The sequence below is a fragment of the Eublepharis macularius genome, chromosome 1 (genome assembly GCF_028583425.1).
Source record: "Eublepharis macularius isolate TG4126 chromosome 1, MPM_Emac_v1.0, whole genome shotgun sequence".
Taxonomy (NCBI): domain Eukaryota; kingdom Metazoa; phylum Chordata; class Lepidosauria; order Squamata; family Eublepharidae; genus Eublepharis; species Eublepharis macularius.
The window spans coordinates 62,709,298-62,813,645 of NC_072790.1; the positions used below are offsets into that span (position 1 = coordinate 62,709,298).

General features: G+C 41.9%; 6 protein-coding genes across 10 annotated transcripts; 1 reads left to right on the plus strand and 5 right to left on the minus strand.

Moving 5' to 3' along the window:
- The first annotated feature begins 5,737 nt into the window (after positions 1-5,737).
- TMEM14A (transmembrane protein 14A) lies at positions 5,738-18,245 on the plus strand. Of its 3 annotated transcripts, none has more exons than XM_054981475.1 (5): positions 5,738-5,836; positions 12,478-12,563; positions 15,816-15,917; positions 16,396-16,483; positions 18,085-18,245. In XM_054981475.1, the coding sequence occupies exons 2-5, from the start codon at positions 12,488-12,490 to the stop codon at positions 18,122-18,124; spliced, it is 306 nt and encodes a 101-aa protein (XP_054837450.1). In that variant the 5' UTR covers positions 5,738-5,836; positions 12,478-12,487; the 3' UTR covers positions 18,125-18,245. The 3 variants fall into 3 exon arrangements, with proteins under 3 accessions (XP_054837450.1, XP_054837441.1, XP_054837460.1); XM_054981466.1 differs by lacking the exon at positions 5,738-5,836 and adding an exon at positions 5,871-6,041; XM_054981485.1 differs by lacking the exon at positions 5,738-5,836 and adding an exon at positions 6,460-6,674.
- A 2,569-nt stretch (positions 18,246-20,814) lies between these two features.
- Positions 20,815-34,844, minus strand: LOC129331095 (glutathione S-transferase-like). The gene is made up of 7 exons (XM_054981443.1): positions 34,692-34,844; positions 28,648-28,754; positions 27,034-27,085; positions 25,014-25,146; positions 23,096-23,240; positions 22,237-22,368; positions 20,815-20,937 (listed from the first exon to the last, which is right to left on the minus strand). Exons 2-7 carry the CDS (start codon positions 28,732-28,734, stop codon positions 20,815-20,817), a joined length of 672 nt encoding a protein of 223 aa, XP_054837418.1. The 5' UTR covers positions 28,735-28,754; positions 34,692-34,844.
- Positions 34,845-36,361: 1,517 nt separating this feature from the next.
- Positions 36,362-44,914, minus strand: LOC129331105 (glutathione S-transferase-like). The gene is made up of 7 exons (XM_054981455.1): positions 44,817-44,914; positions 44,346-44,452; positions 42,724-42,775; positions 41,902-42,034; positions 40,372-40,513; positions 38,733-38,864; positions 36,362-36,689 (listed from the first exon to the last, which is right to left on the minus strand). Exons 2-7 carry the CDS (start codon positions 44,430-44,432, stop codon positions 36,567-36,569), a joined length of 669 nt encoding a protein of 222 aa, XP_054837430.1. The 5' UTR covers positions 44,433-44,452; positions 44,817-44,914; the 3' UTR covers positions 36,362-36,566.
- A 6,583-nt stretch (positions 44,915-51,497) lies between these two features.
- LOC129330135 (glutathione S-transferase-like) lies at positions 51,498-66,615 on the minus strand. 2 transcript variants are annotated; one of them, XM_054980077.1, is made up of 7 exons: positions 66,456-66,615; positions 63,560-63,666; positions 61,831-61,882; positions 59,775-59,907; positions 58,626-58,767; positions 57,217-57,351; positions 51,498-52,753 (listed from the first exon to the last, which is right to left on the minus strand). In XM_054980077.1, the coding sequence occupies exons 2-7, from the start codon at positions 63,644-63,646 to the stop codon at positions 52,634-52,636; spliced, it is 669 nt and encodes a 222-aa protein (XP_054836052.1). In that variant the 5' UTR covers positions 63,647-63,666; positions 66,456-66,615; the 3' UTR covers positions 51,498-52,633. The 2 variants fall into 2 exon arrangements, with proteins under 2 accessions (XP_054836052.1, XP_054836061.1); XM_054980086.1 differs by lacking the exons at positions 61,831-61,882; positions 63,560-63,666; positions 66,456-66,615 and adding an exon at positions 60,534-60,586.
- Positions 66,616-71,645: 5,030 nt separating this feature from the next.
- Positions 71,646-80,534, minus strand: LOC129337568 (glutathione S-transferase-like). The gene is made up of 7 exons (XM_054991381.1): positions 80,438-80,534; positions 79,946-80,052; positions 77,967-78,018; positions 76,794-76,926; positions 75,338-75,479; positions 73,544-73,675; positions 71,646-71,956 (listed from the first exon to the last, which is right to left on the minus strand). The coding sequence occupies exons 2-7, from the start codon at positions 80,030-80,032 to the stop codon at positions 71,837-71,839; spliced, it is 666 nt and encodes a 221-aa protein (XP_054847356.1). The 5' UTR covers positions 80,033-80,052; positions 80,438-80,534; the 3' UTR covers positions 71,646-71,836.
- A 1,928-nt stretch (positions 80,535-82,462) lies between these two features.
- On the minus strand, positions 82,463-103,449 carry LOC129337551 (glutathione S-transferase A4-like). Of its 2 annotated transcripts, XM_054991347.1 has the most exons (8): positions 103,385-103,413; positions 100,750-101,035; positions 94,808-94,909; positions 94,571-94,622; positions 92,003-92,135; positions 86,238-86,379; positions 84,720-84,851; positions 82,463-82,702 (listed from the first exon to the last, which is right to left on the minus strand). In XM_054991347.1, the coding sequence occupies exons 3-8, from the start codon at positions 94,892-94,894 to the stop codon at positions 82,577-82,579; spliced, it is 672 nt and encodes a 223-aa protein (XP_054847322.1). In that variant the 5' UTR covers positions 94,895-94,909; positions 100,750-101,035; positions 103,385-103,413; the 3' UTR covers positions 82,463-82,576. The 2 variants fall into 2 exon arrangements, with proteins under 2 accessions (XP_054847322.1, XP_054847330.1); XM_054991355.1 differs by lacking the exon at positions 100,750-101,035 and having other exon boundaries at positions 103,385-103,449.
- Positions 103,450-104,348: the final 899 nt, after the last annotated feature.

Sequence of the window (104,348 nt, forward strand, 5' to 3'; positions counted from 1 at the left end):
ACAAAAACCACGTTGTCTGGTAGGCTTTAGATCATCATTCCATACACATCCAGACAGACATCATTTTATATGTGTTTGCTGTGCATATTGCATATGTCTATATTTTTACTGTGTGGGTATGAAATCTCTTTTCTAGCATAGGATTTTGTGTCATGCTCACATTTGCTTTCTTTTAAGTTTCTAGCCCTCTTTGTTGTACACATGTGGAACCATAGAAAGTAAATGTATTTGTGTGCGTATGAGACAGACAGACAGACAGACAGACAGAGGAGGGGGAATTAAACTATCATCTCAACAGGTGAGGGTTCAGTATCCTATCTTCTGTCTATGACTTCTGGTCCTACTGGCAATTTGTTTTGCAGGTGAGAGAAAAGTTGCATTGGCTGAATTCCCCTTCTACATGAGTACTATTTAAAACGCAATTGTCATTAAATTTCACTTTTAAGTTTTCTTAAAATTAAGTTTGGATTATCCCCTTTCAAAAACCATCATGGGAATAGCCCAAGGGTTCAAACTTGAAACAGAATAGTGTCCTAAAGGCACACATCAACTTTGATTTTGCCATGTCAGTCTTCAAGAGAGACCAAATGCCAGACAGTCATGTTAAAGCACAGCGCTCATTTCTCCCAAGCCAATTAAATACACTGCAGCCCTGACCTCTTATGTATCAGCCAACTCTTTATACTTGCTGTAAAGGTAACCAGTTAGAATGTGATCACTATGAATGGCTATCAAAGGTGTATAGGTATCAGGAGGAGCAATTTTTTAAAAGTACTATTTAAAACAGTTAAATGAGTTAAACTCAGTAATGAGTTTTAACTCAGAAATAAGAACTGTGTTCAAGCCATTAAAAAAAACATTTCAAGCAAGTGAAATAAATAAAATACCAGATAGAATTTAAATAACAAACGTTCATCTCCTGTGAAACCTTCAAAACAAAGCAATTATCACATGAACAAAAAACAAACAGTGAGCAATCTCAACAAATATTTGCTCAGCTGAGTACTGTCTGCTTCAACTATACTGTACAAAAAGGAACGTTTTAGGGCTGGCCACGCTTTGTAGTTCGAACTGCAGGACAGCCTTATTTTTTGTTTCTGCTTCCAAATGACAGGATGTGAGACCGCTATGAAATTAACCCAGTACAACTAGCAAATAGTCGGGATTCACTAGTTCTGTTTCCTCAGGCCCCTGAGAGCATCGTCGCCAGCCTTGCTATAGTTTACAGAGCTAATGTGTAGATATTTGAGGTTGCAGCCAGAAGCTTATTTACCAGACAGGACGTGGATAGGATTGGGCAATAAAAGGGTTATTTTTAGTTGGTGTTTGGGGACGCCCTACCCTTAAGTGTCCCAAGGCTTTTCCCAGAGATAGTATAATCTAGTCTTCCTTTCCCCAGAGGATTTTGGCATCTGCTTAGAACTCTATCTTTGCTACCACTTAGATCAGCTTTGCACAATTTATAGGAAAAGCAGATCACAAGAACAGAATGGATAGAAAAGCAGCCATTGGAGGGAAAGTGAAAGCTATTGGTCAAGTTAATTAAAAAAAGAAATGAACGTTGTTGGTTAAGTGAATAATGGTTCATTATGTTATCTGTTCAGCACTCTGCTTCCTTCCAGGGCTGGCGCGCCCATTGAGGCCGGGCCAGCAGCCGCCTCGAGCGCTAAGGTGCCAAGTGGGTGCTGCGGGCGGGGGCGCATGCCACAGAGCTCAATTGCCCTGTGCTGCTGCACCTGGCCAGGAACTCTGCTGCCGATGGCAGCAGCACACAGCTGCGGGGCAGGCGGCTGGGGCGGTGCGCGGAGCAACTGAGCTGGAGGGAGGATGCATGTGCGCTGCCCCGGCCACCTGCTGCGCCTGGCCCCCAGCTGCTGTGCTCGGCCAGGAGCGCATGCTGGTGGTAGCAGCATGGGGCAGCTGAGCGGGCAGCCTCCCAGCCCTCCCGCTCAGTTGCTCTGTGCTGCTGCTACCGCCACTGCCGCCACCAGCACACAGCTGCAGGCCAGGCGCAGCAGGCGGCCAGGGCGGTGTGCGGCAACTGAACGGCAGGGCTGGGAGGCTCCCCATGTGCCATCTCTGCCCCACGTGATGTCATGCAGTGCAGGTGCGCACGTGCATCAACACCCGAACCTGCTTCAGACGCCAGAAACTCTGGCGCCAGTCCTGCCTCTTTCTTTTGTGAAGGACTTCAGAAATGGAAAATGTTCTGTTGTATCTTAATCACTTGAAAGTTTATGCTGGAATAATCTTGGTTAGCCCTACAGGTGCCATTGGACTCATTTTATTTCACTTGCCATTATTTCACCTAAGAAATATAAAATGTAATTTCATATTTGTGAGCAGAAGCAAAAAAGGTTTTCATTGCACTAGTTATTTTAATGTGAATTAGCATTCAGTGGTTGCAAAATATGCTGGATACTTTATGGTCCAGACTTTGAGAGGAAAATAATAGGGATGAAAACTTTGTTACACATGCTGACCTTATGCTATTCAATAGATCCAATTGTCAACTTCCCCCATCTGTGGATACTTATATTGGGAAATTGGAGCCATGAACAAATCAGACAGAGCTTTGTACTAATCTGAAAAAAGCCTAGGTATGCAGAAAAATTTGAAATCTTAAAAAAAAACAACACACTGGGGGTTATATGTATGAGTGCACCGTCAAGTTGCAACCAACATATAGCAGCCCCTTGAAAGGGTTTTCAAGGCAAGTGATGAGCAGAGGTGTTTTGTCAGTATCTTCCTCTGCGGAGCAACTCGTCTTCCTTGGGGGTCTTCCATCCAAGTACTGACCAGGGCCAACTGTGCTTAGCTTCTGAGATCTGACAAGATCAGACTATACCATGTCACCTTCCTACCCCATGAGGTGGAAGGGGGTCACCCCAAAATAACAGAAGCAGAACCTGTAGCTTTATGAAACAAATGTCCTTTGTGAACATTGCTAGGCAACCACAACAGTACAGCCAGCCTCCAGTACTGCCAGCCTTGGTTTCTTTCAGTAAAAGGCAGGGAGAGGGGCAGGACCCGTACAACAGCATTTTTGACCATTGAGGTACTGCTTGTTAGGGCCAGGCACACCACCAATCACTAGGTGAATTGCTACCACATGACTTCCATAACTCTCCCAGAGACAGCTGCTCACTCCTGTTCAACAGCAGCTACCCCATGAAAGCCAGTTTGTGTAGTGGCTAGAGTTTCAGATAAGGATGAGACCCAGATTTGAATCCCCACTCTGAACAGCTGAGCAATAGTCCTGCCCAGTAGAGACTTCCAGGGAAGGGAAGGAGGGAAAGCTAAAGAGAGAGGGGCAAATAAAGGTATGTTGGCGGGTTTGTCAGAAGGAGACAAGGACAGAGGAAAAGGGGAGAGACTGTAGGGGTTTTCAGGGAAAGAGGAAATGGGGGAGGGGAAAAGAGATGCTCCACAGAAGTCCTTGCATGTCCCTCACTTGTCATCAATATATCGTGGCCCCATCTGTAGATACTCTGGAGATCAGGGCCATATAAAGACATGGGACATTTTCCTGCATACTTGGGGGACTCCACAGGTCTGCAGAAAAAATGTGAAACCTGAGGGGAAATTGATGGGGAGTGAAATCCCTGCCCAACAGAGAAGGGTTGTCTGCACATCAAATCCACTGCCTGATGGCAGAGGTAGTGGCATTACAGGAGATGAAGCGATTGGGAAGGTCAATAGGAGGGTGACAATGGCACTGATGGGGGTGAGAGGAGAAGCTGTTGCCAATGCCCCCATGTGTGAGCTGGGTGGGCAAGACGAGGAGATGCCAACTGCGGGATAAGAAATTCTTGGAAAAGTAGAGGTAGATCCTGGGGAGGGCAGGGTTTGGTGTGTTGGGGAAAATGGGTTAAAATAGTTTAAAATCAGAGGTGCAATGGATCTTGAATCAATAGAGAGTCAAACATCTGTTTGCTTTTTAAAACCATTTACTTCTAAAGGAAAAGGTACACAGGATTGCTACAAAATAAGAAACCCTATGAACTACATCTTGCTGCATGCTACATTCTTAGACCATGAGGACAAGGAGAAGAAGGTAACAATAGGGATTCTTCCTCTGTCTTCTTAACCCTGAGAGAAAATCACCTGACCTATTGACCAATAACAGTTTACAAACACATCTCAGTTTCCCGGCCTTCCAGGCTATTGGCTCTGTGCCAGGTCCTCTTCCAGGTCAATACAAACAATAGCACAGTGAGTAAACACATTAACCCCATAATGACTGAATGTCAGACCTTGCAACATATATTCCAACATGGTGAGGGGAGGGACCTTAGCAGAGTTTAACACCATGGAATCTAACCTCCAAAGCAGCCATTTTCTTCAGGGGAACAGATCTCTGAAATCTGGAGATCAATTGCAATTCTGGGAGATCTCCTGGCCCCACTTGGAGGTTGGCAAACTCTACCACCACTCTCACATGTATGTTGGGTGGGTAGGACAAGAGCTGCTGCTGATCCCAACCATTTGAAGTGGGCAGAGGACGGGGAGCCACTGAGCCAGGCAAGCTGCCTTTCTGAAGGGTAGCTGGGCTGCTGCCAACTAGAGAGTGGGTCGGGATGGGAGGGGGCGGCAGCAGCAGCACTGTGACAAATGAACTGCCTGGAAAGTGATAGTCTTGGCAAGAGTGAGGGGGATGGAAATCTCCCCCCCCCCTCGGAGCGTCATGGTTTCCCCTCTTGTTTACTCATATTTCTCATGTAAGTCAATGATGCTTTATTGCGAGAGGACCTCAGCTTTAATCAGTCTACAACAGTGTCATCCTAAAAAGAGTAACATAATTCTTAGCCCATGAACTTCAATGGATTTAGTGTAACTTTGCTTAGGATGGCGCTGCTAGTTAATTAATCTGAGGGGGTAAAACAATCAGTGCTTACTTTTGTGAGATAACTTTGACCGCTTAATGAGCATTTCCACAATGGGTGTTAAAAATACAGCCAATGCTTTTATTACTAATTTATTAAAAACATCATAGGAACCGCAGACCCCCAGAATTTCCATGCTGGGCTATAATGCTGGTTCATGCACATTAGACATGGGAAATGGGTGGCAAGAGCAAGACAGAATGCACGTTTTTTTACTAGGGAAAATGTGATACAGAACATTTAGCAATTATCATCTTGTTCACTCCCCTACTGCAGACATGCAATCTGAAACTTTCTACACTGGAGACAGTACAGAGCAGGAAGCACATGGCCTCCGGCACACAGCAAAAAACAATGCAAACCCACAACTGCAGCCGCAACCATCGTTCATTAAAATGACTAGAGATAGGTTGCATCAAATGAAATGCTACTTAATAGCAGAACATGGGAACAGACAACCGCAACATTATACACTTTCATTATGATAGGATTTTTACAGCTGTCTCTGACAAGTATTTAAAAAGGACATTATCTATAATTTGTTAAGAGTAAGATTGATATGCTGATTTCTAACATCTGAAAAAATATTTATATACCTTTCCTCCAGGCTCTAGGCGGTTTAAAATTCTACATTTGCAGAAAAGAAAAGCAGCAGCTCGAGGGGACTATTCCTGCTCCATTCTAAAAGAAAATAAGCCTCTGAGAGCCGCTTCTAGTAACCCTGACCTGCTTAAAAGATTTTTAAAAACTTGTTTTGCTGACTTCCGGGACTGGTGCTCGCTTTCTCCAGGAGATGGCAATGTTGCACTTTTTCATAATGCCGCCAAAGGGGATAAAAGGCAGACAATAGCCGGGGGCGGAGGGGGGAGGAATAAACATTTGCTGAAACGCAGCCCCCACCCACCTACAAAAAAAAAAAGAGGGAGAGAAAAGGTTTTGGCTCTTTCGTGGTATGTATTTTTTCTCCCAGCGCCCCTTTCCCTTCGGCTACTGTCGCTGAGAAAGTTTCTCTCTCTCCCTCTCCCGCCCCCAAGCGAGGCCTTCCTCTTGTGAAATGCCGAGGCGCGCCGCCGCTCCTCTCTGGGGAAGGCAGGCCTTTTTCTGGTCAGCAGGAGGCTCGCGAGAGTGAGGGGAAAGCCAGGGAGGCGGCCACAGGTCTGTAGGGATGGGGAAGTGCGGGCTGCCGGCTGGCCCGGTGGGGGGGCTGGAAGGGTGGGTGACGGTGCAAGCGGAGAGGGAGACTGGGCTGGGCAGAGGGAGGGTCGAGCTCTACCCACTCTTCGTGCCTGGCTTATGTAGTCCATCTCGCTCCTGGTGCTGCGTAGCTTCAGGCCTAAGCCCGCCTCCTTTGCGGGCGGGTCTTTTGCGGCAAGAGGTGCGCTGAGCCCCTGGGTGGTTTTTGCGAATTGTCCCATGCGGTGGGCTCCCCTTCCCTGGGCTCCTGACTCGTGTGTATGCAACCACTGCGAGCCTGCGTTTGCGGGGACATGACGGGAGATTCAAGTAGAAATGGGTGGAGGGCTTGTTGCTTTGCATAATGACGAGGAAGAGGGTGGCACTGAAGGGAGAGGATGCTTTTGCACTTGCCTGAGCCCTGTTTTCGTAAGGCTCTGAAGAGGTCGTGAAAGATAAGCAGGCGTGGGTGGGGACACGGCAGCGTTTTGCCCCGAGTTATCTGCCTGCTGGCAGGATTCTGTGCTCAGTGTTAAGGCATTCTGACTTTTCATCCTTCTGGAGGCCAGGGTGAGCCGCATAGGACCCACAGAGGTATCTAGATAAGAACTGCAGGTAAAGAGGTTTCTTATATGTGCGTGCATATGTGCCGGCAAGTCGCAGCCAATTTATGGCAACCCTAGCAAGGGGCATTCAAGGCAAGAGAAAAGGTGGTTTGCCAATGCCTTCCTCTGCAGAGTCTGTCTTGGTGGTTGCCCGTCCAAGTACTGACCCTGCTTAGCTTCCAAAATGTGATGGCATCAGGCTATATCATGCCACCTTCCCTTGGTAATATTGTATGCAAGAATGTCTTGAAGAACTGAGCAATCCTTCAGCAGAGCCCTACCCTTGTAAAGTTGTTGTTACGGCACCTTTCTCTTGCCATGTTACCCTCTCAAGAAGCCTGTGAGGTGGGAGTATGTGATTGGCTCAAGGTCTCCCACCAAACTTCCATGGCAGCATGAAGGGTTGAACCTGAGTCTCCCAGGTAGTAGTCTGACATTTTAGCCACTACACCACACTGGTTCCCAATGATGAATGAATAAAGTATTCTCTCATGCCAGTGGTTGGGACCTGATAGTGGGAGAAGCCATCATTACAAGCATAGTTGGGGTTGTCAGTATTGTTGATCCTTTTTGATTGGATGCAAAGGGTATTGTGATTTGGATAATCTATTAGAAGGCCTTGAAAAGGAGCCAGTTTTGGGTGTCAGTATCTGTGATGCAGGCATATTAAGGTAAAAGGTTCAGGTAGTTACTGAGTTGCCAAGTAGGAGGTGTGTCAGCACACAGATAAAATGAGGCTGTAGTTTAGATCGGTTAACACCTTGTAGAACACTTGGAGGTCAAGGGAGTGCCTAGGTCAAAAGTTAACTTTTGTTAGAACTTTGGTCAATAATTTTTTAAAATCGATATTTAGGAGAAAACCAACCTGAGTATCAGGTTCAGAACATCACCCGCTTCATCTGGGATAATAGATACGCTTTTGTTTTCATAGCAAGTATAGGCAGCGGTGTCCAATTTTGTTGTACCTGTGAGCATTTTTGAAAAACAATTTCTGGGGTTGGGGCCAGTCACGAAATATTGTAAGGTTTCAAGCCAAGCATTCTTCTACAGTAGAAGCAGCTGCTTTGAAATTGGCACTATCAACAGATCCAGAGGCGATACTTCCTGAGCTCTAGAGAGACAAGGGGAACCAGGATTGATTTTTTGCTGTGGGAAGGTGGCTATTTAATTTCAGCTTTTTTCCCGAAGAAAGAGAAATGTTTGCTGCCAGCACCTCCACAGAGAGAATTTCCAAGGTTGTAGCCGTAGCAAAGCCACGGGCTCATGGCAGCAATGCACCTGCCCAGTGCCTTGCTAGTCAGTCGGGGATAGGAGCATTATGAAGCTCCCTTGAGCACCTTTTAAACTTTGTCCCTCGGACTCAGAGGTCCAAACTACTTATTATATTTTCTAATAAGTCAGGTCTGGATTTTCCAGACCCATATTGCTTTCCCACACAGTAGCTTCAGAACATTTAAAAAGTCAGCAGGGCCACCTTCAGCTTGGGACCACAGCATGAGGGAGAAGGGTCCTTCCCTCCCCTCTGTGCCATTTTCCTGAGCTAAAATGGCCTTGGGGTAGAGTTCTTTGCTGCATTTTGGAGCTGCATGTGTAACATTCTGTGCATCGGGTCCCAACTTGTTAGAAAACATAACATGTAGTTTGGCTCTCAGAAAGCAACTGGGGTCACTTTATGAGCCTGTTGCCTTCCCACAAGCTGGGAAGTCTTGCAAGCTGCTGAGGTAGCAGAATCTTATTTCCCATTTTACAGAACAGATTCATTGCCTACTTGAGTTTTCCAAGCTAACAAGTCTTATTCTGTACAAGGTGTATGGATTACACAAAGACAGTACTGTAGTCAACAACAGAGTACTCATTTGTACAACCAGGCCTCCTCTGAGGGCGTGCATGAGAAGCCCACCATTGAGATTTTACTTCAGGATCTCATTCATGCTAGCACCAAAAGCAAACCATAGAGATCTTACCAAAGGTTGGCTAGTGTATTAAGCAGGTCAATATACTTTTCACACAAACAGTCCCCTACCCTGGGCCGCATGCCGGGTAATATTCCCACTAATTCCAGTTTTCAACCACTCACTGATTATTGGCCTGGGTCATACAGGTGATGGGCAGTTCTACCTTTCATGGGTGGTTCTGAGGTAGGTCTTTCTCCTATAATGCTCCCATGCAGCTGGCATATTTTAAGATTGGGGCAAGTATGCTGTGTGATTGCTGTCACCCTCCCTGGAATCCTCTGACATTGAGGAAGTGGCTTAGCAGAACGATGTATGCCATGTGTTGTACTCTCTGTATTAACATGGGTAGCCATGTTAGTCTGTGTAGCAGTGGAAAAGAGCAAGAGTCCAGTAGCACCTATAAGACTAACAAAATTTGTGGTAGGGTATGAGTTTTCGTGAACCACAGCCCACTCCTTCCTACCACTAATTTTCTTAGGCATGGGTGCTACTGGACTATTGCTCTTTTCCCTGTGCTATGTTACCTACATATGCCTATGGCCTTAACTGATAGATATGTGTGTGGCAAAGGGCAATGTGTCCAGTAATACTGAAGCAGCCCTTTTGCGCAGAAAGGGTAAAGTGTTATAAAGATAGCTATATGTTGCTCAAAATTCTCACCCTAGAGTTTCTAAAAGAAGCTCGACAGCCAAAATAGGTGAGTTAGGACCTATTGCTCTGCCAGTGGAAGATATACCGGTTCTTACTCACTGGGTGCCTGAATGCTTATTTGTGCATGCCGGAATCTACTGAATTCAGTTGTGGTCACAACATTACAAACCTGGTTTCAGGTTTCTCCTTGATTGATAAACAGTTCAGAATAGTATCGACTCAAATGTGCCTCGACACTGTTGCCAGTACCTCTCCAGTCTGTGGCCATTTTCACACATGTGATTTACTCCTCTCTTTTTGAGTGTTTGCTTCTCAAGGATCAGGTTTGTTTTGGTGTCGTACCTTTCCACACGCCACTTTTAATCCTGGTATGGGTGTTTTTTTGTCCACACCCCCATGAAATAAAGAGGTGAGCTGTGGAAGAGCATCATTGGTATCATTGTTGGCATCACCGGTGCTGGCACATCACCACACCCCTTTCTAAAATTTTCGTGTATGCCCAATCACGTTATAACATTACAACGTTATAGCCTTATGGTGACCAAAGACTCCTAGCACCAAGGTTTCAGCAGTGGAGGAAAAAAACCAAAAGAGAAACGAAAGCAAAAGGAAACCCAACATGGTGCATGTGCAGTGTTGGCACAGAGTAACCCCAAAGACAGAACATTTTACCCCCAAAGCATAGATTGTTAATCTTTGAAAACCTAATACAGATCCAGGTAACAATACAAATGAACCCTGTTATTATATTGTTAAGACAAGCCTTTGGGGGAGGAGAAAATTTAATGATGTTGTAACATCATAATGTCATTGTTACTGCATTGTGTTGGTTTGCCCCTCTGGTGCCAGCTTCTGCCTCCCAACTCCGGGTCAGCCTGGGTGAGACTCTTTGATTTGGACCTTGTGGTGGGGGATCATAAATCCAAAACAAAAATGTCTACTCAAAACATAGCAATCATGTATCAGGGACTTTTTTTAATAACTAAGCATAATAATATAACAGCATTATGCTTGGTTTTTTAAAAAAATCATGAATATTTGACAGCCGTTAAGTTTTATTTTTAAAAATTGCATTTGGGGAGAAGAGGGGAAGGAGGAGGGGGCAGGGAGGAGGATAGAGAGACCAATCATTGAGAAGTGGCCTGTAGAGAGGGAGGGAAAGAGAGGGCAGGGCAGAGGAGGGAAAACTGAAAGGAAAATTCTACATGATTGAAAGAGCTGACTCAAAACCGCATTGAGAAATAAGTGCAGGGTGGATAAAAATCAATGATTTTTTAAAAAAATAAAAAAATCGGGATTTTTTTTTATTTAAATCGGATTTTTTTATTTAAATCGGATTTTTTTTATTTAAATTGGATTTTTTTAAATAAAATGCTTTTTGAGGAAAATATATTACCATCCAAAGGTTATTCCATCATGAAATAAATATTAGTTTTTAATTATGTAGAATAAGGCTGTATGTCATGCTCTTCCAGAGGTTTTTGTAAGATTATTCGGCAGTTTCTCTGCCTACAAGATATTATCACAGATGCTTGGTTTTGCAGTTCTCAAAACTGAATTTGTGTCAGCAACGCAGAGATCACATGCCTCTTCTTCACAGCAAAAATGTTATAACATAAACAGAGTTGAGAAAAAGACCTTAATCCTATTGTTCTACAAACCTATGAAGACAGAATCAACCCCTTCAGTGCTAAGTTTCAAGAAGTTCAGTGAATAGAAACAATCTTTTTCTGATGGTTTGGAGTGGAATAGATCTGCACAAGAAGAAACTAAGTGTGAGGAGGGAGGGGCAAGCAGTACAAAATGAAAGTGAAACTTTTTGAGCACAATACTGCACAAGTCTTTGGATCTTTTGTGTGTATGACCTGAGGTTTATCACATTCTTTCCTTGGAGGAAAAAACCTATAATGGCAGCAGGCCGTAAAAGACACCCAGTTTGGGGAATACTTTAATGAAGTTCCTTTACCTATTGGTAAGGCAGGCATCTACTTGCATATTAAAGTTATACCAGCAAGAATTAGTCTTTATGTAGAAAACTATGATTTAAATCAAGCCTTAATGACTAGTGATTTAAATCGTGATTTAAATCAGTTTGATTTAAATCAAATCCACCCTGAATAAGTGCATGTAGAAAATGCAAAGAGAAATCTTGAAAATGCCGCACTGAAATCTGAAGGGGGAGTTAAGTATGTGGAATTCAGAAGAAACCCTAAAACAGTATAGAGCTAGAACCAGCAAAAATTGCCCATGCAGAAAAGGCCTTTATGTTTAGTGTTCCATTGCGATTTGAAATAAGGCCTTTTCTGTGGTGATGTGCCTGTTGTGGAATGCCTATCCTGGAACTGCTTATATCTCTGCCCTCGCCCTTTACTGAATTTTTGGTACCATGTTAAAGCTGTTATATTTACCTTAGCTTTTGCCTATTGATGGTTTTTTACTTACTGTTGCTACTTTTATTCCTCTTACCAGCTTTTATTGTTGCTTTACTGTAATTTTATTGGGTTGGATCCAGAGGTAACGTACTGGCTTTCTGCCAGTACAAGAAGACTTCCGTTGGCAGAATGCCACCCCTAGTGAAGCAGAACTTTTTGATCCAAACCATTATATTTTTATTTGCTATTGGAATCCATCTTGAAATTTTGGAATAGAAAGACAAGTAAAAGAATGGAAGTTTAGGTAGGGTGGAGTATAGGGAGCCACTGGCAGTAGGAAAGGCCTGAGGAATAGGAGGACACAAAGAGTAGAGAAGGCTTGCTAGAGAGGCCATGGTTAAGGATTACCCTTTATGGCCAACATCTAGATGCTGTTTCAGACACACTGGGTTGTTGCTTCTATTGTAGGCAAGCTCTTTGATTACAGTAGATTCTGTACAGTTTGAATGAATTTTTCCACATGATAGTGTGGGGAAATTCATATAGATTACATGATCAGCCCAGTTTGCCGTATAAAGCAAAGCACTAAATTGCTGGAGACATTGCATTAGAGGAGAGGGGAGGGATTATGTTGATCCTCCAACTACGTAGTTGAAGGTAGGTGAATTTTGATTCTTTTATGACTAGCGTACCACACAAAGCCTGCTGCCATTTCTAGCCACTCGGGTTTGTTCCTTAGAAACACCAGCTTCGTGACGGAGTCATTTTAATAGCCTTTTTTGTTTTTTCACTGAGTTCTGTTATGTTCATATCTGTTCCTTGATTTCTCTTTTAGATCTTTCATCATGAGTGTGGATTGGATTGGTGTTGCTTATGGTGCAGTTGTGGGTCTTGGAGGTGCCATAGGATATATTCGCAAAGGTAAATCCTGTGAAATGCAGAAAAATGAGATTGTCTTGTACATTCTCTCCAAGGGCCCCAGGACAGCATGCATGATTTTCTATTTTCTCCCATCCCTTTATTTTCACAACAGCATTGAGATATCAGGTTAAGCTAAGATTGTGGTTCTTTTCACATTGGGACTTTAAATTGTTTTAGCACCGTCTCTCCTTCCCATGTTTGTGCAACTTTCACACTTGAAAGGTGGTCATGGGATGCAGAACTAAAGATTGTCTGCGTTTTCCCTGATTCCCCCCGCCCCCCATGAAGATACCACAAGTTTTGTTTTGAAGCTGCAGGCGAGTCATGGCTGGCTCGAACCTTGTCAGTGTGAAAGCACATACTCCTGTATGGCTTCTCTGCTCCCCCCTATCCTTCATCCCAGGAGCTGCTTGGTCCATGAGGAATTGACCTCACCCGCCCTCCAGACCTCCTCAACCACTTTTTCTGCCATTTTTTTTTGTTTCTGAATAGGACAATGTTGCAGCATCATAATGTTAACTTGAAATTTTAAATTATCACGCTTCCGATAACAGCGGGACTCCCAGTGAGAGTGGGGGGGGGATTAATGTGTTGGTAGGAGCAACGTTGTAGCATTACTGTATTGGGGAATCAAAGGTTTTGTTAAGAATCCCCAATGTTGCTGCACATTGTACACATCGGCTTACTGCCATAAGCCTATCCTTCCAAGGTGGGGTCGGGACATTCATAATTTTAACCCAAATGGCGTTTGGTAGAACAACAGCCGGCTGCATTTGTACAAAGGAAAATTGCCCTTCCCCCACTCTGAAACTGGTCACATGACAGGGTAATCTGTGCAGTAACAGTATATTGTGCTGGCATCTTTCCCACCAAAATTTGTAGGCCAATCACTGTTTTTTCAATTTAGGTGGGATTATTTCCTTCCAATAAAGGATTGATTGGCATGAGGGGGAGGGATCCTGATGGGCAGATGATATCAGGTGAGGTATCGTCACAACGTTGCTACACATGCGCAGAATTTTTTTTTTTTAAAAAGGGGGTGATTTGTGCTGCGAGGCCCATAAAGCCTGAAACTGAACTGAGGCTTCTGAAATGAAAAAAGATACGCAAAATCAAAGTTGCCCAACAGTGTGAAATGAACAGGTGCGATGCTGACTTCACTGCAATCGGGGTGACTGCTCATCAACAGCAGTTTAAGCCATGAATGTGAAAAGTACCTGTAACTAGCCCAGAGTGTTGCCTTGACCATTCTGCCTCTATTTTGTGCCCCTAGTCTCTTAACTCGCTTCAGTCCATGACCAACCCACTTGTCCTGTGCTTTGCTTACCCTTGCCTAAATAGTTTTTTTACCTAAAGAATGAGGTGATCCTCAGTCAGAGGGTGGGTGTGGAAGACAAAGGATATTGGATTGGTTAGGAGAAGGAGGCAGGAGTGGACTGTGTTTGTAAGACTGAATATCAATCATGGAATATAAGGGCTGGCTTATTCAGCCACTGTAGCACAAAAGCAGATAACTGGATTAGGTGTATTCAACTATGTGGCCATTATTCTTTTCTGTGCAATCAAAGTACAGTGCTCTGTTGTATGGTCCAGATCTAGCCTATCAGAAGGGACATCTGGAGATCTCAAGCCTGTGGCTGAAAGAGGGCGTTCTTGGTGATGCCCTAATGCTTTCTGGATCCCCTTATTTGAAAAACTTCCTGCTTTGAAAACACTTCTCAGTCTTCCAGTTAACATTCTACTACACTTTGTCTGCATCTTCATTCCAGCCTTGCATTGGAACCCTGACAGTTTGTCAAAACCATCTTTAAAATAGAGTGGTAGTTGAAGTCCAGGCTTGGGCAGTTATTCTTCCTAGTTGGGTGCTAACCGCTTCTGCTAGGAAAGGGAGTGACCTCATAGGAGATGGAGGCTTGGGTCTCTTGTGTGGCTCTGAGTCCCTATTGGGAAATAGGCTTATTCATATAAAGACACATGTAGAGACCACATACCATAACAAGAGGCCAACCAGTGACAGAATGAAGTTTGAATCTAGGACCCTCAGTCTTCTTCCTGCACTGTAACCATTATGCCTCACTGGGTGTCATAATTTTCAGCGCCTTCTATGACTGTGACCCAGTGTTACTTCATAGTTTGCACAACTATATTGTGGTTAGAGGTATTGGGATATGAAATGTTTGTAAGCTGTTTGATGGAATACAGTGAAGTGTACATTTATTAGATAAATGAAACTTCCATTTATCTTCTTTTTTAAGAAAAACAGCTGGACAGGGTGAGTTCATTGTGACAGTCTTGCTGTGACAGAGAATTTAAATAGTCACTTCAATAAACTGATTTCCATGATGATAATTCTAGAAGGGTAGCCATGTTAGTCTGTTGAGCAAAATAAAGCAGACATCCAATGGCACATTAAATATTTAACTTTCATGAGTCAGACCTCATTTCATGATATGCTGTTTGTGTGTGTGTGTGTGTGTTATGTGCTGTCAAGTCGCCTCTGACCTATGGCAATCCTATGAAGAAAAGACCTCCAAAATGTCCTATCATTAACAATCTTGATACACTCTTTACATTGAAATAAAGTTGTTTTTAGTCTTTTAAGGTGCCAGTGGTATTCTGTTTTATTTTGATAAACTGATTGTGAAGAATGGTCATTTATCAGGGCAGCATATTTTAGTATTTAAGTAAATCCAAAGATCTAATTCGTTTTTGTTCACAAGAACATTTGAAATGCTACTCAGAGCGGGACCACAAGTGACGCCTGACACAGGTTGGACACTAGTCAGCTTCACTCAAGTTTTGATGGGAAATGTAGGCATCCTGGTCTCGCAGCTTCGCTCTCTGACTGCTGTCCAATGGACTTTTCAACTGTCACTTGTCCAACATTCTGCCAAGCTGCCTACATTTCCCATCAAAACTTGAGGGAAGCTGGCAAGTGTCCAACCTGTGTCAGGCGTCACTTGTGGTCCCGCTCTCAGTTACCTCTTCTCTGTTTTCCTTGTGGTACACTCACTAGATGGAGTTGTTTGTTTACATGTTAAGTAATAGATACCCTTCTCCGTACAAATATCCTTAAGATCCCTGGAAGTCTGAATAGTTTTGGCAAACATGGGTAACCACCCTATTTAATTGTTTGTATGAACATAGCAGTAGATCACTGTAACTAATTAGCTGAAGATAATCATTTGTGTGTGTGTTTTTTTCCTTTTTTCCCCTTTGTTTCATTGAATTCATGTGTGACCTTTATTGCAGGTAGCAAAATCTCCTTGGTTGCCGGCCTCGTCTTTGGCATAATTGCAATCTATGGAGCATACTGTGTAACACATAACCCCAAAGATATAAAGATATCATTATGTAAGTATCTTGCTTTACTGAATGAAAATGAAATACAAGCTTCAAAAGCACTTCACATGTTTTTTAAAAATATTGTAAACGAATAGCTGCATGTGACTTCTGGGGCGGGTCAGTCTTATGGAGCTTTAGTTCTGTGTTGTGATAAAACTGCAAAGTTTAGTACACAGCATTTTCTACAACAGCGGAAATTATTAACTTGGAACCAGTAGGCATCCTTAACTTTTATTCATATGTCATTTGAATGGTGCATCTTGGCTTAGAGGTCCTGATGCACATGTGGAGCAAATACTTGAAGGCTGTGTGAGGCTGCCTTTTTCTCTTTATTGTTAGGAGATGTCCCTCACGCATTTGACAGCACTGGATTGAATGGTGCAGCTTCTGCTTGTAAGGAGCTCCATGTCCTCATTAGAGCTCCATATTGCTTTAAATAATAAGCATCGTGTTTATATGCTGTTGCTGACCAAATGTTTTTCTCCAGTCACAGCTTTTATTCTGACCACTGTAATGGGAGTGAGGTTTAAGAGGACCAAGAAATTAATGCCAGCTGGAATCTTAGCAGGTCTAAGGTAAAAAAAAAACCCAACAACCCTACATTGTGCTGCAATCATACCATATTTAACAGGGAGAGCAGAGCGGGTTCTGTTAGAAACTTTGAAAAACTTTGTCAAAGAGGTGCTGATGGGCTATGAGTAAGAATCTCAGTTTTCTACAATCATAGCAGATTGCATAATTTTACGTTAGGTATAGGAGTTAGAGCCCTAACCTAGATGGCCCAGGCGATAACAATCTAGTAAGATCTTGAAACTGGTTAGTACTTGGATGGGAGACAAGGGTTGCTGTGCAGAGGCAGCCATTGGCAAACCTGTTAGTCACCTGCCTTGAAAACCCAAACGGGTCACCCTAAATTGGCTGCAACATGATAATACTTTACACACCCACACGAGTTAGAATGCAGAACATTTTAATGTTCTTTCTAGTCCTTAAGATTAATGCCTGATGAAGCTCAAGGAGCGGAAGGGTCAGTGATCTTGGTCAGGTTTTACAGTAGAGAAGAACCCACACAAAGAGGGGATAGTCTCCTATATACAAACAAGAAGAGGGACCAAATATCCAAGGAGACTATATACAATATGCTTCAATGTCAGTCAAAACGCATAAGCACAATCAAGATATTCATTTATACATCACTAGTTTGCAAAATCGTGTGAAGCAATGTCCATCCTATATATGATAGTTCTTTATTGTCCACCAAATGTCTTTTTCTTGCAAGCAACAAACTGTCGTGGCCACATAGGTTCCAACCAACAGACAACAATACCCCTGGAGGGTAAGCTGTTCCTGGACAGTTGGCAACGGGTGTGCTAACGTTAATTACATCCCGTTTTGCTCCACTTTGCTTCTTCACCAGCCTCTTTAAAGTGCAATATAATCCTTCACAGTCAATCTCAATGCATTAATAACAATTTTCTCTAATCAGCTGAGTACTGTTGTCCTTTGGTAAGAGTAAGCAAATCATGCAAAATAACCCAGTATACACGTTCGTATAAGTCATTATGCAGATTGAATAATCCAACTTTACTTGTTAAAAATTCAGGTTATCTTGATACATGTCTGTTTTGTTTTATTTAATCTGTCTGTGTACTACATTTTTATCCCACCCTTTCAGGGAAAGCTCAAAGCAGCACAAACATTCTTCCATTTTCCATTTTGGCCTCAAAAACAACCCTTGTGATGTAGATTAGACTGAGATAGAGCTGCTGTAGCATAGTGGTTAAGCGGTTGGGCTGAAAATGAGCACTCTGCTGGTTTGAATCCCACTACTGCCATGAGCTCAGCAGATGGCCTTGGGTAAGCCTCTCAGCTCCAGCTTCCCACCTGAATTGTGAGGATAATGATAACACTGATTATGTTCAGCACCCTGAGTAGGCACTAATCTGACTAGAAGAGCAGTACTGTTATTGACTGGTCTAAGGTCACCCAAGAAGCTTCATGGTAGAATAAGGATTTAAATCTGAGTCTTCTAGATCCTAGGCTAATAACTGCTACATGGCATGAACTCTATAAAGGAGCACTCCGCCCTGGCTGTGAGCCTTAATAATCTTTTGAGCCTCAGCAAGCAGCATCTCGGTTAATTTCACTCTTTTGTTTTTTTTCCCCTTGAACATAGCCTTCTGATGATTTTGAGACTTGTGCTTTTGCTGGTATGAGACCAAAGCAGGAAGAATCAGTATTCATATCATTCCACATGAACAAATTTTGTACTTCGCTTGTCTCTGCAGAAATATCCAGCACTTTCTTTTTGTTACTGATTAAACAGAAATGTTGTTACTCATGGATTTTGGGCTTCATTCTTCCAGCTATATTTCCTTAATGATATTTTGGTAACATCACTGTGCTTGTTAAGGACAAATGAGTAGCTTGTCCATTTAAACCAGGGGTGGGGAACGTCCAACCCGTGGGCCAAAGTCATTTGGACTGGCCTGCAGAGAGAGACGAGTGGCGGAGCTGCAGATGAATGGCGGTGCTGCGGGCAAACGCAGCTGGCAGATCCCCCAATCCCACCCTTCCCTCCCACTCCCACTTACCCACTTGGCGGGGGGGCACTCCCGCACCACGAGAGCAGATGTCGTTGTTGGTGAAAGCAGGCCGCTTTCGTTGCCGCCACCTGCTGTTGCCAGCACTGCCCGCTGCCGCCGAGAGTGACCCGCGGTGCTGGCAAAAGCAGCCTGTGCTGCTGTGGCAAGAGCAAGCGGTGGCGGCGATGACCGCAGGGGGCGCTGGCACTGGTGACAGAGCTGCTGGCACTGATGACAGAGCTGCTGCCACCGCCTCCACAAGCAGGCCACAGTGGTGGCGGCATGGAGAAAGGGGGCACAAGCACCCTTTCTCCCATGCACATGACATCGCTCCCAGAAGTGACGTCATCACGCACGCTGTGGCCGTTCCCCGCGCGGGACAGAAAATAAACGGTCCTCGGCGGAAAAAGGTTCTCCACCCTTGATTTAAACATTAACTTTGGAGAGGGAGGAAAGTGAAGGAATGTTCAGTAATGCCTTTCTCCCAAACAAGTAAATGGCTTTTGAAACTCAGGTTACTTATGTCATAGGACATAAATGTATAGACATGGATTGAAATTTGCCAGACATGCTCAGGAATGGTACAGACTTCGTCTTTGCAATGAAGAATTGAGTATAAATGATATACTATTGTATTGCAAGTAAAAACAATGGATTTCTTTTCCACTTCTGAAAAGCTGTTAATTTCTACTCTTGTCCTGAAATAGCAAAAATAGCAAATATCAAAACTGTAATAAAGATTAATATTTTGAAGGCATGCAGTGTGTAGTTGTTAACATTTAGAAACTTCTTGTATAGATCTTTCTCATTTCCATCTTTTTTACTTCTGATGAGACCAGGGCAGCTTTTGTATGCTCCCTTTCCATATTGTTGTTACAACAACCTTGAAAGGTATGGTAGGCTGAGATGGTGTGACTGACCCAAGGTACCCAGAGAGCTTCATGACCAAGTTAAGATTTGAACCTAGGTTTCCCAAATTGTAGTCCAGCACGTTCATCATTACACAGCACTGGCTTCTAATTCTATGAGTGGAGGCACTGCTGTCACAAAGAAGCTGTATATAATGACTTCTCTCTGCCCTTCCGCAATAGTGTCATCACTAACTGTTCCACCCACAGGTTTGCAGACCAATCCCTAGTACTACAGCTTTTCAGCAGGGGCCCAAGTAAGGCTGCACTGACAAGTCTCTGCTGTTTGCACCAGAAGAATTCTGATTGCTAAAGAATCAAGCTGCTTTTAAAACTGAACAGCAACGAGTCTTTTCAATAATAACTACTATTGTCAGATTGCTTGTTGTATGCACAGCATACCCTCTCCATTATGCAGAATCCCTGTTTTGGATCATGGTCAAAGGGGAAAGAATCTTGAAGCGTTCATTCACAGCCACTTTAAACAACTAAGAAAAAGAGAATTTTTAAAAGTTAACTCAGTTTTAAAGTCTGATCTCCAATATATTTGGAAGATACGTTGAAATCAGTGGGCTTAGACTGGAGTAACTCTGCTTAGGATTTCACTGTTAATGTAGGAACTATTTCTATATAAACATGTTTAGGAATACTTTAAATAAATAGCTATAAATCTAAGATGATTAAGTGAACTTTAAGCCCTTTGTTTTCAAACCAGTTTCACTCTACATATTTCAATTTATTTTGTTTGTTTGTTTATCTTGATACCTGAAGAAGTGAGCTGTGGCTCACAAAAGCTCATACCACACCACTAATTTTTTTAGTCTTACAGGTGCTACTGGACTCTTGCTCTTTTCCACTGCTACAGACAGACTAATACAGCTGCCCATCTTGATCTGGTTCTTGCAAGGAATTTCAAACACCATAAAGTACTTAAATTTTTATCTAAGGCATACTTAATGAGAAATCAGTGGAACTTGCTCCTAAGAAATGCTGATCGCTGAACAGTATAAATACAGAAAGAAAGAAACAGATGGATTTGTTGAAATGCAGTCATCTTTGATAATTGAGTTATTACACAGTTACATAATGTATAGAGACAAGTCATAGATAAGGGAGAATTAACCATACAGTATTTAAAACTACTAATATGAATTTATATCAAGGATAAAAAATTTCAAGATAGTTCCCCTGCAATGAGTGGTCCAATACCCTGTAGTATATTGATCTATGAAAATTTTATCATTTAGATAAATCTAAACAAGGCTTTACTGGCTTCACAAGAGTTTTCATGTGTGTTACCTGTCCACACTGCTAACATTCTAATATTTTCAAAATAGTTCCAGAGACTACAAAAAGTATACATCGCATAAAAAATACCCTAGTAATTTGCCTTCAACCTCACGGTAGGTGTAGTCAGATGTTGAAAATCTTCTTGATCTTTGCAACAAACTCATCATCTGGAGGAGGTTTTCTCTGACTGCCAGGCTGCAAGAATTTCTTAATGGTGGGAATATTGCTTATTCTTGTTTTGAAGGCCTAGAGAGAGAAACGAGGAAAGCTTCAAAAAAAAATACTCTAGCATGATTGGCATGATGAAAGCTTCCAGGCATGCCCTGAAAAGCTGATAGCAACTCTGGTCATCGGAGCCTGAGGTTTTAAAGGCCAAAGGGATAATTTTACAGTGCTTCAAAAGGATGTCAAAATAATTTTAAATTCATAGACTTACTTCCAGTAATATACAGAAAAAGTTAAAACTTGAGAAATGTAACTACAGAGTCAATGCGGAATGGTATGCATCATGTATCATGGGATTAGGATTTTTAAAAAGGATATAAAAGCTTGAGGATATCAACAGTGGTAATAAAATCATGGGGAAAAGCTTCTCCGTTCATCCGGACTCATGAGATAGATAGGGCAGAGCCATGATTCTAAGAATGGTTGTTTTTCTAGTAAATAAATATTTTGAGTGGCTATAGACAGTAAATAAAAGTATTTCTACAGTGGATAACTAGTAAAAGGGGAAATTTACATCTGTATGATTCAATGGTTCTTAGTTCAAATGTGCAATTTGTACTCTTACTTGCTTCTCTACAAATATGGTCTTACAGAGCCATGCCCAGTACTAAAGTAGTTTCACAACTTTATGGAGAAAGATTTTGTAATGTATGTGACTGGGTTTTTGTTTAAACAAAGGTCAATACCTATTTTGAAACCACCAAGCTTATGAACCATTCTGAAACAAATGCACTTATGAATTACTCTGAACCTGTTACACATATTTACATAAATAAACTCTGTTTCTAGTTGTGTAAAATGCCTGTTTCATCTAGAATACAGGATTCTTTTTTTTTACTTCACACACTCATGCACTGACCATTCTGTAATTCCACTATCTATAACTAAGGTGTCCTATACTGTAAGACAAACAGAGAAGAAACTAGGGCAAAAGCTTTTGGTGGCAGCGAAAATCTTAAGAGAACACTAAGGAAAACAGAGGCAGCAATATACAGGTCACAGAAAAGAGGCAAAACGTCACAACCAAAATCAACTGGGTCTTAAGTTGGGTTTATGAATTGCAGATCTGAATTTATACTCCTTTGCCGTATATTTCTATTCTATTTTCTTTTAAAGATTTCCAGTATGGTGAAACCAGAGATACTATATATTGCCTAGTCTCAGGTTACATGCACCATAATAATAATTTTAAAAACTCCCTATCAGAGGCTTACAACCTATTCTAATTGCAGTAGATGCATTCTGTAAATTTAGAAAACAGACAACCCTGCTTGCACGTAAAGCTATTCAAAACAACATAGAATATCACATCTCACTCACCTGTAGCAGAGTGAATTTGGAAAGAACATCAGACTTCAACTCCTCTGTCATCAGAATGGCTTCAAGCAGATGCACATCTGCCCAGCTAAACTGGTTACCAACAAGGAAATTTTGTCCATGGTCTTTTAAAATCTATGAAGAATCAAATCAATGTTCAGGGTAAGTAGAAGATTATATTTACCAGAAATAATACAAGGCTCAGTTGTGGATAGCTGTGTTCCTTGGAAAACTAAGGCTATGGAATGTCAGCACTAAGAGGCATGGTCTGGCTCACTGTTGTCCACTTTCGGCACAACTAAACCTTACAGCATCCCCAGAGACAACTCAGAGAAGATGCTGCCATTTTAGAGCTGAACGTGGGCCATTTAAAAATGTCACAAGGGGTCCACAGCATGGAGGAATCAGGTGCTCTTGTCCCCTGCCATCACACTTTCATGTTCTGAAACAAGCTGTAGTGGGGCAAGTGAAAGGAGCATCTGGTCCCTACCATGACGTGGGCCTCTTGTGGCATTTTTAAACCGCCCATATTCAGTTCTAAAATGGCAGCAGTATCTGCAGATCATCCCCAGGGATGCTGTAATGTCTAGTTGTGCCCTTTAGTATTAATTTTGCACAAATTAAGGTATACCCATGCATGACACAGAAATGTCCTACTACATTTTAGATGTAGCCTGTGGGTTGACTACGCTCCGAAACATTCGCTTGTTTAAATGCTTCCTGATGATTTTGGTCCTGCAGGGCAATGAAGCCCACCACCTTTCAAAGCTGGTTCCAAGACTTAATGGCAGCTACTCACTTGGAGATAATAGGAGTCCCATATTTATGCTCCATTGTTTACTTCTGCCTTGCTGTCATGTACCTTTTCATAAACTGGGAAGTATCGGGTTGTGGCCCTTTCAACGATTAGGGCAATTTGCTTTGCTTTTCCTTCAGGAGTCTGGAGCATGAGAGGTAACCCCATCAACCCCATCAGATCCATTGTTCCTTCCACATACATGTCAATCCTGAAAGAAACAACATGGTTTGTGCATCATCGTTTGTGCATCAAATGGTTCCAATGGCAGAAATAAAAGGCTACATTCAAACAGCCTTTCTGCTGGTTAAAAAGGAAAGCAGTGTACACTATGATCACCAAAAAATACTGTGCTATGGATGATGGAACCTGCATATACAAAAGCCATGAGGGATGGGTACTGAATAGTAACAGAAACTGGGTGAGCCTGAATGAAAAAGCTGGCTGGATACAACCAGTGCTGCCAGGTGGCCTGCTATGGCAGACAATCTCCCGCCCCTGCACTCAGGGGCTCCTACTGCAGCTCGATGGAGCAGTGGGAGCAGAAATGGAGAGCGAAATAGTGTAACATGATGCTATTCTACAAACCATAAAGATTTGGGAAATTCCTGGAGCAAAGCTGTAACGTCCCTTCCAGACTGAAAGTGGTGTCAAGGCATCACACAATGCTTGTATCCACAGTCTCCACCCATCCAATGCAACCCTAAATATAAATATAACCCAAGCTGTCCTATTTTGCCTGTGGTCTGGAGATTGGTGTTACTGGTGATGGGGGCAATATTGCAGTATTTTAAAACCTACGTGAAACCGCAATGATAGGCACTATTCCAGCTGACTGCATCTGTGCAACTAAATGGATCCAGACTCTAGAGATCGTGGGAAACATACTGTAATGATTCCAAGTAAATGTGTGCATGTATCTTTAAATGCTTGATGAGATAGGTGAAGAATGGGGGGTGAAGGAGATGGATGAGTGAGTGATATGATTGGTTGATGACTGAGAGGGTGGGCGGAGTGAATGCAGTTTGAGACTGAGAGTAGAGAGAAAAGTGGCAGTCAGAAGAAAGCAGGCTAGCTGTGTGCTGCCTGAATATGTTGAAGTGTTTATGAGAGAAATATAACCTGTGTGGAACCTGAACTGAGCATGTTTGTGAAAGGACACTCAGTCAGGGAAAGAGAGGCCAGCTGTGTGAATGAGAGTAAATGAAGTAACTTTAAGAACCAAGAACTATTTTTATGAAACCAATACGCTTCTTGAAAAATAAACATTTATTTTGTTTTGTTATATCCCAGTGTAGCTGTCATTGCTATATCCCATTCCTATCCTCAGGGCCACATAGAACCACGAAGGAGCCTGACGCTTAAACACGTTACCAAAGGGGACATTTGAATAAAATATTTTGGAATAATATATTCCTGGTGGCAGAAAACTACCCAGAGGGTGTAAGGGGAAGATTAAAAGAAAAATCTACCCCAAAGAAAGTACAGGTCATAACACATGCATTGCTACTTTTCTCTTTGGGAGCAATTGCCTTTCTAAGAATCTGCAAGATCTGGCCAGAAACTCATTTTTCTGCAAAAGCGTTCCAGTCTGTTATAGGAGGGATTTTGCTCTCCATGAAACTATGCCCTGAGCTACAGTGATACTGGGATACAAAAGGTATTTAAACTTTTCAAATTGCATGTATTCCATATGTTTTTCTTCATGTAATGTCAGTGGCTTGAATCCAATGGAGTTTTTCCACAGGACCAAGAATTTCTGCCTGTGGTGTGTGGCTTTCTTGCCTCCTTCCTCCCACAGCAGCCCAAAATGATCTCCCAAATCATTTTGAGCTGCTGAGGGGGGAGGAGTTGAGAAAGCTGCATATCACAGGTGAAAATCTTTACACCTGCAGACAAATTCTTGGTGGACTCAAGCCAGTATTTATACTACAAGTAACATACATCTAAAATACATTTTAAACACTACAGTGTGACACTTTACAGTGTTCTCTCATTCAGGTCCTTCCCGTAGAGATTGTGTTTTGCGGCTATATAGCTGAGAATGGCTCGTGTCTGCACCATCTTCATGCCATCAATTTCCACCATGGGCACTTGCTGAAAGAGCAGGACTCCATCTTGTGAAGGGAAAGGGGAAAAAAGAGCCATTCAGTCTTCACAAATTTTACTCCTATTCAGAAGTTGAAGTGAAAGCGTGTGCAAACTGTGTATAGTTAACTCTCAATTTTTCTTTATAAACGCCTTGAATAATTCTCTTGTTACATTCATTCAGCATGTACAACTGAATGTGTGATTCAAACACCACATTTATGTAGGTCAGTGTTTCCCAACCTCTGGGTCAGGACCCAAAATTGAGTTACAAAGTGTCTGAAAGAGGGTCACAAGCCAGCCATCCCTAATGGCATCTCCCTCCTTTTGCACCCTTCCCTTTCTCTCCTCCTCTTTCTTTCCAGCTTTTCACATTCTTGCCTTCCCCTTTATGACAATAATGAGGGGGGGGGAAGCTGTCTGGCAACTAGTAACTGGAGAGTAGGTGGGAGCTGTTCAGTGCATGGGAAAATGAGAGGAGGAGAGAAAGAGGTGTGTGCGAGCGTAGGCTCTATCTTGGCAGTGATGCTCCTTCAGCAGCCCACCTCTTGGCCAGCCCCCTGAAGTGCTTCACTGCCCTGTGCCTGCTGTGGGAGATAAACTGCACTGAGCCACTTGCCTCCCACCTCTTTGCTGACAACTGCCATTTTCCTGCATCTCCTCAACCCTGCGCTCCCCCACCCTCTTCTCAATCTCTTAGGCCAGCTGGGGACAGGTCACCATTAGACATGGGCACAAACCCAAAAAATTTAACAAATCTGCGGTTCATGGTTTGGTGCCGATGATGATCCCGAAGTCGTGAACCGCAACAGACATTTCCCATTGCCGAACCGGTTCGTGGTTCGTGGTGCTCAGAACAGCCCCCATTGCACTTAGAGAGCCCATATTCACAGGGAGTTTGTAGCAGGCTCTCCTCCAGCCAGCGCCCAAGTTTGGTCAAGATTGCCATAGGGATCTTGGAGTTATACCCTCTCCAATCCAAGGCCCCCAGGAAACTCCCACAAAAATCCAAGCGTAAAGGCTAGCAAGTAGCAAGCAACAGCAACAACTCTCACACTCTACTGCTTGCTGAAAGTGAAACCCAGCCTAGGAGCACAGTGCTTTTTATAAGCTGAGGTCCAATAGAGCAACGCAGGAGGTCTGTGTTTGGCCATCAGAGCTGCCTATCAGGGTTTGCAGGGATGAGATTGGAGTGCCCGTGGCTACAGAACACCCCCTCCCCCTCCCTCCCCCGCGTGTCTTCTCCCAACTTGTAACCCCTTTGCAGCTCCATGGTTGGAAGGAAGACCTGCCGATCAAGGTAAGCTGAACTTCCATTCGGGTTTCCAGGATGACGGAAGGAGTGCAGACAGAGTTCAGGCATTCCCCCGGCTCCATTTCCAAGGGAATTGATTGATGGCGCCTGACTGGCTGGATTCCCGAACCGCGGCCAAATGCACCGAACCAGGCTTCTTCCGAATGCTGTTTGTTTGCCGTGGACAATCACAAACTGCCGGATTGCGATTGCATGATCACCAATTTCGTGGGTTTTTGAAGTTCGTAATGCGGTTTGTGCTTATGTCTAGTCACCATACAAAGTAAACTTGGACTTGAGTGTCACCATATCAAAAAGGTTGGGAACCAATGATGTAGGTACTGGTTCCCGATTTAATCTGTGAACGTGGGTTGGCTGTTTCTTATAAAAAGATGCACACACTTACATGAAATATGTACATATGTTCACTGTTACATGTGAACAAGGCTTGTGTCTAAAACAGGTAAAGGTGGGGTGATTGAATGTTTGATATTGATCTGATCTGCCTACCAAAAAACAACACTAAGATCTCAAACACACACCACCTCTTAGAGCAAATAATTTTTATTTAAAGAATATATTACTGACATCCTGATTTTAATGGATAAGCCTGTAGACTTACCACTGCGTAATTTTTCCAAGTCTTCCTTTGTTTCTATAAATTCTTCTTCAAACTGAAACACAAATATTTTTTATTTGTTACAGAAATGACGGGAGGTTCTGAAGAGAGCAATTCATCAATGTGTCCTTTTTATTTAACTTTAAAAACAGCTGCTATTTCACAAATTGTTTTCAAAAGCTACATGTTACAGAATGGGAACAATAAACTCCTTGATTTGACTTTATTTATTACTGAAAGGAGATGGGGAGGAAAATAGACACTTTCTCTGTAGAAATAATGTGCTCAGATAGTATAAAATACTGACCAGTTGCGGGGGTGGGGGGAGGCGTTTGTTTAATGATTTTCAGTTTCAGTATGCCTATCAGAACAGTATTTAGAGCAGGGGTCTCCAACCTTTTGGAGCCTGCAGGGACCCTTGGAATTCTGACAGAGGATGGTGGGTGCAACTACTAATGGCTGCCACAGGAGGTGGATCCAACCACAAAATATCAGGGAATGAGGTTATGCATAACTCTAATAGTAATTCTTCAATATTTCAGGCAGGGGAACCCAGGAAAGATGTCAGTAGGTGCCACAGAGCCCATGGGCACTACATTGTGGACCTGTGATTCAGAGGATCATAATGCTGGTAATGGCCTATAATGTCAAACAGTCCAGCCAACTGAACTTAGACTGATCTGATGTCTCTTAAACATCTCCAGGATGCCTACTGCCCCTCTGCCTTTTCTTTTGTAGTTGGGAGGTAATTTTCTCTCAGAAACTGATAGCATTTTTAGTATATTGAAAAACTACTGTGTTAATATTTTCCCCAAATACATTCATGCATTCTTCGTTGTAAAGTTTTGCATGTAATATATTTGATTTGAATTATTTCTGCAGTAATTCCTAGAGATTGCCAGGTCCCACCTGGAGATTGGCAACCCTATGTAAAAGTCATATTGAAGTAAAGAGCAGGTGTACATGGGAACTGCCATTTTATTGTAAAATGTTTTCAGAAGCCTTGACAGAACCTCCTGGAGTCTGACACCTCAAGGGTCAAACCATTTCCCATTTCTGCTGTCTAAGGCAGTTGCCTCAGGTTGCCTCATGATACTGTCACCTGAGGGGAGAGATTTACAGACATGTAGCATGGTAACTGTCCCATTTAAACAACAGAACTTTAAAGTATGACAGTTGTGGGAGGGGCTGAGGCTTAGTGGTAAAGCATCTGTTTTGCATGCAGAAGGCCCCAGGTTCAGTCTCCAGCATCTCCTGTTAAAAGGGACAGGACACAGGTCATTTGAAAGACCTCTGCCTGAGACCCTGGACCATCACTGTCTATCAGACAATACTGTTTGACTTTGGTAGACGTGGTCCACCATGTACTGTGAATTATCTGTCCTCTAAGCAGAGACAAATGGAACAAGTCAATCAAAGCATGAAAAAATGCAGCAATTGAATTACTGTGCTCTTCATCAGGAAAGTGCATGAGGGAGATGCCAACAAAAGTGTATACTTATTGAGACGCTGAACCAGTTCTTATTGAGCAACTTCATTTGCGACAGAGACTCACTCCTTTTAATCATCAGTTTGTCCATACAGCTTTGCCTTTCCTCTCTTTACAGACATACTAACCTCAACTCCAGCTGCTGCAAGTAGCCAGCGGATGGACTCCATTTTCCCTCTTCCATTGACATAATACAGTTTGGGTTTTCCAGCCATCTTCCAAGTAATTTTCTAGACTGTCAGGTACCACACAGGAAAAATTGAGTTCATCATCACAGAATAATAGTGATACACTTTCCCCAGTGCCCTGAAAAAGGAATTTCCTAGACAGCCTTTCCTTAGCTTGGCTGTCTTTGGAAGAGAAAGCATTGTAACTTCTATATTATTTGCTTATTCACACACATTATTCCTGCAGATGCTGTACTCACAAGGGGCTTCAGCCTACTAACAGTACTCTCTGTTTTTCTCAGTATCATCTAAGACTGAAAACTGCTGCATATGTGTATGTATAACACATACACACCATGTCACTGGAGTTGGGAGGCATGCTCAACAAAGTCATTGGGAGCGATCAGCTAACATTTCAGCACTGCTGAAGAAATATCCATAGTGGTTAAGGAATGTTAATCTAACAAACAATGTTCAGCTAGAAGCCTCTGCAATATTATAGAGAGAGGTGAATGAAAGAAAAGGAGGGGGAAAACCATCCTTAAGCAAATACTGTCTTGCAACATTTTGCGAGGTTATTATCAGGCTGTTCTAAGCCTTACTTTGGGGAAAGGGGCATACACCGTGTCCTTGCTGAAGGAGAGATGGAAATGGAAGTAGTTTCTATTGGTGAAATTGAACAGTAAAGAGATTACACTCACCGATCCAAATTATCATTTCCCCCCAATACTGTATCTCCAGTTCTTCAAAAATCTTTCCCTGATAATTTCTGCTTGCCATACAAAAGATCAAAGTGCAAGAGCTAGAAGAAAACAGCTGCAACCTGAGACTAGGTAGAGCCTTTTTTTTAGGGTACCAAAAAGTCTCTAATAATGCCTCCCAAAGCTGTAGTATTTGTAAATTTGATGGGAAGAATGAGAAACTGAACTGGGTCGCATTGTAGTTTCTAGTTCGTTGACCAGGTAGGGGTTTTTTGTTGGTTTTGTTGCCTTTTGGAAGGGCTTACTGAAGGTGTGCATGTATCTGTCTTTCTTTCTATGCACACTGAGCCTACATCATAAATTGGGGTGGAGGTAGTGAAAGAACTATGCAAAAATCACAACTCTTACCCCCATCAGCCATTCCCAACTGCAGGAAAATTTATTCACAGGATCATGGATTGTGCATGGACGAACTAATATCCACATGGGTTGGAAGGTGTCAAGATGTCTCCTGTCATACTCTGCAAGGCCTGTTTGATTCTGTGTGACACTGATGTTAGAAGCTGTTCTCTGCCTGGAATGTGACAGCCTGCTTTATCTCTTTCCCAGCCTGCGGTTTCCCTTTCGCCTGAGAAACCAGGCCTCGTGGCCTTGGAGTTTCTCACACATCATCTCTGCTATGTCCTGCTGCTTATTTATTAAACTTAGCTAAGTGTTTCCTACAGGGAGGGTGTAGATCCAGAGGAGTTAGCCGTGCTAGTCTGTAGTAGCAAAATCAAAAAGAGTCCAGTAGCACCTTTAAGACTAACCGATTTTATTATAGCATAAGCTTCCGAGAATCAAGTTCTCTTCATCAGATGCCTGATCAAAACAGGGAGGGTGGGAACTCTGGGGCTGGGCTTAGAATCTGATATATATTATGTGCATGTATAAAATCGCCGTTCCTGGCAAGGAGTGTAATAGGGAATGAACTAGTAGCTTATCAAATAAGATGCTTTAACTCATGCAGTTCCTGGACTCATGCAGAGAAGTTTTTGAGAGTTACTTGGCAGAACCTCACCGAAGGTTGCATTGGGGAGAGAGGAGAGGTGAAACCACTTCCATCAGCAGAGAGCTGTGACTCCATGTGGGTCCTATGACCCCAGGAACCAACTTTATCAGGGTCAGAAATGGCTGTTAGGAGGATCACAAAATGGGGAAGCTCTATGAGCACCAGTGCCCTCCAGTGACTGATTGCAGGACCCAACTCATTTATTGGATGTTGTGCTGTTGTGCTGTAGCGATCATTTGCATCTGGCTTGGCTCTTCCACACAGGATAATCCAGTTGTAAATGATTGCTATAGAGCTAGGATAGCATAATATCCAGTGATATGCGGATGCAGCCTAAGAAGACCAGCAGATCAGAGGGGAAGGCCCCTCAGAAGTGGAGAGTATTCTTCCACAGCTCTGATTATTGGTTTCTTATTTACTACAGTACACCTACTGGTGCTCGGCTTTTGTTTCCTACCCCTGGCTCTCTTTGTCTGTCAATAACAGTCCTCCTAACTTTGACACCGGCGAAGTTACAGCTCTGTTCCTCTCTTCCTGGCCTGTGTCTCTGATGTCCTGTGACTTCCTATCACTTTATTGCAGCTCAGTAGGTCTCAGGTCTGGTTCAGTTGAAGCCCACTAGTCCGGACAATGACATTTCAAATGGTGGGACCTAGTTTACAAAAGCTTTTGTTATGTTGATCTTTGAAGACCCAAATGCTTCTTATTTTTGCTGCAACAGACCAGCAATCTCGTTTACTGTAATTTACAGCCGTTGAAAACTTCTTCCAGTGACACAGCCACACAGCCACATTTGGGTGGGCTTAGGATGGCAAAGTGGCCAAAGACTTTCTTTGTGTCTTGAGTTAATTTAGAAAAATGACTTATCACATGAAGGCAGCTGCCACAGTTAGCATTTCACAGTGGCCACAAGAGAAGAGCTTTGTGTGTGTGTAACTGCCCTGTAAGATACAGCAGATGAATAAAGAATCAGCTGAGGACTATTCATTTCTGCATTGGCTCAGCTTCATCCAAAGGCTAGAATCTGCTTTGTCATGCTCATTATATTCCCAAGGCCAGAGAAGTTGAAGATTAGCTTGTGCAACAGGTTTTGTAACAATCGAGGGAGGGCCGGGGGAACAACCATTATGACACCGGATCTGCCAATAAAAGCTTCGATTCTGGTAGGGCTCTTGGGAATTCTACAAATGAGTAATAGGCAAGATTTTAATCTGGTGAGTTGTTCCCAGACTGGGAATGAAAGTTTTCCCTGTTGAATTTCAGCACATCTTGCAGGAAAAAAAACCAGGCACATTTTATCAATAAAACAAAACATGAGCCACATACCTTATTACCCTCTTCTCCCTTTCTTTGATACCTGTTTATAGGCCTTCCTTTGCCAGCTTGTTATCATCATCCCATCCCATCAGGTGACCGGAAGAGAACCACCCAATCTCTGTTCTTATGCATTTAAATCAACTTAATATAAAACTTCCCATAGTTTTTTGCCTTTGACTTTCAAAATATTTAAAAAAGCATTATTGCTTTTTCCTGGTAGAACTTCAAGTTACTGCTGAAAGTGCAAGTACAGTGACAGGCTGAAAAGATGGCAACCAAGCCAGCTCCTCTTTTAATGCTAAACGTCTGGTGTTGTTGGACAAGAGAATGGTAATACAGAGAACAGCCCCAATTGCCCCATATACAGAGCAACAGGAATCAAAAATACCTCAATCAATTGTACTTTATACTGTGTGCTTCAGGTGGACAAATAAGATTACCTGAAATCTCTAATTCAAGTATCAGCTTGTCTTCCTCCCTATTTTTTAACATCTGTATGACAGGCAGAAATTCAAACATGGCTTTGTCTGGTGTGGAGATTCAAGCAATAGGAATTAATTCCCCACTTTTTTGCAGAATTTCAGCAAGTGGGATTCAATATGCATAAGTAAGAACAAGCTGATAAAATCCCCTCTTCTGCAGGGTTCTTTACATCTGTTCCCCTCATTACTGAATCCAGAGCGGGGTAAACCAACCCCTGAGCATTCACCTGACTAGGAAAATAAAAGTCTTATGCAAAAGTCAGTCCAAGACCTTTACCATATCAGCTGAAAGACTCTTCAGAAAAAGGTTTAAGGATTAATCCTGCTGGACAGTTCTAGGCTGAGAGCTATGCCAAGCCAACAAAGCACCCTATTTAAAACATTACACAATAACATACTTAATCTTGCCAAATTTTACACTTGATAGGCAGTCTCTGCCAGTCCTACCTTTTTGACTTGCGCACCTCTGTGATACATCTGTCTCTCAATGCATGCCTCTGCACTTGGAGATGACACTTGGAAAAAGTTATTTAATGGTACAAGTGTTTTCTTTAATAGCCACTAAGACCTATCCCATTAATCATTTATGTAAAGCTATATTGTTGAAGATACTTGAATTTAAATCCACATTCAAATTAAATCCACATTAAATTCAAATTCCTGTAAAGGAATTTGATTTTGTAACCAAAAAAATAAATAAATAAGATAAGAAGATGGAATTTTTTAGCTGGCTGGGACCAGGAGAAATGACCCCTGCAGCTATTGACTCTGTTCGGTTGCATACTTGCCTCTTAGCTGCTCTTCCTCTGTATCTGAAAAACAGGGGTCATTTCGTAGAAAAAGAGCTGGAGGAACTCATTAGCATAACTCATTAGCATATGCCATACCCCTTGACATCACCAGAAGTATGTCATTAGCATAACTGATTTGCATATGCCACATCCTCTGACATCAACTATCCTGGCTGTTTTGGACCCAATCCTGGCCATTCAGGGCCAAAATTGGGCCCAAAATGGCAACAAGGGGCTGAAAATGGCCAAAAAGGGGCCCAAAACGGTCAGGATCTGGCCGCTGCTGAGAGGGAGAGTGATCCACCATCCATCAGAGGCCCGATCCAGCTGTTTTGGTCCCAATCCAGGCTGAAACGGGCCCAATATGGCCAAGAGTCAGGTGGGTGGGGCCACCTGACATGTGACCTCTTTGGGGAACTGCCCGAACTGTGTTCCTGTGCGTTCCCTCTCAAAATGAGCCCTGCTGAAAACTAATCTATATTACAAAAATCTCACAATTCCAGAACTGTTTCTAAATTCATAATACATAAACTAGTCTGGGACCTTCTAGTATTTGAGCAACAGGAGCATATAAACATTAAATGGGAGGTCGAATGCAGGCATTCTAGAGGAGTAAAATTCTAGCACAAATATTTACATGACAAATAAAATCTGAGTAGGTTGGCAGAAGCTTGCCAAAACCCAACTTCAAGTGTTACCTAACACAAAAGGACTGCGGTGTGTTGGATTCTGGAAGGAACAGCAAAAGTTGAACAATAAGTTGTCATATTTTCCCTGTAAATTTATATATATAATGTGTTGGCTAGTTTCTTGCATTAATCCATCACATAGAAACCAAAGAGAAATCATTTAAGAAGAAGTTGCTTGTGAGGGGAGACATTCTTCTGACAAAATCAAAAAGAGTCCAGTAGCACCTTTAAGACTAACCAATTTTATTGTAGCATAAGCTTTCGAGAATCAAGTTCTCTTCGTCAGATGCATGATCCGGACTGGTCAAATACCAGTCCGGATCATGCATCTGACGAAGAGAACTGTGGTTCTCGAAAGCTTATGCTACAATAAAATTGGTTAGTCTTAAAGGTGCTACTGGACTCTTTTTGATTTCGCTACTACAGACTAACACGGCTAACTCCTCTGGATCTTCTGGCAAAGTATCAGTAACAAAAATCCTTTCTCCAAACTATAACTGGAAGATGAACAGAACAGATGTTTTCCTGCTAAATGGCGAAGATGTCTTGAATCCCAGTCTAGCAGTTCTGGCTTCTGCCTGATCTCAGTGCAAAACAGGGAGAGGAAAATGGTGGAGATTTATCTGACCCAGTTCCTTCCCTGTGCTCTCCACGGGACTCAGATCCTGCTGTTCTTCTATAGACCAACACAGCTACCCACTTAAAACTATCCGTATAGTAGAGAAGTGACCTCTCCAGTCAGTTACTTCAGCTTGCTTCCGATTCTCTTACTTGCACTTTCCCTCCGTTAATATTCCACACTCTCATTCTTTACATGCCCGTCCCTTTTCTTTCTTTGCTTCTGCAAGATATCAGCTGAACTGTGTTTAACAGGTTAAAACTGCACTAAAGAAATGAACGTGTTTGATCATCTAGCACTGGTTTTTTTTTTCAACTGTTTGGACAGCAAAGTATATTTACTGGGCATTACTAACCTCTGAGTCCAAATTTGAGGTCTTCCCCGCCTTCCCTGAGGACTCTCCAGAGCTATCCTACTGCCAGAAAATATGAGTCCTGTGGCTTAAGGAATCGAATCAGCATTCTCTGCTTTACCTATAAGGAAACTCTGTCGTTTTCACTCAGCCTTGCACAAGGGGAGGGGGGAATTCTCTGCCTGGCAATGTTCAAAAGGTTAAAAGGTTCACTTAGCTCAGATTTCATTGGAATAGTCTCTGGTCAGTGACTGACCACACAAAAATGGAGTCTCGGGAGAGACATCTTAAAGATAAACAGGTTTGCACTGTCCTGAGCTTGTATAGATTAGATCTCTGGCAGGTGTATGAATTATTTTCATGAGTTTGCAGATATATATGTACACATACACACATGGGTGCAGAGCAAAATAGAGGGGGGGGGGGATAAAAGCCTACAAAATGCAAAACTTACAAGAAGACTTCTCTGGAATTCCATGGCCTTTTGGCCCCACTGCTCCCAATTTTTTTTCCTCTGTGTTTGAGAGTGTACATGTGTGCATGCATGCATGTGTAAAATTTTGCCATTAGGCAGAAATAGGTATGATGCCACAATAAATCTGATAGCATTTAAGGTGTTCTATGACTGTTTCTTGTTCTAGGCTTTTCTTTCAGTCTGGTGTCTATATGTTGCCTTCTACGAAGCTGAAATTGGTTCCTGGTTCCCAGTTCCTTATTCGTACTTCCTGGTTTCTTATTTGCAAAGCCAAATGTAAATATTGGGGGAAATGGAAACACATGTACTGGTGCTGATCCAAGCACTGGATTGGTGCTGAGCCAAACACCAAAATGGGCTGAATTGGGCCAAATCAGGCTTGATTTGGCCCCCCCTGGGGAGCGCAAGAGTGCTCCCAGGGCAGCACGTGACATCACTTCCTGGAAGTGACCTCATTGCACAAGCTGGGAGCAGGGAAAACGATAAGGTAGGTGCAACCTGCCGGAGGGGATGGAGGACCTGGCAACCCTGTTTGGGGTGCAGAGGGCTTGTATCTTTTCCAAGTTCCTTATTCACAGCAATTCCCAATACAAGGTTCTGGGATGCAGGCCAAATAGGAGGTCATAGCTCCAGAACCACTGTTTGGATCAGTACCAGCACACATCCTCTTGTAGGGGACAGTCTCTGGAGTTCAGCACTGTGTGATTTGGGGTGATCCAAAGATTTTTTCAGCTCCAACTACCCCCCTTTTTGCTTATTGATTTGTTCTGGGAGCACCCTACTTTTAAGCTGTTAACTCAAGAACTGGGCTTTGTAGGAGCACCCAGTATAGATCCCCTTAGAGGGCAGAGTCTGCTGAATATAGAGGTCTATGATATGTGTTTCTACAAACTTTATTTCGGGGTGCAGAGCTTTTCAATTTCCCCAATATTTGTGTTTGGTTTTGAGAATAAGGAACTAGGAACTGTGATTCCAAATAGGGAACTGAGAACTGGGAACATTTGAATTCTACAGAGCCTCTCAGCTGTCCATTGAAACACTCTGGTTTAATCTGCCTCTTACTGAATGTGACCAGGCTAACAAGATCTATTTTTTGCCCATAAAATTCATGCAAGTTACCCTTGGGAACTGGTGTCTGTCAATGTGGTTATGCCACCTCAGACATGTCACCCACAATTCAAACAATTGTGCAGCAAAATACCAACAAAGCAGAATATTTTATTGTGTTTTGGTTTAGCAGCACATGATTGCCATCACTTTTGCTTCATAAATCTTGCCACTTGGTCCTACATTTAACTTCATGTTGTAGTTACTCTGGAAATTGTACTTGTTTAACGGTAAGGTTATCTTCTTAAAAATTATTTGAAGAGTGTCCCAATTTTAACATGTAGCTTGTAGCTACATTAGCCATGGAATATCTTAATTGCTTCGGCAATCTTTTTTTCATCTGTTGGTGGTTTTCTCGCACTACCAGGCTGTAGGAATTTCTTGACTGTAGGGACATCACTTATTCTTCCTTTATAAGCCTGAGGGGAGGAAGAGAATATTAGAACAAGAAGCATTTTCTAGCAAGTCAGTAAACAATCCAATAGGGTGTGGATTGCAGAAATCTGAAAACAAGTTCATAATTATGTTTTGGTCATGTCTACAGTCTGTTTGCTTGCCTACTTAGTGAATGTGGACCACATATACATTTTAGACTTTATGTGAAATTTCTCATTCAGAGAAGATTGTTGATATCCAGACTTCTATCCTGATAAAAAAGCATCTTTGAAGATCTAAATAAAATTAAGGAATCATGGTGTGAGTTTTTTATAATTATCCATCCATGTTGAATATCCTCCCAGTGCTGGAAAGATACACCAAAGGAAGTCTTAGCTTCTAAACCATTAAAATAATGAAAACCATATGTTCCAGGCATGGGTGGATTTAGTTGTGTCTTCCTTCTTTGCCATCCATGTCACATGTGGTATCCAATTATATTCCGCATGAGAATGAATAACAATGGCTATGTTAGTGAAGAAAGCATCTGACCTATCTGATACTAAGTGCAATGCATCCAGTGCTGGGAAAATGTGATATCCCTCAACTGTAAAAAATCCTCAAAAGTAGTTGTGCAAATAAAAATATTGGCAATTTATTGCACTTAAAATCGATCATTTGGGGGGGAAACACTAGGTGTAGAGGCTTGCATATTTACACCCCAAACGTAAATTAGTTTAATAGTAATTCCACTTCCTCAAGCAATCCTAGGGGCTGCTTCAGTAACTCTGTCAGAAATAACCTAAGTACCCCTATCAAACTACAGTTTCCAGTCTTGACAATCAGACTGATAAAAACTCTATCTACTTGTAGTAAAGTTATGTCCAGAGGAAATACATATTATATACTGTCACTTCTCTATTATATGTTATAGTCACAATTATATTTAATGCTATGCCTTGATGCAACATTAAAAGGAAAGTTGGTATTTAAAAAAAAAAACCAGGAAAAACCCAACCCATTTATTTTCACTGTCAGAGATACCACCTGGGCTATAATAAATAAAATCATTTTTATAAACCATTATTTGATTTTAATATTTACAAATGGAATTTAATCAAATACAAGCATTTACTAAGTGAGACTAGGTTTTTAAAAATAATTTAATGTGGCAACCAGAATCATGGCAGGGCACATAGTAAATGAAGAGCAGTAATGTTGTGTGGTTTGGGAATCATGATTGGAAAGAACTACGTACTATCTGTTGCTTTAAATACGTGCTCCTATGTCAGTCTTAGAATTGCTTATGTTCTGTTTCAGCATTTCTTCAATTCTTTATTGGATTCTTACTAATGTTATGTCTTTGTAAACTTGTGTTTATTTACCCTACGGCATTGTTTATGAAATTGTCCTTGATACTGACTGTACTAATTTCACACTGTGTAATTCGCCTTGAGTCTTAGTGAGAAAGGTGGACTATAAACAACAAACAAACACAAACAAACAAACTTCCAGTCACAATCCCCAAACCACACACCTGAGGCAAAAGAAGACTAAAACCTGAAAATACTGGAGTTATCCTGATCTAGGACTCTGCCTATGAACATACAGAGCTCTTCTGTATGCAGGGGGAACAGCAGGTATGTGCCCACAAAAGAATATACACAGTGTCTGCTGCCACCATTGAATTAATGGTGCAACCTTTGTGGGCAGGTGAATTATATGTTTATGAGATGCTGTTCCTATACAGAATCAAGAGACTGAAATGAGGACCTGTGATCCTGTGCTCTACAGACATACCACATAAACAGTTCCTACATACAAACCATTCACATTTAAAATCCATCAGTATCAATCTGGCATAAATCAGGAATGGCTCTGTCTATATAGTTACATGACTAATTGGGGAAACTAAACATAGCATCAACCTTCCTGTGGCCTTACTTAAAGGTGATGGAAATAACCACCAGTGGCAACTGTTTTCCTGTATGGTTGCAGGAAGAGTCTGAGCAAGGTCTGGTGAACTTGATCAAGGAATGGTCTCTCTGCATCCTTCACAACTTGCTAAGGGTTATTACATTGCTTACCTTTAGAAGAGAGAATTTTGACAGAATATCGGGTTTGAGCTCTTCTGCCATTAAAATAACTTCAAGCAATTGAACATCTGCCCTGCTCAATTTGTTTCCAACAAGATAATCCTGTCCATGATCTTTGAGGACCTACAAAGCAGGAAACATTTTAAGAGGCTCACAGTATTCCAGGAAAATGGCATATACCCAAAGTGTAACATTTCACGGTAAGAATTTGTAACAATGCTCTTAAGGATTGACTCTCTGCATAAGAAACTGCTCTTTGATCATGGCTCCTTCCAATAGGCTAGTTCTGGGAGTAGGATAATTCTGCTGTATTGTTGCATTGAGAATGATTAAAATAATTGACCATTGGAAAGATGTAGAGCAGAATCGTCTTCTTACAGAGAAGTATGTCTGCTACATCTCTGAATGAGTCACTGAGATGTACTTGCCTTGTTCCAGCACAGAACATGGAGATCAGGGTCACATACAGAAACACTCTCTGACAGCCCAAAAGGTTTGCTTTTAGATTGGAGTGTGCCTTCAATTTTAATTCAGAAAAATAACTATGCCTCAGTTATCAGAAGTTTCAGAAACACTAGAATAAGGAAAGGAATTGTGCCAGTGATAGTTTCGGTCTGAAGTAGAAGAGCAAGATTTGAGTCTAGTTGCATCTTACAGACCAACTAGATTTCGACTTTTGAGAGCCGAAGCTCCCTTTGTCAGATTAAAGAAGTGGCAACAGGGGGGAGGGGTATTGCAAATTAGAGGTCAGGAAGCTAGCTATAATACATAGATCAGACATCAAAAATCACAGCATTCAAAAAGTAGTAGGTGGACGTTTTAATCTTCCAGAACATTCCATTGCTTACCTAAAAGTTGCAGATCTCAAGTAGAGAAACTTCAAAGAAAAATTACACCCCTGCTCTATCAAACTAATTACAAGTATTATAGCTAGCGTATAGACTGTGTGTGTGTTGTTATAGTCACTGAAAACTGCCACTTTTTCCGTTGCCAGAGATGGTTCATCCCCTCACATGGGCCATCAGGACATGTGCAATTTTTAAAAAAAATCAGCACAAAAATATCACTATATCACTATAGCATTATAATGATAGGTAGTCTCTGAATTCACAGCTTTCATTTTTTTTTAAAGTAAGTCTCTAGGGAAAAGACATATGTTCATAATGGAAGGGGCTAAAGACGTGCTTTTTTACAAAATGAAAGCTGAGAATTTAGAGAACCTGACACATTTATCATTATAATTTGTATACATTACAAATTATATACATTTTTTTAAAACATGCTGAAATTGGATGGGAAAAATAAGAAAAGGTGGCACTGTCGGAAGCATTTCAAAATGTACAGTCCTCAGTGAATGGGATGTGCATTGAGAACTTGAGAACGGGAAAAACAGTTTTCAAAATGGCTCTATCCCACTTTTTTAATGAGTTACAAGTGGCTTTGTCTGAAAAAGTTAAATAGTCTGTTAGCAACTGGCAGCTAAATGGGTTGTATCTGAAACAGTACAAAAAATCTACCAGCAACCAGCAGCCAAAACGGTTTATAAAGGCTACATTTGGGCTGCCACATACCTTTTTCTTTCTTTTTAAAATATGCTTCTTTGACCAAAGGTATTCTGCATAAATCATACCTTTTCAAAGACTGGAAAATATCTGGTGGTGGCCCTTTCAATGATCAGTGCAAGATCTTTTTCCTTTGCATCTGCTGGCTTGAAAGGATGCATCATAATCATTTCATTCAAATCCATAATACCTTCAATATACATATCCATTCTGAAAGGAAGAGAGTATAGACATGATACCAGATAGCTAAAGAGCTTGCCTTTAAATACACGGACTTCAGAGTAATGAGACCGATTTCTTTAAGAGCGGAAGCATTCCTTTCTTGAACTAAATTATACAAATCTGACTACAGATAGACAATAATTCTTAGAATGGACTTAGCACTTTGGAATGTTCAAGACCTTCAATTCCAATATCTTTGCATGAAGCCTTTTGGTTCATGCACATCACCTGGTCAGGTAGGCTGGTACTATTACGGCCATATTGCAAAGAAGGGAACAAGAAAGTGGATTGCCTAAGGCAATCTAATAAACTGATAACAGAGGTGAGATTGTTTTATTCTTACTACTTTCAGCGATATCTGTTCTCAAATAATGGGAAAGGGTGGATTAGCCTTTCTGCTAGGGTGTAGCTGATATATCTTTAATCAAACAAATGTACACAACACCAGCACTGCAGAACTCAATTGTATAGCAACTTCTTTTAAGGAATAAAGACCAAAGTTCAAACTAGAAACACTTGCTGGGGGTTCCATATTTGAAGCTCCCAAGCATCTTTCTTTTAATATCACCCATGCGAAAACACAGAAGAGGGTTTTTAAAAAAATCCTTCCTCCATGCAAGCTCTTTACATTAAATGGATATTTATCCCATTGGGACAGGCTACACATTAAATGCCTTCTGATAATCACATTTCAATTTAGGAAATGAGTACTGAGGGAAAGGTTGGATCCTCCCCTGCACACAAACAACCACCATTCATAGAATCATAGAATCATAGAGTTGAAAGGGGTCATACAGACTATCTAGTCCAACCCCCTGCCCAGTGCAGGATCAGCCTAAAGCATCTATGACAAGTATTCATCCAGCATCTTCTTCAAAACTGCCAGTGAGGGGGAGCTCACCACCTCCCTAGGCAGCTGATTCCACTTTTGAACTAATAATAAAAAACCTCCTTGGACTTCTGAACAGGGCATACCCATTGTCTCATCCAGCTTACCAAAAACAAAGAAAAAAAACGTTTTGGATTTCTACAGTGATACACATGCACTGTTCAATTGGAATGCATGACATTTATGTACATGTGACAGGACCAAGTGATATGGAGATGTCCGTGCAGAAATGCAATTCAACAATCTTGTTTGCTGAGAGAAAGGATTTTTTTCTCCTTGCCTGCTATGACTGAGAGGCCAAATTAGTTCTCATTGCTCCACAATCCACTTTTTATTTTTTTGTCCCTGCTGACAGTGGCCCTGAGCTGAAATATGCTGATTCATAACTTGTCAGCAGGTCATGACAGAAACTAGAGATTTCTCCTTGCGTCACCCGTAGTAAGCAGAAATGTGTATTTAGTAGCAAATGTTAGCAATGTTACGGTACAATGCTTTCTCCTTGAGGTCCTTCCCACAGAGATTGTATTTTGCTGCAATATAGTTGAGGATCGCTCGGGTCTGCACCATCTTCATGCCATCCATTTCCACCATGGGCACTTGCTGAAAGAGCAGGGCTCCATCTTGTGAACAGAAGATGAGAAATTAATTCAATTACTGGATATCCAGACAGTGCCTTTCAGCAGCACAGCTCTTGTTTGGAATTTAGGTCTTGCTCTTGCATTCTGCTTTTGATGGTGTTAAAGTTACCTGCTTCTTTCCAAAGTAAAATAATAGAGGTTGAATAAAGAAACTAATTTAATTAAGGCTACCCAGCCTATTTCCTAAAATGGATATTTAGCTAAACTTCAGCACCAACTCTCTATTAAATAAAAATATATAAAATACTGTCGAAAACCTCAAATTACTTCCTAGATTATAAAATAGTTCTCAAACTATGATACAATAAGAACATTGACAATAGCTTCTACCTTGAAACTGCAGAAATTTCAATCAAAATATGCAGTGCATTCAGAGGATAATGTCATTCCTAGCTTGTTTAAGATTTGTCTGCTCTGCACTGTTAAACTTTAAGGGCCAAACTACATATTGCAGTTTTCTATGGGTTATGTTTGATTCTCCCCAATTGATTTTTAATCAGTCAGTCACATCACAGGTACAATTTTCCTCCTGGGAACTCAATTTCCCTGTGCTCATGGGCCAAATGCAGATTGGGATTGTGTGCCTCATCATCTAAGATTCAATGATTACAGAAAACTGTTATTTGTATCCTCTGCAGCAGATATATAATACATTCATCCATTTTACTAACCTTTCTTTAATTTTTCTAGATCTTCTTTTGTTTTAATCAATTGTTCTTCATACTGGAAATTAAAAATACAAAAGATGCTAGGAATCTCGTGAATGTCAGAATAACTTTCCAATTTCAGCACTGCTGAAGTCTCTGCGTTAACTTTTAGAAAGTCCCTAATTCATTTCCTCTTTCATGATCACTTTTGGAGATCTTGAAAGAAGGTTATCAGGTATGCTGTTGCTGACAAACCATTCTTCCAGCAGAAAGACACATCTGTGACCAGAATCTTCTGGAACCTTCCCTCCACTTGTCATTTACTAGAGACAATACAATGTGCAACATGTTAGCAGATTTTCATAGTGAGCAGAATAGGAATCTCACTAGGCTCACTGCTTTTAAAAGGAAATAGAAGTACTTTGTTGTAAAGGAATTCCTTCCTTGGTAGGAAAGAGATTCAGATTTTTGCTAAATCTGCAAATTAGAGAATCCCGTATCCAATCCAGGACACAAATTAAGACTCCCAACTAAACCTGGGTTTATCCAGATAAATCTTGGCTGGCTGTTTCCATGTCTTCTCCTGTGTTCTTTTTTCCCAAGAGGGGAGAGGGATGAGGAAGGGGAGAGTGAGTGTACAAGAACTCTCCTTGTCTGCCTGGCTTCTGAGAGTGACACTGTTTCATTTGGGATAAATTGCAATATTTCCTTGAGTCAGTTTGGTTTGGGTATAAATCTCTGCTTTGCTATTGGCTCCCTTGCTTCACTTTGGTTCTATGGGGTTTCCATTCCCTTGCTTCAGTTTGGTTCTGCTGGGCTTTTTCTACCTTAAGCTTGAATTTAGGAGTGCACCTTTAGGCAGTGGCTGCCTTCCCCCTGTCTGTTTCTGCCTGATAATCTCCTTGGAAATGTTTCCACCATAGAAAACAATGGAGAGTGGCTGGGGGCACATAGAATTGGACCCCAGTTTCAAATCTTTCTGAAACTTGGAGTGTCTTTAATGTAAAGTAAGTCAGGAGTAGATTCCCTGAAATTTAGTGAAGTTTGCTTGAAAAGTGGCATCATGCCCCTCCCCCAAGGTAGCCCCCAGATAAATCCAGGAATCTCCAATCTTGCTGAACCAGATCAGAGAGTCTTTCCCAGATTCCAGGAATCCCAGATTACCTTTCAGATCCCTGAAACCCAGATCCAGATTTCCCAGATTTTTCTTGGTGTCCTAACTGTCTTTCAAGCTCTATTGCCCCCTCTGAAGACCTGGTGTTTGTGCAAGTACTAACAGACATTGATAGTCCATTCCCTCCGACACAAAGAAAACCGGGAGGTTATGTATGGATACCATGAGGATCTTGGGCAAATATAAAGCCTAATTGCATGTTAAAAGATGGTTTTGTATCTGAAAGATAAGGTATAAAATGATTTGCACATCAATGACTTTGTGAGATAAATTAGATTGAAATAGAATTACTGTCTTGAGGTCAACCATGAGATTCATGGCAATGGTGGAGGCCGGTGGATCTAAACTCCAGCCTCCCCAATCCTAGGCGAATACTGTAACTTTTAACCTGCACTTAGATCAGCTACTGCCTATGATACAGATTCCTGGTTAAATGCATTTTCCAACATTGCCCCAAGCAATAAAAACAAACCTCAACTCCAGCTGCTGCCAATAACCACCGAATGGTCTCCATGCGGCCTCTTCCATCAAAGTAATGGAGCCTGGGTTTTCCAGCCATGGCTATAAATTCTCAGGTTCCTGTTCAGATCAGAAGAAATAATTTGCATGAATGATTGCATGAAGAACCTCACTGCAGGCAAAACTGTGCAACTTTATTGCATGCTTCTTTTTGGTTTAAACCCCCCCCCCACACACACACACAGCATTTAAGAAATCTAGCTATTGCACTGTTCCCTACTTTCAGCTCAATAGATAGGAGGAAAGCTTATAATTTCCTTTTCTTCAGTCACAACCTTGTCCACCTAAAATATTCAGGAAGGAAGGGGGGGGGGCTTTAAATCCCAGATGGGACCTAGGGCTCTCTTCAAACCTTCTATCTTCTCTCAAGGATAAGGTCTGCAGTAGAGATTGCTAAATACATTTTCTGACATGGAGTACTAACCTCTGAAATCCCAGGATAAGTGGAAGTTCTTCTCTGGCAAAGAAGTTGAATAGATATGCCTCAGAGTTATAAAGCTCTGGAGCTCCACCTTCTAAAAGGAGGTCAGCCAATCTGGAAGAGAAACTATCTAGTGCAAACAGGAGAAACAAGTGTCTACTCTGATTTTTACATGACTTTTCACCTACAGCACAGTCATTCCATAAAGCAAAAGGCTTTCTCTTGCACATGACATGACATAACACCTCTGGGACTAAAGTTTTAGTCTAACCAATTCATAAATACTCCTGAATGTATGTATTTTAGAAAAGGGAAGATAGACATGTGATTGATAGACTAGCAAAATTGCTGGCTTAAAACTGCCTGAATATTCCTGTGCTTTCATCTGACTTGGGTCCTATGCCAGCTGCCAAATCCTTTGTGTCAGAACATGCAAACAGGATTTTACCCCACCCCCTCTTTTCACATGCATGCATGTTATGCAAGGAGGCAACTCCAGAAACATCTCTTGGCATCTCTAGTTAAAAGTAGTTCAAAGGATTCAATGTGTTGCTCTTTTTATTGCATGCAGATGATCCTTCAGTGCAAAGGTCTCAGGCTACAGGGATGACTTCTTGGACAGTTGCCAGTCTGAGTAGCAATACTAGCCAGATTGGACCGGCTCAATATGTTGTAGAAACAGTTCTGATACTATCTTAAAATGATGAGGAAATGTACATTGGGCAGGAGGATGGGGATTCTGAAAGACTTGCTGAGCCAAGCTGAACTTTCTGCCAGTATGTGGTAGCCCTGGAGGACTATGGAATCATTCTGATAACTAGAACTATCTACACTAAATTCACGGAGACTGAAGCCTGGCTTAATCTATAATCTTATTAATGATATCAGCAACACATGCCCTTTAAGCAGCACTTCAGGGACAGGTTTATGTGGCCGCTGCGGTCCCCACCATTTTTCTGCTGTGAGGAGCATGTTTTCACGCCCCCTTGTGGAAGCAGCCAGAATGATTCAGATGTTTCTGTCTCTTTAGCCGAGCAGTGGTTTAGAGATTACATTTGGTAGATTCCAGCTCCACACCATGTCTACTCAAAGGCCAAATTCACAAACGAGTGTTCACCTGTTAGTGATTTTTGATAGAAATAATGCTATAGATAATAACACTGCTTTCACAGCTGCTATATACTGCCAGATGTCTCCAGGCAATATACTATATTATCTCATATTTTCAAACAAAGCTGTCATTTGAGATTTTAGTTTTCCATCTTCTTGGAAGTTGTGTGGCATGGTTGTTCCTTTGATTCCACACAGCAGTGAGAGCATCTAACAGTTCAATCCAAAGCAGAATTACAGCCCTCTAACTCCACTGAAATCAATGAGTTTAGAAGTGCGCAACTCTGTTTAGGATTGGACTGTAAGGTGGGATTGACAGATCCTATAGGATGCTCCAGTGTTAGTGCTGCATCTTCTCATGTACTGAATGTACATGGGAAGACAGAACTGAATTTACTGCAATATGATTAGGCCCCATCCATCAGCCATGACTAAAACCACGTTACCTGCTCTCCAATACATGTTCTCATGGCCTGATCCTCCACAGCTGATCCCTAGCACCATGTGGCTGCTCCCAACAGCATGTTTATTGCCCCAATTGCTACTTTTAATGAAGAGGCACAGCTGGGTGTATATATTTTAATTAATATATAAATAACAAAAATAAAATAAAATAGTGTGCTTTCGAAAGGGCTTGGTGTCACTGAGCTGGTGTGAAAACTTAACATGGGTAGAGTTGATATTTTTTATGCTCATTAGTTTTAAGGAAAAACTCCCCAACCACATGCTAACAAAATGGCTAACAAAACTTGGCATTATGATTTCAATGCTAGCCAGGTCTGAACCAAAACTGCTTGAAATTATTTAGGGTTGCCAGCCACCTCCATTCTACAGAGAAGCTTTTTGTGCATTTAAAAGCTGCATGACAGTTACAGATGTCAACTGTCAACTGCTGTGCTGGGGAAAGCTGCGAATTTGTCACACAAGAAAGAAGAAAAGTCTAGCCTTTACTCACATCGGCCTAGTTCATGCCAAATTGTAGCCTGCACAAGCTATAGTTTATGAAAGATAGCAGACTTTGCCTCCCAAACATTCATGCAGCCCACGAAGCACATTCTAAGTTATGTCCCTCACCTCCCCCCAGAATCACGGGATGCTTTCTTTAAAAGTTCCAGCTTGCACTGCTGCGGAAAAGCAGTCACATGCTGTCCAGTTGGTGTTGATCAGCTGCCCTAAGTGATAGCAGAAGGCACACCTGTTTGGAGTTTTTTATGCTCATTTCAGCTGTGGCAGTTACGCAGCAAATTCCTTCATTTTCTTGCAGCCTCTGCTGTAACTTTTCTCAGTCACTGGGCTGTCACTTTATTACCACATTCCTGAATGCACGAGGAATTCATTAATGTATTACCAAAATTCCTGCTCTCTCTCTCATTCCCCCATCACTACCCTTTCCCTACCACGCTCATATTCTTGTATTTCTGTGGGCAGGAGGAAGATGTGCTATTCTATGTTCAGTAAAATTTGTACATAACACCAAACCCCAGTTGATGCAAATCAACTTCAAATGACCATTTTAGATTCTGAGTTGCCAGCTGATGAATAGCAAACCTCCTGTCAAAAGGATAGTTTTTGATTGTATATATTGTTCTTTTTTGCTATTGTACTTATGGTAGAAGCCATAAATTCTCCTGTCTCATGCTGAATATGATGAATTTTGACTCACCTCACGCCCCCTTCTGGCCCCAAGCCCCAGTTGTGATGCCGAGGCCTGCATCCCCCTGCTGTGCATTAAATCTGGCCCAAGGTGATACAAGAAAACTGTGGCCCACCAAGGAGAAAGACAGAGGTTGGAGGAAGGAAAAGAGAGACAATTCAGTCACGCTAGCTGGAAAAGATTAGGTAACCTCCAGAAAGAGAGTCTGCCTTGGCAGAAACTGCCACCCTGAGGTGATCAGATTAAAATCAAGGATTTCTAGTAAATTACATCACTGTAACTTTTGCCATAAAATATTCTCCTCTGGTACCGTTATTCCCCTAAAGAAACACTCACAGTTTAGTCCAAGCTAGCTCTAGGTTTAGTATTGTTTAGATTCCGCCCTGGACCCAAGAATCACCACAGCAGTTAAAGGGCATTTTCTTTCTGTGCCTTATCCACGTGCCCTATAACTAGGTGGTGGCAGAATGTTCTCCTTAAGCATGTACATGAGCCTTCCCTCTCTAATACTCCCCCATCTTGTGCATTGTTCATGCCCAAATGGGTGGCACACTGCCTCTTTGTCCTTCTGCTCTACATTGGCATTTGTAGAATTCATGGAGAGCATTTAAGGGTAACATTTCCCAGCAGGTTTTCCTTTGGCATCAACCTGTATTAAAAACTGAGCCAACAGCTCTATGAATAAGAATAGTGATATTGCAGAAGGGAGGTAGTTTCACGAAATAGTCTTTGAAAACCAACAGCAATACAGGCTTGTGTTTGGATCCAACGGAGTGTTTCCACAGACAGAAGCTGCTTGTATAGTTGCCTAACAACCTCCACAATTACTACTGTAGAGGACATTCTTAGGTAAAGGTGTATGTGCTGGATCTATTATTCTGGAGGGATTTAACTAGGGGTATGCACTGAGAAAATTTCAGTTTAAGTTTTGGCTCCAGGACTTCCGAGAGAACTCTTTTCCATTATTGGTTTGTTCTGGGTAGATTGTTGGTGGTCTGGATCTATTTCTTTTGGGGTTTTTTTCATTTTCAAGAGTTTTGACCCGTTGTGTGGCACAAGGTGGGCTTGGTTGTACATGCACACACGCACGCTGTTATTTTTAAGACAGGTTTAGGAAACTAGACGCCAGCTGTTTTTGCAATTAATGTCACCAAAATTACGCAGAATGCAGTTTTCTCTTCAAATCATTGACCTACCAAGTTTCAGCACATGCTCAACAATGGAGTTTGGTGTTATGGACCCTGAAGTATGCTTGGGGAAAGACATCCAGGAGAGTGTTAGGTGGCATGCATGTACACAATGTTCTTTTCAAGGGGGGTGGGGAACTGAGTTTTCTTTCATGTGTAACCGTCATGAGCCAGCCAGATGCTGGATACTTGACTCTGGACTAGTTTGTGGGCTCTGCTCCTGCCTTTGCCCTCTAGACTGTATCTCAGTGCCTCCCCGATGGAGCAAACGCATCAGCTCTGTCTTGAGCATGAGAGTAACCAAACAAAACTGCAAATTCCTTACCAATCATTAATCCCCCTTCCTAGTCCAGAAACCCTTTGATCAAACGACTCATACACGAAACACACACACACACAAAAGGTGTCAGGGGGCCCACAGAATAGTGGAAAACTGGCTGAGAAAGTGGTGACAGTGGGGCAGTGCCCAAGCAGGAGAGCTCTCAATTGTCTACCAGTGCAGCGAGAGCTCCATCCTCAGCATCAATCTTGATCTTTAAACTCCAGAACGAAAAAGCCTGGAAAGAGCACTGAATCTATAGCTCTTCCCAAGTTTCAAAATTAAGACCAAAGTGTTCCCAGTAAAGACCTTCATTTCAGCATCAGATTTCTTGTCACAGTGGACTGGCTGTAACAGTGGAAAGATCTGCTAGAGCTGTGACTGGCACTTCTCTCCATGCCTCTGCCTCAGACCACCTGCTGTTCTTCCAACGTTTTTGACCAGAGTAGACCATGCAGACCACATTACCATGATGCTTTGCATTTGGCCCTCAATCTATCTTGACTTCACACTGGGCCGTAATGTCGTTTCACATCATACCTAAAACGTGATAGAGCACTGGCAGAGAAATGTTGGGTGGTGCTTCGGGGCCATCAAGAAGGGAGTCAGTGTTATATTTTTCTCATAGCCTCCTACATTGGTGATTCCTCTCCTTCCTAAAACAGTCCACCGCAGTGAGATTGGCAGTGTGGTGTGTGTAGTTGATTTGGGTTTTGTTGTTAAGGAAACAGGATGACCCTTTTTCTTTTCTCTACTTTTTACAAATAAAGATGGGAGACCAGGCAGGTTACCCAGTCTCCATTTTCCAACTAAAACTGTTTGAGTTTGAAAGATGAAGGACAAAAACTGACGCCAAAGCCAAGGTCTCAATAAAGAAAAAGAAGGCAGCCTAGCCATAGCAGACCAGTGCTTCCATGTAGAATATTGATCTGGAAAGACTTGGGTCTGCATGTGCGACTGTACACAGCGCCTACTACCTCCATGTCATTTAATGCTGGGTTAACAGTTTTAATCAGAAGAGCACAGAAAAGACAAAAGTGTTTCTGGGTACAATCAATAAAGTTCCTCTGGTGCTCCTGTGGCCTATAACCTTTGGAGGACTTTTTAGTCAAGTGGAGGCACCTAAGTGAAGGACAGTAGCAGCAGAAGGCCACTGAATTGGCAACCTGGTCCACACACGCCTGGTTCCCCCTCGGCACAGCTCTCCCTTAATAATTCTTTATTTTTTAAAATTTACATGAGGCTTTGCAGCTGAATACCAATGCCATTGGCCAGGAGGTGCCAGAGACAAAATGCACTTATGCGCTATGCATACATTTCCCTCCTACCAATGGAGTTATGCTATGTGAGGGCTCAGTCTCTCTCCTTGGGATCCAATTGGTTGATTGTCATTAAAGAAAATGCTGCCACCTGCTGGACCAAGGCAATTGCCTCCCTGCACTGCTGTTGTGTGGTTAGAACTGAACTGAAACACATACAGATTCTGGTGTGTGGAGGGGGAGGATTCCTTACAGCTTCAGTTCCTGACTTCATTCCCCTATTGTAGAAACCGCTTTAATGAACTGAACCAGCAATTTCTCTTTGTATTTTCTGCTGAGATCAACATGTATCCTGTGATATTTATGGTTCTTGCTAACTTCAGCTAGAACATATTTAGTGTGGTTTATTTATTTACTTCATTTACACCTTCATTACACCCCAGCAAGGACCCAAATTGACTGAACATTGTTTTCCCCTCTGTAGTTTATCCTCAAAACAACCTTGTGAGGCCGGTTAACCTAAGTGTGTGTGATGGCGCAAGGATTTGGTCTACCTCTGACTCAGGCATCTTCCAGACAGCAACTACAGAGAAAGACTTGCCTTTCACATTAGATTACATGTTGAAAAGAAACCTAGCACACTGCATACAGAGCTTGAAAATCGTGTCCAGGCATGGTGCTCAGGTATGCTTTTAGAAGGAATGTTTCAGGTGACAGCAAGGAGAGGATTGGCTGCTTGTTTCCAGTATTCTGATTGGTTGTTGCTGGTTTTGTTAGCATACAGATGGTATATCCCTGTTTGGATAGATCACTAGCATGCAGTTTTTTGGGTTTTTTTAAAGTTCACTGCCTATCATGCACCAAAGCCAAAGGGTGAGGTTGAGGAGCAAATGGCACAGCCATTACAGACAAGTGGGAAGAAATTAGCTGTTTCAGAAAAGCATACTGGAGGAAAACAGGTTTCAGAAAAGAGGGGAGAAAAAACAAAGAAAAGCCAGGACAGCAAGGGACATGCAATGAAGCTGCGAGGAACTGATGGGGGAAAAAACAACGGTTCTGAAATCAGAACATTATTATTATTTTTTAAAGAATTTTTTATTGGATGGGTTTACAAACATACATATAGAAATCATTATCATTATTCACCCCATTGTATTTTCCCCATCCTTCCCCCCCCCCTTTTCTGGTGACTCCCAGCAGTTTTCCATACCCAACTTAATCTAAAAAGTATATCATATAAATTCTTAAAGTCTATAATAATAATGTAATAATGTAATATATATCTATATTATACCTATCAAATCTCTTTAATTATCTTAACAATCTACACTAACTATATTGCTTATCTTAGTTAAAAATATAAAAATTATGTAAGTAATAATAGGTACATATACTAACTAAAAAAAAACTACATATATATATATGTAACATACTATTCCTTACATACCAATTAACTATATTATCTATATTTCACATATACTCCCTATAACCTTATTACTCATAATTATACTCCCCTGTAAATATACTGTACTAATCCAATAAAATACAGTAAAATATACCCCTTTTTAACCTTAAGTAAGTTTCTATCTCCCCTACAAAGACCACAGTTTCCCCTTCATGTCCCACTTTTTCTCCACATATTTCTTAAATTTTTCCCAGCGTAATGTATAGTCCAATTCTTCTTGTTCTTTCAATTTCCTTGTTAATTTGTCCATTTCTGCCATATTCAAGACTTTCAGAATCCAGTCTTCCATAGATGGTATCTCCTTAGTCTTCCACATCTGTGCATAACACATTCTGGCCGCCGTAATCATATAAAACACCATAACTCTGTCCATTTTATCAAAATCTTCTAGGTTCATACATAATAACAGCAATTCCGGGGTTTTATTAATATTCCTTTGTAAAATATCTGACATAACTTTAACTATATCCCCAGAAATGTTCTGAAATCAGAACATTAAGGCTGTCTGGAACCAAGCTGGCAAGGTATTTTTTGCCCATCAAACTCATGCAAGTTACCATTGGGAAGTATTATCTGTTGATGCCAGCTCAGACGCTACCCATAAGTTAATCCAATCATGCAGAAAATACCAGCACAGAAGAATGTTTGATTGTGTTTTGGTGTAGCAGCACATGGTTGCCGTGACTTCTGCTTCATAAATCTTGCTTTTTTGTTGTACACTGAACTCCACATTGTAGTTATTCTGGAAACTGTGCTTGTATAGTGGTAGCTTCTTAAAAGGCATTTGAAGGGAGTCCCAATTTTAGCATGTAGCCGTGGTCTTGATTCAATAGAATATCTTAATGGCATCAGCAAACTGTTTTTCATCCATTGGTGGTTTTCTGGCACTACCAGGTTGCAAGAATTTTTTGATCATAGGGATGTTGCTTATTCTTCCTTTGTAAACCTGGCCGGGGTTGGGGGTGGGGGGAGAGAAAGAGAAATATTGAAATAAGAAGCATTTTCTAGCAAGAAACAGTGCCATTCTCAGGAGTCACTTGTTTCCTGAAGAACTTAGAGTTAATATATACCCTGATAATCAATAACAAAACTTCTTGTGAGAAAAAAATTTGTCGTCCACTTAAAATCCCATTTATTTCAAGGATGCTCTTCAGGAAGTTAAGGTCACCATTTCTCCTTCACTGAAGCTCCTAATTATGTTTTAGGCATGTCTACAGTCCTTTCCCTTATGTCTTGCCCATTTTGTGAGAGTGGACCAAATAACCTTTCTCATTCAGAGACGAATGACGATTATATGATATCCAGATAAGGAATCTAGGAGGAAGGCTTTGCAACACTGTCCTAATTTCACCCGGATTAAAAAAATACATGGTCATGCTGGACAGACAGAAGGCCTTTGAAGAACTGGATAAAATTAAGAGATCAGGGTTGCTGTTGTTTTTTAAAAAAGAATTATCCATCCTTGTAGATAATCTTTCTAATGCTGGAGAGATACACCAAAGGAACTCTTAGCTTCTCAACCAATAAAATAATGAGGAAATGGCCTAAGGTGGTCCAGGCATGGGTGGGTTTAGTTGTGTCTCTCATCACCATTCACGATATCCAAGTATATGAGAATCACAGCAGGAATGGTTATGCTCAGGAAGACGGCATCCGATCTACCTAGGTACAATGTGCAACATATCTGGTGCTGGGAAAATATATCTTTCAGCTGTAACAAAGCCTCAAGGGAGGTTGTGCAAACACAAGTATTGGCAACACTGATATTTATTGCACTTAAAACCCGATCTTTCAGTATATGAACTGGCATATCCTCACCCCAAATTTAAACTGGTTTAATAGTCACTCCCCTTCCTTAGACAACCCTGGAGCAGTGAATCTGGGACTCTATGAGGAAGTATCCTCAGTACCCCGATCAAACTACAGTTCCCAGTCATTATAATCAAACAAATAGAAACCCTATGCACTTGAGGGAAAGTTAACCACAGATGGAATAAGTATTAGATATTTTAACACTCGCTTATTGTTTGTTATAGTACAACCATATTTAGTGTTGTGCAATTTTGCAATGTTAACGAGGGAACTTGACATTAAAAACAAAAACAAAAAACAATCCTCTTATTTTTATTGTCAGAGATACCATCTAAACACAATAAATAAAATCATTTTTCTAAACCATTATTTGATTTTAATATTCACAACTGGAAAGTAATCAAATACAGAAATTTTCTAACTGAGATTAGATTTTTAAAATTAATTTCTTTTCTGTTGTTGTTCCTTTGACCCAGCGGTCTCGAACAGTCGTTTAGAGTTTCTTTAGACAATTGATAAAAGTTACCCACGTAATATTAAAATTTATGCAGTTGTTTTAGGCATTTCTGTATTTGTACAACTGCAGCCAAAAATCGAGTGACCCTATATGTAACCTATCTTTCTTTATTGTTCAGTAGTCTAGAAGTCTCAGCAGTTGAAGAAGCAAAATCCTTACTAATTAGGGGGGAAATCAGCACCTGTCTAAATTTTAAATATTCAGGGCAACTCAAGAGTACATGGTCAATAGATGTGATGCAATTAAGGTCACAATTACATAGTTTCTCTGAGTATAGAATACTAGCATATTTATCTGACAACACTGCAGACGGCAAACCATTAAGACGTGCCGGCATAAAGGCATGTCTATATTTAGGAAATGTTAAATTACAGAAATATGTTGGAATACAAATTGGTAGGGGAATGCCAACTGCGAAGCTTGAGCAAACTCTTCTTGACCTTATTGATGTACTTTTATAATCCAGATCCAAATTCCTAGGCACATTAGCTTCTTATTTACCAATTTGTTTCAGTTGTTCCTATGATTGTCTAATTTAATAAGACCAAGAAAATTTAACTCTGGGTCTGACTGCAGGTTCTTTATCTTCAAATTAAATACCATTAAAATTAATTTAATGAGGCACCCTGAACTATAATAGGACACACAGTAAATGAAATAGAAAAGAGTCCAGTTGCACCTTTAAGACTAACCAACTTTACTGTAGCATAAGCTTTCGAGAATCACAGTTCTCGTCAGAACTAGACATGAGCACGAACAGAAAAAAAAATCCAAACACCCTGTTCGTCATTTGGTACCATCCACGAACAACGAACAGTGAACATGGACGAACATGAACTGTTCCCGGATATGTTCGTTGTTCGTTGTTTGTGGGGGGCCAGAACCCTCCCACCCCAACCCTCCCACTTAGCTCCCCTCCCCTCAAACCCACTTACCTGGCCCTTTAACAATCCCTTTAAACTATCAGCTGGCAGGCAGCAGGGGGGATTCCCCCCTGCCAACTGCCAGCTGATAGTTTAAAGGGCCCTTTCCTGCCACATGCAAGGGGCAGGGCCCTTTAAACACCCCACAAACTGACCTTCCCAATATCCAATACCCACCAAATTTACAGGCAACATAGTCCTCACTGTCCTCTGAAGACCCCCCAAGTTTCAGAGAGATTGCACCCCGGGAAAGGCATGATCCACAGGTCTCCCTGTTGGCTGTCATTTTCTCTTCATAGCGGCAAAAATGGGACTCTCTGCTGGAAGTACTTTGAAGGGTTAAAACCAGAAGGAAAGCCAGAAGGAATTCAGACAGTCCTTCCTTGCCTCCGGTTGCCAAGGGATTGATTGCAGCAGGTGCCAGACTGTCTAGCTCGCAGAACAGCTGCCGAAGGCAACGAACAAGGCTTTTAACGACCACCTGTTCATTTAGGATGGAGCCTCAGGAACAGCTTGTTTGAGAACAGCATATTAGGGTGTTCGTGGGTTTTTCCTGTTCGTAATGCTGTTCGTTCCCACATCTAGTCAGAACTGTGATTCTCAAAAGCTTATGCTACAGTAAAGTTGGTTAGTCTTAGAGGTGCTACTGGACTCTCTTCTATTTTGCTACTACAGACTAACACAGCTAACTCCTATGGATCTATGACTGTAAATGAAGAGTAGTAATAGTGTGTGGTTTGGGGATCATGTTGACTGGAAGTTCTAAGGCCCCGTGAAGAACAAAAGCTCAAAATACTGAAGACTTTTGCATAATGTTATTCTGATCCAGGACTCCACATATGAATATATGGACCTCTTCTGTTTGCAAGGGGTTTCATTCCTTTAAATAGGGGCAGCAAGCATGTTCCTATAAAAGAATATACACAGTGTCTACTGCCTCCATTCAATTGATGGTGCAGCCCTTGTCACCAAGTAAGTTATATGTATATGTAAGTTATATGTATATGAGATGCTTTTCTGATAAGAAGCCATGAGATTGACATGGATGATGATCATGTGATCCTGTGCTCTATAGATATACCACATCCTACTATATAAAAGGCAAGTCATACTGGCGACTACTCACTTTTTATTCTCACGCAAGTACATTGCTGACAACTCTGGCCTTAAGGCCACTATGAAGTGCCTGCTTGACGCTGGGAGGGGGACCACCGAATCAATAGCCTAAGCAGTCCTCTCTGTGCCTCCCCTCAACATCCTCCCACTCTGGCCTCCATGCCGCTGCAAAACGCCTGCTTGCTGCTGGGAGGAGTGCTCAGGTCATTGATTCACCAGGCCCCCTCGCAGAGGCAAGCAGGTGCTTCACAGCTGCCCCCACGCCAGAGTGGGAGGGCGCTGAGGGGAAGAAGAGCAGAATACAAATTAATCTCCGAGCATTGCTGGGAGGGGGCCCGCCGAATCGACAGCCTAAGCACTCCTCCCTGTGCCTCAACTGAGGGTCGCTGAGGAGAAAGCGGAAGCCCAGGTGGCACTGGACGCTTTTCTGTGCTTTCCTGGGAGGGGTACCTGCTGGATCCTGTGGAGTTTATTCTCCCCTCCCTAAAGAAGCTTTGCTGGAATCCTGAAGGCAGTTTCCTCAGAGCAGACTCTATTGTCCATGGACCAGCATGGCAAGTTTCTTCCCAATTCTGACAAAATCTTTACAAAAAACATTGTATACAAAGAAATCTTTCACCATTGATGACTGATTGTTATGTTTCATGAAAAAAAAATAACCAACAAGTTTTTTAGAGCTGGTTGTATTTTTTCACAAAACAGGCTTTGTTGCTAGTATACATATTTTCAGCACCCGCATACAAACTGTAAACCACATTCAAATTTAAAATCCTTCAGAATCCATCTGGCATAAATCAGGAATGGTTCTATCTCCATAGTTGCATGAATAACTCAGGAAACTAAACACAGCATCAAACTTCTGGTGGCTTTGAAGGTAATTGAAATAACTAGTGGCATGGTGCATTACTGATGGTGCATTACTGATTTCAGCTCTTTTGCTGTTTGGTCACTGGACGATCCTGACCAGCATTCAGTGAACTTGAGCAAAGAATGCCCTATCTGCATCTTTTGCAACTTGTTAAAGGTTATTACATTACTTACCTTTAAAAGAGGGAATTTTGACAGAATATCAGGCTTGACCTCTTCTTCGGTCATTAAAATAACTTCAAGCAATTGAACATCTGCCCTGCTGAATTTGTTTCCAACGAGATAATCCTGTCCATGATCTTTGAGGACCTACAGAGCAGGAAACAGTTTAAGAGGTTCTCAATAGGATAAGAAATTAGTAAGGATTTGTAACACTGCTCTCATGGGTTGACTCTGCAGAAGACACTGCTCTTTGGTTATACCTCCTTCCAATCTACTACCTCTGAGAGTGAGATAATCCTGCTGTATCATTGCATTGAGAGTGATTGAGTGAGCTAATTGACCAATGGAAAGATGCAGAGCAGACTAATCTTTGCACAGAGGAGGATGTCTTCTGCATCTCTGAATGAGTCACTGATCTGTACTTGCCCCATTCCAGTGGGTCAACAGTGGGGAACACAGAGATCGCGGTCCCATACAGAAACACACAATGACAGCCAAAAAGGCTTGCTTTTAGACTGGAGTGTGCCTACAATTTTAATTCAACAACAAAACACAATTTCCCGTGCAATAACAATGTCTCCCTATTTTATTTACAGTAGTTGCATAATTTAACATTATGATGATGACTAGTATGGAGTGGTAGCTGCATGAACCTTTGACAACTGTGTTCTTTGAGAAAGAGCTTGGAAACGGATACAATGGTGATCTGGACCTTCTGTTAGAATACTGATGTCACAGAATTATCAATGTACACCTAAAGAATACACGCAAAGGTCTACTTGTAATCTGTGAACTACACAGTTTATTGGAACTAAATCTTGGACTATACCCAATTCCAGTTGGAACATAAGGCGAGCTTGAATGAAAGAATTAGTGTGTACATGGTGCTAGGAAGCATTTGCACTTTAATACCTGTTGCAATATTAATAGAGCACTTGAAGCACTGGACACTTTATGTATTGACTTTGGAGTATATATGACGCCTGCAAAATAATTTTTCCTAGGACTGGTTACATGTGGTATAGCTTTCTGTTAAATTATGCAACTACTGTAAATAAAATAGGGAGACATTGTTATTGCACGGGAAATTGTGTTTTGTTGTTGCTATACTTACCGTGTTGCTCTATATTTTGTGCTAATTATACAATTTTAATTCAGCTATCAGAAGTTTCAGGAACACTAGATGAAGGAAGGGAATTCTGATATGCCATGGTGATGATTACAACTGGTTTTTACAAAGAGCAAGTGAGTTATATGTATCTAAGATGAGATTGAACTGAGGGATGGTGAACAGTTTGTCAAATACAGTGGAGCATAGGTGATCCCATCATCCAACCATGGCTGTAAACTAAGCAGCCTATTCCTTTCCTTTCCTTTATTTCCAAGCTTCTCCAGCCAAAGGTCTTCAGCATAAGTCATACCTTTTCAAAGACTGGAAAGTATCTGGTGGTGGCCTTTTCAATGATCAGCGCAAGATCTTTTTCCTTTGCATCAGCTGGCTTGAAAGGATGGTGCATGATCATTTCACCCAAATCCATCATACCTTCGATATACATATCCATTCTGAAAGGAAGAGAGTGTAGACATGATACCAGATAGCTAATGAGCATTAGCTTGCCTTTTAAATATTATTTAAAATTATTTTATTTAAGAGCAAATTATTTTATTTAAGAGCAAATTATTTAAGAGCAGAAGCGTTCCTTTCTTGAACTAGATTATATCAATCTGACTACAGTTAGATAATATTCCTTGGAATGTACTTAGCACTTCTGAATGTTCAAGACGTTCACTTACAGTATCTTTGCATGAAGCCTTTTCATTCATGCATATCACCTGGTCAGGTAGGTTGGTATTATAATGGCCATATTGTAGAAAAAGGAACGAGAAAAGGCCTTCTGCTAAATTGATAGTGGAGGTGATATTAATATTTCAGTCTTGCTAAAGTCAGCAAATGATATCCATTCCCAAATAACAGGAAAGGGTGGGGCCAGCTTTGATGCTAGGGTTTACCTAACATATATATAATCAAATTAACTTAGTTTCAACTTAAGAAATCAGTACTGAGGGAAAGGTTAAACCCTCCCATGTTCATATATAAATACCATTGATCTTGTCTAATCAGGGCTATTTATTAAAAAAAAAACCTCCTTGGACTTCTGAACAGGGCATACCCAGTGTCTCATCTAGTATACCAAAAACAAAGAAAAAAAACGTTTTGGATTTCTACAGTGATACACATGCACTATTCAATTGGAATGCGTGACATTTATTTACATGTGACAGGACCAAGTGATATGGTGATGTCCTTGCAGAAATACAATTCAACAATCTTGTTTGCTGAGAGAAAGGATTTTTTCTCCTTGCCTGCTATGACTGAGAGGCCAAATTAGTTCTCATTGCTCCACAATCCACTTTTTATTTTTTGTCCCAGCTGACAGTGGCCCTGAGCTGAAATATGCTGATTCATAACTTGTCAGCAGGTCATGACAGAAACTAGAGATTTCTCCTTACATCATGTATAGTAAGCAGAAATGTGTATTTAGTAGCAAATGTTAGCAATGTTACGGTACAATGCTTTCTCCTTGAGGTCCTTCCCACAGAGATTGTATTTTGCTGCAATATAGTTGAGGATCGCTCGGGACTGTACCATCTTCATGCCATCCATTTCCACCATGGGCACTTGCTGAAAGAGCAGGGCTCCATCTTGTGAACAGAAGATGAGAAATTAATTCAACTACTTGATATTAGAGATGGGCACAAATTGAATTATGACCCACAAAAAATGCATGAACCAGGCCGTTTCGTGGTTCTCGAACCAGTGGTTTGTGGAAGCTCGTTTCCACAAACTTCCACATACTGGTCTACTGGTTCTTTTGGGTCGTATTAAAGAGGCAGTTTAAATGGCCATTTCCCCTCAGAAATGGCCATATAAACCTTTCCTGCCACTTGCAAGTGGCAGGTCCCTTTAAACTATCAGCTGGGATCCCCCCCCCCGCCGCGTGCCAGCTGATAGTTTAAAGGGACCTGCCACTTGCAAGTGGCAGGACCGTTTAAACTGCCCAAACCCCAGCCCCTAGCCCTCAGCCCCCAGTCCCACCACCAGCCCCACTCCAACACTTATCTTGCCCTGCAGGCCTGCGGCATCCTCCCCCTCCTCCCACAAGGGGCAGGAAGGCCATTTTTGACCTCTTCTGCTGCTGTGTGGGCCCGCAGGGTGGTGGAGGAGGCCAAAAATGTCCTTCCCGCCCCTCAAATGGCCATCGCGTAAACTTGCCCCAGTTCGTGCCAGTTCGTGGTTCCTGGTTCATGAAAACACACAAACCACGAACCTCATGTTTCAGGTTTTTTGTGGTTCGTGCCCATCTCTACTTGATATCCAAACAGTGCCTTTCAGGAGCACATCTCTTGTTTTGAATTTAAGTCTTGCTCTTGCATTCTGCTTTTGATGATGTTAAAGTCACCTGCTTCTTTCCAAAGTGAAATACTAGGGAATGAATAAATAAAATAATTTAATTAAGACCGGCCTATTGCCTAAGATTGATATTCAGCTAAAATTCAGCACCAACTCTCTATTTGAAAAAAATATCTATATAAAATACTGTTGAAAACCCCAAATAACTTAATAGATTATAATTTTTTCTCAAATTATAATGCAATAAGAGCATTAAGAATAGCTACTATTCTGAAATTGCAGAAATTTCAGTCAAAATGTATAGTGAATTCTGAAGACAATGTCATTCCTATCTTGTTCAAGCTTTGTCTGTTCTGCAGCTAAAAACCTTCTCTACACTTATAACCTCTGTTCTGTGTGGGTTCTATGAGGCTAAATTATGAACCAAACTTGCAAAATAAATGTAAGTAAAGAAATTTCTTTAAATTAAAACCTTTCAGTATTCAAAACAATTCAACTATATTTTTACAACCAAACACATAGGTGCAACAAAGAATAGAAACTCGCAGTCAAACATCTTTGAGTTTGAGCAAAGGGTTTGCAAAGTTCAACTTTCTCGATCTGCCAAGTACCAGGGTCCCTTGCTACAGTCCTCTTGATATGGAAACATCCTGGAACCCAGCCCTTATTCAAACTGTAATTCAAAAATTACAGCCATTATTCAAGGTGATAAGAGTTTATAAAATTTTATTAAGCTCCCCAGCAACCAGCCTTCTTCTTGGCTGCTCTGCTCCAGACACTCACTCAGCCCTACTGGGTAAACCAACTTGCTCATTGGAGCTTACACACTGTATGTTTCTTCTAACATTCATTGTCAAGAACTATTGAATTTCTAAATGTATGGAACTCCTTAGGAATTGTTATATTTTGGGTTTTGTATGGTTATGTTTTAAGTTAGTGTGGAATAAATTTATTAAGTTTATTATAAATAAAAATCCCTTAAGGGCCAAACACATTACAGTTGTCTATGGGTTATATCCAATTCTCCCGACCTGATTTTTAATCAGTCTCTCAAATTGCAGCTACAAATTTCCTCCTGGGAATAATTTCCATGTGTACAGGGACCCAATTCAGATTGGGACTGTGTGCATCATAATCTATGATTAAGTGAATACTGGAAACTGTATTTGCATACTCAGCAGCAAGTACATAAAACATTCATCCATCTTATTCACCTTTCTTTAACTTTTCTAGATCTTCCTTTGATTCAATGAATTGTTCTTCATACTGGAAAAAAAAGACAAAAGATACTAGGGATCTCATGAATGTCAGAACTTTCCTATTTCAGTACTGCTGAAGTCTCTAAGTAAACTTTTGGAAGGTTCCTAATTCATTTCCTCTTTTATGATCACTTTTGGAAATCCTGAAAGAGGGTTGAAACAAAGGACTACATGCAACCATTGTTTTCTTCCAGCAGAAAGACACATCTGTCAGGTGCAATTTTTGACCAGAATCATCTGGAGCCTTCACTCCACTTGCCATTTATTGGATACAATTGAATGTACAACATATCAGCTGATTAACACTGCAAGCAGAATGGGGATGCTGCTTAGCAATAAAGTTCACACTAGACTTTCAGAAAGAAGAAACTCGTTACTATCTAAACTGGAATGGACTGATGAGATAACTTCCGCGTGAGCTCCTGGTGTGGCATGATGATCTCACTTTCAGAAGTGACATGATCGTGCGCAGTGGTGGGCATGCTCTTGCCCTTCACAGCAGCCCCTGTGACGTCATTGCACCTGCAAGTGATGTTATTGCACCAATTGGAGCCTGCTGTGCACTGGCCCAGGAGTATTCCTGCTCCTGGAGATGCTTGCCAGGGCTTTTCCCTCCCATCGGCAAGGTGAGTTTTGGCAGAATGCAGTGGCTGGGAACGAGAGATTCCCCCATCTCCACCAGGGGACTGGCAGACCTAAGAAGGATACAAAGTTCTATCCTATCTGTCTTTCTAGCTCTGTTGCCCCTTCTGAAGACCTGGTGTTTGTGCTAGTACTAACAGACAATTGACAGTCAATTCCCTCCCGCACAATGAAGACATGGAGGCTGTGGATGGACACCATGAAGATCCTGGGCAAATATAAATCCTAATTGTATGTTAAAAAACAGTTCTATATCTGAAAGCTGATGTATAAAATGGTTTGCTCATCAAAGCAGTGGTGTAACAGAAAGGAAAACTATCTCCTGCCCTGTCCATATACTTGAGGTATAGAAACAATCATAATTTCATCCTTCCCTTTCTCTGAGGAATTCAGGGCAGCATACGTAGCCCCTCCCATTTTATCCGACAACAACTCAGTGAGGTCGGTTATTCTGAAATAGAATGACTGTCCTGAGGTTACCAGGGAGATTCATGGCAAAGGAGGGGTCTCAACTCCAGCATCCCCAGCCCTGGGCTAACACTGTAACCTGCACTCAGATTAGCTGCTGCCTATGAGTGAAATGTGACATGTAGTTTTTTAAAGAGTTCGGTCCGAGTTCCCTAGACCCAACTTAGCTTCTCCACAGTCACAAAAAGGAAGGGGAAGGAAGAGCTCCTGCCTTTCTCCTCAAGCCATTTCCCGATGTCAGAATAGCACAGGGGACAGGTATTTCCTGTTTGTAATGCTCCACGTGCACAGAATACTCCAGATAGAGCAGCAGAAATAGAGACCCTTCCTGCTTGCTATTGAGCGTGGGAAGCAAGAGCTCGTTCTGCCCCTGTGGTGGTTTTCTGAGGCTGTTTGGGCTCTCCTTGAATTTTTAACAGCCATTTCTCATAGCCTCTATGTGCCTGCATGGAACCAGAGTTGGGGAACCTGGACACAGCTCTTTAAAAATCTGCACCTCTAGTTTGACCATATGATACAGATTCCAGAAAAAATGCAGTTGCCTTCAACATTGCTCCAGGCAATAAGAACAAACCTCAACTCCGGCTGCTTCCAATAACCACTGAATAGTGTCCATGCGGCCTCTTCCATTATAGTAATGGAGCCTGGGTTTTCCAGCCATGGTTATAAATTCTTAGGTTCCTGTTCAGATCAGAAAAAATCATTTGTAGAGGGACATATAATGCATGAAGAACCTCACTGCAGCCAAAATAGTGCAACTTTGTGGCATGCTTCTTTTTGGTGGTGGAGGCTAGAAATTATTTTATTTTGAAAAAACCACACTCAGCGTTTCAGAAACCCAGGTACTGCACTATTCCGTACTTTCAGCTCAGTAGATAAAGGGGGAAGCTTACAATTTCCTTTTGTTCAGTCACAACCTCGCCCACCTAAAATGTTTAGGAAGGAAGTGTCAAGACCAGAGATCTTCTCCTTCCATCCCCAAATGCTAACTACAACCGTACCCCTGGAGTCTCCCGGAAGGCTCCGTCTGTTTATCCGAGGCTTTTCGGCCTCTGGGTTCATCCTGGATGAATGTGTGTACAGGTAGCAAGCACTCCTGACACGAGCTGGTAAAAGTATGTTAAGGTTAATTCAAAGACAAATTCAGAGAGTGAATGCAAGGCAGGTACCACTCCAACAAGCATAGGCAGTATGAAATACAAATAACAACCAACCTTTGCTGACTAAGTTCTAACTAATACTATTTAAATTAACTACCATGCTTCTCTTATTGGCAGATATTCTCACCATAAGTCCAGAAGTCTGGAAGTCTTTGGCATGAAAGCAAAATCTCTCCTCTCAGACGCTGATGAAAAATGTGCACAGAGAGCCTCTCAGGCTGAAAGCAGCCATCTTTTTCAAGAGCTCTCAGCCAATCAGGGCACCAGAGCCATGTTATTCATAAGATTGACTAGGCTGAAGCCTAGGGGCCCTGCAGGGACTAGGGACGCATCAATTTTTTTGCTGAGGCATCCCCCCCACACACAAATTACAATTAATTGATTCTTTTATGTAACCTCTATTAATAAGATAATTAACTGCTTCCTTATTGAAGTGAAACAAATTGACTCTTATATTAAAACAATTATCCATAAATTATATATATTTTAATAAATAATAAAAAATTATTCACTTCAAAATATTACAATCTTAAACAATTATACCCCTCAGATGTGCTTTCCAGGACAGTTCTACTCATGCAAGAAAAACATTTCAAAAATTGTGAAAAGAATTATTCAGGAGACCCTCAAAATGGATATAGGGTTATGTACTGCAGTCTAGTACTTACGGTAACAGGGTCAGGCTGTCAGCTGTAGTGGAGTGAAAAACTGAAGTGCCAGAGAGGGCCCAAAATACCTGAAAGCCTAGGGGCCAGGCCATGGTTTAATATGGCCCTGCAGAGCCTGAAGATGTGATTCCTTCCCTGCCACCCCTTTAAAATCTCTGTATGGGGCAGATGGCATCTCTGTAAGGGTCAGATTTAAGCAAAGAATGTCTAGCTGCTGACTGCTAGCATACAAATGACAGTATCTCAGCATTTTCCAAATTAACTAATCGCCTTTCAAGTATTAATAAATGAATACCAACTGTTTCCCAACTTTGGAATAGATTTCTGTAGGTTTGCCTCTGAAAACAAAGTAAACCAGAAACCAAGTGGTTTATTAAGAATAACTAAGTTTATTTCAGTATCAGCTTTTGTAAGTTAGACCTCACTTCTTCCGATGCATCAAAAATGCACCTTTAAAAGCAGCTGAATGCTAGCTAGTGATAATATTTGTCCGCAAGCTGTGAAAAGATGTCACTGCTGATTACTACCAATCTAGTTGCTGTTAAAGTCAAAAAAGCACCATAGACCAGTTTTGGGGGTCAGTTGGTAGTCCTAATTGCATTAATATATCACTAAGTTCCACACGCTGTTAAAAAGACAGCCCACTCACTGAACTCTGGCAGTTTTTTCAGTCACTCCATACGTCTCCAAGAAATTAACTAATCGCCTCTTTAACAGCGTGTGGAAACGACCTTAGAAAACAAATGGAAATCATTTAAGAAGAAGTTGCTTGTTAGGGGAGACTTTGGCCATTTCCACACACGTTGAATAATGCACTTTCAATGCACTTTCGTAATCCTTTAGAAGTGGATTTTTTGTTCCACACATGGAAAATCAGTTTCAAATGTTCACTAAAGAGTACTGAAAGTGGATTATCCAACATGTGTGGAAGCAGCCATTCTTTCTTTTCTCCAGATTATGTTTGGAAGATGGACAGAGCAGTCGTTTTCATGCTAAATGGTGAATAGGGCCGTTTCCTCGTGGTCTAAAAATAGCGCGATACTCACAGAAAGTCGCAGGCTTCCGGCCACGATTTTTGACACCATCTACAAAATGCCACAAATCACGTTTGTGGCGTTTTATAAATGGATGGAGTAAAAAATCATGCGAGGAAGCTGGCAGCCTTCTGTCAGTATCAGGCTATTTTTAGACCATGGGGAAACAGCCTCCGTCTTGAAGCCCAGTCTAGCAGTTCTGGCTTCTGCCTGATCTCTGTGCAAAACAGGGAGAGGAAAATGGTGGAGATTTATCTGACCCAGTTGCTTCCCTGTGCTCTCCACGGGACTCAGATCCTGCTGTTCTACTATAAACTATCCGTATAGTAGAGAAGTGACCTCTCCAGTCAGTTACTTCTCATTTTCTGCATTCTGCTTATGTATTCAGCTTGCTTCCGATTCTCTTACTTGCACTTTCCCTCCATTAATATTCCACACTCATTCTTTACATTCCTGTCCCTTTTCTTTCTTTGCTTCTGCATGCTATCAGCTGAACTGTCTTTAATATGTTAAAACGGCACTAAAGAAACGTCATGTTTGATGATCTAGCCCTGTTTTTTAAAAACTGTTTGGACAGCAAGCATATACATTTAGTGGGTACTACTAACCTCCGAGTCCAAATTTGAGGTCTTCTCGGCTTTCCCTTGGAAACTCTCCAGAGCTATTCTACCAAAAAGTATGAGTCCCGTTGCTTGAGGAATCAAATCAGCATTCTCTGCTTTGCTTATGAGGAAGCTCTGTTGCTTTCATACAGCCTTGCACAAGGGGAGGGAGAATTCCCTGCCTGGCAATGTTCCCGGCCTGGCAAGGGTTGAAAGATTCAATTGGCTCAGATTTCATTGGACTAGTCTCTGGTCAGTGACTGACAAAACAAAAAGGTAGTCTTGGGAAATCTTAAAGCTAGTCAGCATTGTACTCTCCTGAACTTGTATAGATTAGATTTCTGCTTGGCAGATGTATGAATTATTTTCATGAGTTTGCAGATATATATGTACACACATACTCACAGATGGGCACAGAGCAAAAGGGGCGAGGAGAAGCCCACAAAAAGCAAAACTTACAAGAAGACTTATCTTGAATTCCATGGCCTTTTGACTCCACTGCTCCCAATTTTTTCCCTCTATGTTCGTGTGTGTGTGTGTGTGCGTGCATGCATGTGTAAAATTCTGCCATTAGGCAGAAATAGGTATGATGCTACAAGCAATCTGATAGCAATTAAGGTGCCCCATGGTTCTTTCTTCTTATAAGCTTTTCTTTCAGTCTAGTGTCTATATGTTGCCCCTAGGCATTCTGATTATGAGTTCTTGTTCCAGATAGCACACACCTAGAGCCAGAACCTCACTTTGCATCTTCTCAGGTCTCACTGCAAAGTGAAAATGCAGAGTGTCTCAGCTGTCCATTGAAACACTTTGGTTTGATCTGCATCTTACTCCATGTAACAAAGTATCTTATTTTTCGCCCATGAAATTCATGCACGTTACTCTTGGGAAGTGGTGTCTGTCAATGTGGTTGTGCCAGCTCAGACATGTTACCACAAGTCAAACAATTGTGCAGCAAAATACTAGCATAGCAGAACATTTTAATGTGTTTTGGGGTAGCAGCACATGATTGCCATCACTTCTGCTTCATAAATCTTGCCACTTGGTCCTACATTTAACTTTATGCTGTAGTTACTCTGGAAATTGTGCTTGGATAATGGTATCTTTTAAAAAATTATTTGAAGAGTGTCCCAATCTTAGCCATGGAATATCTTAATTGCTTCGGCAATCTTTTTTTCATCTGTTGGTGGTTTTCTCGCACTACCAGGCTGTAGGAATTTCTTGACTGTAGGGACATCACTAATTCTTCCTTTATAAGCCTGGGAGGAGGAAGAGAATATTGGAACAAGAAGCATTTTCTAGCAAGTCAGTAAACAATCCAATAGGGTGTGGATTGCAGAAATCTGAAAACAAGTTCATAATTATGTTTTGGTCATGTCTACAGTCTGGACATCACACAATCGCCTCTGAATGAGAAATGTTACATAAAGTCTCAAATGTATATATGGTCCACATTCACTAAATAGGCAAGCAAACAGACTATGCCAACTGCCAAATCCTTTGTGTCAGAGGATGCAAAGAGGGTTTTACCTGTTTCACATATTATGCTGACAGGCAACTCCAGAAACATCCTCTGGCATCTCTAGTTAAAAGTATTTTTGTTGGTACAACCAGGTAAGATGCATGTCTTAAATAATGGAGGACTTCTTCCAGAGAAGAGTCATAAGGAGAATAAAGAGAATAAAGAGTCATCCCAGGGGCTCGATGGTTCCACGTCAGTATGCAGCAGTGCAATATATTCTGGCTTTTGTAGGGGGAGAAGAGGGTTGGACCAAATCACCATAGCCACTGGTTCAAAGGGAGGGAGGGTCCCTTTTGACTTCCAACAAGGTTATGCTGGGGATCATTCATGGCATCTGCACTGATTAAGACCATCAGCTGTACTAAGGAAGAGAGCTGGGCAAGACAGAGTGAAAATGCTGGCTGGATCCAATGTGTTGCTAAGGGTATTGCCTGCAAAAGGTCCTACAGTGCAAAGGTGTCAGACTACGGGGATGGCATTGTGGACAATTCCCTGTCCAAGTAGCAATACTAGTCAGATTGGACCAGTTTATGAGGTTGCTGCATATGCTCATGTTGTAGAAACAGTTCTCATGGAAAATGTACATTGGGCAAGAGGATGGGTATTCTGAAAGACTTGCTGAGCGAAGCTGACTTTCTGCCAGTATCTGGTAGCCCTGGAGGACTATGAACTGATAACCAGGTCTGTCTGAGCTGATAATCAGAACTATCCACACTAATTTCATTGGGACTGAAGTCCAGGTTAATCTATAATCCTATTAAGGTTCAGCAATAGAATACATGCCTTTTAAGTGGCCCAGCAAGGACAGGTTTATATGAATGCCGTTCCCACCATTTTTTGCCATGCTTGTTGCTGCTGTGAGGAGGGCATGTCTTCACACCTCCTTATGGATGTAGCCAGAATGATTCATCTGTGCACATTAACTGATGCATCTTTTTCTTTAGCAGAACTCTGGTTTAGATTACATTTGGTATATTCCAACTCCACATCGTGTCTAATCAAAGGCCAGATTCACAAATGCATTTCTACCTGTCAGAGATTCTGATGGAAAACAGGCTATGGCTAATAATACCGGTTTCATAGGTGCTAAATCCTGCCAGGTGCATCTAGCCACACAGGCAATCATCTATATTATCTCAAATTCTCAAACAAGTTGATCTTTTGAGATTTTATGGTTGTTGTGGGTTTTCCGGGCTGTATTGCCGTGGTCTTGGCGTTGTAGTTCCTGACGTTTCGCCAGCAGCTGTGGCTGGCATCTTCAGAGGTGTAGCACCAAAAGACAGAGATCTCTCAGTGTCACAGTGTGGAAAAGATGTTGGCAGGTCATTTGTATCTACTCAGGAGGGGTGGGGTTGAGCTGAGTCATCCTGTAAGAGTTTCCCAGGGTGTGGAATGCTAATGGCGGGAGGCTTCACTGTATCCTGAGGAGGTTCTTTTGCATATGGATTGGTGCTTGATGTGCTAATCTTCTCTGCAGGGCTATTGTCGGGTGTAGAGTGTTTTGTTAGCCTGGTGTTTTTCAGAACTGGAAACCATGCTCTGTTCATTCTTAAGGTTTCTTCTTTCCTGTTGAAGTTTTGTTTATGCTTGTGAATTTCAATGGCTTCCCTGTGCAGTCTGACAAAGTAGTTGGAAGTGTTGTCCAGTATTTTGGTGTCCTGGAATAAGATACTGTGCCCTGTTTGAGTTAGGCTATGTTCAGCCACTGCTGATTTTTCAGGTTGTCCAAGTCTGCAGTGTCTTTCATGTTCTTTTATTCTTGTCTGGATGCTACGCTTTGTGGTCCCGATGTAAACTTCTGAAAAAGCAATTTTCCTCCAGGGGGCTGGAGGAAACCTCCTCCCTCCTCTTTTGTCGAGACCCTGACCCCACATGGTGAGAAAGCCAATCAAACACCCAACATTAGGTGTGGCTTAGTTATTTCATTTACACCCTACCTCTTTTCCCAGCAGGGACCCAAATCAACTTATATTTTTCTCCTCTCTGTATTTTATCCTCATAACAAACTGGTGAGGCAGGTTAGCCTGAGCGATGGCCCAAGAATTTGGACTACTTCTGACTCAGGTATCTTCCAGACAGCAACTAAAGAGAAAGGCTTGTGTGATGGGACACAATGTAAATAACCGTTTCTACCATGCAGCACTCTGAGGCTGGAGGGAGGAGCTGACAGTGGCCTGGGTTGGCAGGCTTCCCCCTTCCCTCTGATTGGCTGGTCAGAACCCACCTTCAAGATGGGAAGGGGGCTGACAGGATTTGGCAGTTCAGTTGGGAGTTGGGATTTGAAGAGAGTGTGTGTAAGCCTCTGATGGGGAAGGTCAGACCTGTACCCTTCTGAAATGAGGGAAACTATATCAGTTGCCATACCATGAAGGAGAAGAATTCCAGTATAAAACCAGTTTACACAGCCAGAATAGAACTGTGTGTGTGTTTTGGCTTAGAGGAAATTGGTAGCATGTGGAGACTCCCATTTCATCCAAAGGAAAGGGTTATTTCTTCTTAGGAAAGGAAGAATAATTCCTGCGCAGTGTTTAGAAAAAAAGGGGTTGGCTCTGTGGAGAACTCCAGGGCTAATGTAAAGCTGTGTCGAACTAAAATCTGGCAACCTAAGTTTAAAAGGGGAACTCTGTGGAGAAACTTAGTAACTGTAACCCAAGGAGTAAACAAAAAACCTCTCACTAATAAGAACTAAGAACACTGAAACTAAGCTGCAAGCAAACTGTTTTGCCTTTTACTTTAAAAGAATTCTGTTCTACCAGCAAGTTTTACCTCAGTCCTTTCATTAACTGACTGCCTATAATCCATCCCTGCCTGTTCAATAAAATTTCTGTTTCTTTTGAACATTACTCAGCCTCCATTGCCATTTCATATACAGAAGGAAGAAGGCTCCTGCTTTTTCCCCTATCAAGTCCTGGACTGAGCTAAAAATACCCGCTTATCAGGGTGAGACAAAAAGCTATAAACAGAGACATGTTACTTGAGGCTGCTCAGATACAGCAAGCTAACTTTGATTTTGGCACGAAAATCTGCCTCACAGTGAGGGGAGTGAAGGGGAATCCATCATAGCTTGCCTTTCTGATTACATGCAGGAAAAAAACCTAACACACTGCACATAGAGCTTGAAAATCATGCCCAGGCATGGTGCTCAGGTATGCTTTTAGAAGAAATGTTTCAGGTGACAGCAAGGAGAGGACTGGCTGCTTGTTTCTAGTGTACTGATTGGCCATTGCAGGTTTGTTTAGCATACAGGTGGTATACCCGTTTGGATAGCTCACTAGCATGCAGTTAAAAAAATTTCACTGCCTTTCATGCACTAAAATCAAATGGTGAAGTGGACGAGCAAATGGCACAGACATTACAGACAGGTGAAAAAGAAATCTAACTGTTTCAGAAAAACATATTGGAGGAAAATAGGTTTCAGAAAAGTGGGGAGGGAAAAAAAGCCAGCACAGCAAGGGACATGCAATAAAGCTGTAAGGAGCTGATGAAAAAACCCAGTAACAAAGGGAACTGAAATTGGAACATTAAGGCTGCCTGGAAGATGCCTCAGTGTAACCAAGCTGACAAGGTATGTTTTTCCCCATCAAACTCATGCAAGTTACCATTGGGAAGTATTATCCGTTGATGTGGTTATGCCAGCTCAGATGCCACCAATAAGCCAATCAAAGCATGCAGCAAAATATCAGCATAGAAGAATGTTTTATTGTGCTTTAGTGTAGCAGCACATGGTTGCCATCACTTTTGCCTTTTGTACATTTAACTCCACATTGTAGTTTGTCTGGAAACTATGCTTGTATACGGGTAGCTTCTTAAAATTTATTCGAAGAGTGTCCCAATTTTAGCTTGTAGCTACATTAGCCATGGTCTTGATTCAACTGAATATCTTAATTGCTTCTGCAAGCTTTTTTTCATCCATTGGTTGTTTTCTGGCACTACCAGGTTGCAAGAATTTCTTGATTGTAGGGATGTTGCTTATTCTTCCTTTGTAAGCCTGTGGGGGAGGGAGAGGGAGAGAAAGAGAAATATTGAAATAAGAAGCATTTTCTAGCAAGAAACAGTGCCATTTCTCAGGAGCCACTTGTTTCCTGAGGAACTTAAGGTTACTGTATAATCAGTAACAAAACTGATGAAACTTAAGGTTACTTCTTGTAAGAAAATTTTTGTCATCTACCTAAAATCCCATTTATTTCAAGGATGCTCTTCAGGAAGTTAAGGTCACTATTTCTCCTTCACTGAAGTTCATAATTATGTTTTAGGCATGTCTACAGTCCTTTCTCTGATGTCTTGCCCATTTAGTGAAAATTGATCAAATATATATTTTAGACTTGGTGTAACCTTTTGCATTCAGAGACAATTGTGTGATATCCAGATAAGGAATCTGGGAGGAAGACTTTACTATACTGTCCTAATTTCACCCTCATTGAAAAAAAACAGGGTTGTGCTGGACAGACAGATGGCATAACCTTTGAAGAACTGAACAAAATTAAGAGATCAGGGTATTTTTTTTAAAAAAATATCCATCCTTGTAGATGCTGGAGAGATACATTGAAGGAACTCTTAGCTTCTAAACCATTAAAATAATGGCTCAAGGTGTTCCAGGCATGAGTGGGTTTAGTAGCACCCAGAACTATAGTAGGACACGCACAATAAATGAAGAGTAGTAATAGTTGTGGTTGGGGGATCAATCAATCAATCAAATACCTTTAATGGCATACAATAATCTAAGACACCAAACAAGTCACTATAAAATTACATAAAATATCAGAAGACAATATATTTATACAAAGCTTGTATGAATCTTAAGCACACCCACTAAAAACTCCACAACCACTCGAGAAATCACTGTATCATTATCCTTCAACAGAAAACGACAAACAGATAAATTGTTCTGGCATTCAACATATATTGGCAACCTCCCAAACAACATTCTTCGTAACTTATCATATAAATGGCATTCCAACATTATATGCTGGATGATATCTGGGCAGTTGGCTCCACACAAACAGTGTCTTTCTGAAAAGGGGACTTGCTGGTATCTCCCCTGAAGGACACTGCATCGGAAGGCATTTAGTCTGGCCAACAGAAAGGACAGCCTGGGGTCTCAAGATCATAAAAGTACTGCGAAATTCTGTCAATATATGTGGTCAATCCTAAGACAGCTGAGGAACAAACAAAAGGTTGGGCTGGAAATAATTTCTGTTGCTCTGGTTGAGGGATCATAATTGGAAGTTCTAAGGCCCCATGGAAGAACAAAAGCTCAAAATACTAAAGACTTTTGCATAAAGTTATTCTGATCCACATATGAATATATAGACCTCTTCTGTATGCAGGTATGTGCCCACAAAAGAATTCTACTGCCTCCGTTGAATTGATGGTGCAGCCCTTATGGCCAAGTGAGTTACATGTATATGAGATGCTGTTCTGATAAGAAACCATGAGATTGAAATGAAGGACTAGGATCATGTGATCCTGTGCTCTAGAGATATAACACGTATACCTATATACAGCATCCAGTATATAGCAAGGAATGACCTAGCCACATCTATTGCAACTTGTTAAAGATTATTGCATTACTTACCTTTAAAAGAGGGAATTTTGATAGAATATCGGGCTTGAGCTCTTCTGTTATTAAAATAAGTTCAAGCAATTGAACATCTGCCCTGCTGAATTTGTTTCCAACAAGATAATCCTGCCCATGATCTTTGAAGACCTACAAAGCAGGAAACATTTTAAGAGGCTCACAATAGGATAGGAAATTAGCACATACCCAAATTGCAACGTTTCATGATAAGAATTTGTATCATGGCTCTTATAGATTGACTCTCTGCATAAGACACTGCTCTTTGATTATACCTTCTTCCAATCTACTATCTCTGGGAGTGGGATAATCCTGCTGTATCATTGCATTGAGAGTGATTGAGTGAGCTAATTTGTAAGTGGTCTTGCCCTCATGATATTAAGGCTTATGAATATGGCAATATCATAAGCCCCTCTGTTCACGTGTTTAAAACACAGACAAACTGCCTGGCTAGGCAGGAGATGGAAAAGTACTGGAATGTGAGAAGTGAAGTAAGACTAACTTAGCCCCATACTCCGGAATTTGTGCATAACCATAGAACAATGGAGGTCTCCAGAAGTACTTGAATGAATCCATTCACACACCCTGCCAATTCTAGCCTTTTCCCTCTCTGCTATTATAGCCTCACCCATCCAGCCATTGTGGGTCATCAAATATTCATTTTACACCTATAGTTCCTCTCAGGAAGACCAAATCAAACCTTCCTAGTTCATTGTCCCACCTTGGAGACAGTTTGCCAGCATTATTGTCTCACCCCAAAGACAGTTTCCCAGTCCTTCATCCCACCCTGGGAAGAACCATTAAGGCATTGTCTTAGGGCAGAGACTCTCAGTCCTGCCTCAGGGCATGTTTCACAGTATATCCGACTGTCCTGCTATGTGCTAAGTGTGTGTGTGTTCTGGACCTTCCACATGCCCTCAGATGGCATATCTGAGCTCTTCTCCCTCTTGCCATGAAGTACTGGTCACTGCAGCTGCTCTCCCTCAGATACCCTCAATCTTCTGGACCTGGTAAATATAAACTCAACTCTGCAACTCTCTCCAACTTTCCTCCCTGTTTTTTCTAGTTAGCTTTGTGTGTGCGCTGTGTGTTGTGTGCAGTTGATCTGTAGTATTTTAAATAAAAACCCTTTTTTGATTGAATATTTGCCTGCTTATTGAAAGGGTTCTCTAGAGAAAGGGATCCTCGTATACATTGGCGTAAAAGATCCCAGTTACCCCCCTTCTTGCAAGCTTCTCCTTGTTGCTCATTCCCCCTACTCACAAGGAGTCCTGCTCTTCGGGTAACAAATTGACCAATGGAAAGATGCAGAGCTGAATAATCTTCCCCCAGAGAAGGATGTCTTCTGCATCTCTGCATGAGTCACTGAGCTGTACTCGCCCCATTAGAGTTGGGAACATGGAAATCAGGGTCCCATACAGAAACACACTCTGACAGCCGAAAAGGTTTGCTATTAAATTGGAATGTGTCTACAATTTTAATTCAGAAAAAGACATTCCTTAGCTATTAGAAGTGTCAGAAACACTAGATTAAGGAAAGGAATTCTGATGTGCCATGGTGATGATTACAACTGGTTTTTACAAAGGGCAAGTGAGTTATATATATTTGAGATGCAGTTCCTGTAGGAAATCATGAGACTGAACTGAGGGACTGTGAACAGTTAGAATTGTTAAATATAGTGGAGCATAGGTGACCCCATCATTTAACCATGGTGGTAAACTAAGCAGCCTCATACCTATTCCTTTCCTTTATTAATAAACTTCTCTGAACAAAGGTCTTCAGCATAAATCATACCTTTTCAAAGACTGGAAAATATCTGGTGGTGGCCCTTTCAATGATCAGTGCAAGATCTTTTTCCTTTGCATCTGCTGGCTTCATAGGATGCATCAAGATCATTTCACCCAAATCCATAATACCTTCGATATACATATCCATTCTGAAAGGAAGAGAGTATAGACATGATACCAGATAGCTAAAGAGCATTAGCTTGCCTTTAAAATACACGGACTTCAGAGTAATAAGGCCAAATTATTTAAGAGCGGAAGCATTCCTTTCTTGAACTAGATTATATCAATCTGACTACAGTTAGACAACATCCCTGGGAATGTACTTAGCACTTCTGAATATTCAACCCCTTCACTTCCAGTATCTTTGCATGAAGTCTTTTCGTTCATGCACATCACCTGGTCAAGTAGGATGGCACTATAAAGGCCATATTGCAGAAAAGGGTATGAGAAAAGGCCTTCTAATGAACTGATAGTGGAGGTGAGATTAATATTTTAGTCTTGCTAAATTCAGAAAATGATATCCATTCCCAAATAACGGGAAAGGGTGGGGCCAGCCTTGATGCTAGGGTTTACCTAGCATATGTACAATGAAACTAACTTAGTTTCTGTTGGCAGAGTGCAAATAAAGCAGAGAAGTTATTCTGTGCTGATTAAAGAGGCTAAAAAGCTTATTTAAGAAATACATACTTGAGAGTGAAGAAGAGAGATAGAGTCCTGATTATCTTACTACATCTTGGAGAAGAGTGATAAGGCAGGAGAGAGAAGAAGCAGGATATTGCCCTGCTTAGCCCAATAGGAGACAAGACAAGGAAATGACCCCCAGGAAACAGGAAAGATGCTACTCTAATTGAGCCTTGCTGCCCCCTGCATAGAAGTCTCTTCTTCCTTTCTTGCTGCTGCAGTACACCAGACATTGCAATTTCCGACAGTTTCAACTTAGGAAATTAGTGCTGAAGGAAAGGTTAAACCCTCCCCTGTTCATATATAAGTAGCATTGATCCAGTCCTCCTAATCACAGCTATTTAAAAAAAAAAACTCCATGGAGTTCTGAACGGAGCAGACCCAGTGTCTCATCTAGCTTACCAAAAACAAAGGAAAAACATATTTTGGATTTCTACAGTGATACCATATGCGCTATCCAATTGGAACGTGCGACATTTGTGTATATGTGGTAGGACCAAGTGATATGGAGATGTCCATGCAGAAATGCAATGCAACAATCTTGTTTGCTGAGAGAAAGGATTTTTTTCTCCTTGCCTGCTATGACTGAGAGGCCAAATTAGTTCTCATTGTTACACAATCTACTTTTTATTTGTTGTCCCAGCTGACAGTGGCCCTGAGCTGAAATATGCTGATTTGTAACTTGTCAGCAGATTGCGAGAGAAACTGGAGATTTCTCCTTGCGTCACCCATAGTAAGCAGAAATGTGTATTTAGTAGCAAATGTTAGCAATGTTACGGTACAATGCTTTCTCCTTGAGGTCCTTCCCACAGAGATTGTATTTTGCTGCAATATAGTTGAGGATCGCTCGGGTCTGCACCATTTTCATGCCATCGATTTCCACCATAGGCACTTGCTGGAAGAGCAGGTCTCCATCTTGTGAACAGAAGATGAGAAATTAATTCAATTACTGGATATCCAGACAGTGCCTTTCAGCAGCACAGCTCTTGTTTGGAATTTAGGTCTTGCTCTTGCATTCTGCTTTTGATGGTGTTAAAGTTACCTGTTTCTTTCCAAAGTGAAATACTAGAGGTTGAATAAATAAAATAATATATTTAAGTCCAGCCCCCTATAACTTCCTAGATTACAAAACAGTTCTCAAATGCTGACCATAGCAATTTCCTGAAATTGGATAAAATTCAATCAACATTTATAGTGAATTCAGAGGACGATGCCATTTCTTATCCTGCTCTACACTTACAACCTCTGTTTGGTATGGGTTCTATGAAGCTAAATTATGAACCAAACTTGCAAAATAAATGTAAGTTAAGAAATTTCTTTAAATTAAAACCTTTCACCATTCAGAACAATTCAACTATATTTTTACAACCAAACACAAAGAATAGAAACTCGCAGTCAATAACATCTTTGAGTTCAGCCAAGTAATGGAGTGCCTCTTGATACTTCAGGGTGAGCAAAGTTCAACTTTCTGGATCTGCCAAGTGCCAGAGTCCCTTGCTACAGTCCACTGGATATGGAAACAACCTGGACCCCCGGCTTCTTTCTTCAGTTTACGAACTACAGCCTTATTAAAGGTGATGAGCTTATAAAATTGTATCAAGCTTCCAAGCAACCAGCCTTTTTCTTGGCTGCTCTGCTCCAGTCCAGACACTCACTCAGTGCTCCTGGGCTAAACCAACTTGCTCAATGGGGGGTTACTCACTGTTAACCCTTAAGGGCCAAACTACACATTACAGTTTTCTATGGGTTATGTCTGATTCTCCCAACCCGACTTTTAATCAGTCAGTCACATTGCAGCTACAAATTTCCTGCTGGGAATAATGTCCATGTGCACAGGGGCCAAATTCAGATTGATACAGTGTGCATCATAATCATAACTATGGTTAAATGAATACTGAAAACTGTATTTGTATACTCACCAGCGAGTATATAAAACATTCATCCATTTTACTCACCTTTCTTTAATTTTTCAAGATCTTCCTTTGATTTAATGAATTGTTCTTCATACTGGAAAATAAAAAAGACAAAAGATTATAGGGATTTCATGAATGTTAGAACTTTTCAATTTCAGTACTGCTGAAATCCATAAGTTAATTTTTAGAAGATCCCTACTGCATGTCCTCTTTTACGATCACTTTTGTCAATCCTGATAGAGGGTTATCAGGCTTTGAAGCTGTTGTTTTCTTCCAGTAGAAAGACATATACATCAAGGGCAATTTTTATCCAGAATCTTCTGGAGCCTTCGTTCCTCTTGCCGTTTATTGGATACAATACAGTGTGCAATGTATCAGCAGATTAGCACTGCAAACAGAATGGGAACGCTGCCTAAAAATAAAGATCACACTAGGCTTTCCAAAAGAAATAGAAGTCCTTTACGGAGAAGGAACTTGTCACTATCTAAACTAGAATGGCGCGAGATTATAGAAAGCACATCTTGCCTTCATGGTGTTTAGACAAAGAAGGAAGCAGGAAGAAGGAGAGAGAAGTGCCAGCCAGAAGGAAGGAAGGAAGTTTCCTTGAGAATAGCAATCTTGGTAAACAAAGGGAAAGCAGCAGGACGGAAAACAGGAAGGATTAGGGTTGCCAGGATCCTTTCTCCACCCAACAGGAGAGGAATAGACCTGGCACTCACCTTTTGAGATCACTTCCATGTGAGCTCCTGGTGCGACATCACTTCCAGGAGTGATGTCATCATGCCTGGTGATGGGCATACTCCTGCCCTTCACAGCAGCCCCTGTGAAGGGCAGGAGCATGCCCACAGTTGGGCACAATGACATCACTCTGGAAGTGATGTCATTGCGGCTGTGGGGAGCACACCTGCTGCGCACTTGCCTGATAGGATTTTTGCCACCTGGGGCTGATCCCTGGGGCTTTTTCCTCCCACTGGCCAGTTGAGTCATAGCGAGGTGCAGAGGCTGGGGGACTGGCAACCCTAAGAAGGATACAAAGACTTGTCCTGTCTGTCTTTCCAGCTCTCTTGTCCCCTCTGAAGTCCTGGTGTTTGTAGTACTTCTAACAGGCATTGACAGTCCATTCACTCCAGCACAATGAAGACCTGCAGGTTGTGGATGGATACTTTGAGGATTTTGGGTAAATATAGATCCTAATTGCATGTTAAAAGATAGGTTTGTATCTGAAAGCTGAGGTATAAAATGGTTTGCACATCAAAGCATTGGTGTAACAGAAAGGAAAACTATCTCCTGCCCTGTCCATATACTTGAGGTATAGAAACAGTCATAATTTCATCCTTCCCTTTCTCTGAGGAATTCAGGGCAGCATACGTAGCCCCTCCCATTTTATCCCAAACTGACTTTGTGAGGTAGGTTAGCCTGAAATAGAAAGACTGTCCTAAGGTTACCAGTGAGATTCATGGCAAAGGGGGGATCTCAACTCCAGCCTCCCCATCCCTGGGTTGATACTGTCATCTGTAACTTGAACTCAATCAGGTGCTGCCTATGGGTAAAACTAGACGTGCAAGTTTTTAGAGTTTAGTCCAAGTTCCCCAGACCCTACTCAGCTTCTCTGCAGCCACAGAACAGCAGGGGAAGCAAGACTTCCTGCCTTTCTCCTCAAGCCATTTCCCCATGTCAAAATAGCACTGGGGGGGGGCGGTATTTCCCTATTTTTACTACTCCACATAAAGCAGCAGAAACAGAGACCCTTCCCGCTTGCTATTTTGGAAAGAGTCTTGAGTGGGGCAGGCAGGAGCTCTTTCTTCCCCTGTGATGGTGTTTCTCTGTGGTGGAGCCATTTGGGCTCTCCTGAATTTTTTGGACAGCCATTCCCCACAGCTGCTCTGTGGCTGCGAGGAACCTGAGGTCTGCAGAACCTGGACAGAACACTTTAAAAACCTGCATGTCTACTTTGACCCTAGATAGAGATTCCTGAAAAGATGCAGTTGTTTTCAACATTGCTTCAAGCAATAAAAACAAACCTCAACTCCAGCTGCTGCCAATAACCAACGAATGGTCTCCATGCGGCCTCTTCCATTAAAGTAATGGAGCCTGGGTTTTCCAGCCATGGCTATAAATTCTCAGGTTCCTGTTCAGATTAGAAGAAATCATTTGCATGAATGATTGCATGAAGAACAGTGTAGGCAAAACTGTGCAACTTGGTTGCATGTTTCTTTTTCATGGTGGTGGCTAGAAATTATTTTATTTTTTAAAATATAGCATTTTAAGAAATCCAGCTACTGCAACATTCCCTACTTTCAGATCAGTAGATAAAAGGAGGAAAGCTTACAATGTCCTTTTCTTCAGTCACAACTTTGCCCACCTAAAATGTTCAGGCAGGAAGGCGGGGGGGGGGATGCTTTAAATCCCAGCTGGGACCTAGGGCTCTCTCCAAACCTTGTATCTTCTCTCAAGGATAAGGTCAGCACAGCAGTAGAGATTGTTGAATGCATTTTCTGACTTGGAGTACTAACCTCTGAAATCCCAGGCTAAGTGGAAGTTCTTCTCTGGCAAAAAAGTTGAACAGATATGCCTCAGAGTTATAAAGCTCTGGAGCTCCACCTTCTAAAAGGAGGCCAGCCAATCTGGAAGAGAAACTATCTAGTGCAAACAGGAGAAACAAGTGTCTACTCTGATTTTTACATGACTTTTCACCTACAGCACAGTCATTCCATAAAGCAAAAGGCTTTCTCATGCACATGACATGATGTAATACCTCTGGGACAAAATTTTTAGTCCAATCTATAAATACTCTTGCATTTTATATATTTTAGAAAAGGGAAGATAGAAATTTGATTGATTTAATATTCAGGCTTAAAACTGCTTGAATATTTCTGTGCTTGCATCTGACTTGGGTCCTATGTCAACTGCCAAATCCTGTGTGTCAGAACCTGCAAACAGGGTTTTACCCCACCCCCTTTTTTCACATGCTTCCATATTATGCAGGAAGGTCAGAAACATCTCCTGGCAATATTTCCGTTGGTGCAACCAGGTAAGATGTTTGGCTGAAATAATGATAACTTCTTCCAGAAAGAACGAAGAGGCCTCCCAGGGGCTCAATGGTTCCATGTTGTAACTCAGTATGCAACAGTGCAACATTTTCTTGCTTTTACAGGACGATAAAAGGGTTGGATCAAATCACCATATCCATTGGTTAAAAGGGAGGGGCGGTCCCTTTTGACTTCCAACAAAGTTATGCGTTGATCATGGCATCTGCATTGATTAAGAACATGTGGCATGATAACTGTACTAAGGAGGGGAGCTGGGCAAAACTGGGTGAAAAAGCTGGCTGGATCCAATGTGTTGCTCAGTTTATTGCATGCAGAAGGTCCTTCAGTGCAAAGGTCTCAGGCTACAGGGATGACTTCTTGGACAGTTGCCAGTCTGAGTAGCAATACTAGCCAGATTGGACTGGCTCAATATGAAGTTGCTGCATATGTTCATGTTGTAGAAACAGTTCTGATGCCAGCTTAAAATGATGAGGAAATGTACATTGAGCAAGAGGATGGGGATTTTGAGAGACTTGCTGAGCCAAGTTGCACTTTCTGCCAGTGTGTGGTACCCCTGGAGGTCTATGAACTGACAACCAGATCTGTCTGAGCTGATAACTAGAACTATCCACACTAAGTTCATGGGGACTGAAGCCCAGGTTAATCTACAATTCTATTAATGATCTCAGCAATAGAACAGCTGCCTTTTAAGCAGCACAGCAGGGACAGTTTTTGTGGATGCTGTCCCCACCATTTTTTTGCCCTGCTTGATGCTGCTGTGAGGAGGGCATGCTTTCACTCCCCCTTGTGGAAGCAGCCAGAATGATTCATAGGTGCACATTAACCGGTGCGTCTTTTTCTTTAGTGGAGCACTGGTTTAAATTATATTTGGTACATTCCAGCTTCACACTGTGTCTGCTCATGCTGAAGGAAATAATGCTTTGGCTAATAATACTGCTTTCACAGGTGCTAAATCCTGCCAGATGCATCTAGCCAAGCAGGCAATGGTCTATATTATCTCATATTCTCAAACAAGTTGATCTTTTGAGATTTTAGTTTTCTGTTTTCTTGTTTTGTGTTTTAATATTTATTTTCAGAATGTAATTTACAAAGCAATCCTTACTAGAATTGCTCTCTTCTAATCCCATTGACTTCAATGGGCTTGGGTGTAACTGTTTTGGACTGCACTGTTACACACCAGATTTGGCACTGGTTTAATGTTCCTCTATCACCACAACTGAATCCCTGCCATCTCTACATCGTATTTTGTGCAGTTTCTGGTGGTATGTTAGTTCAGCTTATGGTATTCAGCCATGCATCCAAAGACAACATTACAAGTGCGTTTTAGGATTAGAAATATTGCCCACTGGGGATGAGGCAGAGCAGAAACAAAATTTTGATATCTTCCAGAATTGATTAAACATTCTCTTACTTTATATTGAACATTTTAATGAAATAACTGAACTCCCTTTAAACCAAGCTGTACTCAAAGAAACAATGATCACAACATTCTACATTCTCACAAATTGCTTTTAATTATGAAGGTGACCATTTTATTTCACGCTCTTCTGGTTTTCAGCATTTGCTTCCCCACAGAAAAGCATTCTTGATACGATGCAATTCTTAGAGAGGGCCAAGAATCTTCAGCACGGTGGCTACATATGCATCATCAGGAGGCGGCTTCCTTGGGCTCCCAGGCTGCAGAAACTTCTTAATATTGGGAATGTTGCTTGTTCTTGCTTTGAAATCCTGGAGCAAAGATTTAAAAGGAAAGCTTCTTCAGCTGGGACAAAACCCTTTTAAAGACTCCGTTAAAATATATTCTATATAACTTGGATAGAGTCAATACATTTTGTGCCCATCAGTTTTAATGAAGAACTCCTAAGGATGTGCTAATACAATGATTTCGATGCTCCTGATTTCTAGCCTGGTCTGAACCAAAACTGCCTGAAATTAATTAGGGTTGCCACCTTGCCTCCCCCCAGAATCCTGGGATACTTTCTTTAAAAGTTGTGGCTTGCACTGCTGTGAAGAAGTTGTTCCATCTGTTAGTTGTTCGCCCTCATTCCCCCATCACTGCCCTTTCCCCATCCCACTCATATTCTTGCTTTTTTGTGGGCAGGAGGAGGATGTGCTACTCTATGTTCACTAAAATTTGGACATAACACCAAACTTTAGTTGGTGCAAACCCGCTTCAAAACTTCATTTCTGATTGCCAGCTAACGAATAACAAGCCTCCTGTCAAAAGGATAGTTTTTGATTGTATATATTGTTATTTTTACTATTGTACTTATGGTAGAAGCCATAAACTCTCCATGTTTCATGCTGAATATGATGAATTTTAACTCAGACACCACATGCCCCCTTCTGGCCCCAAGCCCCAGTTGTGATGCTGAGGCCTGCATTCCCTCTGCTGTGCATTAAACCTGGCCCAAGGTGATGGAGAAAAACTCTGGCCCACAAAGGAGAAAGGCAGAGGTTGGAGGAAGGAAAAGGAACACACTCAGTTCAGGCACACTATCTGGAAAAGATGAGGCAACCTCCAGAAAGAGCTAAGGAAAGGAGTGAGGTGATGCCTTAGCCATAAACTTGTACCCTGAGGTGATCAGATTACAATCAAGGATTTCTAGTAAATTACATCCCTGTACCTTTTGCCATGAAAGATTCTCCCCGGCACTATTATTTGCCTACAGAAATTGAGGGCCAGGCTACAAGTGACAAATGACACAGGTTGGACACTTGTCAGCTTCCCTCAAGTTTTGATGGGAAATGTAGGCATCCTGGTTTTACAGCTTGGCTCTCCGACTGCTGTCCAATGAACTTTTCAACTGTCACTTGTCCAACATTCCACCAAGCTGCCTACGGGCCATGCTACACATGACGAATGGCACTTGAACGGCAAGTGGATTGAGTGGAGGGCAAGTGAACAGGGAGAAATACACTTGCCATTCAAGTGTCATTCGTCACTTGTAGCTTGGCCCTACATTTCCCATCAAAACTTGAGGGAAGCTGACAAGTGTCCAACCTGTGTCATTCATCTCTTGTAGCCTGGCCGACAGTTTAGGCTAAGCCAGCTCCAGCTTTAGTATTGTTTGGATTCAGCCCTGGACCCAAGAATCACACCAGAACGTTTTCTTTCTGTGCTTTATCCCCATGCCCTATAATTAGGTGGTGGCAGAATGTTCCCCTTAAGCATGTACATGAGCTCCCCTTTCTAATACCCCCCCATCTTGTGCATTGCTTGTGCCCACATGGGTGGCACACTGCCTCTTTGTCCTTCTGCTATAAATTGGCATTTGTAGAATTCATGGAGAGCATTTAAGGGAATGCTCCAGCAGGTTCTTCTTTGGCAGCAACCTGTATTAAAATCTGTGCCAACAATTCTATGAATAAGAATAGAGAGGTTGCTGAAGGGAGGTAGTTTCACAAAATAGCCTTTGAGAACCAACCAGCACTGCAGGATTTGGCTTGGATATAACGGAGCATTTCCAGAGACATACACGGGCTTCTGTCTGTGGAGTTTGACTTTTTCACCTTCTCCTTCCTCTTGATGCCATTTGTTGGTTGCCTAGCAACCTCCATAATGGCCACTGCAGAGGGCATTCTTAGGCGCTGGTTCTATTATTTTGGAGGGTTTTAATCCTTTACTCTTTTTTTTTAAGATTTCAGATTTTTCCAGGGGGTTTCCTTAGGTTGGTAGAAAGATCTGCCTTGTATGTTAGTGGCTCCATATGGGGCCATTTTTAGAATTAGATATATTGATTACCTGTAGTTGAGGGAACTGTGCGAGAATATCCTTTTTTTTCTCTTCTAGCGTTAAAATAGCTTCCAGCAGCTGTATATCTGCCCAGCTCAAGCAATTGCCAACAAGAAAATTCTGTCCATGCTGTTTCAATGCCTAGAAAAGGACAAGACTGCTGTTAGTTTGGATAAAGGAAACTTGGGTAAACAATGCCAACGCAACCTTAGGACAAGCTTCATATTTCAGATGTGCTACTGCCATCCATCCAGTTTCCTTGAGTGTCTTATATTTATGTAGCTTTTTATGGATTGCCTTTTCCCGCTATGTGGGCTCAAGGAGGTTTGTATTATATTAGCCAGGTAGCTCCATCTCTGCTTAAAGGGAATTCATAGGTTCATAGAAGATGTTGAAAATGCAGAAACCAGTCAGAGGCCATTTCAGTCTTCCTAGCTATTCCATCTCTGGAATGCTAATTTCAAAAAGGCCAATTGAAGAAGATCAATTTGAATTAATTAACAGCTCTGGAAGAGAATTTCCACACCTGATTAATCCTTATAGCATTACCCACCTGCCACTTTTCGATTGTAAGAAAAGTGTTAACAGCCACAGTTACATCTGTCCAAGTCCATTGAAGTCAATGGACTCAGAAGGGTATAACCCTGCTTAGTGTTGCAGTATTTGTTCCAATGGATTAGAATGCAGGGGAGACCTATGTTATCTTCTAACATTTGCTTTTTAATTAATATACAAGAAGAGTGCAAGAGAAAGAAAATAGACATTCCTACCACAGGCATCATGTCTTGAGATCAATCTGCACCCCAAGGTGATATCTGCAGTTCTCTCTAACTTTAGCTAGAGTATTTTATCATCCCCTGACTGTATTTATTCAAAATTCCAAAATGCTGTTTCTAACAAACAGTGTCCTAAGCACAAAGGTTGGGAGAGCCCATTTCTACAGATGAATCTATGGGTGGATCCACATGTTACTAGATATTGCATTTGTGCGGATAAGAAAATCAAGGCTGCAAAAGGTTATGACAGCATAATATCTAATGATATATGGATTTAATCTACAAGCACAGTCACTAAAAAACTTTGACATTTTTTTATCAAGACCTTGATCCCTTATTTGTGGTGAGAAAGCAAAACAAACACATAACATTTGCTGTTGGTCTTATTTATTTACTTGATTTATACCCAGCCTTTCTCAGCAGCAGGGACCCAAAGTGACTTACATCATACTCCCCTCCTGCATTTTATCCTCGCAACAACCCTGTAAGGCAGATTAGCTTGAGAGTGTGTGATGGCCCAAGGCCACTCCACAAGCTTTCATTGCTGAGACTGTTATTTCAACAGCTTTGCACAGTCATGTAGTCAGATTCAGTTCAACCTATCTTGTCTGAGTTCCAGTAAATTGTGAAACACACTTTATGTTCAAATTGAGCTAACACAAATATGTCTCCCGTTCCTATTGCTATTCTAGTGTGTCTGCCATTTGCTCAAAAAAATATGCAGTGCCTACCAGAAATCACCATGACATACCTTTTCATAGACTGGCAAGTATCTGGTTTTGGCCTTCTCAACGATGGAGGCAAGTTGAGCCTCTTTTTGGTCAGGTGGAGAGAACGGAAACATTAAAATCATTGTCATCAGATCTATTGTGCCTTCCACATACATATCAATTCTGTGTGGACAGGAGGGGGGAAATAAAGTCAAACCATGCATTTTGAATTGCAGATTATTAAATAGTTTGTCTGCTTAGTGAGGAAAGGAACATTTTAACATCTCTTAGATTGTTCAGGTTAAAGGTCTGACAGTATAGACTTAAGCAGAGTTAAACCCTTTTAAGTCAAAGGGCTTAGAAGAGTAACTCTACTTAGGATTGCACCATCAATCTAATAACATATAAAAACACCACATTAGGGACCAAAAGCTTTCCAGTTCATTTCTTCCAAGACCTTGAACTTTTAAAAAGCTATGTGCTGTCAAGTCACCTCCAACCTATGGCGACCCTATGAATGAAAGACCTCCAAAACATCCTATTATTAACAGACTTGTTCAGATCCTGCAAACTGGAGAACATGGCTTCTTTTATTGAGCCAAGCCATCTCATTTTAGGTTTTCCTCTTTTCCTACTGCCTTCCACTTTTCCAGGCATTATTGATGTTTCCAGAGAATCTTCTCATAATACAACCAAAGTACAATAGCCTCTATTTTGTCATTTTAACTTCTAGGGAGAATTCAGGCTTGATTTGATCTAGTATCCCCTTATTTATTTTTTAGGCCATCAATTGTATCCGCAAAACTCTCCTCCAGCACCACATTTCAAATGAATCAATTTTCTTCCTGTCAGCTTTCTTTACCATCCAACTTTCACACCCATACATAGTAATGGGGAATACCATAGTTTGAATTATCTTGATCTTGGTCCTCAGAGAGACATCTTTATCTTTTAGGATCTTATCTAGCTCCCTCACAGCTGTTGTTCCAAGTCTCAATCTTCTTCTGATTTCTTCATTTTAGTCTTCCTTTTGGTTGATGATTGAGAGCCAAGCTACAAGAGACAAATTACACGCGGAGGAGCACGTGAAGGGAGTCGTAATCTTAGCCAGGAAGCTGAGTTTTAAAAGAGATTGAAAGGCTTTGTCAATTTCCCCTCTCTGCAGAACCAGGAAGATGCCGCTCAGAGGGTTTGTTAATTTCCTCTTTGCCTCCCAAAGGCTCTATCAGTTTCACTTCCTCTTCTAAGAGGCCCAGAGGAAATAAACCCTCTGAGTAGCCATCTCCCTGCCTCTGTAGAGAGGGGAAATTGACAAAGCCTTTCGATCTCTTTTAAAAGTCAGCTTCCCAGCTAAAGTTGCGACTCCCTTCATGTTCTCCTCCTTGTGTAATTCATCTCTTGTAGCTTAGCTCTGAGCCAAGGAAGAGAAAATCTTGAACAATTTCAATTTCCTCATTGGAATTTTCACTCCACCTTCTTTTAGAACTAATCCCGCTTTCCTTATGATATACTCTGCATAGAGATTGAACAGGTAGGGAGATAATATGAATCCTTGTCTTACACCTTTGCTAATTGGAAACCATTCTGTTTCCCCATATTCTGTCCTGACAGTAGCCTCTTGTCTACTGTTGCACATCAAAACAATCAGATGTTGTGGCATCCCCATTTCTTTTAACACTCTCCATAGCTTTTCATGATCCACACAGCCAAAAGGTTTGCTGTAATCTATAAATTCTTTGAATACCTGATTGATAAGTCTCTCATTTTATTTTAACAATTTATTTATGTCATTTTTGTATCCCAAAGGACATTGTCTAATATCTGGAAAAAATCACCCTGTGAAGTAGGTTAGACTCAGGGTCAAACAAAACAATATGTGTGACACAAATGAGGTTGGCGATCCAATCCAACTTGCAGTCACATGTAACATTGGAGGACTAACATTTCCATGCCTGAGGCCTGATCCAGCTTGGAAGTGTGGCACAGGAGGAGTGGCTTCAGTCTTCCTTCCTGCATTTTTCCTCCAAGCCACATCAGGTGGTGGTACATCATTGGGGGTTCATGTGTACTGAATGCCGCACTTGGAGCCCTACTGTGGAACAAACAGAGCTCCGCGCAGCTGTTTCAGCATGGAAAACAGCACCCAAGGAAAGACTGAATGAAGTCCTTTCTCCCCCCTATGCCATGTTCTAACTCAAATTGGACCCCAGAGTGCCTGCTAACATTAGTTCCCCCATGTTACATATGACCACAAATAAGGACCCCCAACCAGACTTGTGTCACGCCTATCATCTAGCTAAGCCTTGAGAAAGCATGAATGACTGGCCCAAGATCACCCCATATACAAGTCCAGCTCTCTACACATTATACTAGCTAGACTGAGGTTACTTCCACACAGAGCTTATCCTCCATGTTCCCCCCTTGCCAAACTCAAGCTGTTCTTTTTGGGGCTGCCACATGGTGTTGTCATGCAGTCTTCCACTTTCTAGGTTTTCTCTGCTTTCGGTCATGTTTTCCCAAACCTGCTTTGGTACAATATTTCTGAAATATCTACTCAAAGTGTATTTGGGGAAAGTGGGGATGGGAAGGTGTGGATTTTTTGCACCTCTACCCACATCTGGCACCACATCTGGCACAATTTGTCCTTTTGCCTGCCATCCCCTCCCAGGGCTTTTGCTAACCTTTTTAATGGTTAACAATATACATTGTTATAGTGTCATTGCAATTTTTTCAAGTGGGCATAAAGCACTGTGGCAGAAATGGCAAGCACAAGGGATACCACAGGGAACACTCTCATGGTGTTCTCAGTTGAAATGCCTTTGAATTCACAGCAGCACTGACCACAGAACAAATGATTTTTTCCTCTGTGGAAGGAACCTTAATCTTTTATCTATCCGCTGTTATTTGAGTGGCTCAGCCATCTTTACAACTGAAGCAGTTCTCGGTGTTTCATCATCCATTGACCTTTTCACTAATCTGTACAAACGGATGGTTAATATTACATAGAATGAGCTGTACAAGAAGCTAAAGAAACAATTTGTGCAACTGTAATCCTCTTTCTGACAAGTGTGGCCTTGCTACTCTCTCCTCTAGGCTTTAGCCCAAGAAAAACACAATTGTGCTTCGGTGGCAGCAACCTCAGGGCATTGCTTCACTGCTGCTCCCTTCCTCCCCCACAAAAACATGATCAGCCAGGCAGGCTTGGGTGTAGCAATGGCCCTAAGGGGAGAAACAAGGGCACCATATGTGCTTATGCTAGTTTTGGTGCTCTGACAAAGATCCTCAAGCTGACTGCATCTCTTGAGGAAGAGGATGAAACAAAGTTCAAGCTGGCACTTTGTTGAGCTGCATGGCTTTCACAACTTGATTGGTTCTATTGACTGGCCCTTGAAGGTGTCTTTTTGAATTGTTCCAAGTAACAGGAACACATTACAATGATCTGTGGACTGCAATGACTTTACTTTTATGTAATCATCAGCTTGAGGCTGTGGAAGTGGAATACATTTAACCAGGAAACAGAGTAGTGAAAGAAATGTTCTGAACAGTGTTATATTGAAAATGAATAGAATGACATGCTTATTTCTGTTATAAGCATTAGTATACTGTGAATTTTGCACCTAGTGCTTTCAGTAAGCACTTATAAAGTACATGGTTATTTGACTTCAGTCTTATTGCAGTGGGGTTTCCCTTTGTGTTGTAGATCTACCGTGATACTCCTCTATTTTTTGTCTGCAAATTTCTTGCTCAAAAATCAATTCCCAAGTGTGTTTGGTAAGGGAGGCTTAGAGCCAAGCCACAAGTGACGCCTGACACAGGTTGGACACTTGTCAGCTTCCCTCATGTTTTGATGGGAAATGTAGGCGTCCTAGTTTTATAGCTTGGCTCTCCATTACAGCTGCAAGACCAGGATGCCTACATTTCCCATCAAAACTTGAGAGAAGCTGATTTGTTTTCGTTTTCGCAGCCATGTCGGACGCTCCTCTCGGCAGGTCCAAGAGGAAGCGTCCGAGCCGCCTGGCCGGGCGGCTGATCTGCAAAGGTTAGCCCCCAGACTCTCAGGCAGGGAGTCTGAGTCTGGGACGCGGCGGGAAGAGCCCTCTGACAGATCGAGGCAGGGGGTAAATCGCCCGTTTGTCCCTATGGAGGCCGGCAGACGAGCGCGGCACCCAGTGTGCTGCCGGGCTATAGAAAACAGCAAGGAGCAGGATTAGGCGAAAGCCTGCAAGTAAGCGAATCCCTTCTGTTACTACAAGCGCATGTGAGGAGTGGTGGGGTCTGAAGGTTAGAAGACTCGGATTTTTCCCCCCTCATAGAGTCTCGGAAGATTGGCGGTTCCCCCCCCCCCTAAAATGGCAGCGAAAAAGCAGAGTCCTTCTCTTGGCAAGTCAGTTACGGCGGCCTTGCAGAGGGGCGAGACGCTTGAAGAACTGGTTAAAAGAGCGGTTATGGAAGCCATAAAACCCTTTGTTGACAAGCTGAATGAAACAGATCAAAGGGTGGGCTTAATTGAAAGCGATGTGAAAGCCATTAAAGAAGCAGCGGGGGGGGGCAGAGAAGTCTGCCCGGGAAAGTGCGTCACTTACGAGAGCAACGAACAGGGAATTAAAGTTGGTGGAAAACCAGCTGATCGGACTGCAAGTGGAGCGAACACAAACCATTTTGTGTCTCCAGAATGTTAAAGAGGAGGAAAAAGAGGATTTATGGGATCTTGCCTCGGAACTTTTAGCGACACCCGCGAGGGCAACTAAAGAAGAAGTGAAAAGCGCCATTTTGGGAGTCTGTCGGGCATCTTCAAAATATGCAACGAAGCGGCAGCTGCCTCGTGAGATTGTTATCGAGTTTTCATCTAGGAGGGTCCGGGACAGTATCCTATATAATTCATACAATGCGGAATTGGACTTTCTGGGAAATAAAGTCAAGATATTGAAGGATGTTCCATTTTTAGTGCGGAAGAAAAGATTTAAGTACAAGATGTTGGCAGCTCTCTTGAGGGAACGGGATATAAAGTACAAATGGCTACTCCCGGAAGGAATCGGGTTTAGTTATAAAGATAAAGCTTACAAGATTAATTTGGAAGATCAGCTAAGGGATTTTGTGGATAAAAATTCAGAATTTGGACCAGACACCAAGCAAAGAGAAGAGGATCCGAAGCCTGAAGGGAGGGGGGAGGCAATGAGCGCTCCGGCGGTAGCTGCGCAGAGGGAATTGCGCCCGAGGCCCAGGGGAGGGAAAAAGTTAATTTGAACTGTAATTTGTAATTTGTATGATCAACCACTCCGTCACTATTTTATTAAGCTATTTTTTACTATGGCAGTATGAAGGGAAAGCATTGAAATGTAGTGTTTAGTGTTTGTAGGTCACCTTCCCCTTTTTTCCACCCCTCCTTCCCTTTCTCTTTTTTCTCCCTTCCCATCCCTTGTGCTATTGTAGTCTTTTGTAGTTACTGTCTTGTAGGTTATGTATGTATGTAGTAGTTTTGTATGTTAGATATTGAAAAATAAAAAATATTATAAATTAAAAAAAATATATAAAAAAAAAACTTGAGAGAAGCTGACAAGTGTCCAACCTATGTCAGGCGTCACTTGTGGCTTGGCTCTTAGGCTTTTCTCTCCACACTGTTTCCCTGACCTGAAATGGCCTTAGAAAGCCACTTTTTGCCCTGTTGGTACAGGTAAGTTTCCCCAAAGTAGCAAATAGTAGCTGTTTCACTTTCCTGCTTAATGCACACCAAAGAGCATATTCAAATGCTGTAATGTTAACTGTTTTAAAACTTCAAAGTATAGAAAGGGGAATCATGATACAATACTGTGCTTTTTCTTTCAGGTCTTTCCCAAGGAGGTTGTATTTCCTTGCTATATAGTTGAGAATGGCCTTTGTTTGCACCAGCTTCATCCCATCCATCTCCACTAATGGGACCTGACCAAACAGCAAATGTCCATCTGCAGGAAAAAAATATATTGATTAGTCCTGTATTGTAATAGGGTATTCTGCAGAGTTCAGGAAAGGCAACAACATCTTGCACCTAGCAAGATGAATTTTGCACCTAGCACTTTTAGTAAGCACTTATAAAGTACATGGTTATTTGACATCAGTCTCATCACAGTGGGGTTTCCCTTTGTATTGTAGATCTACCATGATACTCCTCTATTTTTTGTCTGCAAATTTTTAGGCACATTCAAGTGAGTGTGAGCTTCACTTTCTCCCAGGAGTCAAATAGCTAAGCTAAATCTGACCAACCCCAATGTAACTATAATTAAGTACCACCATAAAATGAACTTTGAGTTGTATATCTCATGCATTGACTGTGATCTTTTAAAGCTCCAAAGTACCGGTGATTATTTTTAGGAACCAAAGTAAGCTATATCATTGTGGTCTGATACCTTCACAGTTATTTATTAACATCTAGAGAGAGTCCTTGGCCATTCTCAAAAGAAGTTCTAAGGTGCAAAGTTCCAAAAATTCAAATGACTCTGACGGTGAATTAGCAAGGCAGGAACCTGTATCTTTCTCAGAAGACCAAACTAAATGGGAGGAACCTATTGTCAACCCTGAGCTCACTCCTGGTCTTTCACCTAGTAAAGAAGCTAACCTGACACAGATGGGTCCCAGTGCTGATCGCCTTATGAAAACTGAGGAAAAGAGCCTACATGGCTCTTCCATCTACAGAACTAAAAGCCATTATAGCTAGACTAACAGAACCAAAGGAAACACTCTTACCATTAGTAACTAAACAGGAATAGTCCATTCTGACCATGAACAGCCTAACTAATGCCCCTTTAGTTTGATAACTCAATTAAGGAAAAAAATCAACTAAATTAAATTTACCACTGAATAATACCAAATCAGCCTGTCCAGTACCCTAGAACCATCACTCTCAGTACCAAAAACTAAATTCACCCAACATCCAACATCTGATGATTGGCAAGCCATGAGGTTTTTAGAACCAGATGAACTTGGCTCTGAACAACCTAAAAAAATTACTCTGTTTCTAATAGTCCCCCCCCCACCCTTGTCCTCAGATTTGACTGAATAATGTCAGTGTTCCAGAAAAAAATGAGGGATAAAGTAGATCAGACAGATAAATGACTTGCAGAGAGATCTGACAGTACAAAACTAAGAATTATGACCAGGAATATAGCAGACTGGAGAGGTAAACAGCCAAATTTAAATGGGTCTTTAAGACTTTTTGATATAATTTTTCTTCAGGAAAATTGGGTTATGAAACAGACTTTCTGTGTTATACCTCTATAGCTATTCTGACAGTTAAAAGAAAAGCCAGGCATAGAGCAGGGTCTAGGAACTTTATTCTAAACATTTGGTCAATGACCCGAGCTCAATTTCTATCAATGATACCTTGGAGAAGCCCAGCAAGGATCTGCCTGTTTGAGATCCTGTAATGCCAGACAAACTTAAATTATATTGTCAAAGGTTTTCACAGCCGGAGAACGATCACCAGCAGCTGCTGGTGAAACATCAGGAACTACAATGCCAAGACCACGGCGATACATCCCAGAAAATCCACAACAACCAAAGCTGAATTGTTGATTACCCATTTAAAGACTTGTAAGATGCCTGGTCCGGATTTGGTGCAACTTGATTTTTTTTAAAGTTGACTTGGTGGTCACCCATATATCATTGCCTTGTTTACAGCAGTTGATAGATCAGGAATAACACCCGACCAGTGGTCGCAAAGTAGCAAGAAAGAGGCAAGAAATAACCCTGCTAATTACTACCCACTCAGTCTTTTATCTGTTCTGGGTAAATTATATGCTTCCCGTGCCCAGCTTAAACTAGTTTATTGAATGCAGCTGGCCCAGATTTTATGTCCAGAGCAGATTGGCTTCAGGAAAGGGAGTTCTACACCACACCATGCATTAGTCTTGTTTAACTTATCCAAAAATACTCATTCTACAAAAAGAGAACTCTTTATGAAGCATTCATCAATTTACAGGCAGCATTTGATTCAATCTGTAGAGCATGTCTAAGGAAAAATTAGAAGCCACAACTATACCTAGAAGGGTATAGTATAGGGAGGAGCAGACTGTTCTATTACATACAGATATACAATAAATATACCACATATTGAACACCAGCACCACTATAAGCCTCTGCAGCAAGAAAGTACACACAATTATACAACAAGAATATCCTAGTATTAGGACACATTCATTAAAATGTTTGATTTCATTTAAAGCAACTCTCTTCTTGGTAATATTGATAACTGATAGTAATGATTTCAAAGTATAAATGTCTGCTTCAGACTTGTTAGTACATAGTTAATACAACAACTTTCATGCTTCTGAACAGTGGATTGACCACAGGCAAAACTGACTGTTCTGGCCTAAGACTGAGCATTCCACTGCTGATAGATTACCTTTGATTAGCTTCAAATACTGTTCTCTTGTTTCCAAAAACACTTCTTCGAACTGTGCAAAAAAAAAAGAGAGAGAAATTATGTATCCCTACATTTCATGCAAGTTCTTTTTATAGCAAGTTTGTTGCATGACTTAGTGTAGTTGCATTATGGTTAAGAATGTGAACTGTGAAATGTGCAATCAGGAATAACAAACCAAAAACGGTTTGGGTTTTTAGTAATAAAAATACAACTAACCTCAACTCCGGCTGCTGCCATCAACCACCGGATGGATTCCATTCGCCCTCTGCCATTAAAGTAGGTAAGTCTGGGTTTCCCAGACATGATGCTGATGATTTCCTGATACATGTAATACAACAGGAAAAAGGATATTCTTGAAATTTAATCTAAATCAGTATTTTTAAAACAAAATAAACACAAGTTTACCAAGGCATAACATTAGCAAGAATGCAATACAGAGCTGAAGAAATGCTGGAACAGAACATAAGCAAATCTAGGGCTGACATAGGAGCACATATTTAAAGCAACAGATAGTACGTAAGGCAACATAGTGGTGAAGTCTATGGGTCCGCAAGACTGGTAAATGTGGTTTTAATAGGAACAGCTATTGTTAGGAATTTCAAGGACTAAGAAGAATTACTCCAGTCGAAGGCCATTATTTCAAGACTGGAGTAACGTTGCTTAGGAATTGCAGTGTACATCCACTAAACAATGGATGATGAGAAGGTACATCTCCTGCAAGGGGGGAAATGTTAGAACTTGCATGCTCCCCTGTTTCCCATGCAGCAGGTCCTAAAGGGAAAGTGAGATTTGTGCACCCCTCTGATATATTCATCCAGCCTACCTACTCTGTTCAGCCAAAGAATGTGAGTTTAGATTATTGCAAAGTGTGATGCCTGTCTCCATAACCAGGGCCGGATCGATGGGGGGGGGGGCAGGGGGGTAGCCTGTCCCCAGTGCCGCCAAAGAGGGGGCGCTGGGCGCAGTTGCCAGCCCCGGGAGTGCACCTGGGGAAAGGCGAATGGCATGGGCGGCCTTCCAGCCACCCATGCTGCTGTTCACCTTTCCCCAGGACAAGGGGCGCACGGCAAGCCGGGCGCCCCTTGTCCTAGGAAAAGGCAAAAGGCAGTGCGGGTGGCTGGGAGGCCGCCCACACCATTCGCCTTTTCCCAGGACAAGGGGAACATGGCAAGCTGGCCGCCCCTTGTGCTGTGGGGCAGGTGAATGGCGCGGGCAGCCTCCGAGCCACTTGCGCTGCCGCCAGCTCCGTGGTGCGCCGGGACAGCCGGCTTGCCGGGGGGGTGGGGGGTGCCCCAGCGTGATGATGTCACGGGAGTGATGTCATCACGCAGCACCAGGAGCGCGAGCGCACTATGCGTGCGCGTAGATCCTGACTACAGTTGCCCTGGGCACTGGCAACCATAGATCCGGCCCTGTCCATAGCCATATGGAGATGGGAGAGAGTGTCCTTCAATTCCCTATGGCAGTGGTTCGCAGGCATTTTGAAGTGGGACCCAGTTATAAACTTACTTGAGAGACCCCGTTGCAAAGTAATTCTATGCTACTTTCTCCCTCTCCAACATAAAACGCAGGACACTCATAGCAGTTAACACTTCAGTTTTTCTTCATATGTGGTGTTGTGGAACCCAGCCAGGTTCACAGTTCAGGGGGAGCCTGCCTTGGGTTCATCTACCCAAACAAAAAAGTAGCCTGCCACCAGGTTTCCCATCTAAGTCACAGCACTGAGGGAGAAACCAAATCCCAGGCTTAGCTGGGCTGCCCTTGGGAGACAGCAAGCTGAATCCCAACTGAAAGTTACAAAAGATAGCACTGACTAAATAGGCCTAGACACTTAATTCAGATCGAAGCTGTTGAAACAAAAAGACACCACACAGGAATAAGGTATAAATGATTTATTGAGAAGTGATTAAAATATTAAATTAAAGAGGCTACATAAACGGAAGGGTAAATCAAGAAAACTAAATCTCCTGACACTAACATACTTGCTAGAGTAATTGTCCAGAATGCAAAGTCTAGCATCAAAGTTTCCAACATCACAGAATGGTTTTGAATCTAAATAAGACTCCAGGTATCAAGATCAAAGTGGTAAAAGGCAAGGCTGTGTCAGAGCCATCACCCAGAGGCCAAAGTGGCCACTCAAGCTGAATGCCAGTCCAAGAGCAAAGGTACAGCCAGCTGAACCATCCTTTATTCCCCAAAGCCCAGCAACAGGGCAAGAGGGGGTAGCCAATCAGAACATGGGGTAGTCATGTAAGGGCTGGAGTTTCTGCAGCTGGGCCAAGTCCAGCGCCCCTCCTCCAGTGGGAGTTAAGGTGGTTCAAGATAAGCTTAATGAGATGGCATGTGTCATAGCCAGGGTGGCCTTCGTACCTAAACTCCCTTCTCCAACCTGAGTGCCTAGAGTTGAAGTTTCAAAGTTTCCTTTGCAGTTTCAAAGGAGCTTCTTTGACATCAGTGCCTTGACTTCCTTTTCTTAGCCATTTCAAGGGGTCCAGCAATGCTTGAGATGGCATGTAACGTTAGCTCATCTTTTCCACCCAGGCACAGACCAGCAGTTTAACCCAGCAAGCTTTGCAGCTCTAGTTAACCAGGCATAAAACTTATCATAAGTTAGGCCCACAGCAGGCCTGTTCATGAATCATGACATGTAACATTCATCAATATATAGCATTTCTGAGCAACACGCTGAATTTCATAGCCACATCATATAGTATGTATCTGCCATTAAGCCTTCCAGAACCTCCTCTCTCAGCTCAAAATGTTCTTCCTCATCCCTTTTGGCCTTGTGACTTCCCTGAATAATAGTTGTGACTCACTTTTTACATTTAGTTTATTTATATATGTTATTTTTAGGCTCTCTCACTAAGACGAAGGGAGATTACACAGTATAAGTGAATACAATCATCAGCTGGTACATGCCATAAACAATACAATCGGGTAAGGATAAAGAAATGAAAAGCAGAAATCCAAAACAGGGATGGAAGAATCAAACCCACAGTTTGTACACCTCTGTCCTATGGACAAATCTGTAAGCACTTTGCAAGGTTTCTGAATACATGCATGTGTTTGAATATGGATGCTGATATTTAGATGACATTTCAGAGAGTTCAGCATTTTACCTCAGAGAACAAAGTGCCCCAGGAGAACACTGAGTATGGCTTTTATTTGTCCCCTCCACTACATAGATGCTAACTGAGGCATAGAAGCCTCAGCAATGTTGGCCACCAACATTGTGATCTCATTAGATCTCAGTGGCATACTTTTCTTAAAATAAACATCAGTTGTATGGCTTTTACTGTATTTTTCCTTTTTTTTACATTACATATTTTTCTGCAAGTGTGGGACTTGTCTTGGGCTTGCAGAAAAATACTCCTTGTCTGACTCTGTCCCCATTGTGTGGGTTTTCTTATATACACTCTAGACCCAATTCAGAATAGATATAATAATGAATCTGATGATACCCCACAATGTATAATATTGTTACAATATGTATAATATTGTTACAGAATTGTAATTGTTCTCTGATTAAATGAACCATTGTACATATTCTTCATGTTGCCCACAAACATTTATTGACTTTTTTATTTATTTACTTTTTTATAGTCTCCCATAGCAGCTAAGGATGTGGTGGGGTAATGACAGAGGAGAGAGGGAAGCTTCTGAGATAACTGCCTTTGGGATTTATGGCTGTCCACTCTTACACTCTCTGGTCCCTCCTTTACTTGTTCAAACCCCAGACAAGCACAATCAGTAAAAAAGGGGTACACAGGCTTTGATTAACTTGGTTGGTAGTGTGTAAGCTTTGTGCTCACTAAGGGGCTCTCATTTGAGACCCTACTAGAATAATGTACTTAATTGTTAATTGTTAATAAATCCCTTTTTGCAGCTTTTTTGACTGGACAGACAAGACACACATGGTGATGAACAACAAAGATTTATTTGCAGAATATAAGATGTGTAGCAAGGTAAAGGTTTTGTATGGAATACTTCAGTATAGAATGTACAACTGGCTCTCTCACCTTCTCATCCCAGAGATTATAAATTTTCCTAATGGGAGTCAACATATCAAAACATATGCAAATGCTGAGGGGAAATTAGATTCCCCTTTCCCCAGACAGGTTATCTCAAAGGTTTAGGTTTACCCTTTCATCTCACAGTCTCTGGTTTGGTTGATTTGGTACCTCTGGCTTCCAGAGTGCTTATTTAACACTTAAAAACAAGCTTTCTTCCCTAAGCCTCCCCAAGATCCTACCTAACAAAACAAAAATCATGGCTAAACTAATGCTCTTATCCAGAGCTGCCCTGTTTGAGGAAAAACATTTCTCCTCCCCCTTCTTAAACTGAGAGCCAAGCTACAAGAGATGAATTACACGAGGAAGAGCATGTGAAGTGAGTCGCAATGTTAGCTGGGAAGCTGAGTTTTAAAAGCAATCGGCTTTGTCAAGAGGAAATAAAGAGGAAATATATAAACCCTCTGAGCAGCAATCTCCCTGGCTCTGTAGAGAGGGGAAATTGATAAAGTCTTCCAATCACTTTTAAAACTCAGCTTCCCGGCTAACATTGCAACTAGACATGGGTACGATCGGAATTACGGACTGAAAATTGCCCCGATTTTGGCATTTGCGCCATCGGGACCGGGCTGATCAGTTCCGTCCACGGCTCCCGGTTCAGCGCTCGGGTGGGGCGCTCTATCGGGTCTCGATCAGATCGATCGGTTTACGTTCAGGATTGCAGTCTGCAGACAGTCTGGCGCCAGCCATCTGTTCCCGAGGGAACGGAGCCCCGTGGAAACGGAGCCTGGGGAATGCCAGAGCTGTTTGCCCTCCTTCTGTCGCCCTGGGAATGCGAATGGAAGCCCAGCTTTCCTTGATCAGCAGGGCTTCCTTCCAACCACGGAGCAGCCAGAAAAGCACGCACCCGTCTCATCCATTTGGGAGAAGAGAGGGGAGGGCGGGGGAAGGGGGTGTTCTTCTGTAGCCATGGGCACTCGAATCTCATCCCTGCAAAGCCTGAGAGGCAGCTCTTACAGCCAAACACAGCCCTCCTGCGTAGCAGACCCAGGCTTTATAAATAGCCATGTGCTGTGCAACAAAGTTTCACTTTCCGCTCGCGGGTGGAGTGGGACAGAGGCGAGCTCTCGCTTGCTGCTTTTGGAGAGAGAAAGAGCAAGAGAGAGAGAGAGAGGGAGCTTTAGCTTTGGGCTTCAGCGGATAGGGAATTAGGGAATAGGGAGCTATCTCCTCTGGTTCCCCCTCCCCGTGACAGTACCGGCACACTCCCATGGGGACAGATTCCCCCCCGCCTCCTGAGGGGAGGCAGCTTGCTGCCACCTCCACGGGCCTGCCAGGCCCGGTAGCCACCATCCTCCTCACCCATCATTCCTTTAGCGCTGGAAACCGCGGGGCGCCCTCCCGCATCGGCCTTCCCGATTCCCGATTCCCGATTCTGTATCGGAAATGGGACTTGATCAGTGAGGTTCGGGTACCTGGGTTCAGTGCCACTGTGGAATCACGATCAGCTAAATTGGGATTATTTTTTGGATCGTGCCCATTTCTAATTGCAACTCCCTTCACGTGCTCTTCCTCAGGTAATTTGTCTCTTGTAGTTTAGCTCTGAGGCTGGCTCATCCCCTCCCATCTAATGGAGTTCCATGGGCTATTATTGGCTGCCAATCGCTTGGATTTGCAAGAGATCAAAATAACAAGGATTGGCTTCAGAGCCCAGGAGGATAGGCAGGACTTTGGAGGAGATTGCCCCATCTCCCTTTCTTGTTGAGAATCAAGGTGGATTATTAAGAAACCATTGGAATCTTACAGATAGATGCCAACAGTTAGCCTATAATAAACAAGCCAAGAACTATGTGAAACCTTCCCCAATTCATTGTGCTTTTAAGGCAAATAACTGATACAAAGGGGAATTCTGGAGAGAAAAGAGCAGCACTTTGGGCGTTGGTGTGAAGAAAGTGAATACAGTCTAGCTGAGTCACAGCTATTAGAGCTCAAGGGCTTAGTGAAATTTAGACGTTTAATCTAAAGCCCTGTTGACATTACCCCACCAACATTCTCATTGTCCTTCAAAATGGATGGATTAGATGTTGCTAAGCTTTATGATTCTGTAAACATATCACCATTCAAAAGAACACTGCCAGTTCTACATACCTTGAATTGCTTATTGTAAGACTGGAACTAAAGTGTAGGAAACAAATCAAGCAATTTGCTGAAATTCAAAATGGAGTTGGCAACCTGTGGGAGACTAGGGTATGAGGACATTAGGAAGGTGCTATCGGTGATGGAGTTCCCATTCTCAGTGCACTATCAACCACCCACTGCATCTACAGCACAGCCAACAGGTAGAGAGACCCGTGTGCATCTAGCTGCTCGGCTGGTTGTCAACAACTGGGCTCAAACGCCCAGTTTCTTCATTATTATGTTCTTCCTCTCAATTCTGTAACAATTACACAGACATATGAAGATGAGAAACATGTCTGGATAACAAGCTGATTTTTTTTTCTCACTTTGTATCTTGTGTGGTTAAACGGTGGTGGCCTAGGAATGTCAAAACAGGAAATAGAGGCCACCTGTGCTTAAATTTCTAAATGAGAGGCACTGAAGCCCAGACCATATACATGTCAGGCAACCTAAATGCTGTGGGATCAAACAGAAAATACCCATTGATTGCAGTAGTTCTCCATGAAGCTCACAGCTTTTAACGGTTAGGTTTTTGGATACATGGTTGTGGTGCAAAAGAGAGAAAGGGGAAGCAGGGTTTGTTTGTTAAAGCCCATTTGTAGCAACTTTACTCAAGGTGAGTGGATCAGGTCAGTGCTTGTATTGGGGTAGGGTTATACTGGAGCCAGGGCTAGTACTAGAAAGGCAAGTTAAGGCAGCCACAAAAAGTGCTTTCTACAATCTCACTTTCTACAACTATGAGTAACTGGAGGATATTATGGGAGAGCATTTCCAAGTCAGAAGTAAGTGAACTTAAGTATCATTGATGCTGTTCTAACAATAGCACCTACTCCTGAACTCCAGAGTATTTACAACCATGTGAAATGTCAAGAGAGTGGTTTTGGAAACATGTACACAGGAAAGAAGGAAAAGAGTAGCTACAGGGTAGCATTTTGTCTTGAATCTGAAGAAGTAAAAACTCATTGTGATGTACAGCAAAAAAGTGTATCAGCTCAAATTAAAATAATTCATTCAAAGCATTTTGCCTGCAATAAATCTTTTGAGACCTGCCATATAAAGTTACCAGAGGTCTTTGGGGGCACTTTTGTATTTCAACCTACAAGGCACATCAAGATGCTCAACAAGATTTAAAGACCGGTTCATAAATATATTCAAAATTGTAAAGAGGTACAGGTATTTGTTGCCACAACTGTTAACATTGCATAATATATCTGTACAGGTCACTTAACTGATATTTTTGTTTAAAAAGCCAAAGGATATGTGCTTTGACATGCAAGCTTAGTACAGAAACAGATTTTAATAATAATAACAGTGTACGGAGCCAGTAAAACCTGCTAGATTTATAGGTAGTCCTAAGGAAAAATCATATAACATTGAAAATGGGGGTAGGTAATGATAGTTCCTCTTGCTCTTTCCAAATGTCACATGAAGACATGAAGCTGCCTGATACTGAATCAGACCATCAGTCTATCAAGGTCGGTATTGTCTACTCAGGCTGGCAGCATCTCTCTAGAATCACAGGCTGAGATCACCTGCTACCTGATCTTTTTAACTGGAGATGCCCAAGGATTGGAAACTTCTAATTGTCATTATTTCCATGTAAAACAGTACTGCTCCCAAGGCAGCTGAGGTCTTGCTGTCCACCATTAATGGGCTGTTCCCTTTGATATGTTATCTCACTTGCACATGTTCTACATTTGTATCATCAGAACACACATTATATAAGAAGATACGCTAAACATTTTTAAACAGCAGTCAAAAACTATTGAGGGAAGTGGTTTAGCCGGTCTGACGGAGCTGTAGCAAGGATTATGCACAAGAAACATTTCGAACCCTGATGGGTGAGATCAATGCTCCACGTTAATATTGTCTCCCCTGAATTCATTTTTGGATGAGTCATACCAACATCAAATCACCAGATGGTGTTACATGCATAAGCGAACCCAAAACGTTAGTGCAGTTTTCCCAGAAATTTTTTTAAAAAGCATTGGGGCTGGTGCATGGTAATATTGAGAAGTTTGAGGACAGAATGTAAAATAGTTTTCCCCCAAGCTGAACTGAATCCCCACCAGCTTTTTATGGCAAAGAATTTCCTTTGTCCAAAGAGAGAGTCCCTTCCACGGGGTAGGGGTGGGGGGACAACAGGTAAGGAATCCCCTCCCGACAGGTACTTTTTTCTCAGCAAAGGAGAGCGTTCTCACTTGGCTTTCATCATATGTGGCAGTTCAAAATCCAGGCATGCCATTCAGACTTAAACATTTTCCTGTTCTCTCTCATCTATGAAAATTCAAGCTTCCTTTTCTCCCCCACCCATTTTGTGCTTTCATTCATTGCCCTTTCTAATGTACAACATGATTCTTTAATATGTAATTATTTCTTTCCCAGCCCATTCACATCAACAATCTGCAAACAAACAGAGATGACTGCAAACATACAGGCATAATACAAGCTTTAAATATATATATATTTAGATATATAAATATACCGCTATATAGATATACCACTACTGACAGTTGTTAATATTTAACCCCTTATACTCATAAGTTGCTAACCTTGAGGTTGATAGGGACGCTTTATAATTAATCTCTCCCTACCCCGTACTAACCTTCTTCACAGCCTGAGCTCGTTTTCTTTCCCACTGAGAAAGTGTGCTGTCTAGTTTTGTAAAGCAGGAAGCACCACCCACCCCAGGGAAGCCTCGTCCTCCTCCTATCTTCAAATTTAGAGTTGCATAACTAAAAATTTTAAGAAGTAGTTGTTCCAACAGAAACTGCTCAGCGTACTATTTTTGTTTTTATACAAGAGCAAGATTTACCGCAACATACACTCAGATAGGGTCTAGAGGGTTCCAAGCTGTGGTCCCTATTGCCACGAGGAAAGAACTGAGGATAGCTTGCAATCCCCCACCCAAGGTGGGGGAAACCCTGCCCCCACCTGCTCACCTAGTGGGCAGGGAGTGAAAGGCATGGGAGGGAGAAGTGTGCAGACATGCTCCTATGCTCCCCCATCGCATGACCGTTGAAGGAGGCTTGTGGTGTGTTGAAGCCAAACTCAATGGAAATTGCTCATTTGAAGATGATTCCCACTGAGCGTCCAGCAGCTCCTCTGTCATATCAGAAAAAGATGTCGTTTTTGGCATTACATGGGAAGGACCACAAGGAGGGAGGTAAGTACCCCATTGCCCCCCATAGCCCCCTGTACATCCCGCTTTGGCTCCTCAGGCTCCTAGCAACCATAATTGAAGGTAAACGGTAGATCATGCCTGAGGATATTTATAGACACTTCTTTTTATCTATTGTCTAGGTCTTGTGAGATATGCTGGAGCCAATCAGAAGCAGTATTAGAGCAGCAATCCCCAACAACATTTTCAGCTGTTGGGCCTTCAGGGTCTATCATATCAAGAGCTACCAGTCCCAGAAATCCTTTTGCATAGGCAGGAAGGAGGGAAGTCTGGAGGGAAGGTATGGATCCCAAATCTCCTAGGGGGACGGGGAATCCCCCGCTCCTACCCTCCGCACCCCGCCACCACTCTGGCTGGTGGGGAGGGGGAAGGCAGAGGAATAGGCCTC

Excerpts from the sequence above, each read along its gene's own strand:
- LOC129337568 (XM_054991381.1), bottom strand. The coding sequence starts at position 80,032 with ATGGCTGGAAAACCCAGGCTCCATTACTTTAATGGAAGAGGCCGCATG. Across the intron at positions 76,927-77,966 it reads TCTTGAAAAATTAAAGAAAG|ATGGAGACCTGCTCTTCCAG; the intron begins GTGAGTAAAATG and ends TCTGTTCACAAG. Across the intron at positions 75,480-76,793 it reads GACCTCAAGGAGAAAGCATT|AATGGATATGTATATCGAAG; the intron begins GTACCGTAACAT and ends TCTTCCTTTCAG.
- LOC129337551 (XM_054991355.1), bottom strand. The coding sequence starts at position 94,894 with ATGTCTGGGAAACCCAGACTTACCTACTTTAATGGCAGAGGGCGAATG. Across the intron at positions 92,136-94,570 it reads GTATTTGAAGCTAATCAAAG|ATGGACATTTGCTGTTTGGT; the intron begins GTAATCTATCAG and ends TTTTTCCTGCAG. Across the intron at positions 82,703-84,719 it reads CACAGTTCCCTCAACTACAG|GATTTCAAAGCAAGAACAAG; the intron begins GTAATCAATATA and ends TCTTTGCTCCAG.
- LOC129331095 (XM_054981443.1), bottom strand. The coding sequence starts at position 28,734 with ATGGCTGGAAAACCCAAACTGTATTATGTCAATGGAAGAGGGAAAATG. Across the intron at positions 23,241-25,013 it reads GACCTGAATGAGAGAACACT|GATTGACATGTATGTGGAAG; the intron begins GTAAAGTGTCAC and ends TGTTTCTTTCAG. Across the intron at positions 22,369-23,095 it reads ACTTCCCAGTTTATGAAAAG|ATTTTAAAAGACCATGGACA; the intron begins GTACATGACAGC and ends GATTCTTCATAG.
- TMEM14A (XM_054981475.1), top strand. The coding sequence starts at position 12,488 with ATGAGTGTGGATTGGATTGGTGTTGCTTATGGTGCAGTTGTGGGTCTT. Across the intron at positions 12,564-15,815 it reads CATAGGATATATTCGCAAAG|GTAGCAAAATCTCCTTGGTT; the intron begins GTAAATCCTGTG and ends CCTTTATTGCAG. Across the intron at positions 16,484-18,084 it reads GGAATCTTAGCAGGTCTAAG|CCTTCTGATGATTTTGAGAC; the intron begins GTAAAAAAAAAA and ends CCTTGAACATAG.
- LOC129330135 (XM_054980077.1), bottom strand. The coding sequence starts at position 63,646 with ATGGCTGGAAAACCCAGGCTCCATTACTATAATGGAAGAGGCCGCATG. Across the intron at positions 61,883-63,559 it reads TGGAAGCAGCCGGAGTTGAG|TATGAAGAACAATTCATTGA; the intron begins GTTTGTTCTTAT and ends TTTTTTTTCCAG. Across the intron at positions 58,768-59,774 it reads GACCTCAAGGAGAAAGCATT|AATGGATATGTATATCGAAG; the intron begins GTACCGTAACAT and ends TCTTCCTTTCAG.
- LOC129331105 (XM_054981455.1), bottom strand. The coding sequence starts at position 44,432 with ATGGCTGGAAAACCCAGGCTCCATTACTTTGATGGAAGAGGCCGCATG. Across the intron at positions 42,776-44,345 it reads TGGCAGCAGCTGGAGTTGAG|TATGAAGAACAATTGATTAA; the intron begins GTTTGTTTTTAT and ends TTTAATTTCCAG. Across the intron at positions 42,035-42,723 it reads TCTAGAAAAATTAAAGAAAG|ATGGAGCCCTGCTCTTTCAG; the intron begins GTTAGTAAAATG and ends TCTGTTCACAAG.